This window comes from Hylobates moloch, unplaced genomic scaffold (assembly GCF_009828535.3).
Source record: "Hylobates moloch isolate HMO894 unplaced genomic scaffold, HMol_V3 SCAFFOLD_6, whole genome shotgun sequence".
NCBI classification, from domain to species: Eukaryota; Metazoa; Chordata; class Mammalia; order Primates; family Hylobatidae; genus Hylobates; species Hylobates moloch.
This window is the reverse complement of record NW_026652281.1, coordinates 26,571,639-26,715,817: the sequence shown is the minus strand read 5'-3', so window position 1 is coordinate 26,715,817 and position 144,179 is coordinate 26,571,639. Positions and strand designations below refer to the sequence as shown.

The 144,179-nt window shown below is 35.2% G+C and overlaps 2 protein-coding genes across 2 annotated transcripts in view; both read left to right on the top strand.

Annotated features, from left to right (window-relative positions):
- The first annotated feature begins 62,081 nt into the window (after positions 1 to 62,081).
- Positions 62,082 to 126,738, top strand: SRFBP1 (serum response factor binding protein 1). Its single transcript, XM_032156584.2, has 8 exons — positions 62,082 to 62,211; positions 74,359 to 74,447; positions 75,482 to 75,554; positions 94,928 to 94,999; positions 118,026 to 118,107; positions 118,851 to 119,559; positions 121,112 to 121,149; positions 125,040 to 126,738. Exons 1-8 carry the CDS (start codon positions 62,176 to 62,178, stop codon positions 125,222 to 125,224), a joined length of 1,284 nt encoding a protein of 427 aa, XP_032012475.1. The 5' UTR covers positions 62,082 to 62,175; the 3' UTR covers positions 125,225 to 126,738.
- A 6,473-nt stretch (positions 126,739 to 133,211) lies between these two features.
- ZNF474 (zinc finger protein 474) overlaps positions 133,212 to 144,179 on the top strand; it is a 118,280-nt gene continuing 107,312 nt past the window's right edge. The window contains exons 1-2 of the mRNA XM_058440578.1: positions 133,212 to 135,532; positions 137,624 to 137,689. The gene's annotated coding sequence lies outside the window, so the exon portion shown is untranslated. The remainder of the gene's footprint in view (positions 135,533 to 137,623; positions 137,690 to 144,179) is intronic.

The window sequence follows — 144,179 nt, the reverse complement described above, 5'->3', positions numbered from 1 at the left end:
CCATTATACAAAATTATACATTATACCTAAACAAAAGATCAAGAACTTTAAGTAATCTACCCAACCAAGCATAGCTGGTAACAGGCATAGCTAAGTCTTCAAACATTCAGGTCTCTTGGGTGCCAAACCTCTCCATCTTTCCACAAACACCTGTCTACCTCCTGAGTCTGTTCTATGGCATCAACCTAAGACAGTCAGTCAACAATGAGAACCTGAATACACCGTAGATGAAGAGGGATGATTGCTTACAAAGACACTTGAGGTCTGCAATTTAGAGATGTTTTGAACAGGGGCTTTGTGAAAATGCAAGATGTTAAAAACAATTCTAAATTTCCTAGCACGAATAATACACTTTTCAGTATATAAGAGAGGTGTTTGGTGAGAAAGATACTAGAGTTAGTTTGAAGATTTGGTAGGCTTAAAGTACCCATGGGACATCCATTTGGAATGATCTAGTTTTCAGGTAGAAATAGAGCTTGAAGCTCTGCAGAGGTTAGCCTGCAGAAAGACTTCTGAGATATCAAGCATTAGGTGATAGTTGGGAATACAGAAAGAGAAGTTTGCACAGGGAAAACACATAAAAGAGTAGGAGAAAGAGAAAAAAGAGCCTTTGTGAAAGACACTGGATTAAGTTTTTAGTCCCTGAAAAGCCAGTAAATTGAATCCTTGTAACAGTTACTTGAGTGTGCCAAACTGCTGAGCTGTCATAATATCCATTAACGACAGACATTTTTCAGCTCTTGACTGTATTCCGAGCAGTCAAATGTATTAAAAACATGCAAGTCATTGCCTTCCAAACTTATCAAACAACTCTTTTATAGAGTTCATTGACCACCAAAATCTCTCTACAAGAAAAAAAAACTAGAATTACAATATTAAACATAGACAAAGAATTTGTGTACAAAATGGGAGCTCTGCAACATTATTTGTCAGGCTGGAACATAGATTCAGCTCTCCTGAGTTGCACTCAAGAACATTATTCAATGGAGTGACTGCATCTGTTGACACAATGTGCATCTGTCCCTCCTTGGGACTGAAATGAAACCAAATCAGTTCACGCTGTTGTCTTGATAGCTCTAAAATTATAATTACTATTTAATCACTACTAAATTGGACTTGGCCTTGAATTCTTGGCAAGTGTTTTTATTACATTAGTAATATACTGAACTTCTCTTTCTTCTGTCTCTTCTGCCAAACATTCTGTAACAACAATACACAAAATATTATTTTTGTAAAACATTGACTACAGTGTATGGCAAATAAGGTTATAGTTAAGTAGGTTCTTTTTATTTAAGATAAACAATGATATCATTAAGCATCATGAAAATGTAAAACTAAATAAAAAGTGTAATCCTGATGAAAATTGTTTTCCAAGTAAAATTCCCTTTTGAATGGCAAATAAACCTCACTAATATATAATACATAAATTATGAAACTAAAATACATCTCACATTTGTGTTTAATTACATTAGATTTATTTCTGCTCTACAAACACATTATAGTGCTACCAGCTTCCTTGGTAATTATGTTCTTACAGCCAATGAGAAAAAAGCATTTCTACATTCTAATAAAGAACAATAAAAATTATGGATTGTGCATTTTTGATACCTATTTAGGAATAGTAAATAGCAAATTATTAACAAATAATTTATTTTAAAGTATGATATATTTTAACTGCATTAAAGCATAAAAAACTAAACTATAACATTGGCTGAGTCACTTTAACTTCTAGGCTTCAGTTTTTTTCAACCATATAAAGAATGATTTCTTAAAATAATTTCAAAGTTCTTTCTAGTTCTAATATTTTAATGTGAAGTGGCAATACCAAGGCATAGTACTGAAGAAACTTTAGATTCAATTTCCGGGATCACTCAAGACCACTCCCAATGAACGTACCAGTAAGAACAATGGTCAACTAAGCAAGTGCCAAGTTCAATGTGAAGTTCACCGTGCAACCATCTAGCAAATTGCTGCCCCAACCTTCTCTGATGTAGATATTCTAGAGTGGAACTGCTCATACTCTTTAATCTTTAGTTTAAATATTTTTTTACATGTAATGATAAAGCTTGGACCAAAACAAATATTTGTCAGTCGAGGAGCATTTTAAAGCACACCTTCATAATTAGAAAAGATAAAGGGCCATTTTTTTCTTTTCTATAATACAAGACAACTGAAAGAAATGTTATAATATTCCTTCCACTGTGCACATTTTGAATTTTCATCATTCCAAGAGTAGATATACATTTGTGGTTTAAAGTTTTAGTGTGTTTCCCATGAGGACATGAGAGTTCCACTAACAAGTCTTTCTTTTCAAGGTCACCGACACATGCAATTGAAACACTTGGGAGATAATTCTGCATTTGATTTCAGAGACAAGTTAAATTAAAATAAGCATATTGAGATGCACTAGATGCTAAATTATTTGCTCAGGTTCTGTAACTAGGAAACTTGAATTAGCTAGTGCCCTAGGCACTGAGATATTAAAGTTTTAATATAAAAAGCTCTGCTTATGGCTTTGCCCTGATGACTTCTTGTCACTCATGTGCCAAAAAAGCCCATTTGGAAAAGCACACCAGGGCATGGGCAATAACTAATTACCTGTGCTTTACTTAAAATATTTTATTATACAAGCTAGAAACTCTGTTTCCCAATGACATTAACTTACTTGAAATGAATAATACATGGCAAGAAATTGGTCCCTGCAGTTCAGAAAGGAGATTTGACTCTGTTTTAGTAGATTGTTCAGACAAGGCAAAGGTAATTCTCATTAAAGCTTTGAGCATGTAGTCATAGACCGGTGAGACACAGAATAATTACATGTACCTCCCAAAAGACAAAGAACATTAATAATGTTACCTCACACACATCTCAAGGATCAGGCCTAAAGGAAGTGATTATAGCATATAACAATTTTCTCCAAATGTCCCTTCAAGGGATCTGATTAAATTTCATGATATGCTGAGATATTCTTTTCTTTCACATATTTTGAGAAGGTACTGGGTATATAACAAGTTTATGGGAAGATGAAGATAAAGGTTGAAATATTTTTTGTCCTTTTCTAAGGTAAATTCTTTCATTTGGTTATTAAATATCTAATATATTTATTTTGTCATAAAACATCTAATATATTTACTTAAGTGACATCTAAATACATACTTTAATGGGCAACTATTAAAGAAAATCAAATTGAATACTATTTTCTATCATGGCTAACCTATCTGACTGCTTTCTTTGAACACTGTATTGACAAATCTAAGCATATGTTAGTGTTCAAAGACTTCTATGAGAGTGTTCTATAATGCTCACTTTGCTGTTTTAGCAAATCTAAACTGCTTACAATATTTTCACTGAAGTTTTGAACAGTTATTCAGCAGTTAAAATAGATCACATATGGACACATCCATTTCTTTTAAATTAATATGTACTTTTTACAAGAAAAATATTTCTGCTTTTGTGCGATATTTTTATATAAATATTAATGCACATGAGAAAATAATAAAAATAGTCTAAAAGATTAGATTTTTAATAAAAATTTTTTCCTTAAATATTCTTTGTAATTTACTTTTTATTTTTTAAGTGAATCTTCTAAAATTTGTCACAACAGTAATAAATTTTTATTAAGGATTTCAGTGAGATCTAACATCTCAAAATATAACTTCATTGCTTTTTTAAGAACTCAAAAATGATAAGGCACAAACTTCTCATACAATCTCCTGAAGACAAAGACTTCCTACAGTTGTTCTTCATAGCTGTTACTCTAATAAAGGTATTTAATACTTGTTGGTAATATCAATGGTCACATTTTAAGTCATAATATTTTGGTTTTCATTTTCTAAGAGAAGTAAGAATGTTAATATAAATAAATACATAGGTAGATAGGGGTGTGTGTGTGTGTAGCGTGTGTGTGTGTGTGTGTGCACGCATGTTATATGTTTTTAATCTCTTGTTTAGTTTTTTGCCCTTGGGTGGTCAAATTAAATTACTTTAATGTTTTCTTTTCCAACACAGTGACCAAATGAAAGGCTTACTAGACCAAATGCAGAAAAATCACTTTAAAACACTGTGTAAACTGCAGATCAAAGTATTTATATTCACCAAACCATACCACTCAACTAATCTCTTATCCTTATGCATGAGCTAAAATCAACACAGGAATGAAGCCTATCTCCCTCAGCCTTACACCATCCAATGTTTCAAAGACAATTCAAGCCAGGTGGTTTATAGACTATACAAGTTAACAGTAAATATAGATAGAATAAATTCATTACATCGTTTTGTCCTGGAGAGTGGCATCCTGCTATAGGAGCACAGGATGTAAGACAGCACAGAGGGAACCCACATACGTGGTCATACAGGAGAAAAGAGCAGTTTATTAATTTCACAAAACATCCAAGTTAGTAGCTGTTAATTCCTTAACGTGAGAACCTACCACTGGAAATTCTAATATCTACTTAGAGTTACTTCATAATTTTAGAAGCAAAACAGAAATAATGGTTACATCCTCCTATTATCAGATATATTATTGCTTGAGTGTAAAAATATTGAAACATTGGTACACAACTCATCAAGTACCAACAGATGAATGGGAGTCTTGGTTAATTGTTAGGAAGAGATTTTCCAAATGTCTATATATACCATATTTCTATGCCATTCTAAACTGGCATTGTTTTAGTGGAGACTAACAAACGACAAGTAGTAATTGTTTTCATTTTGAGTATGTGCACATATATCATGTCCAGTTCTGAATCATTATGGCTGAGTTTAGTACAATTAATTTCTGCCCATTCTCCTTTATCTAAAAAAAAAAAAAAAGGTACAATGTAAGAACTTTAGTCAACCAAATAAACAAACTTTAGGGTTAGACAAACAATTTAAATTTTAAATTAGGTCAGTGAAATGCACAAAAATATTTCACTCTTACAATCTCAGCTGTATAGATATCTGTTCTAATCCTGAAATACTCAACTATCTCAAATACTCAACTTCAGCTCAGGTAGAGAACTTCCTTTTTCTGCAGAAAAAGCATCTCAAAAGTATGTTTATGGAGCTTTAAACATTTGATAAAGCTAATCTGCTTAATTAGCAGCAAAGAGTTAATCAAAGTAGTTCTCAAGCTTCAGTGGATAAGACTCCTCCCAAGAGCTGATTACCAGGATAGTTTTGTGGGTCTTATCCTGAGAGATTCTGATTAGGTCGGTGTGGGTTTGAGTTCAGGAATTTGCTTTTAATCAGTACCCAAATTGCTAGTCATGCGGAGGGCACACTTTGAGAAGCACTTATGTAAAAGGCAGGAACCAAAATCTGGGTAATTCCTACAATATCAATCTACTCACGTTGTTACCACAATTGCTTATATTTAAAGTTGTTGAAGGATATTAAAATGATGAGAAATTTCTGTGAAATCATGATAACCTATCCAATGTTTACTCTGACATGGGTAAGGTTCTCAAAACCTTCCTGTTTCTTTCTTCTCTCTCTCCTCCTATGTCCATACATACATGCACATACATACATACACACATACATATAATTTATTGATTTTTCTATTTAAAATTAAAGTAAATAATAAACTTCAACTTTCACAATTCTTAATTTGGGGACTTACAGGTTAAAAAGTACTAGTTGAGCAACTGTCTGTTTTTCTATTAATCCCAACTGCAATGACCTAGTAAGTAAAACATGTAAAAATACACATTGGAAGGCAAAAAAGAGTACTCATCAAATTTTGAACGCTTTAAATAGCTATTATTTGAAAGTGAGAAGATAGAAACAGACAAAGGGTGTTTTGCCAGCAAATATTACAATTTAGATGAAATAATTAAATTCACATAGAACTTACAAAGATTGACATAATAAAAAAAGAAAATCTGAATTTCTCTACATTTATGAAATAATTCAAAGTATAATTAAACATTTTTCCACAAAAAAATTCAGGTACAAAGGCATAAAAAATTTATTCTAACCAAACATGCAAGCAGAAATTAGGCATATCTTAAAAAATCACTTTCAGAACAAAAAAAATGAAACCACTTAGGTTTATAATATCAGCATAATTTTGATAACAATCACAGAAAGCCATATCAAGAAATTTACAGACAAATCTCTCCAAGAACATAGGTACAAATATCTTAAACATTGTGTTGGTAAACAATTTAGCAGGATATAAAATAGAAAAATATCATCACAATATTTGGTTTATTTTAAAAACGCAAGGCAATTTTAGCATTTGAAAATCAATGTATGTCATAGCACTAATATTCTAAAAAGAAAAAATACCTGACCATCCAAATTCAAAACTGTGCATGACAAAAACTAAATTAAGAGGAAGAAGATTATTATTAATCTGATAAGGAGAACCTTTTAAAAACTGCGTTGTACTTGAAGAGAAAATATTAAAAACTTTTCTCCATGATTGGGATTGAGTGTTACAATAGCTCTTTCTATATTATACTGAAGACACAGTAAGATAATAAAAATAAATGGTTGGAAAAGAAAGGTATCCATAGTTAATCACAGATATATTCAATAGATTATTGAATACACTCAATAGATTATCTTACAATAGCATCAAATATATCCTATATTTAGGAACAAATCTAACAAAAGATATGTCTGCTCACTACAAAAGATTTAGAGAAATTAAATAAAACCTGAATAAATAGAATATATTATATTAGTGGATTCAGATAATATTATAAAGATTTCAGTTTTCTCCAAATTGAGGCATAGATTAAATTCTGTTCCTGTAAGACTACCAATGGAATTTTTATGAAAATTGACAGGCTGATTTTAAATTCTGGGTAAAAACACAAAGGTAAAACTTCAAAGACTGAAAATACCATGTGTCAGTGACAACTACTTTGGAAAATTATTTGGCAAAACAGACTAAAATGGGAAATAAACACATCCTATGACTCAGCAATTATATTCTTAGGTATATACCCAAAGATATACAAGACTGCACATACAAGAATGTTACTTACTAAGAATAAAACCCTGGAAAAAACACAAGTGATGATCAAACTTTGAATGGATTAATAATTTGTATTACATTTTTATGATAAAATTCTTTACAGCAATAAAAATAAACTTCTACACACAGTAATATGGATGAATCTCGCCATGTTGAGCAAGGAAGCCAGACACAAAATAGCACATACTATGTTATTTATGTAAAGTTTTAAACGAAGAAAAACTAATCAAGTATGCTATAAGTCAAAATAGTGGTTATCTTTAAGGTGGTACAGGAATAAAGGCAAGACCCTCTAGGGTGTTAGTTTTCTTTTGCCTAATGGGGAATGGTAATTAAATGGGTAGGTTCACATTGCAAATATCTCTCAAGCTGTACACTTGATTTGTGTACTTTTCTGAATATATTATATACTTCAGTAAAAGCATTTATTTAAAAATATTACACTACTATTAATAAATAATTTTAAGTAGTATTTTAATAGTAAATATTTAAAATTTTTAATAAAGAATATTAGATATTTAGTAGTAAATATTAAATATTTACTATTAAAATAATATTATAAATTATTTTTTAAATTTTTGAATCTCATTTAGACTTGATTGTAATTATTCAGCCCTACCTTTTATAAATCTGTATCCAATATAAATGAGTATAATTATTCCAAATATTGTGACTATGAAATAATTACACTCATAAGTATTGACCATGGAAATCATTTTAATTTCTACAAAGTAACATTACACATTGGGAAGGCTATATAATAATAGTTGTTAAAAAGGCTGGTTCTGTAATAAGGTTACATAAATTTAAACCTGAGTTCATGATTTACTAAAATGTGATTTTGGGAAAGCTATTTAAACTCTTTGTGCAAAAGAGAGATTCTGGCCAGGTTCAGTGGCTCACACCAGTAATCTCGACACTTTGGGAGGCTGTGATGAGTTCACGAGTTTAAAAACAGCCTGAGCAACACGGCGAGACTCTGCCTCTACAAGAAAAAAATTAAAAATCAGCCAGGCATGACTTTCATCACTTCTTCTCAAATAGTACTGGCAGTCCTATGTCCTAGGACTAGTCCCGTGTCCTGTGTCCTTTATCTAGTCCTATCCAACAAGATAAAGATAAAGAAATAAAGGGCATCCAAATTGGTAAAGAGGAAGTCCAACTCTCGCTGTTCATTAATGATATGATCGTATACCTAGAAAACCTTAACGACTCATCCCAAAAGCTCCGAGATCTGATAAACGAATTCAGTAAAGTATCGAGGTACAAAAATCAATGTACACAACTCAGTAGCACTGCTATGCACCAACAGCAACCAAGCTGAGAATCAAATCAAGAATTCAACCCTTTTTACAACAGCTGCATAAAAGATAAAATACTTAGGAATATACCTACCTAACCAAAAAGGTGAAAGATTTCTACAAGGACAACTACAAAACACTGCTGAAAGAAATCATCGACAACACGAACAAATGGAAACACATCCCATGCTCATGCATTGGTAGAATCAATATTGTGAAAATGACCATACTGCCAAAAGCAATCTATAAATTCAATGCAACTCCTATCAAAATACCATCATCATTCTTCACAGAACTATAAAAAACAATTCTAAAATTCAAATGGAATCAAAAAGGAGCCCACACGGCCAAAGCAACATTAAGCAGAAAGAACAAATCTGGAGGCATCACATTACCCAACTTCAAACTATACTACAAGGCTATAGTTACCAAAACAGCATGGTACTGGTATAAAACCAGACACATAGACCAATGGACCAGAATAGAGAATGTAGAAAAAAAGCCAAGTACTTACACACAGCTGATCTTTAACAAAGCAAACAAAAACATAAAGCAGGGAAAGGACACCCTATTCAACAAATGGTGCTGGGATAATTGGCAAGCCACATGTAGAAGAATGAAGCTGGATCCTCATCTCTCACATCATACAAAAATCAACTCAAAATGGATCAAAGACTTAAATCTAAGACCAGAAACCATAAAAATTCTAGAAGATAGCATTGGAAAAACTCTTTTAGACATTGGCTTAGGCAAAGACTTCATGACCAAGAATCCAAAAGCAAATGCAACAAAAGCAAAGAAAAACAGATGGGACTTAATTAAGCTAAAAAGCTTCTGCACAGCAAAAGAAATAATCACCAGAGTAAACAGACAACCTACAGAGTGGGTGAAAATATTTGCAAACTATGCATCCAACAAATAACCAATATTCAGAATCTACAAGGAACTCAAACAAGAAAAAGCAAATAATTGCATCAAAAGCAGGCTAAGGACATGAATAGACAATTCTCAAAATAAGATATACAAATGGCCAACAAACATGAAAAAATACTCAGCATCACTAATTATCAGAGAAATGCAAGTCAAAACCACAACGCAATACAACCTTACTCCTGCAAGAATATCCATGATTAAAAAATCAAAAATAATAGATGTTGGTGTGACTGTGGTGAAAGTGGAACACATTTACCCTGCAGGTGGGAATGTAAACTAGTACAACCACTATGGAAAACAGTATGGAGTTTCCTTAAAGAACTAAAGGTAGAACCACCATTTGATCCAGCAATCCCACTACAGGGTATCTACCCAGAAGAAAATAAGTCATTATATGTAAAATATACTTGCACACGCATGTTTATAGCAGCACAATTTGCTATTGCAAAAATATGGAACCAGCTCAAATGCCCATCAATCAACAAGTAAATAAAGAAAATGTATAAATATATACCTATATATGTATATATACACATATGTGTGTGTGTGTATATATATATATATATATACCATGCAATACTACCCAGCCATATAAGGGAATGAAATAATGGCATTCACAGTAACCTGGATGGAGTTGGAGACCATTATTGTAAGTGAAGTAACTCAGGGATGGGAAACCAAACATCATATGTTCTCACTTATAAGTGGGAACTAAGATATGATGTTGCAAAGGCATAGATTGATATAATGGACCCTGAGGACTTTCAGGAAGAGTGGGAGGGAGGTGAGAAATAAAAGACTACACATTGGGTGCAGTGTACACTGCTTAGGTGATGGGTGCACCAAAATCTCAGAAATCGCATCTAAATAAGTTATGCATGTAACCAAACACCAACTGTTCCCCCAAAAACTATTGAAATAATAATAATAATATAAAATAAATTAGCCAGGCATGGTGGTGCATGGTTGTAGTCCCAGCTACTTGGGAGGCTGAAGGATCACTTGAATCCAGGGGGTCAAGGCTGCAGTGAACAATGATCATGCCACCGCACTTCAGCCTGGACAACAAAGCGAGACCCTGTCCCCTCTGTTCCCTCCCCCCCAAAAAAAAACAGACACAAATTTTTCTTTTCTTCATCTTTAAAATAAGAATGATAATAATACCTACACCAAATATCATTGTGAAGATTAAGTGACAGAATACATTTAAAGCCCTGAAAGCAATAGTTATGCATAGCAAGTATATGATAAATGATAGTGCAAGATGAGAGATACAAAAAATGTAGTCTTTCCTATAATTAAAAAATTAGCAACTCTGTATATATGCATGGATTAGTATGTAATCATACACTTCCTTCCTCTGTAGTTGAGAGGGCATAGACGTAATAACATCCAAAAACAACAACCACACCCAGTACCCAGATCTTGGTGTCTAGTATCTTTCTCCAATAAAAGGAATCACAGACTGTTAGGGGAAATCGACGATTCTAGGACTGGAGCAAGAAATACACAAGATGAGCCTGGAGCATCCTGTAGTGCCAGAAAGTGAAGAAGTGCTCAATGAAACCCCACAATGATGGGGGTGTTGCAAAGGGACACAGGAACCAGCTGAAAGCTGCCAATGGCCAAAACTAAAGAAATTTGAACAACAAAATAAAGTAGTATTATGTTATAATAAAACTTGTGAAATAAATATTCTTGAGTCCACACTGACATAAATACATGGTCTTAAAAAAAAACAAATGGGAGAGGATAGACAAATGTCCCGTGCTTAAAAAATTCCAAATAATTTGTGCAAATACTCTGCCTCAAAGAGATGGAGCATAACTCCTCACTTCTTACACGTGGGCTGAGCAAAGTGGCTTGCCTCTGAAGAGTACAGTATGGAAAAGAGAAAAACAAAAAAGAGAAACTCTTCGGTAGAGACACCTGAGAAACACTACCTCAGCCAGGTGATCAACTTTAGCATCAACAGTGATACATTATGTTGCTAGTATGTATCCTTGATAGGATTTGATCAGAGTGCCAGTTAACTTTTGTGGTTTTCCTACCAAAAACCCATAACCCCAATCTAATCATAAGAAAAATATTAGACAAATCCCAATCTAGGGACATTATATAAAATACCTGACCAATACTCTTCAAAACTGCCAAGGTCATCAAAAACACGAAATGTCTGAGAAACTGTCACAGTCAAGACGTGCTTAAGGAATTAACAATGACTTCATGTAATGGGGTATCCTGGATGGTATCCTGAACCAGCCAAACGACATTAGATAAAAATTTTAAAAACTCTGAATAAAGTATGAACTCCAGTTAATAATAATGTATTGATACTGAATCATTAATTGTGAGGACTGTATCAAACCAATTTAAGACACTAATAATAAGAGAAACAGGGTGAGGAGCCTAACGGAACTCTGCACTATTTTGAAAATGTTTTTGTAAACCAAAAACTATCCTAAAATAAAAGTTTGTTTTAAAAGGAAAATGTTATTAGAAAACTAGTGTGACTATATAAAATTAGTTTTAAAGCAAAAGAATGCAACATACATGTAAAGCATTTTTACATATCTTTATGGATTTTGACCAATTCTCAGTACCTTAAAATATTTTCTACTTCTTCATGGTCATTTTCTCAATATAAAGCTACTTCATTATCACTAGAATTTAAAGGACTTTGATCAGTATTAGTAATAGAGGAAAAAACTATGACAATAAAGAATTTTTAAAAATCTGGATTTCAGTGCCACCTTTTGGACTAGCAACAAATGTGACCAACAACTCACTAGACCCCTGATGTCTCCATAGTCCTCATCTGTAAAAATGTGTTCTAAACTATATTTTATTAAATGCAAACATTTCTAAGTATTAAAATACATTATCTTAATCATTAATAATTGATAAAATCAACATCTTATCTAGGAAGTCTTCTATAGACTATAGTTGGCATAGCCAAATCAGCTATTACTAATCTCTGATAGCAGAGAAATTAGAAAAGAAATAAATTAAATAAAAAATTATAAAAACAAGTCTACTGCTTAATGAATTTGGTTAAACCCCTCAGAAATTTAATTGTTGCCAAATATTCTAAAGATTCTATAAACAACTTAAAAATCCTGGCAGAATTTCCTTATTTATACCATTTGTTGATATACTACTTATTTATAGTATCGTATATAGCAAAACTGACGACATTCTAACAGTTTTCTAGGAATCTCTCTCAATTTTATTTCAAAGCGTTATAAACCAGAGGTCTCATAAATACTGAGTAATAGATACTTTTCATGGGAACCTTGCTTTTAGCAATACTATACTGTACATTTTAGTGCTACACAAAATTAAAATAAAAAAATTTCTTTCCAACTAGATAGGAACAACTTGATATTATAACCAAGACAATTAAAATGAAAGGCAGGCATGTGCATTTTTTAAGTTAACAGTCATATTTCACTAGGCCATTTGAAATATTTCAATTCCTTAGAGACAAATGAGAAAAAATTCTGTCAGATTTAAATGCAAATGTTGAACATTACATTTGAAAGATCTCTCAACATTCTCCTACCACTGCAACTCTTCTCCAAAAACTCTAGATTTTTATACTTCTTTTCCACTAGTATTAATTAGACTCCTAGGCAATTTAGCTGACACCTTAAAAATGTCAAAGACTTGGTTGAAAATTTAGAAAAAAAAGGAAAAATAAATTGTGAAGACCAGGAAACCTGACAATGAAAACAACCAGGTGTCCTGGGCTGGAAGGAAGTGGTGTTCAATCGAGGAATCTTCCTGGATTTGAGTCTGAGTTGGCATGTCATTATGCAAGAAAGAGATAACCAGAGATGGGATATTTAAGAGACCAGAATTTTTCAAATCATCCAGGAGAGATTAGCATTCTACACCAAGGAAAAATACGTACAAATATATGGTAGGCTCTAGAAAACCCACACATTCCCAGATCAATGGATGAAGGCTAAGATTGTATTCACTGATTTCTATAGAAAGTAGTACAATACTGGTGAAGGAGTTGTACATATGATTAACTGTGGTGCCAGGCTGGCTTGGAAGAAATGGGCATAGGATCATTGATGACTTGACAAAAAACTGACAGCAAATGTATTAGGTTTAGATTTTGTTGAATTTGAGAAAATAAAATAATACGGGCTGAAAGAAAACAAGTTGTTGTTTTTTTCTCTCATGTAAAACAAGTCTAGAAAACAGGCAGTCTCAGGTAGTATAGCGCTCCATAAAATCAAAGAACCATTCTCCTCCTTCTGTCTTGTCCTCTGTCCTTCAGCTCATGGTTTTCTTCCCATGGGCCAAAGGAGGGCTGGAACTCCAGATACAACATGAACTGTCAATCCAATAAGAAGGAAGAAAAAATAAGTCCCTCTTCTCAACTACCTTTATGGAAAATTATACACAAACTGTTGCTCACATATTTTGACCAGAACTTAGTCATTTGGCTAAGACTAGCTGTAGTAGATGCTGGAAAATAATAGTCTTTCTTTGGATAGTCATGCTTACTACAAATCATGGGTTCTATCCACAAGGTGGAAAGAGAAAGGATATGTGGAGCATTTTAATTTAATATAATTTAACAGTAACTTAATATTTCAAAAATAAAACAGTTATAGATGATGATAATGTCCAGCAGTATCTGTTTTCTAAAGTATAGAGAACATAAAAGACATATATTTGGTTGTATTGAGGAGCTTAGAAGGAGGTGAGGAAGTTGGATGGATTATGCACAAGATATCAATCAGAACAATAACAGAATTTGCAAAGAATAGGTACTAAAGCATATTCAAAATCCTCACTGAATTTTGAGAGAAAACTGAAAGTCAGTTAATAACTGTATAATCAGAAGGTGTGATTTTTCATAAGAAGAGTATTTTATAACAGAAGAGGAGAATCCTGGTACAGAGTTGATAGACTTTTAACTTCAGCCCTTCAGATCAGGAGATCCAGAAGGTAAGGAGGGTAAGTGAAGAGCTCTCAGCAATATTGGCAGTGAAAAGAGCATGGTCCCACAGATTTGATGTTTAATGACACTTTTTTCATTCACTAATTTCATAATTATTAGCAAGGTACAAAACTATCTTGTTTCCTCATTTAAGAATTGGGAATAATATCTGCCTCAAAAGTGTATGGTAAAGATAAAAAAAAACACTAAAACATTGCTGAACTCATAGTAGAATCTCAAAAAAGATTAGCCACACTCTCTTCTTCCTACAGTTTCCAATCTGTCTGTAGTGGGAGTTTGCTTTTTTAACATTATAGTCATTTCTATAAAAATTTAGGATGGAGAACAAGAATATCATGGGCAGATAATGCATTATTTAACCTTCAATTAAGACAGTTCATATTAGCCTTAATTTATTATGAATGAGGAATCTCTGTTAGGTCATAAATTCAGCCACTGTTTTCTTAGTACCCTCTGTTAGGCATTAGGAGAAAAAGGGTGCTGTGAGTCTCAGTGACATGTACGAAAAATAAGCAAATATCCTCCCAGGGTGCCTCTTTGCTAAAAGCCTGCCATATGTCCACAATTCACTGAAGCATTAACAGCACATCTCATTTTATATCCCTATTTGACAAGCACAACTTAAAACAAGGATGAGCTTGCACTAAGTGTGCTTGTCTAATTCCCATTACTGCTAATTATGTGCACACAGCAGGAAGACCACATCTCTTCAAAATAAGGCTTAATTTTCAAGAGAGAGGATAAAAGTCAGTAAATTTTCAAAGCACCAAATGATTTCTTACCATTATTAGCATTTTATACACCTGCGGATATTTTATTTTATAACTTTAAGCATTATTCAGTTGTGGCCACAGGCCCTATATGAGCTTTCGAAAAATAAAGTCATTCCTAATCTGTTGCCTGGCAAGACCTAGCAGCAATTTGTCTTCATAAAGAACCCTTGCCATGCTATTTCCTGAATTGCAGACTAGAAAATTTGTCTCAAGATTAAGAGGCACCAGTGAAAAGAATGAAACACATAAAAATAAAAACTTTCCTATCTCTTTATTTGAATTCTATTAAACTAGTGTATGTCATTTTAAAAAGGAGATGAGGAAATTTTCAACCAGTTTTTCTGTTGATTTTCTATTTTGATTTTTCTGATTATACAAGGAAGTACTTATGAAATGCTTTGGGCATAATAGCACAATACATGTCATTATAGTCTACACTATACACACACATTTCTCAGTGCAGTTTTCCCCAGGATATTTATGATGCAAACAAAAGTTAAAATCCATCAATTTTTTCAGTCTTTCACCCTCAATTTTGTATTTTTAAGATACTGAAGATTACAGAACATCAGAGAGAAAGTATATGTTGATAAGATATAAAAACACGGTATTACCAAAGCTGCAGAGCCTGACATATTGCTATAATAAACCAAACTGAGCATATTCTTGTGTCAAGATCTGCCTGTGTTTTTAGAAACATCCATTTTCTTATGAAATATCCAATAGTAAAACAAAATCTCTTCCTGCACCACAGTGCAGATAGCAAAATAATACAAATTCCAATGCTTGGAAATTTATACTTACCTTCTTTATCCCAATTTGAATGAACATATCATTTTATTTTTATCCAAGTCCCAATTCAACTTGCAATCTCTGAAGATTGCTTAATGCTTCTATGCCTTTTACCAAACGATCCTTCAGCAGATTTCAGGTCTCTGTAAACTAGCCTTGAGATTTCATATTTTCAGCCTTTCCAATTTAATTTTATCATCAGGAGTGTTTGAAGCATTTTATGGAAAGAAAACCCTATATCTGCCAAATGATTCCTTTAAAGTCAATTTTTATAAAGGATGTTTTTGATTAAATGGCATGTGATCATTGTATTCAGTTCACGGAGAAAGTAAGTGTATGCCTCAGAGGGGGATGCGGAGACATAGGATTAAGTTTATGGACAGTAAGGATTAGACAATTCGTTTCTTCAACTTTACCCTATTCTCTTCAAATTACACATGATTTCATGGGTGTCATTTTCAAAATGGAAAAAGCCCAAACGCAAAAACACATGTTTTGTCTTATTTAGCTGGTTAAGTCTTTCAACTGCGGTCAACACATAACTGTGAAAATTTCAATTTAAAACTACGTTTATGATGAGTATAAAACTGACCCCCAAACTTCAATTAATTATAGCAATTGTACCTTTTCTTTGAAAGATTTAGAAGTTGCCCTCCTAAGTACCTGAGAGAGCAGCTCTGATTATTTAATTCCCTACTTACTCCCCAGGTGAACTCCAGAAGCTACGCCAAGCTATATCTAGGGTCATTTTTTTTCTTCTAGAGCATAGAGAGATAGATATCCTGCAAATAAGAAAATGCCTACCTCTCCTCTGCTTCAAACCATTCATTCTTCCCATTCTTAAAATATCAGAATGAAGTATACTTTCTAGGCCAGCCTTAGGACTGGGTCTAGAACACTGTCCAGCAAAAACGTCCCATCCAACACCTGAATCAGTTTACTGAGCAACTTCCACAACTAGAGATAAAATGTGAATGCTGACAGAGAGATCATGTTGACTCTAATTGACACTGATGGGTGGACAGAATAAGACTTCCCAAATGAACAAATGAAAAACAACTGTGGACTAGCAAGACATTCTTCATAAGTTATGTAAGTGCAAAATAATTTTAAGAGGTCTGGAATTGGTTCAACCTGGCTGGTTATTCTTGGCAATAATGGGATTAGCTGACTCTTTCTCCAGTTTAAATAAGTTAGATAAATACTCAGAAATTGATTGAGGTTACAAATCAAGCTTCTAGAAAGAGAATAAATGAGCAGCGGTAAATGTTTGTGAAGATGCCTTGTTAAAAGGACAGCCAAATCACCTGGCTCCAGCCTGGCCCTTTGACTCACCCAATCAAACCAGCTGCCAAGTCTCTCCCCAGAAGGTGGCCATTAGGCCGCTGGCTAAGTGGCAGGAATTACAATACAAACAGCCTTTTTTTCTACATATTTCTTCCATACCTCTTCAATGTTAACAGTATTCGGAAATAAGAAAAAAATCAAAAATAGAAAGCTTAAAAAATGAATGTGATTTCTAAACAAAGATAATTTATAAAGCATTCAAATAAATACATTTGCAGAAAAAATAGATTTTTCTACATTTGTATTAAATAAAATTTGTCACACAAATTTACTCATCATACCTACCTATTAGATGTTAGTTTCCTTTAAAAATAAGCATTTACTACCTGAAATTCATAAACTATATTCATCTGTAGGCAAAAACTTGGTCTTTTTCTTGTATTCCATAATTCTGACACTGGCACCAAACCACCATCCAAATTCAAAGCCTCAAAGGCATGTTTGACATTTCACTTACCCTTACCTCTAATCTTAGCCCTCTTTCCATTACCCTTAGAGTCACCCATTCCAACTCCCCTGAGGTTCAGTCACAGCCTCCAGTACAACTTGTCTGACTCTGATTCTGCCTTGTGCAATGCACTGTGTACATTTCTGAGAGAGTAATCTTTACATGTCCAATTTCTCGTTATATCCCATGCCCCAGTGGCTTCAATAGCTCCTAGAAGCCTACAAAATAAAGTCCAAGTAATTTGTTGGCTAAGTATTCCAGGAAGATTTTCAAGGCCACACTTTGATTTGACCTCAGCTTCTCCCACACTGTCCCACTACTCCTCTTCAAACCAAGCTATGTTCTGGACAATTAGAACCCCTACTCACAGCAGTCCTGCAAACGCGTCTTATCTTGCGTTGTCTGCTGTATGCACTGCCTGAGTTGCTTCTTCTATGGTCAGCCTCCTCATATGCCATATGAGGAATTTTCTCAGATTCCGTCTCAGGAAAGCCTTTGTTGAAAGCCCAAAATAGGTCAGGACCTCTGTTTCATGCTCTTCTGGAATCAGTGTTTCTCCTTTATAGTATTTGTAGCATGTGTGGTTAATTAAATATTTGCAAAATTATTTGTCTAATTCTGTTTCTGTCACAAGATAGCAAGAGCCATGAGGACAAAGACTGGTATCATTTTTTTTTCTTTCTATTCCCAGTACCTGGAAATGCAAAATGCAATAATTACTTCATTTAATAATAATATTTCATTTAATAAAAGGAACTGTGCAATTTTTCAGTTCCTTTACTAAAGTAGTTCTCAGACAGAAGGCGCACTACAGTAATGCATTGTGATGATGTGTGTGTGTCTTATCTGCAGCCTTTGTGTTTTATTTACCTTTGTCTCCCTGATAGCACCTTGGGCAAATCTGTGCAGCTACTGCTCAGTAAATTTTTTTTAATCTAATGGGAAGGAAAAATTATTAAATGAATACTATTTTTCCACACTGAAAACCCACAAAGAAAAACTAACCTTTGGCAGATTGAGATAATTAGCTCTGATTTCAGATACTCTTTAAAATTTGATGTGTTTATTTTTATAATTGTCTAAAATTTTCTACATAAGCACATTCTGGATATCTGCCTTATAAGTGAATGCTGCTTCATCATTTCAGCACCTGTTGCATTTTTCTTTACTACAACATTGAGACTCAATAGTTCACTTTAATTGTTGAGGCTAATGACAAAAGAACAGATGTGGACTTAATACACAAGTAATATTTTCATGATGAATGAAGGTTAGATGGATATCACTGAGCACTCTTGAAACAATGGTTATGAAGCTGTTTTGATGAAGAATAGTGGAGGACATTTTGAATTATCTCCTAGCATATGGTGGCATAGCCATGCCAAACTTAAAAGAACCTGCCTGTAGATGTTGGTTTCACATTTACATTTAGAGCAATGATTCAGTTTCAGCAAACAATATCATCTGTCACAGTAAAGCAATGTTTCTAAATAAAATTTCGTGTTCTGTTTTAGTTTTGTTTGCATTTAATTGGTAAGCTTATTTTGGAAAGTATGAGTCGGGGGTAGAAATTATGGGGAACTACTCCCCATCCCTAGCTACAAGGACCACTGGGCAGAACAATAGAAATACAGTATTACTGTATTAGTAGATGTAATTTTTCACATTGTTTAAAAAAAAAAAACAAAAATTAGTCATTTTCTATGCTTTCACATTCAATAATCTTATAAAAGACAGTAATACATTAATAAACACAAACTGCTCAAACACTTTAAAATATTGATGATTACGACAAATAAAAATAATTTAAAAGTACCTTGAGGAGGGGTATAATAATTTCTTTTTCAATTAAAAGAGGTCATACATTTCTCAACTTTGAGAAACATTGTTCTTACCTTCCCAGTGTGCACCCCCCCAACTTTTAGTAACAGCACCCCACACTTCTCTTGGAAAACCACTCTTCTCCTTGTGGTTTTAGCAGAACTATAAACCATGCTATTGCTGCTAGCCTTGTCGAAGGTATAACCACATGACTCACATTAGAGAAATCATATTCTCCCAACCAGGAAATTTGAATATTGAGTGGAGAGACATAAAGGTAGAAGACAGATGGATTTGGGCTATTTCCAATGGAAATAATTGTGAGTTTTTGCTACTGAGATCCCTGAAGCTACAGTGGGTTTCTGTTCTTTCCTGAATCCTTCTTGAGCCTATCATTTTCTATCATGAGTAATGCACTATCCTTCTTATAAACTATTTTTCTTCTTTTTTCTTTTATTTTTGCTTAACTTGATCAGTTGGTTTATTTTGGTTACCACCAAGAATTGTAACCAATGCAGTAATCTAAACAAAACTAACCCAAAGGCACACAAAATTCAGAGAATTTGAGAAATTGAGAAAAAGTATTCAAGAGTTTACAGAAAGATAAGGAAGATGAAAGCAAGACCATGTATAACATTTTCTTTCTTTCTCTGTCTGGTTTACAAGTTTTGAATTCACTTATTAATACTTTTTGAAACTGATATTCTGCTCCATAGTGTCTCACAACCTGACCAAATGTTTCTTGAACGCAAGAAGTAATTCATACTCATGTAATATCCTAGCATCTTACAGAAGGCTTGGCACACATAATAGGCAGACAATAAATATACTTTGAACTGATAAGTTTCACCTCCGAGGTTTACAGTTGTAACAGTAGGTCAATAAAAAACAGTTATTATTATTATTATTATTATTATTATTATACTTTAAGTTTTAGGGTACATGTGCACAATGTGCAGGTTTGTTACATATATATCCATGTGCCATGTTGGTGTGCTGCACCCATTAACTCGTCATTTAGCATTAGGTATATTTCCTGATGCTGTCCCTCCCCCCTCCCCCCACCCCACAACAGTCCCCAGAGTGTGATGTTCCCCTTCCTGTGTCCATGTGTAAAATTTATAAAGTTTCTTGTAAAAAGAGGCACAGGTGAGTTTTCCAGTTACTGGAGAATGATCTTTAGTATGACTGCCATAAACATCCTCCAGTCTACAGTAGACTGCTTTAAGTTAGAAAATGGTGTTTACCTTTGTACCTCCACAAGCCAAAAAATGCCAGGTATACAGCTGTCACCTCAATCACTGTTTAGTCAATTAATGTAGACTGAGATTAGATCTGTCATTCCAGAATTTATTTTCAGGATATAAATCAACGTGACTTAAATTTGAAGACAATGTTTACATCATATTCTAGTTTACACATATTGTTGTTCTGCTGAAATTGATATCAAACTATCTGTTGGTTACCAAATTTCCTCCTTTAAACTAGCATGCCATACAGCAATACCAGTTCTTCCAATTGTCTATACTAGGTCTGTTGAGGTCTAAGGTGAGAACCACTGAGCATTGAACAGTAAGTTAATTGGTAATACTAACTCTTTTGGGTGTACTATCATTGTCAACATCTTTACTAAAATATTTAAGTCATTTTTGCTGAAGTACATGATACAGAAGAGATCACTTTCACCTATGCACTGGTGACCTCGCTAGTTTTTCACAGAGCATTAAGCATGAGCTAGCCATGCCCTTACCTCTCCCCACTCCATCCCCATTCCACTCCCCTCAACCCAAAAGTGTCATTTTTATTGGCCACTTAGCAGAGATAAGGCTTGGTCTTATGCAGATTCTGTTTCACTTAAGGATGAATGTTGGAGAGAAGAGTTTAAAGGAAGTCATCCTAAAGACTGAACAAAGATGTGACAAGTTCCATATGAAATTTAAAGTAGTTTTTTCTAATTCTGTGAAGAAAGTCCATGGTAGCTTGATGGGGATAGCATTGAATCTGTAAATTACTTTGGGCAGTATGGCCATTTTTCACAATATTGATTCTTCCTATCCATGAGCATGGAATGTTTTCCCATTTGTTTGTGTCCTCTCTTATTTCCATGAGCAGTGGTTTGTAGTTCTCCTTGAAGAGGTCCTTTGCATCCCTTGTAAGTTGGATTCCTAGGTATTTTATACTCTTTGTAGCAATTTTGAATGGGAGTTCACTTATGATTTGGCTCTCTGTTTGTCTATTATTGATGTAAAGGAATGCTTATGATTTTGCATATTGATTTTATATCCTGAGACTTTACTGAAGTTTCTTATCAGCTTAAGGAGATTTTGGGCTGAGACGATGGGGTTTTCCAAATATACAATTATGTCTTTTACAAACAGAGACAATTTGACTTCATCTCGTTCTATTTGAATACCCTTTATTTCTTTCTCTTGCCTGACTGCCCTGGCCAGAACTTCCAATACTATGTTGAATGGGAGTGGTGAGAGAGAGCATCCTTGTCTTGTGATGGTTTTCAAAGGGAATGCTTCCAGCATTTGCACATTCAGTATGATATTGGCTATAGGTTTGTCAGAAATAGCTCTTATTATTTTGAGAACATTTCATCAATACCTAGATTATTGAGAGCTTTTAGCATGAATGGGTGTTGAATTTTATCAAAGACCTTTTCTGCATCTGTTGAGATAATCATGTGGTTTTTGTCATTGGTTCTGTTTATGTGATGCACTGTGTTTATTGATTTGCGTTATGTTGAACCAGCCTTGCATCCCAGGGATGAAGCCGACTTGATAGTGGTGGATAAGCTTTATCATGTGCTGCTGGATTCAGTTTGCCAGTATTTTACTGAGGATTTTCGCATCGATGTTCATTAAGGATATTGGCCTGAAATTTTCTTTTCTTGTTGTGTTTCTGCCAGGTTTTGGTAGCAGAATAATGCTGGCCTCATAAAATGAGTTAGGGAGAAGTCCCTCTTTTTCTATTGTTTGGAATCATCTCCGAAGGAATGGTACCGGCTTACCTAGTAGAATTTGGCTCTGAATCTCTCTGGTCCTGGACTTTTCTTGGTTGACAGGCTATTAATTATTGCCTCAATTTCAGAACTTGTTATTGGTCTATTTATGGAAAACAGCCTGTATAGCCAAGACAATCCTAAGCAAAAACAACAAAGCTGGAGGCATCATGCTACCTGACTTCAAACTATAATATAAGGCTACAGTAACCATAACAGCATGGTACTGGTACCAAAACAGATATATAGAACAATGGAACAGAACAGAGACTTCAGAAATAATGCCACACATCTACAATCACCTGATCTCTGACAAACCTGAAAAAAACAAGCAATGGGGAAAGGATTCCCTACTTAATAAGTGACATTAGGAAAACTGGCTATCCATATGCAGAAAACTGAAACTGGACCCCTTCCTTACACCTTATACAAAAATTAACTCAGGATGGATTAAAGACTTAAGCATAAGACCTAAAACCATAAAAACCGTAGAAGAAAACCTAGGCAATACCATTCAGGACATAGGCATGGGCAAAGGCTTCATGATTAAAACACCAAAAGCAATGGCAACAAAAGCCAAAATTGACACATGGGGTATAATTAAACTAAAGAGCTTCTGCACAGCAAAAGAAACTATAATCAGAGTGAACAGGCAACCAACAGAATGGGAGAAAATTTTTGCAATCTATACATCTGCCAAAGGTCTAATATCCAGAATCTACAAGGAACTTAAACAAATTTACAAGAAAAAAAACAAACAACCCCATCAAAAAGTGGGCAAAGGATATGAACAGCCACTTCTCAAAAGAAGACATTTATGCAGCCAACAAGCATAAGAAAAAAAGCTCATTATCACTGGTCATTACAGAAATGCAAATCAAAACCCCAGTGAGATGTCATCTCACAACAATTAGAATGGCGATCATTAAAAAGTCAGGAAACAACAGATGCTGGAGAGGATGTGGAGCAATAGGAATGCTTTTACACTTTTAGTGGGAGTGTAAATTAGTTCAACCATTGTGGAAGACAGTGTGGCAATTCCTCAAGGATCTAGAACAAGAAATACCATTTGACCCAGCAAGCCTATTGCTGGGTATATACCCAAAGGAATATAAATCATTCTACTCTAAAGACACATGCACACGTTGTTTATTGCAGCACTATTCACAATAGCAAAGACTTGAAACCAACCCAAATGCCCATCAGTGATAGATTGGATAAAGAAAATGTGGCACGTATACAGCATGGAATACTATGCAGCCATGAAAAAAGGATGAGCTCAGCCAGGCATGGTGGCTCACGCCTGTAATCCCAGCACTTTGGGAGGCCCTAGGCAGGCAGATCACAAGGTCAGGAGATCAAGACCTGGCTAACATGGTGAAACCTCGTTTCTACTAAAAATACAAAAAAATTAGCTGGGGGTGGTGGCGGGTGTCTGTAGTTCCAGCTACTCAGGAGGCTGAGGCAGGAGAATGGCTTGAACCCGGGAGGTGGAGCTTGCAGTGAGCCGACATTGTGCCACTGCACTCCAACCTGGGCAACAGAGCAAGACTCCCTCTCAAAAAACAAAAAAGGATGAGTTGATGTCCTTTGCAGGGACATGGATGAAGCTGGAAACCATAATTCTCAGCAAACTAATGCAGGAACAGAAAACCAAATATCACATGTTCTCACTCTTAAGTGGGAGTTGAACAATGAGAACACATGGACACAGGGAGGGGAACATCACACACTGGGGCCTGTTGGGGGTGGGGGGCTAGTGGAGGGATAGCATTAGGAGAAATACCTAGGGTAGATGACGGGTTGATGGGTGCAGTGAACCACCATGGCACATGTATATCTATGTAACAAACCTGCACGTTCTGCACATGTAACCCAGAATTTAAAGTATAAATAATTTAAAAAAAAAGATGTGGCAAGCATACTGCCCTTCTGAACTCAGTGATGTTGTTATAACTTTGAGAGCTGTGGAATTTGAAATTCATGAGTGGAAATTGAATTAAAGACTCCTTGTCCTGAGGTATTAGATTACCCCTAAAACAAAAAACCTGTTTTGGTTTTTGTTTGTTTGTTTTTTAAAAAAAAAAACAACCTGTTTTGTTTGTTCTAGTTCTTTCTCTACCATTAACTAGCTCTGTTACCTTAATTAAGTTATTTAATCTGTCTGAACCTCGCTGTCATACCTATCCATCTATCCATCTATCCACTTTCAGATGGAACTTTTTTCTTTGAACATATAAGGCTCTTTCATGCCTTTGTACATTTGTACATGTTGGAAACATGCTTGCCTCCTGTAGACTGTCTGGATAAATTTTTGTTTAGTTAGCTAACACTCGCTCAATCCACACTTCCTCCTAGAAGCCTCCAAGACTGCTCTAGTGGCTTCTCCCTGTGCTTCCCATCCTGAACACATGATAACTTTGATCACACCACATCATTAGTGCTTTTGTTGATCTATCCATCTCTAATCTTGGATTAAGAACTCTTTGAGAGTACAGACTATGTGTATTCCTGATGCTATTTTTATCACTTAACAGTGACTGTGAATATTTGGAGCTCAGTTCATTAACTAACAGAAGGATGAATGAATAAGTAAACAGATTCTTTTATAATATTTGTGTCTTTTTGTTATTCATTGGAATAGTTTGGCCTCATTCAAATGTAAAAGAAGCACAGGAATTTAGCTGCATACCTTCCTGACAGAATAGGATTATACATAAGATTTATTGTTTTCCTGGCCCTTAGATTAGCTTCTTTACAATGCAGTTATCTATGTAAGCACAATTATGCCATTTGTAGTCAATTCATTACTAATGTTTTATTTTGATTGAATTCACCATTAATGTTTTCTTTTGATGATTGCAGACGTTAAAGAAAAAATGAGCATCATTACCAGCACAGCAATTTTTATAACTGAGTTTTGAATAATAAACAAACAGTATACAAAACTATACTTTAAGAGTAGTTTATTAGGCACATTGTTTTACTTGATATATTAATTTTCAATATTTTATTGGTAAAATGGTATCAAATGTTATGTAACCAAGATGGCAATATTTGCAATATCACTAAATTTTAGTTTTAAAACATATTTTCATAAAATTATATTTAAAATATTCTTTACTGTCAGTGTAGTAAAATAAAAATATATATTATTTGAAGCCTGAGAAGAAACCACTTAACAAGAAGGCTTTAAATATTTGTTGTGGGTGGGATTTTGTACCATAACAAATAAACAAGTCATACCATTCATATTAATGTTTGTTTGGTTGGTTTTATCATCCCTCTATATTTCATTTTACAATAGAAAGATAAGCCTGAAATTCAGTCTTAGACTATGAAGTATAGTCTAAGCCTGAAAAGCACTGTTTCCAATATCTCAAAGACAAATACATCTGAAAACTAAGAGTGTGTCAAAAAGATAAAATTTTATTTTTGACGATGGTTATAAACGGAAGAAAAAAGAGCTGAAAATTTAAGAATCTAAATTATTTTCTTCTTTATCAAAATAGTTAACATTATGATGAACAATGTTGTAAAAGTAAGGTAGACTATAAGTTTCCAAAAAACAATGCATAAGCAGGAAAAAAAAGGGAGGAAATACATGGCCAAAAAGTTTATTTCTCCCAATCACCACAGTTTTTCTGGAGCAGCTGAATAATATAGACGCTACCATCTGGAAAACCTCTAAAATGCAGTCTATGTAAAGAATTTTTCAACTACCATTTATTCCTTTGCCTTATATACTATCTTGCATATGTGTACATTTGTGGTTATTTATTTTCACTGTTTCATACCTGTCCCTTAAAATTTATCCTAAGAATGAGTAGATTTAGGAATTAAATATATTTTCTCTAAAATTTAGAACAGCTCAGGGTGACTATAAGTTTGAAGAGAGATATGAAGGCAGCAAATCTGATTGTACATATTATGCAAAAATAAAAAGTCAGAATGAACAAGTAAGCAAACAGTGAGTCATCATTTTATAGCAGAATATAATTGACCAGTGCAGCTCAAAATATCATGGAGTTGGTACCTAAAGAGAGTCATGGCATCAATTTTTAAATTAAAAGCTCATTTTACATCTTCTAAGCAATTATCAAAGGATGTTGATAAGTTACAGAAATTATAGCATCACCATTTGGCATTCACAGTTCTGATAGCTATCTTCGTGGCTTCCCAATAAGAGCGCTGGTTAACATAATGAGTGGATGCTTGAAATCCATTGTTCATAGTTTTATCAACATGGTAATGATAATAATAACCAGGAATACCTCATTAGTTATGTATATATAAATTTTATATATTCTTGAATTATATAATGTTTTATTTTTACTATTTTTATATTATTATTTAAAATAATAGTTGCTATCTATGGACTACTTACTATATTCCCATCACTATGCCAAGAACTTTATGGAAATCATCTCATTTAATACTTACAGTGACCAAATTAAATAGATGCTATTATTATTTTCATTTTATAATTAAGAGAACTGAGACTTTAAAGGACTTTTTGACCTAATTATTGGCAGAACCTGAACCCTTCCCAGATCTGTCTGATTCCTGAATCCGCATTCTTAGCCACAAACTTACACTGCTAGAGTAAAGAAATATTCAAAACCATAACATTCAAAAATCTCATTTTCATGACTAATGTGGTTCATAATTTTTTAATTTTGTCTTAACTAAAAACAGGAAAACATGAAATTCTTGAAATGCAAATGGAAGACACTTGGTTTATTGAGCAAATCTGCTGTTAAACCTTGATCTTGAATTCTGCTGACTCTTCATAGTATTACCACTAGCAATGCCAGATTCATAACATTGTGTACCAAAGACTAGAGCAAGTTTTTCTCTTAAACTCGTCTATTTTACCAAAATAGAATGTTTTATTTAAACAGATGAGCAAAATAATCACTAAACATTAGTTTCTAAATTATAGTTACGTAATTTAGAGTAGAAAATAAAAGAGTATTATACCTATATAATCAAATCTCAACAAAATCGTTAACAGGTGTCAAATCCTGCATAGTTCAGCACAGTATTCTCTAAGCTTGATGATATTCAATATATTAGAAGTCTCTTAAATCATACATAGCACATCCCATGGGCTTCCCTGGACTGTGTAACTTACACATTTTTTAAAGATGGCTTTACATCAAAAGCATTTTCAGTTATCCTCCTCAGGACCTTCAAATTTTATCTAGATACTTTTTTACAACTTAGGGGAGTATATAACCTTGATTGTCTGTATGGTATCCCATTTACCCACCACTTTCACATCCACAGAAGTAGAAAATTAACAAGGGCCATGAAAATCTGGTGTTCGTAAGAACGCTTTGATGGCCTTTTCTTTGGTTATTAATATCCAAGGTCACCATTCTTCCCATTTTGAGAAAATTTGTCTCCCTTTTCCTGATTCTTATTTCTGCCCACAAAGAGCTAAATATGACACTACTGTTAGTGGACTTTATTTTATTCAGAATTTCCATAGAAATAAGATATATTTTGTGGGATAATTTCCCATTTATTCAGACCATAGTATCTGAGTTTATATTTTAACCTAAAACATCATTTTTAAACAAAAATTTAAGTGACTTGTCTGTATTTGTCTAAGACTTCCACACATTGAAAACTAAGATTCCAACCCACAATCCTTTTATCCGATTGTAGAAATCCCACCATTGCCAGGTCCCAAGACTGTAGTCTTTCACGGCAAAATACACAGAGGTGTAGATATATTAAGTACCTTGTGCCCTCATAGCAGAATAATGTATAATATAATACAGTCATTCCCAAAATGTGGAACACTCAATATTCAGAGTACTTGATATAATTTAGTTGGTACACTGATAAAACATTTTTAATTTTATTGGTAGCGTGTTTATTGAACATATATCAGAACATATTAGTAATATATTAAAACTGTAATATTAAGTAAATAATAGGAAGGGCAATATATGAACGAGGCAAAACTTAGGAAATTCTACAGGAATTACTGAGGTTTAAAAAACAGTGATACATTTGCAATATAATTGAAACTTGACTATTCTCAAAAGAACATCAAAATTAGGCCAAGCTAAGGTATTATAACTAATTCATAGTTTGTACTTAAAGTAGAAAATACAGGAATAATTTCTTGCCATATTAATGAATAATAACTTCAGGCATTCTCAAAGCTAATGTTTTATTAAATGTGACATTATAAACATTAACTTTTGCAAACCTAGCCAAGAAGTAAAATATGCTGCATTTTAAATAATGTATAATATTTATAGATTTTTCTCCCACTCAAATTTGTGCTTTACCCTGTAAGGACGATAAATAACAACGGCTTGAAAAAATTTGTAAGTACTTCTTAAAAGGCTCTCCAGACATTTATTTGAGACAGAAATATTAAGAATCACGTAAAATCAAGTAAAACTGATGGTAAGTTCTATTCCTAACGGCACACCTAATAAGCAAGTTTTATTTATTTGAATGTAAAGGAGAACAGAGTAGAATTTCTGTTCAATTAGGTGAAGGTTTGAGCTTTGTTCATTCTTAGCTCCCTCAAATTGTGTGAATTTGTGGCTTTAAAAAAAACTTTAAATGAAAGTTGAGTTATTTCTTTTATTTTGAACATAGGCTTCGCTTTGAGCTATTATTTTCAGGAATAATGCCAAATCACAAATACCATAAACGTTGCAGGAAAAGGAAACCAAATACAGCATGTTCTCGCATATAAATGGGAGCTAAACATTGAGACACATGGACATAAAAGATTCGAAAAACAGACACTGGAGACTACTAGAAAAGGGAACACAAGAGGTGGGGGTTGAAACACTACCTATGAGGTATTACGCTTACTACCTGAGTGACGGGATCATTTGAACACTAAACTTCAGCAACACACAATTTATCCATGTGACAAACCTGCACATGCACACCCTGAAACTAAAAGTTAAAAATAAATAAATATAAAATATATTAAGTATTCTAAACACAAGTGGTTCAATACCAAAGGTCGGTAGTATCACAATCCAGAAGCAAATAACAGATATATAATTCCACAATTAAAAGTTTAATGTATAATTTACTGTATATAAACGATATCTCAATAAACAAAGCTTAATGGGAAAAACACAAGAAGACCTATGTAGTGAAACTGATAAAAGAATTACAGAATTAACCAGCACCTGGTAATAATGAGTGCTGACTGACAATTATTTCATGGAATAACACAAAGATATAAAATTATACTATACAAAGCTTTGCCATAAAAATTATGACAGACAGTAACTCGGAGGCAAAATAGACAGCTGAGCCTGAGGCACTCTAGTCGGCTTGTAAGAAATCAAATATATGTCCAGTGAGACTAAAATATATACAGCTTCAAGGCAGTAAAGGGACTGGCAAAGTCACTAAGAATTATTGTTAGAGATACACAGCATCTGCACAAAATAATAATCGTAATCAGAAATCCATCATGTTGACTGACTTTCCTCTCCACTATCTACCCAGAGGAAGAGAAAGTGTTTGTTAGGCGTGTGGCAATTAAGAAAAAAATTCTCTCTGGGCTGGGGGTTTCATGGTTCACACCTGTAATTCCAGCACTTTGGAAGGCCAAGGTGGGTGGATTGCTTGAGCTCAGGAATTCTAGACGAGCCTGGGCAACACGGCGAAACCCTATATCTACACACACACACACACACACACACACACACACACACACACACACAATTAGCCAGGGGCGGTGGCACACACCTGTAGTTCCAAGTTCCAGTTACTTGTGAGGCTGAGGAGGGAGAATCACCTGAGCCTGGGGAGGTTGAGGCTACAGAGAGCCGTGATCATGCCACTGCACTCCAGCCTTGGTGACAGAGTAAGGCCCTGTCTAAAAAGAGAAAAAACAAAAATCTGTCTGCCTCCAAATTTACGAAAGGATTTACATTGAGTACTCATTCTTACCACTCTGATATTTTTCTTTTTTTTTTTTTTTTTTTTTTTAGCTTTTTAGTTCAGGGATACATGTGCAGATTTGTGACACCGGTAAACTTGTGTCATGGGAGTTTATAGTACCGACTATTTCAGCACCCAGATACAAGCCTAGTACACATTAAATATTTTCCCTGATGTCTGTTGTTCCCCTCTATGTGTCCATGTGCTCTCACCACTCTGATTTTGTATTTGTAAGTATTTATTTCTCCTTCTTACATGTTGTTTTCAGTTTGCCTTTTCCTCCCTTTTCTTTTTCCAGTTTAGTTCTGACTATATTCAGTTATTTATAGTATAGTGTTCATGACTATCATGATAATCACTGGTCCTTATGAGTCTCCTTAGTTTCTGCATCTGTTATATCTGTATCAATTATTTCCAGCACCATTCATTTATCCCCTCCAACTAAACTTCCAAGTTGCATATAGATTTATCTATGATATATAATAGTGTTATATGTACCATAACTTACAATTTAAAACAATGATGTTCAACAAATTTTCTCTTTTGTACTCTTTCCATTCACATTATGTTTCTTGATATCCGTGTTGCTATACAATCTAAGTCTATTCCTTCTATCCTGTACATAGTATCCAAAAGCATGCAAATGGCACATTTACTTATCCAATACACCTAGCAGTAACAAACATCCGCATATCAGCCTCCTTGCACACCACAGGAATGTGTCCCAGGAGTAGATATCCAATAGCAAAATGACTATGCTTTGCAATATGCACATATATCAACTGATTTTTTTGACTTAATATTACTCTCACTCTCACAAATAACTGTACAAATTTAAACTTCTACTAGTTATACATGAGGTCTTATTTTTCCTGCATCCTAACCTGTCCCTGATTTTTACTTGATTTTTAATTTTTACTGAACAGACAGATGTGTACTGATATATTACTGCTTTTTAATTAGCATTTTCTGATGACCATTGATGTTAAAATGCTCATTAAGTATTTAATTTTTCCCTTCTATAAATTGTGTCTTTATATTCTTTGCCCAGTTTTGAACTGACTTTCCTGACGTTTACCCATGTGAAGTAGTTCTATGTACATACTAAATATTGTATTTGTTGAACATCAACTTTTCCATCACCTTCGTGAGCCTGTTAATCTTTTTTGCTTTGATTGACCAAAATGTTTAATTACATTGTAAATATTTATACTGTTAATAATTCTGATTATTGGTTTAGGTCTTATTTAAGAAATTATTTCCCAATCTCAAAATATTCCCTGACATTTTTTTCATTAACATCATAGTTACATTTAGAACTTTAATTGATTTTAAATTTATTTTTGTATCAGTTTGAAGTTGGGATCCAACTCAATTTTTCTTCATATAGCTTGCCAACTTTCCCTCTTTTTCCCTTTTATAGTAATTTATCCTTTCACACAAGTTTGTAATCCTGTATCTCTTTTAATTGAAATTGTATATCATTTAGCAGAGTTTATAAAATTAGTTTATAAACGTCCTATATAAAAGTTATGTTTCTTGCTATATTAATTCCTGGATACTATATAATCTTGTTTTCTATTCTATGTAGCACTTTCTAATTGGTTCTTGTTGATATAAAGAATATTGCTGCTCTCCATATAGTATTTTTAAAACTGGAACTTTTTTAAAAAATCTTGGTTTTGGCCTGTCGCGGTGGCTCACGCCTGTAATCCCAGCACTTTGGAAGGCCGACGCGGGCGGACCACCAGGTCAGGAGATCGAACGATCCTGGCTAACACGCTGAAACCCCGTCTCTACTAAAAATACAAAAAAAATTAGCCGGGCGTGGTGGCGGGCTCTCATAGTCCCAGCTACTCAGGAAGCTGAGGCAGGAGAATGGTGTGAACACGGGAGGCGGAGCTTGCAGTGAGCCGAGATCGCACCACTGCACTCCAGCCTGGGCGACAGAGTGAGACTCCCTCTCAAAAAAAGAAAAAAAAATCTTATTTTTTTATAAGAAGTACTTGGATTATTTTGATTTTTCATTGTAATCAAATGACATATAATTTGAAAATAAATTGTCCCTTTCTCTCAAATCTTGTGGGTTTTTAAAATTTCTTCCTGTTGTTTTTGCAGGACCCATCTAAAATCTCTCCATTTATTATCATGCTTGCTATAGGGTTTTAGTGTATAGCTTTTCTTAGATTAAAGAATTTCCCTTTCTGCCTATTGGGGGCTGGAGAGTGGAAGGATCAGGAAAAATAACTAATGGGTACTAGGCTTAATATCTGAGTGATGAAATAATCTATACAACAAAGCCCCGTGACACAAGTTTACCCATGTAAGAAACCTACACATGTACCCCTGAACTTGAAAGTTAAAAAATAAAAGAATTTCCCTTTCTAATCCCAGCTTTCCAAGAGCTATCATCTATAATTTTTTTATTTTATTGTATTTTTATCCATCCGTGGACTTGATTATAAAGAGGTTTTTTAGGCTTTCATGATTAATTGCATTGTTTATATAAATGTTTATTATTTTTGCTGATAACACAAATGCCCATGGTAGAAAATGTACAACATATAGTCAATTTTTAAAAAGAAAATAGTCACTAATAATCTCAACACTCAGAGAAAATGTCTTAATAAATTTGTATATTTCCTTCCAGTTTTTTTTTTTCTTATTTACACACATATACATATTTTTTAGATAAAATTTGAAGTACATGTGGCCTGGGAAGCTTCTACTCCTTTGTTCATTTAACATTGTATTGTGAAAATTTTGCAGAATTATTACTGGCATTATACTTGTGTAGCCTGTGTCAAAGATATTTCAACAATTGCTGATAGGTAATGCTCTTTACATAAATGCTTATTTAAACAAGTCTGTTGTTCAAAAACCTTGGATTTCTAGGGAACATATTTACTGAGACCGTGTCATATGAGTTTTCAAAAATTTCTTTAGAAATACTACCAAGTTCCTTTTCAAAAAGATAATAGCAAATAAAGCATTTAGCTGGGCATGGTGGCATGCACCTGTGCTCCCAGCTACTCAGAAGGCTAAGTAATGCAAGAGGCTCACCTTAGCCGGGGAGGTCGAGGCTGCAGTGAGCCATGATCATGCCACTGCACTCCAGCCTGAGCGACAGAGTGAGACTCTGTCTCAAAAAAAAGTTTTTAATGTTATATGTGTATAATATATATTATATATTTATAATAGCAGTTAACAATGATTCCAGCCAAATACAAGAGTGCTCATGTAATCATACTTGTCAAATTTGAGTTACAGCAATAAAGAAATTATTAACCAAAATCTTACTTTCTCCTACCCATAAATATGACATTATTTTACATTTTGAAAGAATGCTTAAAACGGAATTACATATTCATAAACATAGAAATGAAATTCAATGCTAAATAGCCTAAATGATGCAGTACTTTGAAACCTATTAATATATTTGTGGTCTCAGCAAAAACATATCAACAATAACTAGTTAATACATTGCCAATTGTGTTTAATATTCAGTAACCTGGCTCTCTCCCTCTAGCTCTACATAATCTGAGTTTTGGCCATTTTTTAAATAGCTATTATCTTTCACTTGTGTCTTCACCAGTACTGTCTATATTTTCAGTTGTTCAAAGACCTAAGTTTTGGCTGCATTTATCATCTGTATTTCATGTTTGCTTCCTGTTACATTAGTTTCTGCATTTCTCTTTATCATTTTCTTCCTTCTACTTATTTTGGCTTTATTCCATGAGTCTTTTTTCACTTTTTAAGATCCTTAGCTTATTAATGTTAAATCTTTTACCCCAATATAGGTATTTAAGACTATAGACATCCTCCTAAATATGACATTAATAGCAACCTACAAAATTTTAATGATAAATACTACTAAAAACACACTTTTAGATTATAGACTGGGGGCTATTAATGCTCAGAAATTTAATGAGTTTCGTTTTATACCCTATATGAAACATGAACTATTTTAATAAATTTTCTGCATAGGCTTGAAAATAGTACATTCTCTAATTCTTCAATTTAATATTATGCATGTCAGTTTGAACAAGTTTAGTAAGTATGCTGTTCAAATTATCTGTAGTTTTATTGGTTTTATTATACACCTATTTGAGTAGTTACAGAGGTGTTGTTTTTTAAATTTATTATTGTACTTTAAGTTTTAGGGTACATGTGCACAATGTGCAGGTTTGTTACATATGTATCCACGTGCCATGTTGGTGTGCTGCACCCATTAACTCGTCATTTAGCATTAGGTGTATCTTCTAATGCTGTCCCTCCCCCCTACCCTCACCCCACAACAGTCCCCAGAGTGTGATGTTCCCCTTCCTGTGTCCATGTGTTCTCATTGTTCAATTCCCACCTATGAGTGAGAACATGCAGTGTTTGGTTTTTTGTCCTTGCGATAGTTTACTGAGAATGATGATTTCCAGTTTCACCCACGTCCCTACAAAGGACATGAACTCATCATTTTTTATGGCTGCATAGTATTCCATGGTGTATATGTGCCACATTTTCTTAATCCAGTCTATCGTTGTTGGACATTTGGGTTGGTTCCAAGTCTTTGCTATTGTGAATAGTGCCGCAATAAACATACGTGTGCATGTGTCTTTAGAGCAGCATGATTTATAGTCCTTTGGGTATATACCCAGTAATGGGATGGCTGGGTCAAATGGAATTCCTAGTTCTAGATCCCTGAGGAATCGCCACACTGACTTCCACAATGGTTGAACTAGTTTACAGTCCCACCAACAGTGTAAAAGTGTTCCTATTTCTCCACATCCTCTCCAGCACCTGTTGTTTCCTAACTTTTTAATGATGGCCATTCTAACTGGTGTGAGATGGTATCTCATTGTGGTTTTGATTTGCATTTCTCTGATGGCCAGTGATGATGAGGTGTTTTAAAATATTATAATATGATGGTAGATAGTCCTTGTGAGTTTGCAAATATCATCTTTATGTATTATTAAACTGAGTTATTTAGTGTACACAAGGTTAGGACTGTTGCATCTTCCTGGACTATATAACTTTTTACTATTTTCTAATGATTTTTGTCATATATACATATACAGGTATATATTATCTGTGTCTGTGTGTGTGTATAAACAGAGAGACAACGTTAGATGTCTCTTAGAAAAAAAATATAAAATTGTATTCTTAATCCTACTTGACCAACCTTGTATGTTACTTTCAAATTGTATTCTTAACCCTACTTGACAAACTTTGGATGCTACTTTCATCCTTTTACATTTATTGTAACTAACAACATATTTTAGTGTACTGCTGCCATTCGTATTATACTATTTGCCTTCCTATTTCAATTTATTTTTCTCTGTTTCTGACTATTTATAGATTGATTGAGAGGTTCTGTCCTTTCTTTTATTCCGCTCCTACAAATTAATAAAATATACTCTCTAAACATTTTTTTCCTGTGTGCCTTAGATATCTTAACAGGCACACTTAATATATAAATTTAATGATCTTTACCTTTCCTTCAAGCAACAGATGGATCTTTAATGATTTAACTCTGTTCATTCTTTGCCAATTTATGTTATTTTTTCCAGTATTTTAGTTTCATCTTTTACTTAAACCCCGTAATTCAGACATTATTTTATTATTTTATAAGGTCATTGTTAATTTATATGTACCTATATATTTTTCAACATCTTTGCTTATCATTTTTTCTTCTATTTTTAGCATCTTTAGATTACTTTCTTTTGTATCAGGCCAGCGATGTATTTTTAAAACTTATTTTTATGTTTAATCTAGCAATTTTTAATTAATGGATCTCCCAGAGTAATTAGACTCTTGTTTTATCTGAAATTCTTTTTTTTTTTTTTTGAGATGGAGTCTCTCTCTCTCGCCCAGGCTGGAGTGCAGTGGCTCAATCTCTGCTCACTGCAAGCTCCGCCTCCCGGGTTCACACCATTCTCCTGCCTCAGCCTCTCCGAGTAGCTGGGACTACAGGCGCCCGCCACCACGCCCGGCTAATTTTTTGTATTTTTTAGTAGAGACGGGGTTTACCCTGGTCTGGATCTCCTGACCTCGTGATCCGCCCGCCTCGGCCCCCCAAAGTGTTGGGATTACAAGCGTGAGCCACCGCGCCCGGCCGAAATTATTTATATTCTTTACTTTTTTACATTATTCAGATAAGTTTTACTCGAAAACCAGATGCTAATTTTTAAATACACTATTTGATTCAATTAGCTAATATGTTATTGAAGACTATTGCATCTATGTTTGTAAGTGAAATTGGCCTATAATTTTGTACTACCATATCTAGTTTTGCTACCAAATTTTTCTATCCTCAAAAAATACTTTCTTCTTGTCTTTCACTGAGCCTATTATTTAATTGAACTGTGAGAAAACATGCAAACCTAAAATATGAAGCCAAGTGAGAGATAGATAGAAACTCGAGGGGGTTTAGAACTTTAAACAGTGCTTGACATAAAAAAAGCCAATATTTGCAAAAAGAAATTTTACGGACATTCCCAATTTACTGTTCTTCGTTATGAAATATGACTCTATACCAACTTTTTAAGAATATCAAATACTCAATAGGAGAAACACACTTGTTGGAAACATTTACTGTTTTATAAACTAGGAAGGATTATCAAAATTCATATGTTCATATAAATATAAACATAAATTTATTTAATGTTAAAATTATATATTTAATATGTTAAATATTAATATAATTAGTATTTATAAACATAAATTATAAAATTTATATATTTAGATGAATGTAGTCAAACACTCATCTAAATAGAAATACAAATTTGGGAAAAGAGATACTGCGGAGTATGGCTTTTCCACTTCTTAAAAAAAGGTATCAAACTAGCTCTTAGAAGAGTTTTTAAATTTCCAGCTGATATTCACGAAGGCATGATTTAGCACAGTATTCTCTTTTCCTGTGTTGGCACAGTATCTGGCACGTGGAAGTTATTATGCATTCATACACTTTTACTGTGATAGCATCCCTCACCTTTTCCCTAGCCTTAGAATAACGGTCAAGAAACTATTGTATTTTTCCTGTCATTTAACTATTCCAGACATACTGGTACTTGTTCAATCTCTCTCTCTTTCACTCACAAATCACGAAAATGTCTTCTGAACCTCAGTTTTTCTTCTTGACAATAAAAAAGCTATTGGTAGTATGACATAATATATTGACTCACTAATCAGCCTTAATTGATCACAATTGATTAGTTTGGCAAGCATTTGACTTAATAGAAACAATTCTGTAAGCAGTGATAAGTAGAACTAAAGGTACAAAATTATGAATGTGATTAAAAATGCTTTCACCATGATCAAAAAAAAAATCAAATGAGAATACAGTAGGTGTTCAGTTTTAAGGTCTCTACGTAATAAGTGTATTTAAAATATTTTCTTTCTTTCTTTGTTTTGTTTCTGATGCCAGGACTGGAGTGCAATGGCAGAATCACAGCTTATTCCATCCTCAAATTACTGGGCTCAAGCCTTCTTCTTCTCAAGCCTTCTTCTGCCTCTGCCTACTGAGTAGCTGGGACTAAAAACGTGCACCACCATGCCCAGCTAATTTTTAAATTTTTTGTAGAGACTGGGTCTCACTATATTGCCCAAGCTGGTCTCAATTTCCTGGACCCAAGCAATTCTCTCTCTCCACTTCCCAAAGTGCGAGAGTTACAGGCGTGAGCCACCACATCCAGTAAAATATATTTCCTTATTGTTCTACAACAGGTAGATGGACCATTAAATTGTGTGATTAATTTTACGAGAAACAAAGCAAAACTACAACAAATAGATAGCTGCTGAAGTAGTAAATAGAAAACTCATACTCACTTGCAAGAGAATTCTGGAAACCAACTAATAACTTTAACTCTGATTTCTTTCCCTAGATAACTTTTATTCAATACATGGAAAATGAAACAACTCAAGTGGAAACAGATCAAAACATTTGAAGAAAGTAGTGTCAGGGAATTTATGAGAAAGGAGCGCTGAATAGTGAGAGGGAAAAGAAGAAGAAAACAGTGAAGAATTATATGCCTAAATACTTCACCCTGAATACTAATCATGTTATACAATGAAAAACTGTGGATGAATCTTGACATTATTTATCTGGCTTGATATCTCTCTCAATACAACAGATTTTGAAAGCCAACTTCTGTTTGAGGATATAAATATATATTCTTCCTTTTTGTCCCAGTCAAGGAAGCATCAAGCACTTAAATAAGAGACATTGAAAATTGTCACTGACCATATCACACAATATAAGCACCAATCCTTTGATAAACTAAATTGTCAATTTTAAAATTTTTTAAAAATTACAGGTAGAAGCATGGATCCAAAGCAATACCAATGTATTACAGATGTCAGTTGTTCTAAGTATAGTATAATGAATATCCCATCATTGTCATCATCTTCTATTCTCTAGGTACCATAGAAAACCAGAATTAAGCAATCTCTTACATTCCATATGTATTTGTGTTGGAATTATTTTGATATAATAGAATTTGGTGGTTAAGGGTATGGCTTGACCCAGATTATCCCTGTTCAAATAGTGGCTTCAACATTTCCTCACTCTATGACATGCTTTGGTGAATTAATTTGCTAACTGTGCTTCAGTTGTTGAAACTATTGGGAAACTTTTTTCCTTGATAATGGTACCACCCTTAAAGGGTCATTTTGAGGGTAAAATAAAGCACATCAAGGGCTTAGAGACATATGGCACTTAGAAAATAAATTTTGCTGTTTTATTATTGAGAATACTAGAATTCATTATTATTTTTTATTACTATTAACATTGTTCTTAATCCTTAACTTTTCTCCTTTTTTGTCCTTCCTGGGAGATAGAAATATTAGCAATTTGAGGTTGTTATAACTGTGGTATAACTACACAACTTGCTGATTCTGAAATAATGTATTCTTTCTCACTCTCTACCCCTGGAGCCTATATCAAGTTAAAGTCTCTTGTTTTCGAAAGTAAAAAAAAAAACATATACATAATGAATAAATAAAGCATATAGTTAATATTTCACAACCAACCTTTAGCAGAAAAAGATTGTCAAATTATCTTCCATGTAATTCATCACTGTCCTCTATTTTCTGAAAAAATGGAGTGATGTCCTTGATCCAGACAGCTTCATAGGACATATTTGATTAGTTCCTAAGGATAAGTATGAAATGTCAAGGAAATATTACCACTAGGCATTTTAATACCTTAATGAGATCCTTTTATTCTCCCTTCCTCTGCTCTATTACCTTTCCTTATAGACTCCAGTTGCTTATTACTTTGGAAACAATAGATGATGTTACTGATATGACTACAGAGTCTCTAGGCTAAAATTTAAGTTCTTTAGCTGATGATAAAATTGTCAGAAATTCATTGTAACAAAGATGTTCATTTTTTCTCCCACTTCTTTGCTCTAAGGACCTTTGCAAAGTCTTACTCTACCATCTCCAAGTCCCAACCAGAAACTTGAATTCAGAAATATGAGAAAAGAGTATGCACTTGGGAACCATATAGGCCGAGCTAACTTAATGCTGTGGTGGGTAAATAAAACATATCTGAATAGATCCTAGTGTAATGTTCAGTTTTTAAAAAGTACTCAGTTAAACTTAATTTCTTTTTCTGCTTCGTTTCTTTTGAAGTCTCACTTTTTTGCCCTTAATTGTGCTCTGTATTTTAGATGTCTTCCAACCGTCAAAAGTCTTATCTACCCTTCTTACCCAACTCACCTTTTGCCTTGGTAATTAAGCCTCCTGATATCACTATTAAAGAATTTTAATTTTTTAATTCTTTGAGAGTAGTAATATCTCCTGTCAGAATTTCTAAAAGAGTAAGTGGCTTGAACACAATGAAAAAGTAAATTCCTTTGAATGAACTATTTGAAACTGGAATGTGAGTTTGGGTGTGAGGTCAAGAATACTAGCATGCATAAGGATCCAACTTGTGCTGCGTATAAATCAAATAGGCTGTATCAAAAGTAAACCAAGATGCAGCTAGAAGCCATTACCCTAAGCAAATTAACACAGAAATAGAAAACCAAATACCACATGCTCTCACTGATAAGTGGGAGCTAAGCATTGAGTACACATGGACATAAAGATGGGGATGATAGAAACTGGGACTACAAGAGAGAGATAAAAAGGGGAAATGGGCTGGAAAACTACTTATTAGCTAATTGAGTACTATGCTCACTACTGGGGTACTGGGATCATCTTTATTCCAAACTTCAGCATCACAAAATATTCCCATGTAACAAACCTGCACATATACCCTTAATCTAAAATAAAAGTTGAAATTTATTTTATTTTATTTTAAGTTCTGGAATACATGTGTAGAATGTGCATGTTTGTTACATAAGTATATGTGTGCCATGGTGGTTTGCTGCGCTTATTGATCTGTACTTTAAGTTCCCTTCCCTCATCCCCCCACAACACCGCAACAGGCCCTGGTGTGTGTTGTTCTCCTCCCTGTGTCCATGTGTTCTCATTGTTCAACTTCCACTTAAGCAAACATGTGGTGTTTGCTTTTCTGTTCCTGCGTTAGTTTGCTGAGGATGATGGCTTCCAGCTTCATCTATATCCTGGCGAAAACATGTTCTCACTCCTTTTTATGGCTGTGTAGTATTCTATAGTGTATATGTATCACATTTTCTTTATCCAGTCTATCATTGATGGGTATTTGGGTTTTTTTTTTATGTAAACCAAGGTTCTAATATCGGGGGGCAAGCACATAATAAAAGCACAAACTTTTAACTATTAACTGGGAGTCTCAACATGGACCTTTAGCCTTAGAGAGCAAAACCAGTGCAGGGAAATTTTCTTAAACATGAATAGCACATGGTTCATATAGTATGACTCTGCTTTTTCTACTAAACCTTTCTATTGCTCTGCAGCTAGAAGGTACTTATTTAGACTTTATGTAAATAATATTATTTCTACCTACTGAACTCCTGCTAGAATGACCTGCTAGCATTTGTAGTTATATATTCACATAATTATAGTACTCATACATTCCAGTTTGCATGACAAATAAATTCTACAGTTCTCTCAGCAGGGGCTTCTATGATAAGGGGGGAAAATATCTAGGGATGTGACTGAAATAACTACATTGCAGAAATAACTAAAAATAGGACCACCAAAACTATGAACATTGATTCTATACGGGAAATAAATTATTCTGAAACAAAAATAAATTTTCAGAAATATGTATAATGAATATCAGGGTAATAATAAATAACAGAAAAATCATAATGCAATTATGTAAAATGTTGTTTTGGCACTGAAAGATTAAGTAACAGCTATATTATGAGAAGGATTGGATTTGCAAAGAGTGAAATGTAGGGAAGATTTGAAAAGTAGTAGGATATTCAAAAGTTAACAATTGTTGCATGTAGGAGTAAGGGAGATGAAGAAATTAAAATCACTTCAAGTAACCATGCCACCACTGAAAGGATTCATTTTATTATTTGTCAACTTATAACAGTGTTGGTTGTAAAATACGTAAGCAAGCCAAAATTAAAAAAATATCAAATTTTCGAAAGCATACAGACCCATTGTTAACAGTGTTTTGAGATCTTCTGTTTGTTTTTCTTTGTTTTGTTTGTTTTTAGGCATTTATAACCGTTTGATAGTTTCAGGTTCCTTTCAACAAAAAGATAAGCATAAATGGGACCTTTTTTCAGCTTTTTTATGGTGCAATAATTATTTTATTTTCAATTTTTCACAGTTTGCAAACAAGATTAGAGTACAGTAAATAACTTGGAACATATATGACTATGTATATGTCTGTGTACATTTGCAAAGTTTACCTATAGTTTTAGGAATAAAGTTGCTGAAATAAAAGATAAAAACATTTTACATTTTAATATATTTCACAAAATTTCTCTAAAAATTATTAGAATACTAGAGTATTACACACCTATTAGAGCAGTGGCTCTCTGCTCATATTTTCAGTAACCCAATAAATATTTTTTGAATGTTGATTTTAAGTGTTGTTAAAACATTCCAATGGAAGCACTTTTTCCTTGCTCTCCAGTAGAGCAAAAGTGAAAGGATGATTTATATAACAAGGCCAACAAGAGAGAAGACATACATGCAAATGTAAATCCCAACTAAGAAAACAGTTCAAACTCTCACAGGAGAAGAGTTATAGTGAAAAACGTAGTTCACATAATAATTAAAGTAATATTCTATTATGCACAAATTATTTGTAGGTTTTCTCCAACTATGGTCCAAAGATGAATTTTTCCTCACTTTAGACAAAAATTGTGCTGAATCAGAAAATAATTTCCAACTCAAATATTAGTCTTATTAAAAATATAATTAACAAATTATCTGATGTCTGTAATAGTAAAAATTAAGAATGTCTTCTGAGTATAGACTAAGTTTTTGTGTGCCTTTCTTAATATGTTTAAATTTAGAATCCACTAACTAGTGTACATTAATTTGTCAATTTAAACTTTCCAGTTTTTTCAAACAAAATATCATATAATATGATATCGTGACTGAAGTAAGGACTCTAGGGATGTTGTATTTTCTTTAAATTTAATATAAAGGAGTGATTAACTAGAAATAAAATTATATTCAACTTACAAAATTAAATTTAAGAACACCACTTTCCTGAGTCCTTCGAACACTCATTTAATCAATATATGTTTTTAATGCTAAGTTACATGCTTACTCACAGAGCTTAATTAAGAAATACAATGATGAAATTATCAAAGGTACTAAAAGAGGCCATCTGGACATTTAGTCTTTCAGCCCATAGACTATCTGTATTTATTTTATGTTTTTAAAATTCATCTAGGAACAATTTAGAGAGCCAATATAGTAATACCAGATGTACTTTGCAAGATGATTATGAAGCAGATGGTTTTATGATCACATTTGTGTTTTAAAAGGTGTTATTCTATTATATAAGGTTCACATTTATGACACATGCTTCTTGTTTAATATTGTGGATGGTGTCATCGCACCAGAGCTTATCACACATTTCTCTTCCTTGCATCTGTTCAGTAAGTATGCAGACTGATTCTCTTAGTAGGGGGTATGAATTATCTCATTACATTGTTGGAAGAATGGTATATTACACAGTCCTAATTTTCTTATTCACATGATAATATCAGTAAAACTTATACTATAGGCAACCATGGAAAATCAACACAGATGCCTAAAAGCCAACTTTAGTTGTGTCCAGTTAGATTTGATGTGACACTTCACTCCTTGGTGGTATCTTTATGTTATGTACAATAGAGTTTTATTTAACTAAGCTCAAAGGTACAACATACTCTGAAAGTAATTCTGAATTAAGAGACTATAACTGTGATTATTCTTGGCATACTCAACTAATAATAAAAATATTAGGCTTTAGTTAACCATGATAGAGAATAAACATGATTATAGTAATAGGCGTGCCCTAGTGAAGAAAGCAATTAAGCATTATGCCCTTTGTCATGTAGTATATTTTGATTTTCTCACTTTTTTAGGATATAGTTAAATGTAAGAAAAGCATTTCAGAAAAAAGCTTGCATTGGCTATAAACTCAGTCTGTGTCCTGACATCCTGTCACTGTTCCCTGCCTGACTTGTGTAAGTAGCCTAATTTTGGATCTGAATGATCCAGTGGGAATGATCCTACTACCTAAACTGACTAGATTAGTGCTACTGTGAGAAGGTAACTTCATTCATTCTAGCATTTATTTATCACCTGCTAAATTGTCCTAGGCTAGTCATTGGGAATGCAGATATATGTAGATCATTGCACATGCCCTCAAGGGGATCATAGTCCAGTGGTAAAGTAGGTATGCAAGTAATCGCATGTATATGTATGTATTCAAAAATATGTATTTCAGAGAGAATTACATATTGCACGTATATATTCTATAATTACACAATTATTATGTACAATAATTATGTTTTAATATAATAATTTTTAAATACACAAATAATTACATATATCAGAGAGAATTACTGTTATTGTAATAATATTACAATAATATTACACTTTGGTTAACGACATTCATTCCGAGATATTAAAGGGGAAGTTTATGGACATCTGAAATTTACTTTAAAACTTACCTAAAGTAAGATGGATTAATGGTGGAGAGACAAATAGATAGATGATAGATAGATAGATAGATAGATAGATAGATAGATAATGTTATAAAACAAATATAGTACAATGTTAATGATAGAATCCAGGTGGTGGGTTACATGTATTTACTCTTGACTTTTCGGTATGTTTGAAAATTTTTTCATAAAAAATGCTAGAAAGGAAAAGAAAGTAGGATGGCTGATAGTGATCGGATATTTGAGAATGAAAAATATGGTAAATGGAATCAAGAAACAGTTTGCTGAATGTATTAGTCCGTTTTCATGCTGCTGATAAAGACATACCTGAAACTGGGAAGAAACAGAGGTTTAATGGACTTATAGTTCCACATAGGGGAGGCCTCACAATCATGGCAGAAGGCAAGCAGGATCAAGTTATGTCTTACATGGATGGCAACAGGCAAAGAGAGAGAGCTTGTGCAAAGAAACTCTCGTTTTTAAAACCATCAGATCTCATGAGACCCATTCACTGTCATGAGAATAGCAGGGGAAAGACCCACCCCATGATTCAAACATCTGCCACTGTGTCCCTCCCACAACACATGGGAATTATGGGAGTTATAAGATGAGATTTGGGTGGGGACACAAGCCAAACCATATCACTGAAGCTTTGGCAAATTCTGTTATTTCCTCTAGCACATTTGCCCTTGCCTCGTGGTATTCTAAATTCCTTCTTTTATCCGGTCCTGCACTCTATTAATACAGTTTGTCCAAGCAAGAAGATTAACATTTCCGTGTGTATTCTAGGACTTCTGAATTCTGCTTTAACCAGTGGCCTTTTTTTTTCTTTCTGCATGTGCCTGTGTGTGTGTGTGTGTGTGTGTGTGTGTGTTTAATACTTTCTGTAGCCTTTATCCGTGTTCTTTGATTTTTGGCCTTTTGGCTGGGGAAGAGAAGAGGCTCTCAGCGTCCAGGTGTAAGTATTACATGGGATATGAAAAGGAGGCAGATATTCTTTTTATTTTTATGTAAATTGGCTATTTCATAATATTATCTCACCAAACTGCATTGAGTGCTTTTGAGTAGATAGGTAATTGTCTGGGAGGAAAAGTGACCAGTTGGTAGGCAAATCAGCAGAAACTTTTTAAAAAGATGGTTACCATTATCATTATATCAGAGAAATTTAGGTTGACCCAACTGTTACAGAAAATCAAAATCAACAGTGGCTTAAACACATAAATTTTTTTGTTTATTTGGTTGGTTGGTTATTGTTTTCTTCAAGGAAAAGCCAAAACTTGGTATGACAGTTTGACAAAGTAATCAAGGTCCCAAGCTCCTTCGAAACTTTCCTTTGCAATTTTTATATGTGGACTCATCTGTATGTTTGCAAATATTGCTGAAGTTCATACCATTGTATCAAAATTCCTGTCACCAGGAAGGAGAAAGACTTGGAGGCACATTCACTTCAACATAAGTTGTACCTACCAATTCACTTATATTCCTCTAAAGGATTCAAAATGAGTAAGCATGCCAACCTTTCTGTACAGGAGGCTAACTGTAGTCTGTACTCTGGGCAGGTGAATATATTTTTAGTTGCCCCAGCTTTTTAAAAAAATCAATGATTATCTTAAAATATCATATAAGGAGAACAAGGAGTAGAAAAAACTATCAATCACAATTACAGAATTATCAATCTAGAATAATATATAATTAAATAGAGAACTTGAGAGTTCTGCAATCAATATTTCAAAGAATTTAAAAAATTAAACCAACTAGAAGTAAAATACAGAGGGAGACAATAGAGTTTAGTGGCCCAGGAGCTAATTCAATGTATACTGAATCTTCAAGGACATATTGTTGTTTCATTATACTAGATTTGGTCTGAAACAGAATAAGCAGAAATGGAAAGTAGGAAACACCTTGAATTATCCTTGACTAATATTTCTTTTTGATTAATTAGAAGATAATCATGCTAAGTGGTAATTTGCCATTTCCTCACATTGGGAATTGGACAGAGAAAGCATATCCTCAATTTGTCAAAAAATATCAGAAGTAAATTTATGAAGCCTTTGGGGCAGGGAGTGCTGCTGTACCTTTTGTCTTGTGGAATTAAGATAGTCTATGTAGAGATCTATCTACCACCCTAGTTTTACATGTGACGATCCTGAAGTTCAAGATGAAGTGACTCTCCCAGGGCCACAGCAGTAATAAGTTTTCATATTGGCACTAGACACAGAAGCATTCTGATTCCTAGTCCATGGCTCTTAAATCTCTAAAAATTTTCTGGGCAGCATCTAGCTATTCATCAAATTCTCAATCTCAGAAAGGTATCAACATGTCAATGTAGAATTATTTTCAGATCTTTGTAACATTGAGTCAAAAAACCAGTTTAACTTGGAGTCCCTTTATAATTATCTAAAATCTGCATTTTATGAGGATTCATTTAATCCATTGCTCAGCCTGCCTTTATGTTCATGCTGACGTAGCTTTTTATCCATCTTAGTGACTATTAATAGTATTCTTGAATATTAAGAAAATCTGACTTTGCTATTTTTTATTAATAATATTCTCAATTTAACCAAGTACCCAATCACACCATGCACAAAATACATGTAGTAGTCCCTGTTAATAGCACAGATATTTGGCTAGATGCGGGGAATAAGATGGTGAGCAAAATCAGATATGGTTCCAACTAATACTGGGCTTAGAGTTTAGTGGGGAGACAGACATTTAACAAGCACAGTAGTGGTCACATAATTTTAAAAATTACAGAAAATAACAGGGCCCAATAAAAGCACATGATGAAGACCTTCAACAAATATTTGTTGAATGAATTATTGGACACTGACCATATATGGGAAATGGTAGACTGATTTGAAGTGAGATGGTAATGTTAAGATGCACCAAATTGTTAAGGGCTTTGAATGGCAGGATAGGACTTTAGACCTTGTACAATAAAATGTATGGATAAAGAGAGTCATTAAAGGTTATAAAATGAAGAAACAAAATGATCCTTTTATGTTTTGGGAAGAAGGTTTTGATGTTAGTGAGAGAATGGCATTGTAGGGTGCAAAACAAGAAACAGGGAGACCAGTTTCCTGGCAATTTTAACATTTTAGGTAAGACATAATGACAGACTGAACAAAGGTAGTGAGATAGAGGATGAGGAATGAATTTAGAAGACATTTCATGGATACTTATGACAGAAATTGGTGACAAATAATCCTTTAAGGTGCCAGGGTAAGATAAATGAGATATTAAAATTAATCAAATGTTTCTGGTTTAGATGACTAAGATTACATCAGTAAATAAGACAGAACAAAGAATAAGTTTCGTAAATAGAGCTGAGGAAGAAAAACAGCTGCTCCTGATATTGGAGAACTGATCTAAAACAGTGTTGTTACAAACTGGTTTGATGCTCAAAACTAGGCCATATTGTTCTGCTCTTGAACATAAACAGTCTCACAGAATATCAACATCAAATGAGGTAACTGAGACCATGATTAAGTGAAACTAAAAAATGGTCATTGTGCAACCACAAAATACCAAATATTCCTTTCCCCAGCTAAAATGAGTGACTGTTTTTATAAACCAATTTCAACTTTATTTTCACTGTAGTCAGCCCTCCCGTATACATAAGATTTATTGATATATTCGTGGATTTTCCTTCTGCTTTCTGAAAGCACCCAATTTAGATCTAACCCCTGCTTCATCAGATCTTCCCCAAAATTACTCAAGCAAACCCCTAATTCTACAAATGCTTTCAAACACCTTCTTACTGAGACCCTGTGTTTCCCTATAGTGTGCATTCTCCCTCATTGAAACAAGTAATAAATCTAACTCGTTTGACTACAGCTGTGCTTCTGGCGGTCTTTGGCTCAAGGTCATTGCATGACAATAGGCCTAATATTAGACAATGTAATCTTTTAGTGTTTCTTGGGATATAAGATACTACTGGAAATACAGTTGCTGTGTCGTGTCATTCATTTTCTTTTGGTTCATTAATTTCTTAGATATATACTTTTCTGAGGAAAATCGTTCTGTAGGAACCTAAAAAGGGACCAAAAATTTCAGAATCGCTTAAGAATCTACTATCAGTGTCTTTTGATAAATTCGGTATACCCAAAAATAAAGCAACCATGTAAAAGGCTAATTTAGATAAAAGTAATGTAAATATCTTTGCATATTAACATACTATAAAAGGTACCATTCAAGGGAAAAAATTAATAGAAGGAGAAGAGGTAATTTTTATAAAAAATTGGAGCAGCGAGGTCTGCTTTTTATTACAAAGATTTTCTAAGCTTTATCATAAATATTGCCATTTTTGCAATTACAGTATGACATTATATGGTAACTGGTCATATATAACAATCTACTGCATAAATAGAATGACTTGGATTAATCTGCTATGTTATGTAGCATATATACAGTTAAAACCTAGCGTGAAAGGTTAAATAGGAAATATTGCCCAACATTTCTTAAAAGTAAAATGCTCCATTGTGATGAGATTATTTGGTTTAATATCACATTACTCTATATCTTTTAAACTTTTTGGGAACAGGGATAATTTGTAGAAAAATCTCGATTTAGGTTAAATATAGGTTCTTAAAACTATTAATGTTTTCCTTTTTGTACTTTTGTAAGAATGTACAAGGAAATTACTTTAGAAGAAAATGAACTTCTATTTAAATGTTGAAATATTTGTATGCTGTGAGTTTAAGAAGTCTTTAATTACCTGTAAGTTTTAGAGAACCATTTGCTTTCCATGACTGTAAAAAAAAAACAACTATGAAAGCATCATTTTAAAGGCTCCCTACAGATTATATTGATTTTCAAGTATATTTAATAAATTATTAATCAAACACAGAAAGTAGAGACATTCCTACATATTGGTGTGTCACAGCACTCCCTAACAACATTACTGTCTTTGTTTTTAAGCCCAAACTTCTGCAGATTTTATCCTCTCCCACAGCCCAGCCCTTGGTACTTCATTCATACCGCTGGTTGTTATGGACACAAACATAGATCAGGGGTTTTCAACCTCAGCACTGTTGACATTTGGGCTGGATAATTTTTTGTTGAATTAATAGTGTCCATGTGGCTAGGTCAGGTATGAAAAAGTCTGGTGTGAAGCAACCACTACATGATGAGGCTTATAGCTTAGATAGTGATACATGTTGGGAGGCAAGAGAGGAAGCGGTCACTGGCTCAGCCAACACAGTCAAGTCTGTCAATCAGTGGCAAAGGACTGGGATGATGATCTCATACTAAAGCGCTCTGAAATCCAGCTTAGTGCCTAAGAGGTCACTGGTGACATTGAGAAGTAGACTTGCAGTAGAGTGGTAACAAGTAGTTACCAAAGTTCAGTGAGCACATTGAGGAATCTCTGTAAAATAATGAAGCAGAGATATCATGCTTGACTATGAATTGGGCAAAATAATACAGTTTCTCTCTCTTACTCTTCTTCTTACTAGAGAAACAGCATTTGATTTCTTCAAGGAGAGACTAGGTGACCTGCTAATTTTACCTCTCCAGGCCATATGTCTTGCCTCTCTCTCGGTCTTGATGGAGAAGTGGACCAATACATTTGTTACAAATCCTTTATTCCTTGATGGACAAATTAAAAATGTTTTCTCCAAACAGGCTTACATTGTAAACCTTAAGTAAAACTATTTATAGTTGAATTTCCAAATAAACAAGTTACTTGGGAATAATATACAAGGATTAAAATTGCAATTCAATGCACACAATCCAGAGTAGGTCTTAGATGTGTCTGAAAAACAAAAAGAAAAGGCTGGAATTTTATTGAGAAAAAGAGAAAAGTTACGTACGTTGCTTTGAAAGAAAGTTCATTGGCACTAGCAGTGTTGAGCTGAGTGAGCGTAGGAGCTTCTGAGCTCTAAGTAGTAAGTGGCAGCAGTTACTATGTAAGGTGTAATCTTAAAGTGACGTTTTTTTCTCTTGAATTGCAAAAATAGTTCCTGGAACAGGGACTTGGGTGTCCTTCCCCATGGCTTCCCAATTCCATTTTAGTTGGGTATGACATGAATGTCTCCATTTTGAATAATCAACTTTCACAATATCATTCACTTTACTTTCTTTCAAACTTCTATCTTTAAGTATAATGCAGCAAAATTTCCTTTAGAGATTACTCAATCATTTACAGATCCATAAATTTCCAAGTATTCTGAAACTTACTTCTATCAGTCTATTAAGATTCATGTATTTTGTTTTTTGCCTTAAAACACTTTATTTCAGTTTTTTCAAATGTTTAATAACTGAAGAAAACTGTCATTTTTTTAGGAGGGACGTGTGTAGAAAATATATTTAAGAAATTAAAAAGGTTTTCATTTCTAGGCCTAACAATGTTTTTGGAGATTTTAGGGGTTTATGAAAAATCCCTTGGAAGCTCTATTCTATCTGTGAAATAGTGTGTCTTCTACTACCTACTTTTATCTGACTAATATCCTCCAGTGGAAACTTTTTCTTCCTATTCTTCAGCTTCCTATTAAAGTGCTTCCTTCCTTGAAAATGAAATTCAAATTCCACCTCTTGTAGGAAGCATTCTCGTCAAACTGCTTGTTCACTGCCCTGTTAGACTCCAACAGTGCCTCACACTCTTATTACAGTACTTAATGTAGTCTATCTTGGTATTAGAATCATTTAAGTTACTACTCTGTAAGTCCACGGTGGACATGGACAATGTCTTCATCATTTTTGTATCTCCCACTGAACCTAGTACAATACTTTGCAAAATAGACACTCAAAAACGTTTATTAAAATGAATCAAAGCCAATCACTACGTTGAAAAGAATCTGAACTGGGTTTTAATAATGTTTTCTGAACTTAACTTTAAATTATTACAGCCTTTGTTGCAATAATCTTGAGCCTATCTTGGGCTAATTGGCAAATAATTAAAATAAGTAAATTGTATATGTGAAGGAATGTATAGTTTATAAGTTATATTACCTCATTAATTATTGATATTAATTAATAAATAATTAGATGAATGGGAATTAATGACATGGTGGCTACAAACTATTAATGTAATTTTACATTCATATCATAGAACTGTTATAAAACTGCTACCAGTGATTTTACGTCAAAAGACTTGGACTGCCCCCTTATTACCTCTATGACCTTAGGTATATTTGTTATTCATAAGACATGAATCCCTCATATGTACCATGCCTATCTCACAAAGTTACTGTTAAGATCAAATGAAATAACAAAAATAACAGTAAATTATTTAGAGGTAAATATTCATCAAGAACTCTATACTGTGTTTTCATTTAAACATCACAACAATCCTGTGAGATAGATTATCACTCCTATTTTCACAAATAAAGATGCCTTGGCACAGACAGCTTACATAATTTCCCCAAGATCATATAGCTATTAAGAGGTAGAATTAGAATTTAATATCAGATAGTCTGATTCCAGAGCCAAAGCTCTTAGCCAAAATGTTAAATTGCTAAGTACATGTTAGCTCTATCACTTTGAATTTTATAAAACTTGGCTTCATGACATTAACTAGCTATTGAAATTTTTAAGATATAAAGTTTCTAGAATAAAACTTTCTTAGATTTCCTAGAGACATAAAGTAACAAATCTAATCAAAATGCTCCATAAAAATTAAAATGCAATTTATGCCAGAAATATGTTAGAAGATTGATTTAGTAAAGCTATTAGCTTAGTGACTTCTCAACTACCTGCCTCTTATACAGTAGCTGTTTACACTCTTTAGTTTGTTATATATTTTTTAAAAACAGAATCTTAAATGAATCCATTAGTGTTTCACTTAGACACTTTATTATTGCTTAGTGACTTACTTAAAATCAAAATTTGAAACCTTAAGGTGTTAATCCTAAGCATTAAATAAATACAAGACCTAGTATATCCATCTATTTTCTAATTCAGAAAATGCTATCACATATCATATTTAGATTGCTTTCCTCAACATCTGCAATTTGGATTACAATGTGCAATTTGGAGAACAACACTGCCACCCAGGGGATAGAGGATTGAAAGTGCAGAGTCAAAATAAAATTTTAGAGCAGTGGTACTGGATTGCAGATGAAACACTCAGTTGTGCTGCAATCTGCTGTGAGCTGAATTACTAACAATAGTTCACATACTAAAGGTCGTAAACAATATGCTATAAAAAAGATAGGATTCTCAATAATAACTTCTCTTTTATCTATTCATTTAAGTAAAAAAGAAAAATATAGAGCTACATCTACTTTCTTAGTAATGGCCCATAAGTTTCTAACAGCTGCAATACAATTAGAACACATATGGGAAAAATGCCTTAAAAAGAAAAACAACATATCAAAGCATTTAAGGCCTCTAGTAAAATAGAAAAAAAATACCTGGATTTGATTAAATTATTCACCATGAAAAACACCAAATACCATTTTAAGTTGTGAAATGTTAAAGCTCTTCCCATTAAAGTCATGAAAATTAAGGGATACTCACTATCACTGTTATTACTTGCACTGTTAATACATTTGTTTGAAAATTCTCATAAATATAATCATCCAAAACAAAATAATTGTTATAAATACTGAAAGAGGTAATTATCTTTCTAATAATATCATTGCAAACTTAAAAATCCTTCTCACTTCCAAAAAATAATTGAAAAAGTGATTGGATAACATACACAAAAAAATTCATGATTTATAGTTTGTATCTATATTGGCAATAACCAGCTAAAGTATATGGAAATGAGAGAACATATTCCTTTCACAATTGCAACAACAACTATGAGACTAAACCAAATCTTATTTGGTTTAAAAATTAATAACACATGGTGCAAAATTTATAAGGTACAAAAGGAAGCATGGTAGAAACACTTTACCTACATTTACCCAGCTCCTGACTTCCCCTGTAAAGAACAAAGATACTATACAAACAAGTAATTGTGGTTTGTGTGTGTGTGTGTACACATATCTTCCCTCTTAACACACACAAACAATAGCATACTATTGTGTAGTGATACTTGATTTATTCATTACGCAATATATCATGAAAAGCCTTTCACTCCAATAAAGAGCTGATTATTCTTTTTAATGGATTATTAGTCAGTTACAGGTTGATGGACAAGTTCCCCCCAATCTTCTATTATTACAAACACTTACATACTGAATAGCTTTTTACATGCATCAATAATTTGTACCAGTGTAATGTTACCATATTTTTCTAGAAGTAGAATTGCTAGTCCAAGGGTAAATGTATTTATTTTAACAGCTTTATTGAGCTTTAATTGACACACAATTAACTGCATATATATATATACAAAGTATACACTTTGATAAGTTTTGACATATGTATCAACTGTGATAGCATCACAAATTGATACGATGAACATATCAATTACCGTCCAAAACTTCCTCATGACCATTTGCAATTATTTTTCTGGCATCCTTCTATCCCCTCTCTCTCACTTCTGCAGGCAACCATTGATCTATTTTTGTAACTATACATTAGTTTGCATTTCCTAGAATTTTATATAAATGAAACAATAGTGTGTACTCTTTTTGTCTTGATTCTGCCACCCAGCATAATTATTTTGAAATTCATCCATGTTGTAGTGTGTGCCATTGCCTTCTTTTACTGAATGATGTTTGTGTGTGTGCATGTGTGTGTGTGTGTGCATGTGTGTGTATGTGTGGGTGTATCATAGTTTATTCATTTGCCTGTTGAATAAAGTTTTGTATTGTTTTTATCATTTGGCTATTAAAAGTAAAACTTCTCTGAACATTTAAGCACAAGATTCTGTATGGACACGTACTTCCATTTCTCTATTAATCTAGAAGAGAAGGCCTAGGTCATATACTGGAAACTTCTTAAGAAACTCTGTCTCTAAATTGTACCAGGTTACATTCCCACTAGTGATGTTTGAGAGTTCCAGGTACTCCACATCCTACTTGGTATGATCAGACTTTTTATTTTAGCCATTCTAATAGGTATGTAAAGAAATCACATTGTGGTTTTCATTCGCATTTCCCTGATGTCTAATTGTGTCTGGAATTTTTTGTATTTTTAGCAGAGACGGGGTTTCACCGTGTTAGCCAGGATGGTCTCGATCTCCTGACCTGTGATCCGCCGGCCTCGGCCTCCCAAAGTGCTGGGATTACAGGCATGAGCCACCGCGCCCAGCCCCAAGGGGAGGCGGCTGAGGCCCGGCGTGGGCGGGCCGGCAGTGCTGGGGAACCTGGGCGTACCCTCCGCCGCTGATGGCCTGGGTGGTAAGCCCCTCACTGCCCAGGACTGGCGCTGGCCGGCCGCTCCGAGTGCGAGGCCCGCCATGCCTGCGCCCACCCGGAACTCGCGCTGCGCGCAGCCTCGATTCCCGCCCGCGCCTCTCCCTCCACACCTCCCTGCAAGCAGAGGGAGCCTGCTCTGGCCTGGGGAAGCCCAGAGATGGGCTCCCACAATGCAGCGGTGGACTGAAGAACTCCTCAAGCGCGGCCAGGGTGGGCGCCAAGGACGAGGAGGCGCCGAGGACGAGGCTGAGCAAGGGCTGCGAGCACGTTGTCACCTCTCATAAAGATGCTGAACATATTTTCATGTGCTTATTTGCTATTCACATATCTTTTAAGAGTGAAATATCTGTTCAAATATTTTGCCTGTTTTCTTAACTTTTGTGTTTGGAGAGTTCTTTACATAGTCAAGGTTAAAGTCCTTTATAAAATATGTAATTTAAAAAATTTTTCTCTCCATGTGTGGCTTCTCTTTTCACTATCCTCCCAGTGTCTTTTGAAGAGTAGAAGTTCTATTGTTGATTCAGTCCGACTTTTTAATGTATTTTTATATGGATTCTGCTTTTTGTCTAATATCTTAGAAATTTTTGCCTAACCCAAGGTCACAATATTTTTTTCAATTGAAAAGATTTTTTCTTAATTTTTTGTATTGTTAATTTTTATAGATACATAGTAGGTGTATATATTTATGGGGTACATGAGATATCTTGATGCAGGTATACAATGTGTAATAATCACATCAGGGTAAATGGAGTATCCATCACCTCCAGCATTTATTATTTCTCTGTTTTATGAATGTTCCAATTATACTTTTAGTTATTTTTAAATGCACAATAAATTATTCTTGACCATAGTCACCCTGTTGTGCTATCATATACTAGATCATATTCATTCTATCTACCTATATTTTTGTACTCATTAACCACCCCACTTCCCCCATCCACTACCCTTCTCAGTCTCTGGTAACCATCATTCTATTCTCTATCTTCATGAGTTCAATTGTTTTAATTTTTAGCTCCCACAGATAAGTGAGGACATGTGAAGTTTGTTTTTTCTATGCCTGGCTTATTTCACTTAACATCACGTCCTACATTTCCTTCCATGTTACTGAAAATAACAGGATCTCATCTTTATTGCTGAATGTATTTCATTGCATGTACGCATCACATTTTATTTATCCATTTATCTGTTGATGAACATTAGGTTGATTCAAAATCTTGGCTATTGTGAATAGTGCTGCAATAAATATGGAAGTGCAGGCATCTCTCCGATAGTCTGATTTCCTTTCTTTTGAGTATATACCTAGCAGTGGGATTGCTGTAACATATGGTAGTTCTATTGTTAGTTTTTTGAGGAACCTCCATACTGTTCTCCATAGTGGATGTACTAATTTACATTCCCACCAGTAGTGTACAGGGGTTTCCTTTTCTTCACATTCTCACCAGCATTTGTTATTGCCTGTCTTCTGGATAAAAATCATTGTAACCGGAATGAGAAGACATCTCATTGTAGTTTTCATTTGCATTTCTCTGACAATCAAGATATTGAGCATCTTCTTATACCTGTTTGCCATTTTTATGTCTTTTTTGAGAAGTATCTATTCAGACATTTTGCTCATTTTTAAATCAGATTATTAAATTTTTTTCTACTAAGTTGTTGGGGCTTCTTATATAGTCTGGTTATTAATCCTTTCTCAGATGAATAGTTCCCAAATATTTTCTCTCATTCTGTGGGTTTTCTCTTCACTGTGTTGATTGTTTCCTTTGTTGTGTGGAAGCATTTTAACTTGATGTGATCCTATTTGTCCACTTTTGCTTTGGTTGACTGTGCTTGTTGACTATTACTCAATAAATCTTTGTTCAGACCAATGTCCTGGAGAGCTTCCCTAAAGTTTTCTTTTAATAGTTTCATAGATTCAGGTCTTAGATTTAAGTCTTTAATCCATTTTTATTTGATTTTTATATATGGTGAGAGATGGGAGTCTAGTTTCATTATTCTGCATATATAGATCCAGTTTCCCAGCAGCATTTATTCAAGAAAATGTCCTTTTCCCAATGCACGTGCTTGGCACCTTTGTAAAAATTGAGTTCACTGTAAATGTGTGAATTACTTCTGGGTTCTCTACTCTGTTCCATTGTTCTGTGTGTCTATTTCTGTGCCAGTACCATGTTATTTTGGTTTCTATAGCTCTGTAGAATAATTTGAAGCCAGATAATGTGATTCCTCCAGTTTTAGTCTTTTGTTTAGGCTAGCTATGGCTATTCTGGGTCGTTTGTGGTTCCACATAAATTTTAGGATGTTTTTTCTATTTCTGTGAAAAATGTCATTGATATTTTGGTAGGATTGCATTGGATCTGTAGGTTGCTTTGGGTAGTACGGACATTTAAAAAATATTGATACTTCCAATCCATAAACATGGAATATCTTTCCATTTTTGTGTGTGTCCTCTTCAGTTTCTTGCATCATAGTTTTTCTTGCATTGTAGTTTTCATTGTAGAGATCTTTCACTTATTTGGCTAAGTTTATATCTAGGTATTTAATTTTATTTGTAGCTATTATAAGTGGGATTACTTTCTTGATTTCTTTGTCACATGGTTCACTGAACACAGAAATGCTACTGATTTTTGTATGCTGATTTTGTATCCTGCAACTTTAATCAATTTATCAGTTCTAATAGCTTTTTGGTGGGGATGTTGTTTTTCCAAATATAAGATCATAAAATCTGCAAAACTAGGATAATTTTACTTTCTTTCCAATTTAGATGCTCTTTATTTCTTTCTCTTCTCTGATTGCTCTAGCTAAGACTTTCATTACTATGTTCAATAACAGTGGTTAAAGTGAGCATCCTTGTCTTGTTCTAGATCTTAGCAGAAAGGCTTTCAGGTTTTCACCAATCATGATACTGTTTCTGTCATGTGGCTTTTATTATGTTGAGATATGTTCTTTGTATACTCTGTTGAGTTTTTATTGTGAAGGAATGTTAAATTTTATCAAATGTTTCATCAGCATCAGTTAAAATTATCATATTTTTGTCATTTATTCTGTTGATATGATGTGTCATATCAATTGATTTGCATAGGGTAAACCATGCTTGCATCCCTGGGATAAATCTCACTTTCTCACGATGGATGATGTTTTAATGTGTTGTTGAATTCAGTTTACTAGTATTTTGTTGAGAATTTTTGCATCAATGTTCATCAGAGATATTGGTCTATAGTTTTCTTTTCTAGACGTGTCTTTGCCTTTAGTATTAGGGTAATATTGGCTTCATAGAATGACTTTGGAAGTATTCTCTTCTTTATTTCTCAGAATAGATTCAGTAGGGCTGTTCTTAGTTCTTCTTCAAGTGCACAGTAAAATTCAGCAGTGAAGCCATCAAGCCCCAGGCTTTTCTTTGCTGGAAAACTTTTTATTAAGGCTTCTATCTTATTACTTGTTACTGGTTTATTCAGCTTTTGGATTTCTTCGTGGTTCAATCTTGGTACATTGTATGTGTCTAGGAATTTATCCTTTCTTCCAAGTTGTCCAATTTGTTAGCATGTAGTTTCTCATAGTACAAAGTTTTTGTCCTATGATTTCTTCTTGAAGTTTTATAGGTTTTACATTTAGATATAAACTCAACCATTTTGAGTTGTTTTTCTAGGTGGTGTTACATGTGGGTGAATGTGGTGTGTGTGAACACGTGTGTGTTCCATATAGGTATCCAATTATTCAGGCACAATTTGTTGAGAAAACTAACTTTTCCTTACAGAATTGCCTTTGAAACTTTCTTAAAAATCATTTGTTCATATATGTGTGAGTATGCTTTTCTTAATTCCGTTTGCTAAACATCCATGTTTAGTTGTAGTCTAGAATTGTATGAATAAAACTTAAGTGCAAAATGAGAATAATGGCAGTAATCCAGCATGTTACATAAGAGATTACTTTGACTTCTGTAATCACAGAAGATTTCTCAAGGAAAGTGGGTGTTATGAACTGAATTGTTTTCTCCGCCCTTCAAAATTCATATGTTGAAGATCTAACCCCCAATATGATGCTATTCAGAGATAAAAATCTTTAGGGATGTAATTAAGTTTAAATAAGGTCATAATGGTAGGACTCTAATGCAATAGGATTGGTGCTACTATAAGAAGAGGAAAACACCAGAGAGCTCTCTCTCTCTCCACATGTGCACAGCAGAAAGGTCACATGGGGTTGTGGCCACAAAAAAGGTGGCTATCTGCAAGCAAAGAAGAGAGCTCTTACCAGAAACTAATCCTGATGGTACCTTGATCTTGGACTTCAATAATCCTAAATAAATTTGTATTGTGTAAGCTATCCAGATTGCGGTATTTTATTATGGCACCCCAAACCAACTAACACAGTGGGACTAACGCAAGTTCCTCTTGAGGAACTTGACATTGAAAAAGTTGAGTCTCTATTGAATGTGTTTGTGGACCCTTAGTTCCACTATTTGGAGCACTGTAATAAAAAGAAAAAAAGGTCTCAAACTAGTTGCTTTTAATTATTATATCTTTGTCATTTCATACATCTGACAGCATTTAATTGATCCAGGTCAGCCCTCCATGAATAAAACAGGGAGACAATTTGCTTTCTAGATAAACTTTCAACCTAACTATTACCAATACGTTATTATTACTGGAGAAATTGGGCATTTCTTAATGAAAGCCAGTTAGTAGAAATACCTTTGTTACCAAACAAAATAATTTTTGAGATTGTGGCATCAAAAGAGGTAGGAAGATTGACTTGGAGGTGATATATCTGGAACAAATGATTTCATATTAATATTGTGAAAATGGAACAATACTAGTCTCTTGAAAAACAAGAGTATCTAAGGTTGTTGAGAGCTTTTAATATAAAAGAAAAACCAGTACACAAATAATTTCAAATTAAAGTAGACTATCATAAATACTGTAAGTATGACCCACTGGTAGACTATCATAAATACTATAAATATGACCCACTGGTGAGCAAAATTAAACTTATCTTTGGGGATGTGGAAATAATTCTTAAAAGAGATGGATGGAATTTGACCTGGTCTTGAGGAGTAGCACTTGAGAAAGCAGATGTAGCAGAGGAAGCATCATAGCCAAGGGAGACAGTATGGGCTAAGGAGGAAAACAACTAAGCAAGTGCTGATCCTGAGGAGACTGGTGGTTTAAGAACTGAGATTTTAGGGAGCAAAAGAGGTGGTCAAGAGAAAAGACTGCAAAGCTTTTCAGAGTTACAGGCAAATTTTGTATTAATAATACATTATCTGAAGCATTATGAGATCATAATAACTCCTTTCTCCCAAATTCGAAGACAGATTTTCAGTAAAGCTCTCTATTTATCTTGATTATTTGACATTCCTTCCTATGTAGTTATATGCAAAGTGTACACTACCCACCTGGAGCTGAAAAAGCTCCTACACTCCAGGAGTTCAGCTTTAATGACAGAAGGTAGACAAAGGAAACAATTACAATTCAGCGTACGATTTAGTAGTGGCAAATCTACCTTCATGTAACACTAGTCAAACAGGAAGTCAGCTGTTAAATCCATTTGTGTCCAAATAAAGCACCAAACTAAAAGAATACCAATTTCTTTTACCAAATCAGAGCTATTCTAAGTGGAGTTCAGTTTTATGAGTTAACAGCATGGGTTCTGGACAAGGCTGGTTTCTTGGGCAAAGGCTCAGAAGTGGGCCTTGGTTAACTGAGCTTTGGGCAGTCTTGAAATTATTAGTAATTTCATTTTGGAATTTGAGTTTTGTAAGCGAAGTCCAGTGGGATAATGGAACATGTGCCAAGGCCTTGTTGTCTCAGGTCATGTGTGGTCCTGTCCCCAACAGCTCCTCAGGTGGATTCTCTGGTTTCCTGCTCTCCTGTCCCCACCCAGCAACTGCTGCCACCTTGCTCCAGCACATACACTCCTACCTGAGTCTTGGGGCAGGGGTCTCAGGCACCTTTGAGGGTCTGCCCTGACAACCTAATGTCTCTGTGCTTTAGGAAGCATCGTATTAAAAAGTAAATTAACAAACACCATGAAGAGTCAAGAGATACTATGGAAGAAACATTTTTTTTTTTTTTTTTGAGACGAAGTTTCACTCTTGTTGCCCAGTCTGGAGGGATCTTGGCTCACAGCAACCTCCGCCTCCCAGGTTCAAGTGATTCTCCTGCCTCAGCCTCCCGAGTAGCTGGGATTACAAGCATGCGTCACCACGCTCGGCTAATTTTGTATTTTTAGTAGATACGGGGTTTCTCCATGTTGGTCAGTCTGGTCTGGAACTCCCGACCTCAGGTGATCCGCCTGCCTAGGCTTCCCAAAATACTGGGATTACAGGCGTGACCCACCGCCCTCTGCCAAAAGAAACGTTTTTCCTGCATTTTGAAAAAAGGGGCCTGGATTTTCATTTTGCACTGTACCCCACGTATTATGTAGCTGGACTTGAAGTCCTGTAGCAGTGGACAGTCCCAGGCAAGTGACTCTGGGCGAGGCACTTGGTGCCTCTGAAGTCACTTTCCACATCTGTAAAATAATAGTTCAGAGCAGAGTAGCGTGGCTCACTCCTGTAGTCCTAGTTATTTGGAAGGCTGAGGTGAGAGGATGGCTTGAGCCCAGGAGTTTGAGGCTGCAGTGAGCTATGACTGTGCCACTGCACACCAGCCTGGGTGACAGAGAGAGACTGGGTCTCTAACAAAATAATATTAATAAAAGGATAATAATTTCTATCTTGTTGGATTTCTGTAGAGATTTGGAGCTAATTTGTGTAAAGCTCTTGGACCAGCATTTGACACATTTTAATGGTCAATACTAGAAGGTGTTGACAATTATACATTACCTAATTCAAACACACTCCCTTACGTCTCCTATGCCTGCCGGCTAATAAACAGCCATTCCCACAGGCAGTACCAAATGTGTATCCTGGTTTTGCTTCAAATGTTCATTCCCTAAATTTAAACCCTTCTATAGCGTGCAGGAAAAAAAATGTCCGCACCTCAGCTATAATGTGAGGTTGGAACAAAAAGCTGCGAGGATTTAAAAAGGCGTGCTTGTTAGAAAAGCAGAAATCTTCACAAACACTAGATTTAAAAAAATGGAAGCAAAAAATCGTTCATTCAAGTGATCATTTTAGAAGAGCTCTTTCACCGCCGTTCAGCGCCCCCCTAGCCATAAGAGAGAAAAACCAAGGCCAGTACAATGCGAGCGCAGTGTACCAAGAGCGCGCGCGCGCGCGCGCGCGCGCACACACACACACACACACACACACACACACACACACACACACAAACCGAATCTTGAAAAACTAGACGTTACCCAGCTACCAGCCCCCGTCTGGTTTCCATAGGAACGCGCAAATCCGTTGCGTAGCCCTCTGCGCCGGTAGTTGCTCTATCTCACTTCCGGTTTTCCCTTCCAAGCGTCAACTTTTCTTTTTCCCAGGCGGCAGCTAGAGCAGAAGGCGGATGAGTTTTGGACAGAAGAGGCTTCCGTTGAGGGGCGTGGCGACGCAGCAGCGGTCTGAGAGACCCGGTTCACGTGTAGGCAGCGGCGGATTAGATTCCTTCATCTACCATGGCTCAGCCGGGAACTCTGAACCTCAATAACGAGGTGAGCGCCGAGGAACTTATGGGGCTGACTTTGAGGGTCCTCAAAACCAGCTCTTTTGAGACGCGTGGTCAGAGGCGGGCATAGAGGGTGCGGTTGGAGGAACTTTCGTGGTGGGTCCAGGCGAGTTTCCCGCAACTTGGAGTTTGGCAACCGGTAATTTCCCTTTTCGGTCTCTAGGTGACTAAACTGAGAGACATGTGTCGGGCCCCACGAATTTATGTCTGTGGGACTTTGGGAAGACCCTTTAGCCTGTATGTTCAATATTCTCGTCTGTAAAGCGGAACTCAAGATAGTTCGTCCCAGGGTTGTGAGATTAACTGAGATACGTAAAGTATTTGCAAGTGCCTGACCCTTAATAAACTTTCAGTACACATTACTTGCTCCTTATTGCCTGTCGAAAATGAAAGAGAGAAATTAAGAGCTGTAGCTTCTAAGAAATTGCTGGTCTTGAATGAGACTGTATGCTCAGTACTTCGTTTCCGCTTCCAGTTAGTGTCCTATTCCTTTGCTTCCGTTTACAGCAGAACTTCAATAAAGAGCTGTTTATACTTGCTATCCCCAATTCTTTTTTCTGCTTCTTCAGTCCATTCTCATCAGACATTTGTTCTCACCACCGTCATTTCCATAGTGTGCCAATGTCAACAAAATACCATTTCTACCACTTATCCTGGTCTGGTTCCTGCTTCTATTCAACAAAGTAATGTCATCCGAAGTCTTAAAGTAAGCTGGAAACATAAGGATCGAGTAAGGACCTCACAGTTACATACAAAAAGGAAATGCTTTATCCCGTTTATGAGCAAGTCGCTGTTTAGATTACACACAGTAGTGTAAGGGATATTTCATATTTTTTAGTAACCTATACTCAAGAGAGCTAAGCAACACTCACCTGTATTACAGAACAATGTGTGAAGAATGCCCCCAAAAACTAGTAATGCAGAAAAGTTTCCAAAGGCGGCAAAATGAAGTGGGTGATATTTGTCCTTGGTCTTTAAGGATCTTACACAGGAATTGCAGTCAGTGATTCAGGAAAGGGGAAGAAGTCCTTGCAGGCAGACGAACTGGTATAAGCAGGAAAGGGCTAGTAGCAGAAGAACCCGTGGGTAACATAGGGATAGGTAACTCTTCACTGATGGGAACTTGTGAGATGAAGAAGGAAATAAAACTGAAATATATTCTCGACTGCCAGATTAACGAGTCAGGATTTCAGTTGACAGTGGAGTACAGGATGTGCTGAAGAGGGAAGCTGAAAGCAGTTACTATTTACTCATAAACATACGTTAAGCTTATGCTTTGTGCCAGAAAGCGTTTGGTGGGCTCTTTTCCATTGGGTTACCTGTGATGTGTGAAAGTTCAGAGTAATGTCCCTGGGATTTCAACTCCAGGGAGCTTTATCTCAAATTTTGTAATGACTTTGATGATGGAAATGACAGGGGATGAGTCATTTAAGACTCTTTTAACACTTAGCTAACTTCTGTTCTTCTTCAAAACAGTTAAAATTTGACCTTTAGGAAACCTTCATTAACTCCTCTCGGTGTGGGTTAGGTGTCTATTCTTTGTGCACCCAGATTGCTTTCTCCTCTGGAAACACTTATGTAACTGTTTCTGTCTTCCTGTGTTTATGTGTCTATCATGTGTAGCACATATGTTTACTAGGTGATTAAATGAATTTATGAAAGCAGGAACTACACACATCCACCACGGAAGTCTAGTGTGTTCTAATGTGAAAGAGATAAAAAGGACAGAAAAAAGTGGAGATGATGGAGGCTATTATAATTTAAAATTAGTGGGAAAAAGACCCACAAAAGGAAAGAGAGATATATCTACATAAAAATTGAATAACCTACCAAAGAAAAGAAAAAGGGCAACCAACTAGAAAAAAGAAATACAGCAAATATGACAAAGTGCTAATGCCCTTAATAGGAAATACCTCATTGAAATTAAAAGAAACCGTCTCAGAAAATAGGCAGAAGAAATGAATTAACTTCTTTAAGGAGGAAATGTATCTGAAAAATAATTTGAATTTGCTTTCAATCTTTTCACTTCTTTTCCATCACCACTAGAATCCTAGTACAGCTACTGTACTAGCTTCCCAACTACTTACATTGACTCTTCTCAAACTTTAATCTTTTTTTTTATATGTATACTTTAAGTTCTGGGGTACGTGTGCGAACGTGCAGGTTTGTTACATAGGTCTACATGTGCCACGGTGGTTTACTGCACCCATTAACCTGTCATCTACATTAGGTATTTCTCCTAATGCTATCCCTCCCCCTTTCCCCCCACCTGACAGGCCTTGATGTGTGATGTTCCCTTCCCTGTGTCCATGTGTTCTCATTGTTCAACTCCAACTTATGAGTGAGAACATGCGGTGTTTGATTTTCTGTTCTTGTGTTGCTTTGCAGAGAATGATGGTTTCCAGCTTCATCTATGTCCCTGCAAAGGACATGAACTCATCCTTTTTTATGGCTGCGTAGTATTCCATGGTGTATATGTGCCACATTTTCATTATCCAGTCTATCATTGATGGGCATTTGGGTTGGTTCAAAGTCTTTGCTGTTGTAAATAGTGCCACAATAAACATATGTGTGCATGTGCCTTTGTAGTAGAATGATTTATAATCTTTGGGTATATAGCCAGTAATGGGATTGCTGGGTCAAATGGTATTTCTATTGCTAGATCCTTGAGGAATCACCACACTGTCTTCCACTATGGTTGAACTAATTTACACTCCCACCAACAGTGTAAAAGCGTTTCTGTTTCTTCACATCCTCTCCAGCATCTGTTGTCCTGACTTTTTAATGATCGCCATTCTAACTGGCATGAGATGGTATCTCATTGTGGTTTGGATTTGCATATCTCTAATGACCAGTGATGATGAGCATTTTTTCATGTATTTGTTGGTTGCATAAATGACTTCTTTTGAGAAATGTCTGTTCATATCCTTTGCCCACTTTTTGATGGGGTTGTTTTTTTCTTATAAATTTGTTTAAATTCTTTGTGGATTTTGGATATTATCCCTTTGTCAGATGGATAGATTGCAAAAATTTTCTCCCATTTTGTAGGTTGCTTGTTCACTCTGATGATAGTTTCTTTTGCTGTGAAGAAGCTCTTTAATTAGATCCCATTTGTCATTTTTGGCTTTTATTGCCATTGCTTTTGGTGTTTTAGTCATGAAGTCTTTGTCCATGTCTGTGTCCTGAATGGTATTGCCTAGATTTTCTTCTAGGGTTTTTATGGTTTTAGGTCTGACGTTTAAGGCTTTAATCTATCTTGAATTAATTTTTGTATAAGGTGTAAGGAAGGGGTCCAGTTTCAGTTTTCTGCATATGGCTAGCCAGTTTTCCCAACACCATCTATTAAATAGGGAATCATTTCCCCATTGCTTGTTTTTGTTAGATTTGTCAAAGATCAGATGTTTTTAGATGTGTGGTGTTGTTTCTGAGGCCTCTGTTCTGTTCCATTGGTCTATATATCTGTTTTGGTACCATGCTGTTTTGGTTACTGTAGCCTTGTATTATAGTTTGAAGTCAGGTAGCATGATACCTTCAGCCTTGTCCCTTTTGCTTAGGATTGTCTTGGCTGTGCAGGCTCTTTTTTGGTTCCATATGAATTTTAAAGTAGTTTTTTCCAATTCTTTGAAGAAAGTCAGTGGTAGCTTGATGGGGATAGCATTGAATCTATAAATTACTTTGGGCAGTATGGCCGTTTTCACGATATTGATTCTTCCCATCTATGAGCATGGAATGTTTTTCCATTTGTACGTGTCCTCTCTTATTTCCTTGAGCAGTGGTTTGTAGTTCTTGAAGAGGTCCTTCACATCCCTGTAAGTAGTATTTCTAGGCATTTTATTCTCTTTGTGCAATTGTGAATGAGAGTTCACTCATGATTTGGCTCTCTATTATTGGTGTATAGGAATGCTTGTGATTTTTGCACATGGATTTTGTATCCTGAGACTTTGCTGAAGTTGCTTATCAACTTAAGGAGATTTGGGCCTGAAACACTGGGGTTTTCTAGATACACAATCATATCATCTGCAAACAGAGACAATTTGACTTCCTCTCTTCCTATTTGAATACACTTTATTTCTTTTTCTTGCCTGATTACCCCGGCCAGAACTTCCAATACTAAGTATGTTGTAAAGAGATTAAGATTAAAGTTTGCTGTTATTCTTGCAAAGTAAAGTAAAAATGTATCTTTACTCTTCTAAAAAATAAACAATCACTTTTTACTCTATCTTGATGATTATTTATTGCATATTTTTGGTACTTCGAAGAGAGAATTTTTAATTACTTTTATAGCAGCTTCCCTAACCTCCAGCACAGTACCTTGTCTACAGGTAATAAGAAGTAGGTATATAATGGGCAGATAAAAGCATGGATAGCATAACTGTCAACTAATGTTTAAATGAGAGGGAAAATCTCCTAAATGCTGACTTTTTTTCCTCCCTTTCCATTAGAACTAGAGGAGAAATGCACAATTGAAAACAACAGTGCCATAGCATTTAGTGAGTAATTAATTTGCAAAGCTAGAGCTAGATTTTCTCAAGTCATCTGTTTTCTAAAATTTAGGCAGCAGTGATAATGTACAAATCAGATTTAGGAGGTGTAGCAATCTGATGGAGTGCTTTAATTTCATAGGAAGGCCAAAGGCCTGTATATACAACTGACGTTTTATTTTATTTATTATTTATTATTTATTTATTTATTTATTTATTTATTTATTTATTTATTTATTTTGAGATGGAGTCTCGCTCGGTTGCCCAGGCTGGAGTGCAGTGGCGCGATCTCTGCTCACCGAAAGCTCCGCCTCCCGGGTTCATGCCATTCTCCTGCCTCAGCCTCCCGACTAGCTGGGACTACAGGCGTCCACCGTCAGGCCCGGCTAATTTTTTTTTTTTTTGTATTTTTAGTAGAGACAGGGTTTCACCGTGTTAGCCAGGATGGTCTCGATCTCTTGACCTCGTGATGCGCCTGCCTCGGCCTCCCAAAGTGCTGGGATTGCAGGCGTGAGCCACCGCGCCCAGCCTATTTTATTCTTCGATAGCAAATTACCAATAAGCCCATTAGAAAATTGCTTTTCATTTTATGTAAGACAGTAAAGGTAGAAACTAAAGTGCCAAAGAACAAAATGAGTTTCCTCCACATATTGTAAAACATAAGAATGTCAAGAACCACGTTTGTATGCGCTTAAGAAGTTACAAAACTTCTGTGTCATGATTAGGTGCATAGTACTTTTTAATAGTTTTTTTCTGAAATATTAAATTAGGGCCTGTCCGTAAGAACCAATTTGTGTTTAGTTATTAAACTATTCTGGGAAGTTTTGCTAGGTGGCAGCATATGCCCATTAATGGTTAAATTGTAGATAATCACTAAGCACTCTAGATATTTTAAAAAATTGTTGCTCATCAGAAATAAAAAGTAACATCAACAATAAGTTATCATCTATATGATAAAATTAGGGTCCTCTTTATAAAAAAATAATTTTGGCCAGGTGCAGTGCCTCACTCTATAATCCCAGCACATTGGGAGGCTGAGGCCGGCAGATCACTTGAGCACACAAGTTTGAGACCAGCCTGGGCGACGTGATGAAACCCCATCTCTACAAAAAATACAGAAAAATTAGCCAAACATGGTAGTACGTGCCTGTAGTCCCAGCTACTCAGGAGGCTGAGGTGGGAAGATGGCTTGAGCCCGGGAAGGGGACGGAGGTTGTGATGACTCGAGATCACACAACTGCTCTCCAGTCTGGGCAACAGAGCCAGACCTTGTTTCGAAAAAAGACAAGAAACCCAATAATTCTGTTAACTATGAATTACTTCAGACGTATGGAAAATAATGTAACGGATCTTCTTATATTTACTTCCTATGTTTAGGAATTGTCAGTGTTTTGCTATATCTTAACGTTTAATTCCACCCATCTTCTTTTCTACCTCAGAGTTAATTATTCCTCTTGGTGTGTGTTTTTCTCTTCTATATTTTTCACAATTTTAGTAACATACTTATCTATACCCAGTGTATATTGTGTTGTACACTTTTAAACTGCATATTCTTTTACAGATTATAAATTATAGTAGTTTCCCTTTATCCGTGGGGGTTATGTTCTGACACCCCCGGTGTGTGGTTAAAACCTCAGATAGTACCAAACTCTGTCTTCATTATTATTATTATTATTATTTTCTGTACAGTAATGGGCAGGTAACGGGTACAGCAGAAATACACTGGATGTATGATTTACATCCCGTGTGGTATGGAGTAGTACAGTGAGAGATTTCATCATGCTACTCAGAGTGGCGCACAATTAAAATTTATGAGTTATTTATATTTGGAATTTTGGGTAACCACAGGTAACTGACACTGCTGACAACAAAATTGTTCGTAAGGGGAGACTACTGTATTTTATTCACCAAATGTTACTTTTCAGGTTTTATCCATGTAATACCTGCAGATCTTTTGCATTGATTTAAAATACTATATTGCTATATGCTTTATTTATATACATTATTTTCTCTCTTATGCTACATTTTGTTAAAATGATGCAATGAATAATCTTGTGTGTAGCCTTTTCCTATTGTTGAGAATGTGTCTTCTGAATAGATTCCTAGAAGTAGGACTTTTGTTAAAGTACAGCATGGTTTCCCCCAAAGGAGTAAATCAGTTTGCATTTCTACCAGCAGTGTATTTGTCTGTTTCCTCACAACTTCATACAAAGAATGTGTTGTCATAGTTTTTTTTTTTTGTATTTACTTATCTGATAGGTAATTAATGAATAACCAGAAGTGTTAGTATTCTTAGAAACACAGATATACTTAGATTTTTCTTAACACTGCAAGTTCTCCTGGAATAATACTAGCTCTTAGAATAACTATTTTCTAATAACTATAGATTTTTGTTACAGGCTAACTCAAAAACATGGTAAAGTTGGTGAATTATCAGAGGCTAACTGGTTGGCCAACTCTATCACGTAGCTAGCCAAAAGTCAATTCAGTAGCATTTAATTTTGTCTTTGGACCAAAGTCTCCTGTCTGCTTTGTATATCAGAAACTTGCTGTCATTGTCACCCCAGAAATAGAGCTCATTCTCTAAAAAGCAAATTCATGTTAAACATAAGTGTCTAAGAGATTGTGTGAATGAGAAAGCTAGTTTATTAAAAAACATATCTAATATATGTAATAATGGTCACATTGTAAAACACATTTTTTTCCTGTATACTGACCATCAGCTGCTTGGTATGTAGAAATACAGAAAGGGGTTTTAGTCGCATGATTCATGTTGAGCTATGATGCATCTGTTCCCATAATTGAGTTATTCCAGAACAGATTAGATTTCTCAAGTCTGTGAGCTGGGGAACCCTTTCTTTGGAATTTCCTTGAGTTGGACACTGCCAACTTTTGCCTCTCTGTGGTTTCCTTTGCTGTGTTTATGTTGACTCTTCTGAGTCATCTCACATGGTCTTTTCTCAAATAGCTGTATTAGACTTCCACTTTATTTATAGTATTTTTATACTGTCTATGCAAGAGATGCCCTATGTTTAGATTTTGTGAGGTTAACTTTAAAGGCTTCTGTATGCCTAATTTCTAGGTGATACTTCATTGTCAGTACATATATATTCACTGTGTATGTAAGTCTTAACTCTTCAGATCTTATAGATTGTCTTAAATGCGTTCTCTTGCGGTTTGGAAGACCCTCGGCTTGGCTTAATCAGTCTTGTTGGTGATGGCCTCAGATTTTCCCTTCAATTTCTGTCTTCAGACCCCTTCCTTCTACTTCTCTTTCATTTTCTTTCTTCTGTGTCAGCATATTTTATTTACATTTCTATGCCTGTTTTCTCTGTGCTCGCATTATTATTCCTCTGTTCTTTCCCTCCCAAACAATAATCATTACTGTTTTTACAATTCTAACAATGATAGTTCTTGCTTTTTGTTAGAGTTTTGCCAAAATATACTGCCATTAAGCAGTGCACTTGGACTTCTGGCATTATTGGTGTGTTAGGCCTGTTTGTTGCCTTCTGGGTTGTCAACCAACTTTACAATTCCTGGGTGACAAATACATTGGCAGCCTTTTAAATCCTAACTTAAAGGCTATATTTGTCATCAGTTTTGCAAAAATCTAAGTGCTTGGGGAAACCTAAGTCTTAAGAATATGAAGTATTCCTTTTGCTTTTAGAATTCCCTTATCCATTAATGACAAACATAGTATTTCTTAAATTGGAATTTTAAAGTTGGAAAGAAGCTTTCTTATGATTGGAATGTAACCAAGGACCAACTCTGCCCACTGCAGTTTATTAGTTAAGTTTAGTTAACAGTGGTTAGCAAATGGTATATTATCATCTCATGCACCTGCAAAGTTCAGAAATTAGAAACATTTGTTAATATATTTTAATGTACAGTTCATCGCTTGCTATTAGTTTTATGAATAACTTAACTTTAAAAAAATGAATCATGACACTGTGTAATTCTGTTTATGCAACGTGGCAGTTCTTTTTTTTTTTTCCTTAAGCCTTGTCTATGTGCCTTTTCATTTATGCAAAGTATGATTTTTTTTTCTAAATGGGTCTTTGAAACAAATTCCTAAGAGGTTAACTTATCTAGCGGGAAAGAAACCTGATTACTGTGCATTTTTAAAGTATATTGTGCATTTGAAACAGTGAATAGGCAGTGTGTATTGCTACATTTCTGGTCATTTAACCAATATTTATTGGACACATACTATGTGCCATGCACTATGTTAGGTGTTAAGATGCAGTGTTGAATAAAACCAGATACTTGACCAACTTCACAGAATTTATAACCTACTGGGGAGAGACACATTAAAAATAATCAGATTAAAAGTAAAGTATTAAGTTACCAATTAAAGGTACTTGTGACCCTCTCAGGGAGGCCAGAAAAGAGTCTTCACAGAAATGACAGTTGGTCCAAAATCAGGATGAATAGATGTTAACAAGTTGACATGGGAAAAAAGAACATTCTGACCAGTGGAAATGGTAGGTGTAAAGGCTTTGTAGTAGAAGTGAGTGTGGTGAGGACAGGGGACTGAAAGGCCAATGTGATTTTTCTGAGAGCAATTGGAGACCGTTAAAGAGAGTTACATAAAGGTGCGGCATTGGATATATACTTTAAAAAATTTTATTCTGATGGCACTGTGGATAACTGATTGGAGAGAGGCAAGAATAGGTGTGGAGAAACCGGTTAACAGTAACTCAGCCAAGATTGTAAAAAGGTCAAGATAGGGAAAAAAGTGGTACAATTTGAAAGATAATTAGGATTTAAGATTAATAGGACTTGGAGATTCATTGTGAAGGATTAAGAGAGCTACCTCTGATGACCTTTAGATTAATAACTAAAAGGATTGTTCCATTCTCTGAAATACGAAAGCACCCTCCCCCACAAAAGAAGGGAAGGGTTTTATTGGAGGTGAAGAACATGAATTTAGGTGTGAATTTGAGGTGATTTTGAGCTCACCCAGACAGAAATGTCAAGCAGGAAGTTGCACATTTGGGCTTGAAGCTAAAAGAAGTGATCTCAGCTGAAGGTAAAATGTTTGACTCCTCTTTGTTTAGGTGGCAAATTAAATATGCACACATAAGATCTCTTAAGGCTAAATAATGTATTGTGAAAAGAAACACTGGCTTGGGACTGCCTCTTCGACTCTTAACATTTTATGACTGGGTAGAGGTGGATGAATTTTCAAAGAAGATCAAAATAGAGTGAGTAGAAAGGAAAGAAGAAAACTAGAGTGAGTAGAAAGGAAAGAAGAAAACTGTCTTGGAAAACCAAGGGAAGAATGTTTGAAGAAAGAGAAAGTGGTCAAAAATGTCAAATTTCCATTGGATTTCAGGGGCTTTTTTGGAACTCATTGGTGTCCTTAGTGACATCTTTTAGTAGATTAATGAGGATGAAAATCAAACTGGATTTGTGTGGCATGCAGAAATAGAGATAGTGAGTTTGGACGTCTCTTTCTAAAAGCTTGGTTCTCCACACAACTAAAGAGGGGGTGGTCCTAGTGAACTATGTAATGAGGATGTTTATTTAGTCTCCAATGAAAATGACTCAATCATGTTTAAAAATCAGTGAGAAAAAAATGCATTAAAAAGAAGAGAATGACAATGCTATGGTAAAGGGATAATCCATAGTAGAGGTTCTAGGAAGGCAGAAGAGAATGGGCTGTAAAAGACAGTTAAAAGATAACCTCAGATATGTGTAGTGGTATTTCTTATATTGTAACTTTTTTCGTAAAGGAAGGTGGGTCATGGAAGTACATTTGCATTCATGGTAGTAGAAAAATGATGGTTCCCAACTGATAATTATTTTCTCCACACGATTGAAAGAGAGAAAGGAGGATGGAGACTAGATGATTTAGGAGAGTAGGCAAAAGCTTAAAACAGGCATTGTAGAGTGAACTGAACAGAAAAATAGGATGGCTAGGAAGAATGGGGGTCCACTTGAGGTTAATTATGATGAATTTATAGTAGACAGAATGTTACAAGTATTTGCTATTGGCATATGACAATGAAGAACTCAGAGTGTTTTTTTCATTCAGGACTACGGTTTCCTAACCAGAAGGATAGGAGTTTAAGAAATTGGCAAATGTTTATCATGTATCTAAACTGCATAAAAAGAGGAACATTAAGTGGAGTCGGTGGATTGGTGGTCCTAATGAAGTCAAAGATGGTTGTGGTGGGTGGAGTTGAACAAGCAAGCTGATAGAGGTTGTGATCACCGTGTGGAATATTTGAATTAATGGTTTTAAAAACTGAATATTATGAGTGATGACAAGGTTGACAGTGTGGCCGTGGAAGTAGATGGCTGAGATAGAATAGATTAGGTCTTTAGAAAATAAGTAAATAAGTGAAGATATAATTATCAGATGGGCTATTCAAGTGGACATGTAAGTTACACAGAATGATGGCAGAACTTAGGGTGTAAAGAAATTGTAAGTTGGTTGCTAATGTCTTCAGTGAATAAGGGAGTGAATGACATGAAGTGTAAGAAAAGATATTAATTAAATGAAAGAGTCTTAAAGAAACAGGATGATGTTTATAATGTTATTTTGGCAAGAAGAATTTGAGGAATTTGGTGTGCCAGGCACTCTTGCAGGACAAAGAAAACACTATATAAATATATCAAGACTCCTGTTTTCTAGGAGCTTGCTGTCTATAGGAAAAGACAGCCACATGAGCCATTAGTAACAATGCAGTGAGGTAGATGCTTTAATGACAGAATCTGTATAGTGGGGACCCCAGGGATGGAGTGGTTATCCCTAACTGAAGAAGTCATTGAAGGTTTCACTGGAAGGACTATATGGGAACTGAATTTTATGTAGTTCCTAAAGTGAAGAAGGGGAAGAAGGACATTCCAGGAGTAATTTTTAAGATGTATGCCTCCTAACTGATAGATGACACATGAACTCCGTGATTACATGCCATTGCACTGAAAGCTATTATAATGTGTATTTTTTTTATAACTAGAATTTCCATTTCTTGGCCTATAGCTCTGTTTTTTGTTGTTAGAGTTAAACATTGTTCTCTAGGAGGATGATTTAACGTATGTATTTGTATGTGTGTGTGTGTGTATGGGGGGGGCATTTATGTTTACATGCACATATGCTTGCACACAATGCCCTTGTGTTTGAGGATCTTCTTTTAAAATTATACTTGAAATAATTTATTACCAAAAATAATGAAAGATTTGTTTTACAAATAAGTAAAATAAATTGCTAATTAAAAGCTAATTTGCTAATTAAAATACTCATTCAACAAATTAAATTCAAACCATTATGAGTGAGTCTTTGTTTTAACGGTGAGAATACAAAGATGAATATGACGGGCTGTGATTTCAGGGAACTCACTGTTTATTATGTTCCAAGCCCAGCAAGATATAAGTGTAACATTAAAATACTTATCTCGGGTAATACTGTGATTTTTTAAAAAATTATAACTTGTTTTTCTTAAGCTCTCAGACACATTTTTAGACTGTTGATTTATTCCTTCACTATTTATGGAAGAGGTTTGATTTCATCAAGCTACGAATATAGTTAGACAAAAAAGGTAGTTAAAGTGGTAGAGTAAGTCTCAAATATTAAGACTCAAAATAAAGTGTGTTTGTTCCTGAAGTAAGTGCCTTTCTACTAATTGTTGCTTTATTCTTCAAAGGTTGTGAAGATGAGAAAAGAAGTGAAGAGAATTCGAGTTTTAGTTATCCGAAAACTTGTCAGGAGTGTTGGCCGACTGAAGTCAAAAAAGTTAGTCATTTAAAGTAATGATCTTGTGACTAATAAAATGTCAAAAGTTGTTTTTATTTGATACTTTAAAATGTTTAGGGTGGGATATAGAGAAGTAATTAAACATCTTATACACCATTTTTGTTTTCTATGCAGAGATGATGTGAGTGAGATAGAATGTGCTGTGTCAGCATGCCCTTCTATGGTTTGGACCATCATTGTCCAAGATACAGGATGAGTTTTTTTGCTCCTTTTGCAAAACTCTCTTTTGGTCTTTTTAGAATGAAATTCCCTTGGGCTTGTGTGTTTTATGTTATCAGAAGTTATTTTAAGATACTGATATAGCTTAACAAATCTAGTAATACTTTAAGAATCAGTTTTGAAGATGTTATATCACATTTTTTCTTGAATTGCTAAGTAATTTGAAATCTTCACTACCTTGTGAAAGTGTTTATTAGAACATTGTGTTCCACGTAATTTTTTGGAAAAATACAATATTTTGTGTTTTCAGTATCCCTAGTGTTAGTGAAAAAGTATTTTATTTATAATTCTTCTTATGATGTAAGCATGAATACTTAGCCTTCAAGTATGTTTTGTTCTTGATTAATTTCCTATTCTTTCATAAATATGTCAGAATATAGCCCTTCTTTATATTTTCCTTAAATGCCAGAGAGCAGATTTTCATTTGATAAAATTATAATCAAACTCTAATTGTAACTTATGACATTTATATTACATTAAGTACAATGTACTCTTGATTGATTGATTTAAAAAAGTGTTATTAAGGAACTAGAGAAGGCAAACTATCAGCGGTAATAGTCATTAATACAATGCCAAGACAGTACTTATTTTTGCCACTTTCCAGCATATGGGTTTGTTTAGTAAATTGAGGTGTGTTTTGGGAGTGGGGGAAATGGGCAGTGTGGGATAGTGGCGTGTTTGTTATTTAGAGATTTATTACACTTTTCTAAAAAGAAATGAAGTGATTATCCATTACAATATGAGTCTAAAATTAATGCTTTGCCTGGCTGCATATAGTAATGTATTTTTTGCAGGGGTACTGAAGATGCACTGTTAAAAAACCAAAGACGGGTACAACGATTGCTTGAAGAAATCCATGCCATGAAGGTAAGGACTTGTGTGGGTGTGTATGTGCATATGTTTCTTAGTATCCTGTTATCCTGCATTTTGTTTGTGTGTGGTATTGCTTATTTGAATATTCCTGAGAGTCGCCTAAGACATCTTGTGTCAGTCTGTTTGGTGAGGAACGTAGCACATTTAGAAAATTGTAACATTTAAGCTTGCATTTTTCTGTTTTTGACTGAATTTCTTAAAGTGCTAGGCTAATTTGAGTCAAAATTGTGCCAAACTAAATTAATCTATGTTTAATAATGCCTCATGCCTCAGGTTTTTATTTTTACTCTAACTGTAGCATGAAGTCTGTTCAAGAATTAAAGTCTTCATGCTATTTGGGAATGTGGATGGTGATATTGGTGGCTGACATCATGCTTTCCTTGTTGCCAACTCAATAAATTTTTATGTATTGGTATCAGCATTTTATTAAGTTCTGTGGTAACTTCAAATAAAATTAGTGTTAGACCAACGTGATCCCATTTTTTTTTTTTTTTTTTTTTCAGTCAGACTCTTCACTAGCGTAATTTTTAGGTCTTCTTGCTGCTGTTACTTTGAGGAAACTTTCATTTACCAAATGACAGGACATTAAATGTCTGGGAGACTGTTTTACTGTAGAACTTAAAAACAACATTTGGTCCCAGCAATTTTCTTAATTGCAGGGTCATTTTGCATGCATGTTTGCCTACTATATTTTGGTATAACTTTCAAGTTTTGAATTAAGTAAAAGAGAAAGAAATCTGTCTAACAATATTTTAATTGAGTTACGTTATCAAAGGTTCTCACCATTTTAATTGAGTTACGTTATCAAAGGTTCTCACCATTTTAATTGAGTTATGTTATCGAAGGTTCTCACCCTTTCTTCCTTTTAAAGGGATAGTAAAGTGTTTAATAGGACAAAGTTATCCCAGTTAATCTGAATAAAAACATCTAGGAAACGACGCTTTGATATGAAGCATATTTGTGTCTTGTGTTCTTCCCTCTCCCTGCTGCACACTATTATAAAATTCATGGAATCCATCTGATATAACTTTTATTTCTCAAAGTTATAATCCCCTTTTTATTCAGTCATTCAGGAAAGAAAAGTCTTCTGTATTTGACTGTCAATGATCATTTGCGTCTCTGTGGTTTGCAGATTATTTAGTCTTTTTCATATACCTTTTTAAAATGATATTCCTATGAGAAATAAAATCTTTAAAGATATTGTCTTGAGAATAGCAATAAAATAGGAAGTTACAATTCATCTCTTTCACTTTCTCTTAACCAAGGTTCTTACTAAATTACATTGCCTACCTAAATTTTTCCCTGTAATTTCTTCTGAATAGTCATTTTTGTAGTCTTAATTTATTCAGAGGCTTTGAGCTACTATATAATTGCTCATTTTATTTTACCACAGAAAGAATGCAGTGTGTGTGTATATATGTATATGTGTATATATGTATATACACATATACATACACACACAATGTATAGTTGGCTACTCTGACTTTAACTTCTTTTGTAATGCTGTTTAAAAACTGTAATAAACTGGAATTTATAAAATTTTTCTATATATAAAAATATATATATACACACACACTACATTCTTTCCATGATTTGTTATATATAATAACTTGTATGTGGTGTATGAAGAGTTTGAGAACAAAAGATAATCTTTAGAATACTTCCCTTTTGTAAATTTCAGTGACACATTTGATTAATTAGAAAGAAAAGTTGTCCTTTTTAATCTAAATGTAAAGCCTGTTTTCTGTTTCTTGTTTTGAATCTCATCAGCAAAGGGAAATCTGATTCAGTGATAAAGTTTGTAGGTTTACAGGATTACCACATCAGTACCGTGGTTTGGTTTGGTTTGGTTTGATTTGTGTTCTGTTTTTCCCTGTGATTATGCAATGGAATGGTTGCATCATAGAAAGCCAAATTCATAGCCTATGTATTCCTTGAATTCATAAAATTCATAGTATGTATATGTCTTGAGTTTGTGGCAGGAGTTAGGGCACGCTGGATTGGCTACTCTGACTTCAACTTCTTTTGTAATGCTTTTTAAAAACTGGAATAAATTTAAATATAAAATGAATACTAGAAAGACTTATGTATTTGCTGTTCTTACGTGTCAAATTTTATTCTTTATTTATGGTTCTTTTACAAATTTTGTTGTCTTTTCTAAACAAAGCAAATGAATAAAGCATTTTTCTTAATTAAAAGGTCATTTGTAATTTTCTTAGGAAATGGTTATTACCTACTTGGGAGTATCAAATAAATGGTGACAAAACAAACTCTCAATCTCAATTAAATTTGGAGAAAAGACCTCTGCTTATTTATTTTTCCAGAGAAATTTTTTCCTTGGCTCAGATACTGCTTCATTTTTATAGTCTTATTGATGACATACTATCCTATTCTTGCTTTCTATAATAGTAGAGTATTTTGTTGCAGGATGACTTCTTTGTGAAGAAATCATGAGTATTTTTAGAAATGAGAGTTTGCTTTTTCTGGCCAACCAAGAAAAAAAATTGGCTTGATCTTTACACTGTAAAATCATAGGTTCTAATTTTATAGACTATGGTGTATGAAACCCATCTTTGCTGCCTTTTCTGTTAATAGTGTCCATACTTTTAACTTTGATGTTAGTAGAAATATTGGCTTCTAAAACAGTTTCTTTTTCTTTGAAAGTTAGTTAAATTAGCCTATCAACATTTATAAATCAGAAGTTACTTAATTGGAGAAGGAGATGGTAAAATTCAAACATATACTGAAATTACTCAAAATGTGCAACAGATCTCTTACTCGATAAGAAAAGTAACAACTAGCTTTTACTGAGCATTTACTATGTGCCAGGCATTATATTACGTGTTTTATATTTACTGTGTCACTAGGTAGATATCATTTTTATCCCTGTCTTACAGAATAAGAAACTCAAGCTTAGAGAAATTGAGCAACTTGTAACTGATTATAAAGCTAATTATGTTATCCACTGTAGTATACTGCTTCAGTAAGTTGAGAACATCCTGTCATATGTCCAGACTCACTTTCCTGGATATTGGAGGAGATAATTTAATAAACATGAAACTTGCCATCTAGGAAAAAAAAGACCCAAAGATGTGCAACATGTTTTCAGATCCTTTAATTCCTCACAGGTAAATATACACAGTAGCCTATATCTGTATTTCTTTTTTTTAATTTGAGATGGAGTCTCTGTATGTCGCCCACGCTGGAGTGCGGTGGCCCGATCTCTGCTCACTGCAGCCTCCACCTCCCGGGTTCAAATGATTCTCCTGCCACAGTCCCCTGAATAACTGGGACTACAGGCACCTGCCATCACGCCTGGCTAACTTTTGTAATTTTAGTAGAGACAGGGTGTTGCCATGTTGGCCAGGCTGGTCTCGAACGCTTGACCTCAGGTGATCTGCCCACCTCGGCCTCCCATAGTACTGGCATTATAGCCATAAGCAACCACTCCTGGCCTATCTGTATTCTTTTTTAACCTCTTCCTCTCTAAGGCTGTTACTTCTTCCTATCCTGAATATTCTTTAAGATGAGAATTTATGTATTCTTCTTTGAGACCTTGTTCTGCCTGCCACCTCTTACTTCTCTAGTTTAAAACTCTTTCTCCTTTTGTCTTATTCTTCCCCTAGTTTTACATTCTGAAATCCATTATTAAAATCATCCTTTGAGCTTATAATCAGCAGTTAGGATCACTTTGTCTCAGGCATCTGCACAGCTTGATCCTAAGTGGTTGTCATTAGGAGATCACAAATAGAAAAAAATAGTATAGATTATAATCTGTAAAGGCATAAAAGTTAAGTAAAATGATACATCATCAAAATAATATAATAACTATATCATACCACTTGAACCTCACTACAACTCTAGGGAGAATCCCATTTCAGAGGACATGTTCAGAAGTATTCTAGGCTGCGTATACTCCTTAGATTGGAGGTTTATCATTGTATGTATTCATATACTGTTTAGAATTTTGTGATACTTCTGGTTATATATGCTTTTTTAAAAGTTACTGAGTTTTTTCTGTAGTTTCACATATTGTGATTTTGGTAAGTTTTTTTCCTGTGAATGCTTAAACAAGTTTCTCCATAGGGTAAAAGATACCTTATTGAAGTCTGTAAGTACACTGTACTGTGTTAATTAGCTGTGTCAACTTAACATTTTGTTCATTTATTCATGAAAGTAATTGTATTAAAAGTATCGTTAATCTTACACTATAATTATTTCTGACAGTTTTATTTGTGAGCCAATACAAATAATCATGTTATCAAATCAGACTCAACGTGTTAGAGATCTTACCTAGAATCAGCTTTACTAATAATTGTAAGGATGCCAAGTAGTCAAAGGGGACGGGAGAAGCAAGGAGAGAGATCTGGGACTCTATGTAATTCCACAGGGTCCTTCGTTTCCACATCAGACGTGTACTTTCCAGCCCAGAGTCTCCAAATGAGGAAGTCTGTTTATTACCTCGTATCAGAGAGTGTTTACATTTTGAAGCTTCTCCGTGTAATATCCTAAGGTTATATAGCTTACATGATATTCTCCAGTGTGCCAGGCTTCATAAACCCATAAATTCTGGGTTTGTTTATTGTAAGCATCCTTAACAAGGGACAGCCTACTAAGAGCATTCTTCAGATAAGGACCCTCCTCCTAACAAAACTCATTATCCTATCTACCAGAGAGACTGCTTACCAGCATGTTAACACGAAGACTAAACTGCATCACCTCCCTTTGCTAGAGTTTCCTCCTGGTAAAGGAAGTGAATAGATCCCAAGATAGCTACTTTAATTCTTCCCTCCCTGATGTGCAATAATCTTCCTTTTGGCCTTTCTTTTGTGTTTCATAATCTCTAATAATACTGTATTTATACTTTTCCTTCCAACTTTTTGGAAAACACTTTAAACCTATAGAAAATTGTAATACTACAATATAATAATAGTGCATTGTATCACATCCATGTTTGTACCTTTACTATCAGTGCTGAGTTCTGGCACTTGTTTTAAGTGCCGAGTTCTGGCACTTGATTTAAGTGCCACATGCCAGATTTCTCCATTGTAAAGGTATCTTTTCTGTTTGCTGTTACTGAGTAATCTGTGAAATGATACTGTGAGACTATGTGAATATCCTGTAGTCTTTCACCCAGCGATTATGTTCTATGGCTACATCCGTTAAAACATTTTTATTGTTTCTATTTCTCTGCTGCAATAATTTATTTCTCTGATAATATTTTCATTTTTTGAGAGCAATTTTTTTGAACACCATCAAGGATAGTGATAATAGCCATTTTTGCTTACGGAGAAGAAAAATTGTTCTGTTTCCTTTCCTGTTCATATGCTGGGTAATTTTGGACTGTACCCTGGACATTATAAAGTTGCAGAGATCCTGGATTTGGTCATTTTTCTCGAATAAGTGGTTGTTTGAATGAATTTTCTTGGCTAGGTTTTAACTTTAAACTATGTTTCTTAGCAGTTCCAGTCTCAGTTTAGATCTTTTGTCTTTCAGCAAGATGCTTTGAATCTGCTACTTGTCTGAACACTTAAGATGTTTAGAGATTTCTTCTCTCTCCCTTCTGGGCTTACCCTGCTGTCTCAGCAGATAAAGTATCCTGGATTCATTTTTTCAGGGGTAGCTCTGCCACTGTTTCTAAACCGTGCTGATTGCAGTCGGCCTTAGGCTAAACCTTGAAGAAATGATAACTACTTGTGCTGTATAGCTTTCCATCTTCTTTCCTCCAAGTAAGCTTGGTGGACCCTCCATCAGAGTCTGTCTGTTTCCATTTACTCTCTAATGTCTTCAGATAGGGCTTTTTGGTAGTATGTCCAGGTGTTATGGTTGTTTTCAGGGTTGGGGGAATGGGGATGATTAATCATGTTATGTTGTTCTGAGGGCCTCAAGACACTAAAATTTTGATTTTAGGAAGATGAAGAAGAATAAGTAAAAGAGACTGAAAAATGTAGCCAGTGAAGGAGGAAAAGAACCAAGAGTATCTAGGAAACTTTGTGAAGAAACTCTTTCAAGAAGGGAATGATGAATTAGGTGTTTTTAAAATGAGCACGTTTAAAACACATTCAAATCATAATAGACTTCCTGCCTCTGGTCTGGCCTTCAAATCATGTCCTGCACTCTAACCAGTGACCTTTCTAAAATGCCTACCTAATGGGACTTCTTCCCTGAATGATATACAAGACCCTTTGTGATCTGTACTATAGCTACCTCTCTGTTGCTTCTGTATCTTCCACTTACCCTGTACCTTTTTTTTTTTTTTTTACCAGCTAAACTGAATCCCAAACTTAGCAGTTTCATGCCCCCTTGCCTACATCAGAGTTTTTAAAAATAGCACATCTCTCCCACCTGAACAAACACTTACTCTTCCTTCAACACCTTTGACAAAGAGCAAGTTGCAGGCCTTTGTTGACAAAAGAGATGAAAATGCTATTACTATTTACTGAGTCATAGTATACATCTAAGTTTTAAATAAGGAACTGATTCTAAGGAACCGATTCTGGAATTCTCACCTAGATAAGCCTACTTCAGAGACTACTGAGTGTATAAACAAGATTCAGCAGTATGAAGGGAGAAAGCAGTATAAGATGGCTTTTTTTTTTAATGTTTCCCATTTATTTTTGTTTTGTTTTGATTAGATTTTTTTGTTTTGTAATTCTGGAAATTTGAACCTAAACCTTAGCCAAACATTTCCTAATAACTGTGAAAGTATCCAAAGCACTTTTAAATTATTAATTCAAAAATTTTGGACAACCAATACTACTATCATAATTCTAGTCTGAAATAATATGGTGCTTGAAAAAAGAGTTAAATATTACAACATATTTTGTTGGAAACACATAATAGGAGACAAAGGGCCCTAGAGAAAAGCAGCAATAAGATCAGTAAGTAACTGGTCTTACAAAATGGGATGTTCTTTTTGTTTTTTTTTTCAACTTGATATCACCTCAATTTGGGGTTAAGTGGAGACAAATTATTTTCAAACAAAAAGCTTTTCTTCACAAAGCCATCCATTTTGTTAGAGAAGATCCAGAATGAAAAAGTCTGTCTGTTTGATTTGTTTCTTAGAATATGGAAGTGTTCTATGTAGAATCTTCAGGCTTATGTAATTGCTGGGTGTCATTTTCTCTGTCTACCTCTTTGTATCTGACAGAAGTGAGTAATTTTATATGCCAGGAACAATTTTGATGTTTTTATTTGGCATAAAAAATGTGATCATGTTTAATCACTTATATTAAACAAGCTATTTTGCCTTATTTTCTAAAAAGTATTTCACTGTGAGAGATAGGACTGTATGGTAAAACAGAAGTTTTTGGAGCTTCATTTGACTGCTTTATTTGGTAATGTTTATGTTTAATTATACTATTTTTTGATAAGATACAGATCATTGTACAATTGAATTATACAAGTTTTTTAAGCTTTTGTTCACTGAAACAATATTTTTATATATTGATGAAAATAATTTATAGGTGAAAAATGCATTCAGCTTAATTTTTAGAATATGAAGATTCAACTTTTGACTTGAAATTCAACTTGGAACTAAAATGAGACAGTACTATTTGTAGACATTTAGTAATTCTTTAACTGGCTGCCAGCAAAAACCTGACACTAGTAAAATTTCTTAGTAGTAAACTTACTTTGTTTTATTATACTGTTCTCCTGTTCAAGACCCTAAAATTAGCTTCCTGTTGTCTGCCATATGGGATCTAATTTCTCAGGAGTATTAAAAGCGTTTTCATCAGTTGACCCGTCATCGTGCACAACTGTATTAACCTCATTTCTATCTAATACTACAGTCAACATTATATTCCCTATACATTGTTCATTCTTATTTTTTAAGTTTCTACAGTTCTGTCTGATAACAAGGCAGGATTTTCCACCACATCACACATACTTCTGCAAAATCAGAATGCATCATTTTCACAGCTTTCACCAACCTCTAAAGTAGTGATTTTATTGGAAAGGATGGAGGATGTATGCATAAGGCTTCGTGCCTTAGGGCATATATCATAATGGATGGGAGTTTTGTGTGATTGGAGAAAGCTCGTCTAGTAATTTGGTTATATTTTTATTGTTCCCACCAACTGCGCTAGACAGAAATTACCCCACTTACTTAAAATTACCCTGCTTACTTCATCTTCATACATACGGTACTTAGGTGACTAGTTTTTAGAAATCTATGATTAACACAACTCTCTTTTTGTTACTATGACAGGTTATTGGCATGTTATTTCAAACATGAAACTCTCTTTGGATTGCCTTTTTACGCAGTGTTCTGCACATAGAAGGCTTTCTGTGAAATTTCCGTGACATGTTTCAAATATAAATGGGCACATCTATAAATAGATTTTTAAGAGGTTATAGCAGTATCTAATTTTTGTTTCACTTATTTGCTGTGGTGAGTAAATAACATATAACATATACAACATCAACATTCCTAGCCATAGTACACTTTAATTTTTAAGAATTTGTATTTCTATAGTCTTTTAATCCATGTAAGTGGCATAAATGAAATGTTATTTAAGATGACCATTGCTTTCAACACGATTTTGAAAAGTTACGATAAAACTAATAATGACAGAGGGATCCAGAACAGAGATATTTTCCAGATCAGCTGTACCACACAATCCATTATCATTGTCCAGATTGCATTGTGACTTTAGACCAGAAGCTAAAGTAGCTGTCTTTATTTCAGTTAGCACTGTAGGATTCAAAAATTTTTTAGTCTGGTACTTTGCCAGAAAAGTTCAAATACTTATTTATAATGTCATCTCAGAACCATCCTCATTACCAAAACACTTTATGTTGGCTCAACAAAAATACATGTCTATACTTTGTGTGCGCCATGTTTGGCTAGTTTATCAAAATACAGAAATTAATATGGTGCCTGCCTTTGAGAAGCTTAAAGTCTAATGAGAAAAATGGAGAGAGCTTCACTGTGATGTATTGAAAGACACTGATAGACACATTGGAGGAGGGACACTTAGTACTCAGTGCTTGAGGATTCAAGGAAGTCTTTCTGTAACAGTGAGTCTTAAAAGTTGAGTGAAGCTTTACAAATTATAGGGTGAAAAACTTTAATTTGTATTGCTTCCTTGTTTTGTCTTGGTATTGGGTTTTGTTTTTGTTTTTTTTTTCTTTTTTACATTGTAAAGGAAGTATGTGTAGAATCAAGAAATACAAAGCTTTTAGATTATTTTATTAGTTTCTATTCATGAAGTCTGTGTAAAGGAAGATAGTGATTTAAACTCAGATCTCAACATGATCAAGAGAGATTAACTGGTGTGTTTTTTTAATCTGTGTAATAGAAAATAATAAACTTGAATGAAAGACATAGTTATTAAATACACTGTTTGCCATGGTTCCTGTACAGGGGCAGTGTTTACTGACATGTCTGGTTTATGTTATATCTAATACTGCGATAACTGAGATATTTATGATACCTAACAAGTAAAAATAACTTCAGTATCCATTCTTTCAACAAGCACTTATCGAGCATTTACCAAATGCCGTGTACTTTTCTAGACACTTATGATATACCTGAGAAGAGTAGACAAAGGTTCCTGATCTTTTGTAATTTATTTTTGTGGGGGGTTGGGGGATTAGGGTAGACAACATAATAAATTTAAGTTAATTGTATATCATGTTAGTAGATTATATACTGTGGAAGAAATAGAGCAGAGTGGGAAGGATTAGGAATAATGATGTGAAGTAGATACTTGGATATGTAAGTCAGGAGTTCAGGGAAATTATCTTGGTTACAGATGGAGATTTTGGGGAGATGTTCACATATATATGATATTTAAAATAATGAAACTGGATGAAATCAGAGAGGTATTATTAGATAATAGTAAAAGGAAGAGTACCAAGGACAGAGTCCTGGTCCATTCTTAAGTTAGAGAGAAGAGAAAGAACTGGCAAAGGAGACAAAGAAAAAATAACCAAGAATATGGGTCCGACGTAAGTCAAATGAAGATAGAGTATCAAGAAGAAAGGAAGAATTAACTTAACAAAAATTGATAGGCCAAGAAGGGCACAGTGCTGCTGATACGTTGAGTAAGAGGAGTAGTACTGAGACTTATTAGATTTAGCAGCGTGGAGATCATCACGGGCTTAAAATAATGGGATTGATGTAATTGGGACAAAAGCCAATGAAGTCAGTTGGAGAGAAAACAAAGAGTATTTGGAGGTGGCAAGTGTTGACAAGTGTTATAATTAGGGTGATCATATAACCAAATTTCCCTGGGATTTTCCTGGTATTCATTCACCATGTGGCCCAGCATGTTTATTAATAGTGCCTTATTTTATTCTCAAATGCGCCCTAGTCTGAACAACAAATATATGATCAATGTGGTTGTGATTCACTGCTGTCAGTATTCTTTTTGACACCCAAATTTAGCCAGCGGTAGCCCCTTTAAGCCAGCCTTCATAGCTTGTTTGAGACCGTAATTTGAATCCCATTTGTCCTTTTCTGGCGTAAGAAATTATCACAGGGTTTATACTTTTTCTGCCTCATATCTGTAATCAGCCATTTTTCTAAGAAGTCCTGCTTCATTATTAGTGGTATTTAAAAACCAAAATCCGAAACATGGATAGTTTTTGACTGGAAAGGAAGGGAGTGAGAAAGTTAGGTAGCCAGTTAGAAGGCATTCTAAAGACAAAATTTTAAAAAGCAAACATATTACAAAGATATTGAGGTAGAAATTTATTCAGGTGATTCTGTGTAGAACTGAATGTTAAACATGGAAGTGCATTATAAAATTAGAGTAGTTAGAGCAGAAGGATGCATTGAGGCCAAGTACTGAAAGGATTTAAATACCAAACTGAAAGTTTGACTTCATTCTGTATTCCGTATGGTGATATAATGGGCCTTGGAGTTACTCATCCTCGACTCTGAAAAACCAATTAGGCTATTATAATCCACACAATCCATAAAGAAGTCTTGAACCTAGGAGTAGGATAATGGTAATACAATGGAGGGAACAGATACAACTGACAGTACCAAAGAGAAAGCAGAAAGGGTGATAGGAGCATAACAGAAGCATAGTGAAGGGACTCCCAGTATCACGTGACTCTGAGCTGTCTAATCCTAGCAGCAGAGGATTGAGATGCAATTGGTTTCTATACAGAACACAGGAATAGGTGTAGGAAGAGGATACAATATTTTATTTGGAAAAAAAATCTATTGGCGATATGATGATAGAGTATAACTTTATTGAAGTTTCATCTAGAACTGTATTTAAAAAGCAGAACAGTATTTAGGAAATAAAGTTTTTGTTGTCACTGAAAGGTAATCATAATGAAATTCTCAGCTATAGAAAAGTATGAAGATTTTGATGTCTCTCACTCTCACAAGTTATTTCAGATTCTTTATTTCAGAGAAATGACTCATTTTCAAATAGACCAAAAATCTAGAACCCAGACTTTTCTTGGCACCTTCTAATTTTTTTTATTGGGGAATAATCCCTTATAGCCTAAATATACTACTACAATTTTGATCACACTTTGGAAAATACAAATGGGTTTTATATTTTATTAAGTTAAAAGCCTGACTCTGTTAAGATTCTCTTGAAATTAAAAATGTCAACATGGTTATTGCCTCCAAGTTGCTTTTTGTATTTACCCAATCTCCCTTCCCACAGCACAATACAGAATAGTTTGGTTACAAATGTTTACTTTCCCTACTTAACCAGAGGCAACACTACACTGCTTATACAGTTATGAGTCACTATATTAGATTGTTCAAATAAAGTCCCTGGAAAGAAGAAAGACAAGGTTGTAGCCAAATAACCAAAATTGAGATTACCTAATTTTGACTTAATTTGATATTTTGTGTAAAAGCAAAAAGTGGCATCTAGCACTGTGTGGAATAAGAGAACTGGAATAATTCTGATGGATCTGGTTATTAGGGGATGACGTCTTTAATTTTGAAATCATGAATAATATTAGTTCAACATAATTAGGAAGGAATTCAAACAATTTTTAATTGATCGTCACTGACAACAGAATATAGCCACAAAGCAGAATACAGGGATTCTAGTCCTAGCCCTGGTTTGATTCTTTGAATGAGTTTCTTAAAGTTCCTTGGGTCATGATTTCCTCTTCTATAAAATGAGTGGGTCAGGAGTCCCCACGAGCACTCTGAGTCTTGATGATTCTCTAGAGAGATTCACAGGACTCATAAAAGGCTGTTATACTCACAAAAAGTTTATTACTCTTTAAGGATACAGATTAAAATCAGCAAAAGGAAGAGGCACATGGGGTGAAGTCCAGGAAAAAATAGGCATAATTCTAGGTGGCATCTCTCAGTGGCCACATTCCCATCATAATGTAACAACATGTTCAAAGTGTTGTCAACCAGGAAAACTCACCTGAGCCTAGGTGTTGTGAGCCTAGGTGTTGAGGGTTTTTATTGGCTGTTAGTCACGTAAGCATGAACTGCCTGCATGGTTCACCTCGGCTATTCAGACTGAAGCCACCCAAAGTGAAAACACATTCACCATAAATCACATTGTTAACATAAACTCCCTGATCAAATTGGTACCTTGTGGCCCACAGGCTCAGAGGTCATCTCCTAGGAGCTGGCCAAGGGCCAGTCCTGATGACAGGCCTTTCTCAAGTATGTACAGAGTTGAGCAACCTAAATTTTCTTTTTCCATATTGAAATGTATCTAGGTATTTTTTTTCTCCTAAGTTCATAATGTATAACTTTTACATAAAATTTGCATATTACTATGTGGAAAAATGCATTATATTCTGCATTCAAAATTGCAGAATATTTAGAGTATTTGCAGTTACATTCAATTTAGAGAAAAATCTAAATTCAAGAGAACTACATTTATCTGAAAAAAAAAAAAAAAAGACATTGGAATTTGTTTGTTTGAGATGGAGTCTAGCTCCATTGCCAGGCTAGAGTGCAGTGGCACGATCTCGGCTCACTGCAGCCTCCACCTCCCAGGTTCAAATGATTCTCCTGCCTCAGCCTCCTGAGTAGCTGGGATTACAGGCACGCGCCACTACACCGAGCTAATTTTGGTTTTTTTTTTAGTAGAGACGGGGTTTCACCATGTTGTCCAGGATGGTCTTGATCTCCTGACCTCCTGATCCGCCCACCTCAGCCTCCCAAAGTGCTGGGATTACAGGTGTGAGCCTCCACGCCCTGCCTGGAATTAGTTTTAGATGAAGGAAGGCTAAGTGTTGCTGTCTGGTTAATCATTTTACTTAGTATTAACAATATACACTAGGAAGAGCATGGTGTAACAGTGTCATATAAGCACAAACTAGTTTCTTTCACAATTTTAAGTGATATTAACCACGATTAAGTGTGGTGCATGAGGGACTAGGTAATCTTTAAACACTGAATACATATAAAATGTCCTCGGAATAGGTATATAACTCCTGTCTAAAATGTCTATTACTGGGTCTAGAAATGGATCTTAGTTTTCCATTTGGCATGAAACCTTTCCTCAGAAAGAACAAGGTTGTATCTGGCACCTGCCTGGCTTAATACCTAATGTAGTTTCTCAGCCATTCACAATTATAAATCTGTATATTTCAGTGAGTCTTTAAGTAGTGCTTTACCTTCTCCCATTATAAGTAAAACAGAGTAATTTATGATCAGTAAGTACCTTCTTTGCAACACTCTAGTAGTCCTCTTGGCGGATTTTTTTTCCCAGTATTTGTTCTCTTTCAACTTTGTTTCTCTAAAGAAAAAGCCTAGATTGGCAACTGAAAATTTTTTGGCAAATCTTTGATTTGAACTTTTTGCTAGTAAGAGACTTTACCGATTCTTTTTCTCTCTCACTAAGAAATAGACTTAAAACGGAGCTACCATTCAACCCAGGAATACCACTACTGGGTATATACCCAAAAAAAAGTAAGTCATTCTACCAAAGACACATGGATGTCTATGTTCATGGCTGCACTATTTACAATAGCAAAGACGTGGAATCAGTGCAGGTGCCCACCAGTGGTAGATTGAATAAAGAAAATGTGGTCCATATATACTATGGAATACTGTGCAGCCATAAAAAAAGAATGAAATCGTGTTGTTTGCAGCAACATGGATGGAGCTGCAGCCTATATTCTAAAGCAAATTAACAGAGGAAGAGAAAAGCAAATACTGCATGTTCTCACTTACAAGTAGGAGCTAATCATTGAGTACCTACGGACTTAAATATGGGAACAGCAGACACCGTGGACTAGTAGAGGGTGGAGTGGGGAGAAGTCTGGGTTAAAAAACTACCAATGGGGTACTGTCCTCACTACCAGCATGACGGGATCTTTACTCCAAACCTCAGCATCACACAATATTCCCATGTAACAAATCTGTACATGTACCCTTGTATCTAAAATAAAAGTTGGGGAAAAAAGGAAATAGACTTGTAAAATGTTTCTACTCTGGTCCAATTCTGTTCAACATGTGTCATTGTGCTTGAGTCTCATAGTCAAAGGTGAATAAGACACCATTCTTACCCTTGAAGAGCTTACACTCTAGGCTCTTCGTTCCATTTTTCTGTCAAGAATATGGAGAACACAGGTTATTATAAGCATAAGTTGTTTGTTTTATGTATGTCCTCAACACATTTTCTTTTGACTACATGTCTTATTGCCTGACCACGTTCTCACATGAAGCAGAATTGTTCCCAACAAGCTGGTTAGAATATATGTACACTTCTGAATAGTTAGCCAGAAAGCTATAATGATTCTTTAGTGCCCAAGCCTCTACATACCATTTGTCTTTCAGAATTTGCTACTTTTTAGCCAAATTAGGGCTTACCTGCTTTCCAGTGCACTTGTAGAAAGCAATTTCTAATGAAGAGAGTTGATGTAGTGTCAGGTAAGGGACCCCAGCCTCAAATCCAGGGAAGTCGTCCATCATGACAGGCATTCTTTGTAAATAACGAATTACTTCAGATCTTCAAATCTCAGTTCCGCATGTCTCCTCCAGTTTTAATTACTGATCTGCTAGATTCTACTGAGTTTTGCTATGACTGGCTTCCATAATGAATTTGATAGGTAATTTATATGTTCTTAAAACGTAAGTAAATTTTGTGGCCAAATTATAATGTATTATTGACACTATTAAATTCAGTCCTACAGTGATAAAAAAAAAAAGTTGTTTAAAATTCTCCCTTAAAAAATAGATATTTTGAGTTAAGATATATGTAAATCTAGGTTTCAGAGCAGTTAGAGAAATAATTTGCAAGTCCTGACAATTTAACATGAACTTCCCAAGCAGACTTCACAGCAGACTCTTAGGATTCAGAAAAGCTGTGTGTGAAATTTTCTCTAATCTTTTAGTAGGAACACTAATATTTAAGGTGCTATCTGTGCAATTGTAATAGTACATCAAAAGGAGCCTTATTCTGAAAGTCAGTACCTGATTTCTTCTGAATAAGAAGTATAGGAAGATAAGAATAACTTCATAATATATCATTTATTGCAGTTTTTGTATTGTCTAAAAAAAGTCTTAGTTTCTCATTGTTTACTTAAAATAGTACCTGACAATTCCAGTTATAGCACAGCTTTGCTATCCATCCATATTTGCTAAACACAATTTTTACATTTTATATGAACCATGTTTTAGGAGATAGTATTCCCTTTTAATGACATATATAGCTGTATTTAAAACCAAGGTAATAAACGAGTTGGTCCAAAATACTGAAGTATAAATGGTATAATACAAAAAGTTTAAGCCATCCAAATGCATCTGTATTTTACTTAGTTTTAAGGTAAATAATTATTGGCATTATTTATGGCACACAGTGTTTGTCTGGATAATATGGTATAATGAATTATTTTATAATACGAAGACATAGGAGATAGAAAATACATTAGTTTCCTAGTGCTTCTGTATCAAATTATGACAAATTTAGTGGCATAAAACAACACAAATGTATTGTCATACAGTGCTGAAGGTTAGAAGTCCTAACAGTAACAGGACTGTATTATTTCTGTAGGCTTTCAGTGGGGCCATATTCCCTCTGTAGGCTCTAGGGGAGAATTTTTCCTGCCTTTTCAGCTTCTGTAGGCCACCTGCATTCCTTGACTCATGGTGTCTTTCTCCATCTTCAAGGCAAGCAGCATAGCATCTTCTCTTCCCTCTCTCTTTCTCGTCTCCCCCCTCCACCTCCACCATTTCCCACACTTCCGTTTTTTTTGTTTTGTTTTGTTTTGTTTTGTTTTCTCTGCATCTCCTTCTCTTTGACCTTTCTGCTACCCTCTTGTAAGGAAGATTGTGATTACATTTGGCTTACCTGGATAATAACCCCATCTTAAAAAATTGTTAACTTAATTACATCAGCAAAGTCCCTTCTGCCATGTAAAATAACATATTCATAGGCTCATGGACGTCTTCCAGGAGCTATTCAGGCTAGCACACAATGTGTAATTAATCGCTACTTAGGTTCTAAAAGTAGAGGTTATTGTAATCATCGTGTCTGTGTATCATACTAGTAGAACTACAAATGTTTTTCCCTTTCTTAATCAAATAATATGTTTTCCACTTATTAGCCCATTTTAGAGGTATTATATTCCTAAACTACTCCCTTTAGTTTTTATTACATGGATTTTTTAATGTCAAGTTTAATATCTACCATGTATCTGGGGCTTTGGGTTTCTGGGGCAAAAAAAGTAAAACAGTGAGTGAGCTTTTTAAAAATTTTGGTACTCTGGCTTCTGCCATTTCTATGAGTAATAAATTGCTCTTTGTCTCCGACCCAGGAGCCTTGTGTCTTCTACCAACATCTGTGATACTGTATTTGGCTAACTTGTTAGCTTGCAAATCTTGACATTGGGTATTGCTAATAATTAGTCCAACAAATTGACAGCCTTAGCGACAAACGTATTTCTTTAAATATACCCAACCTGATTAAATTCATATCAACTTCACTTTCTATATATCTTTTAAATATATTTTGTTGATTTTGAACCTTCACGTCATTCTCCCTGTAATATTTCTGAAAGGCCACAAAAGTTGCTAAAATTACCTGCGTGGGTTGCTCAGTCCCTCACATTTATGAAAAAACATATGTATATATTCCTTTCTGCTGAAAGGGTTATAATAACACTCAGCTCATTATAAATCATGCTTCATTTTAAAACCTGTGTTTCTCATACCTAGAAGATTCCGATGGTCTTGTTTAAATGGTCATATGACATCATCACAAACCATGAAATATAAATTGATTTTGTGTTGGTTTTTCATGAATGCTTTTAAACATGGTAGAGATTTTTTGAATTTATCATAGAGGCAGTAGGCCAGAAAGATGATGATCTAATAAAGGTACTAGTTAAGGTCAGTCTTTCTACCACCCAGTTATAGGACCTTCGACAAATCATGAATTGAGTCTTACTTTTCACTTGTTAAATGAAGAATTGACAGAGGTAATTTCGGTTACTTTTAGTTGAGTAATTTAATTCACTTACTTTCATTATTTTTATTTACCAATACAGTTGTTTTAAGGCTAATAACCACTTTAAATGCTTTTCATAAATTTTGATATGTAGCATTTTCTTATTGTTAGAAATTCTGACTTATCTGTTTATCTTTCCCCTTTTCTCAAGACTTGTTTAATGGAGGTGGTTTTATTTATTTATTGTTTTAATTCCAGGTGGAAGGGCCTTTTTTAATTTTTCCTTTATTGATTAGTTGATTTTCTTTCATTTCTACTTTTTTCATTGTGATCGGAGAGTGTTGCTTATAATTACTTGATGGAGCTTACTGTTTCTATACTTTCTTTGACTTAATAGATGATAATTTTTATCAATATTCCATGTGTACTTGAGAAGAAGATACAATTGTTGTTAAGATCTTGTAATTTTATTTCCCTATTTTGTTCTTGCTTGACTAGAAGTTGTGTGTCAGAGTCTTGAGCTAATAAATAGTATTTCTATTTCCTTTATTTCATGAAGTTTCTGCTTTATGTAATAGTTGTGTTTTATTTGACTCGTAGTCATAAATGTTATCTTCTTTGTCTTCATTTTGTTTTCTTTGCCTCGGTTTTGTCTGAAACACAGTCTCAGCACCTGCTTTCTAATTTTTCCTGTTTGCCTGGTATATCTTTGAACCTTTTTAAATAACTGTGTTCTTTGTGAGTCTTTCTTATATATATACAGTGTAGAGTTAGGTTTTTTTGTTTTTGTTTTTTTTTGTTGTTTTTTTTTTTTTGAGACGGGGTCTTGCTCTGTTGCCCAGGCTGGAGTGCAGTGGCGCGATCTCGGCTCACGGCAAGCTCCGCCTCCCGGGTTCACGCCATTCCCCTGCCTCAGCCTCTACAAGTAGCTGGGACTACAGGCGCCCGCCAGCACACCCGGCTATTTTTTTTGTATTTTTAGTAAAGACGGGGTTTCACCGTGGTCTCGATCTCCTGACCTCGTGATCCGCCCGCCTAGGCCTCCCAAAGTGCTGCGATTACAAGCGTGAGCCACTGCACCCAGCCTAGAGTTAGGTTTTGCTTTGATTCAGTTTGAAAATATTTTTCTTCTAATAGGCACATTACACTAATTCACATTCCATTACATTCCTGATGTTTCCTTTCAACTCTGTCATATTTTATATTCTAATTACTGAATATTTTATGTTGTATTTACTGTTTATTTCTCCACTTTAATGTGTCTTATTTGCGATTTTCAAAAAATTATTTTGGTATTTAGAAAAATCTGTATTTTCTTTCCGTGGATGCCATTGTATTTATATCTCTCATATTGCCTATACTTTTCCATTTTCTTATGTAATCTTTTATTTTCTACTCTGTTCATTTTGAACAGTACCCTTTAACTCCTGTTTACCTGACCTAGATGGTAGTCGGTATTTCTTTCCCCGTCTCCTCTGCTTTTTCTAGTTGTAGTTTTTCTTGCTTAATCAAAACATATAAAGCCTACCTACTGTTCTTTCTCCTATACCCCCACACTTATTTTAGTCATAGGTCTACAAATAGATACAGTACTCAACATCAGTTATTTTATTGAAGTTATCTCGCTGGCTTCTAGAAGATTCCTCAGGAGAGGCACATATATATAATATTTCCTGAATTCTTGCAGTTCAAAACTGTTTTTCTATATATTAGATATTTGAAGAGCTGCTTGACTGGGTATCAAATCCTAAGGTTAGAGTTGTTTGTATTGACTTCCTTGAAAATATTGCTTCTTACTTGCCTTGTATGTTGTTCTTAGAAGGATTTGCTTTTAAAGTCATTTTGCTGTGGCTATTTTAGTAGCATGATAATATCTTACTGGGGTGGGAATTAATTCTTTTCTCAAAATTAAGATGTTATTTAATATTAAGTTTCTTAAGATACGGAAAGGAACTTAGTGATAATTTTAAAATAGACACATAACTAAAATTAATTTGTTTTATTCTTTCACAGGAATTGAAACCTGATATAGTAACTAAATCTGCTCTTGGTGATGATATCAACTTTGAAAAAATCTGCAAAAAGGTATATCTGCAATAGATTCTATTTGTCTTATGAAAAGTTTCTCATTTATATTGCTTACTTTTTTCTTGAAGAGAAAACTTACCAAGAAGCCGTGCTATTAGTTTGTAATTACTTTTCCTAACTGAACTCCATTACTGCCACCAAAAAAAAAAAATTTATGCTAATTTATACATTTTGTTTTGCTGTAATATCATACCTTCGAGGTCCTTAAAGGTATGTTGAACTTAATATGACATTTCACGTATTATATAAAATTTAGTCTGTTGATCATACTACTTAAAACTAAGATGCTTTATTATTTTTCCAAATATTTTTTATGAATGTCTCATTTAATCTGTACATTTACCCTTTGAAAGATGTTTTATCACCCTCTTTTTACAAATGAGGAAACTGGAACCCAAAAAGAATTAAATTAGGTGATTAAGAACACACCACTGTTAGGTGGCATCATCATTACATTTTTCTACATCTTCTGCTCTTTGGATTTTCTACTCCTGCTTCTTCCTTACTAATTCCCTTTTATAATTTGTACCTACGTTGCTCCACTTGAGAACAGATTTTATATTAATTGATTTTTCTGTATTGCTTTTGTTTTTACTTTCATTGATTTTTGCTCCACTCTACATTCTTTCCATCTTCTTGATTTGTGTTTTTTTCTGGTTACTTAATGTGGAAGCTTAAATTACTGGCTTTAGACCTTTTCTAATAAAGGCATTTAATGCTATTCATTTATCTGTAAGCAATACTTTAGCTGCATCTCATAAATTTTGATATGCTGTATTTTCTTTTCTTAGTTTAAAATGTTTTAAATTTCCTTTGAACCCTCTTTGATTCATGGTTTAATTCGAAATGTGTTGCTTAATTTCCAGACAGGGGTTTTCCAGTATCTTTTTGCTATTTCTTTATTTAATTCCTTTATGATCCGTGAACATAAACTTTGTGATTTGTATTCTTTTGAATGTTTTACTATTTGTTATAGTCCAGAGTATAGCATATCTTGGTAAATATTTCATGTGCACTTGAAGACAACATATGTTCTGTTGGGATATCTGTAAATGTTAAGTCAAATTGGTTGATGGAATTCAGATTATCCATATTTTTACTGTTTTTTTTCTGCCTACTTTATTAAGAGGTGTGTCAGTTTGCCTATTTGATCTTTCAGTTTTGTCACTTTTTGCCTTATGCATTTTGAAACATGTATGTTAGATATGTGAACTTTTAGGATTTATGTTCTTGGGGCGCTGATCCTTTATCATTATATAATGGCCTTCCTTAACCCCGATAATATTTATTGTGCTGAAGTCTATCTTGTCTGAAATTTATATCACTGCTTTAGCTTTCTTTTGGTTAGTGTTTACATTCAATATCTTTCTCCATCATTTTACTTTTAACCTGCATATGTCTGTGTACTTAAGGTGATTTTTTAAAAATCAATAGCATATGCTTGGATCATGCTTTTTATCCAATCTGATAATCTCTCTTTTAAGTGGTATGTTTAAGCCATTTCTATTCATTGTGGTTATTGATGTGGTTGGATTAAAATCTACCAGTTAGCAGTTGTTTTCTATTTGCTTCATATCTTTTTTGCTTTGTTTTTTTTCTTTTTTTGGTCTCCTGTGAGTTAATTGAGCATCTTATCTCTTCTATTGACCTATTCATTACATGTACATATTTTATTATTGTTTTTTAGTGTTCACTCTACAGTTCGTAATATACACCTTTAATTAACCAAAATCTGCTTTCACATAATTTTATGCTGTTTTATATGCAGTGTAATGATCTAAGAACTGTAAATGCCAATTACTTTATGTCTTCTATTGTGCCATTGTCATTAAACATTTTGCATATGCTATAAGCATATAATAGATTTTCCTATTTTTGCTTTGAACATTTGAACATTCGAACATTCAGTTCAGTTTCGAAATAATTAAACAAAAATAAATCATTTTTTTACTTTCATTTATTCAGTTTTGATTGCTATTTCCTTGTTTAAATCCAAGTTTTCTGCTGGTGTATTTGTTTTTCCTGAAGACTCTTAAAATGTCTTGAAGAGTAGATCTGCTGGCAATATGTTTCTACATTTTTTTTGGCAAGAAAGTTTTTGTTTGTCCTTTATTTTAAAAAATATTTTTACTAAGTATAGAATTCTGTGTTGATAGTTGTCTTTCTGCACTTTGTCATCTAGCTTCTTTAATTTTGTAAAAGTCTGCCATAATTCTTACCTTTGGTCCCCTGTATATAATGCCCCACCTCATCCCACTCCAAATTGACTATAAGATGTTCACTCTGACTGGTTCAGTGTGAATTTGCTATTTGTCCATCTTTTTTGTTTTTTGCTCTTTCTGGTTCTCTAACTCTCCAGACAGGAACCAGAAACTCACAAGTCTCAACATCTGAATTTTAGAAGAAAAACCAGAAATCTAAATTTTGCATTAATTTTTATGATAAACTATAAGACTACCAAATTTTGGGTTAGCTAGAGTGTGACCTTGAACTGTATGTTCCCAGAGGATACATTATCATTCTTTCTGCCTTCAGGGGACTTGAATAGAAAAATTTGACATACACTGACTCTGGATGTCATGTTTTTAATCAACAAAATACGTCAGTGAGATCACCATTAAAGGTCTCGCGTCCAAGCTCCTAAGTTTTTCTCTTTTTTCTAAACCTCCATAAAGTTTTGCTTTTGAGAGTCAGTCTCAAAAAGTGATGGGATAATTCAAATGTAATAAATCAGAGCATACTTTAAAATATACTATGATAATTATATAAAAGTTTCTAATCATAACTACTTGAGTAAAATGAATAAAAGTCTGTGTAATGTTAAGATCTCTCAAATTGTTGGACATTTTGCATAACAGATTGGTAGCTAAATAGTCATTCAGTAGATGTTTATGTGCAAATCAGTATGCTAGATGATTTAGGGCCATGATTTCCAAAACTTATGTTTCTCATAACCTTTTGTTAAAAATTTTACCCCACACTAAGTGTTGTATATTAAATAAATGAAAACAGCTACTGTGGGGATTGGGGCTGGCAGTTAAGAAGCCAAGTTATCCTTTGGTATCTTAAAAGCATTGCTAAGGACAGTACAAGAAAATATAAGAGATAATCTTAACCACAGAGTTTATTTCTAAAAGAGAATTTATACTTGTAACTAACTATAAGCTGTGTGTAAGAAAAAGATTTAAAAATGCTCATTCTTATATTACATATTGATTTGTCTTTAAAATTGAATTATTTATTACATACAACATATATTCAGTGCTTCTAGTTTTCACTAAGCACTGAATGTGTGTTAGATACAATCACACAAATGTGTGTTAGATACAATCACATTTAATTTTTAATATTTGCAACTCTAGTGGAGGAGTTTTGATTGGGAGAGAATTACATCCCCGTTGTATAAAGTAGGAAACTAGAGACCATGGAGATTAGTTTGTCCAGATTAATACAATCAGCAAGTTAACTAAACAAGAATGTAAATCCATGTCTTCTGAAGGTTTCATTAACATAGCAGGGTTTTGATCTGGATTTCATTCTTCTGCATAATCTGATTTTCATCATTAATTATGACAAATACTGGCTTACTCTTTTTGAATTTTTAAATATAGTATAACTTCAAAAACTAAATTCTTACCAATGATTTTATTTGAGGTCCTGATTAGATTTAGATTTAGAATTACGTATTGTGAAAGGATGTTTGGAACAGATACTGCATAGTTTTCACTTTTCTTCCTCTCCGTCATTCCTAAGGAGGAATCATCAGTCCACTGGCGTCATTAGTAGTTCATGGCAGTAATTATGTGAGATGTGAGAAATTGTCAAATATTAGAGTTTCAAATGTTGAGAATATTGTGAATATTGAGAATTATGTGAGAAATTGTTGTAATTATGTGAGATGTGAGAAATTGTTGAATATTAGATTCTCAAAGTGTTGAGAATATTTTTCAGGGAAAATCCAAAGATTAAAAAGTTCTTTGAACTGAATGATGTTAAGGTTTTTTCCCAGCCTTAAGAAAAAAAGCACTCTGATGCTACATTTATGTAGACTCTCACTCATTTCTCTGCAATTAATTGATATTAGTCATGTTAAATTTTAAGGTGCTTTATGGCAAGAAAAGCTGTCCTTGTCAGAAAAGCAACACCAAAGTTATGAGTGCAGTTTTGCAGTGAGTATTTTTATTCTATATAATTCATTCATAAAGAGAAGAAAGGCTGGGCATGGCGCTCACCCTGTAGTCCCAGTGCTTTGGGAGACCGAGACAGGTGGATCGCTTGAGCCCAGAAGTTCAAGACTAGCCTGGGCAACTTGGTGAAACCCCATCTCTACAAAAACATCCAAAAAATAAGCTGGGCATGGTGACAAACAGCTGTAGTCTCAACTACTCAGGAGGCTACACTGGGAGAACCACATGAGCCTGGAAGGTCGAGGCTGTAGTGAGCTGTGATCATGCCACTGCACTCAAGCGTGTCTCAGAAAAAAAAAAAAAAAAAAAAAGAGAGAGAAGAAAAATGTTATCACTAAAATGGTTTTAAATTTGTGCTCAGGTCTTACTGAGACAAAATAATGACACGTTGAAAAGAATAGTGCTAATTAAATCAAAATATGGCACAATATATTTGTTTTTATTTTTTGAGATGTCAAAATATAATAATTTTTTTTTGCCATATATGTTATTAGCATACTGACTTCCTTTCCTTTGGATATATACCCATACCCAGTAATGGGATTGCTGAATCTTATGGTAGTTCTGTTTTTCATTTTGTTTTAGAACCTCCATACTATTCCTCATAATGGTGGTATTAATTTACATTGCCATCCAACAATGTACAAGGATTCCCTTTTCTCTACATCCTCTCCATTACTTGTTATCTTTAGGCTTTTTTGTAATAGCCATTCTTATGGGTTAGAGGTGATATCTCATTACGGTTTTAATTTGTATTTCCCTAATGATTAGTGATATTGAACATTTTTTATATATCTGTTGGCCATTTCAGTGTGTCCTTTTGGGAAATGTCTGTTTAGGTCCTTTGCCCGTTTTTAATTGGGTTGTTTACTTGCTAGTGAGTTTCCTTTTGTTTGTTTCTATGTTTTATTTGAGACAGGGTCTCGCTCTGTCACCCACACTGGAGTGCAGTGGCAGGATCTCGGCTCACTGCCACCTCCACCTCCTGAGTTCAAGCAATCCTTCCACCTCAGCCTCCCAAGGTGGGAGATGCCAGCCTAGAGGCTGGTGTGCAAGTTCTGGTGTAGCAAGTGTAGCTGGGACTATAGTCATGCGCCACCATGCCCGGCTAATTTGCTAGTGAGTTTCTTGGGTTCCTTTAATATCAGTGATATTAGACTCTTACCAGATGTATGGTTTGCGTATATCTTATGTTTTTATCTAGCAGTTTTACAGTTTCCAGCCTTACGTTTTGGCCTTTAATCCATTTTGAGTTGACGTTTGTGTATGGTATAGTTGAGGTATGTGTATGACATAGTGGTCTAATTTTTTTTTCATGTGGATATCTAGTTGTCCCAGTACTGTTTATTGAGCAGACTGTCCTTTCCTTATTGTGTGTTCTTGGCAGCTTTGATGAAAATCAGTTGGCCATAAATGCGTGGATTTATTTCTGGTATCTCTATTCTGTTCTTTTGGTCAGTATCATTGGTGTTTCTGTGGTTATCAGTTGTAATATTTCCTCTTTCATTTCTCATTTTATTTATTTGAGTCTTCTCAATTTTGTAGTCTAGCTATATAGGTTTATAGTTTTATATCTTCAAAAACCAACTCTTGATTTTGTTGATCTCCTCTTGTTTTTCTCATGTCTCTCTCATCTGTTTCTGCTCTAATCTTTATTTTCTTCTGCTCACTTTGTGTTTAGTTTGTTCTTATTTTTCTAATTCTTTGAGGTATAACTTTAAGTTATTTATTTGAGATCTCTTTTGATGTAGGCATTTATTGCTATGAACTTCTCTCTTAGAACTGTTTTTGCTGTGTCTCACAAGTTTTGGTATGTTGTGTTTGCATTTTCATTTGTCTCAAGATACTTTTTAATTTTCTCTTCAATTTCTTCTTTGACTCAGTTGTACAGGAGCATGATGTTTAATTTTCACATATGTGTGAATTTTTCAAAAACTCCTTCTGTTATTGATTTTTAGTTTTATATCACTGTGGTCAGAAAAGATACTTAATATGTTTTCTGTTTTCTTAAATGTGTTAGGCCTAATTTTGTGGTCCAGCATATCATCTGTTTGGGAGAATGTTCGTTGTATTCTTGAGAAGTATTCTGTTGCTGCTGGATGAAATGTTCTGTAGCTGTCTATTGGGTCTATAAAGTCTAAGGTATACCATTAACCTGATGTTTCCTTATTGATTTTCTGCCTCGATGACCTGTGCATTGCTGAAAGGGGAGTATTGAAGTCCTCTATTATTATTGTATTACAATCTGTCTCTTCCTTCAGCTCCGTTAATATTTGCTTTATATATTTGGGTCCTCTGATACGGGATGCTTATATATTTACAAGTGTTATATCCGTCTGATGAATTGACACCTTTATTTATATAATGACCCTTGCTTGTCTCATTGTACAGTTTTTGATTTTGTCTTTTTTTAACTGAGTATAGTTACTCCTACTGTCTTTTAATTTCCATTTGCATGGAATATCTTGCTTCATTTCTTCACTTTTAGTCTATGAGTCCTTACAGATAAAATAAGTCTCTTATAGGCGGCATATGGTTGGGTCTTACTTTTGTTTTTGTTTTTTGCTTTTTAAATTCATTCAGCCACTATGTGTTATGATTGGAGAATTTAATCTGTTGACATTCAAGGTAATTATTTCTGCATATGGACTTACGACTGCCATTTTGTTAATTGTTTTCTGGCTGTTTTGTAGCTCCTTTGTTCCTTTCTTTCTCTCTTGCTGTGTTTCTCATTAAATGATTTTCCCTAGTGGCTACTTTGATCATATTTAAAAACTGTATACTTTTATTCCTCCTTCTCCTGCATTTAGGTGTTATAATTTACATGTGTATTCTTTAACAAACTGTTGTATCTAACAATATTTTAATAGTTTTTGTCATCTGATCTTCATATTAAAGATACAAGTGATTTGCACACCCCCATTTAGAGTATTAGGAGATTCTAAATTTGACTACGTACTTACTTTTAGCAGTGAGTTTTATCATATATTTTAGTGTTTAAATTACTGTTCTTTTCTTTCAACTCAAAGAACTCCCTTTATCATTTCTTCTTGTAAGACAGGTCTGGTGGTAATGAGCTCTCTCAGCTTTTGTCTGGGAATGCTTTTATTTCTCTTTTCTGAAAGACAACTTTGCCAAGTACAATATTCTTCATTGGCATTTTTTTTTTCATCAACACTTTGAATATATCATCCCACTCTCTCCTGGCTTATGAGGTAGGCCTTTACTGAGAAATTTGCTGCTAGTCTTATTGGAACTCTCTTACATGTTATTTGCTTCTTTTCTCATGCTACTTTCAAGATGCTGTCTTTGTTCTTGATTTCTGACAGTTTGATTGTGTGTCTGAGTGTAGTCTTCTTTGGATTGAATCTCATTGGAGACCTTTGACCTTCCTGTACCTGGGTATTTATATCTTTCCTCAAATTTGAAATTTTTTCTTATATTATTTCTTTATGTAAGCATTCTACCTCTTTGTTTTTCTTTTCCTCTTCACAAACTCCTGTAATTCAAACATTTGTTCTTTTGATGCTGTTCCGTAAATCTCATAAATTTAATTCATTCCTTTTCATTCTTTTTTCTAATTTCTCTTCTGACTATATATTTTTACATAACCTATCTTCATGTTCACAGATTCCTCTGTTTGATCAGTTCTGCTGTTGATGTTCTCCATTAACTTTTTATTTCAGTGTATTTTTCACCGCCAGAATTTAAATTTTTTTTTTTTATTATACTTTAGGTTTTAGGGTACACGTGCACAATGTGCAGGTTTGTTACATATGTATCCATGTGCCATGTTGATTTCCTGCACCCATTAACTCATCATTTAGCATTATGTATATCTCCTAATGCTGTCCCTCCCCCCTCCCCCCACCCCACAATAGGCCCCGGTGTGTGATGTTCCCCTTCCTGTGTCCATGAGTTCTCATTGTTCAATTCCCACCTATGAGTGAGAACATGCAGTGTTTGGTTTTTTGTCCTTGCGATAGTTTACTGAGAATGGTGTTTTCCAGTTTCATCCATGTCCCTACAAAGGACATGAACTCATCATTTTTTATGGCTGCATAGTATTCCATGGTGTATATGTGCCACATTTTCTTAATCCAGTCTATTGTTGTTGGACATTTGGGTTGGTTCCAAGTCTTTGCTATTGTGAATAGTGCCGCAATAAACATACGTGTGCATGTGTCTTTATAGCAGCATGATTTATAGTCCTTTGGGTATATACCCAGTAATGGGATGGCTGGGTCAAATGGTATTTCTAGTTCTAGATCCCTGAGGAATCGCCACACTGACTTTCACAATGGTTGAACTAGTTTACAGTCCCACCAACGGTGTAAACGTGTTCCTATTTCTCCACATCCTCTCCAGCACCTGTTGTTTCCTGCTTTTTTAATGATGGCCATTCTAACTGGTGTGAGATGGTATCTCACTGTGGTTTTGATTTGCATTTCTCTGGTGGCCAGTGATGATGAGCATTTCTTCATGTGTTTTTTGGCTGCATAAATGTCTTCTTTTGAGAAGTGTCTGTTCATGTCCTTTGCCCACTTTTTGATGGGGTTGTTTGTTTTTTTCTTGTAAATTTGTTTGAGTTCATTGTAGATTCTGGATATTAGCCCTTTGTCAGATGAGTAGGTTGCAAAAATATTCTCCCATTCTGTAGGTTGCCTGTTCACTCTGATGGTAGTTTCTTTTGCTGGCAGAAGCTCTTTAGTTTAATTAGATCTCATTTGTCAATGTTGGCTTTTGTTGCCATTGCTTTTGGTGTTTTAGACATGAAGTCCTTGCCCACACCTATGTCCTGAATGGTATTGCCTAGGTTTTCTTGTAGGATTTTAATGGTTTTAGGTCTAACATTTAAGTCTTTAATCCATCTTGAATTAATTTTTGTATAAGGTGTAAGGAAGGGATCCAGTTTCAGCTTTCTACATATGGCTAGCCAGTTTTCCCAGCACCATTTATTAAATAGGGAATCCTTTCCCCATTTCTTGTTTTTGTCAGGTTTGTCAAAGATCAGATAGTTGTAGATATGCGGGATCATTTCTGAGGGCTGTGTTCTGTTCCATTGATCTATGTCTCTGTTGTGGTACCAGTACCATGCTGTTTTGGTTACTATAGCCTTGTAGTATAGTTTAAAGTCAGGTAGCGTGATGCCTCCAGCTTTGTTCTTTTGGCTTAGGATTGACTTGGCGATGTGGGCTCTTTTTTGGTTCCATATGAACTTTAAAGTAGTTTTTTCCAATTCTGTGAAGAAAGTCATTGGTAGCTTGATGGGGATGGCATTGAATCTATAAATTACCTTGGGCAGTATGGCCATTTTCACGATATTGATTCTTCCAACCCATGAGCATGGAATGTTCTTCCATTTGTTTGTATCCTCTTTTATTTCATTGAGCAGTGGTTTGTAGTTCTCCTTGAAGAGGTCCTTCACATCCCTTGTAAGTTGGATTCCTAGGTATTTTATTTTCTTTGAAGCAATTGTGAATGGGAGTTCACTCATGATTTGGCTCTCTGTTTGTCTGTTATTGGTGTACAAGAATGCTTGTGATTTTTGTACACTGATTTTGTATCCTGAGACTTTGCTGAAGTTGCTAATCAGCTTAAGGAGATTTTGGGCTGAGACAATGGGGTTTTCTAGATATACAATCATGTCATCTGCAAACAGGGACAATTTGACTTCCTCTTTTCCTAATTGAATACCCTTTATTTCCTTTTCCTGCCTGATTGCTCTGGCCAGAACTTCCAGCATTATGTTGAATAGGAGCGGTGAGAGAGGGCATCCCTGTCTTGTGCCAGTTTTCAGAGGGAATGCTTCCAGTTTTTGCCCATTCAGTATGATATTGGCTGTGGGTTTGTCGTAGATAGCTCTTATTATTTTGAGATACGTCCCATCAAAACCTAATTTATTGAGAGTTTTTAGCATGAAGGGTTGTTGAATTTTGTCAAAGGCCTTTTCTGCATCTATTGAGATAATCATGTGGTTTTTGTCTTTGGTTCTGTTTATATTCTGGATTACATTTATTGATTTGCATATGTTGAACCAGCCTTGCATCCCAGGGATGAAGCCCACTTGATTATGGTGGATAAGCTTTTTGATGTGCTGCTGGATTTGGTTTGCCGTATTTTATTGAGGATTTTTGCATCAATGTTCATCAAGGATATTGGTCTGAAATTCTCTTTTTTGGTTATGTCTTTGCCAGGCTTTGGTATCAGGACGATGCTGGCTTCATAAAATGTGTTAGGGAGGATTCCCTCTTTTTCTATCGATTGGAATAGTTTCAGAAGGAATGGTACCAGTTCCTCCTTGTACCTCTGGTAGAATTCAGCTGTGAATCCATCAGGTCCTGGACTCTTTTTGGTTGGTTAAATTTTTCATATATGTAATTTTAGTCATTCTGTTAATTTTCTCATTTTGGTATTTTATTGTTTTCTTTATATTATGAATTTGTTTCTGTATGTATTTTGAAGTTCCGTAAGCTTTCTGAAAATAATTATTTGAATATTTGAATTCTTTGTCATTCTGTTCTATATCTTCATTTATTTGGGGTCAGCTACTAGGATATTATTCTGTTATTTTTGTCACGTTGTATCTCTTAGGTTTTTTCTGTCTCTTGTTGCCTTATGTTGATTTTTGCATATTTACAGAAGTAGGGACTTATTCTAGTGTTTGCATACTCACTTTGTCTGGGAGAACCATTCTCCAGTCAGTGCATCCAGAGATTTTGGGCAGAGTGTCTGGCGTGATTTGAGGGCAGGCTTGCTGCTGGAATCCTTGGGCATGCTGGCCTGGTGACCAGGTCACCATATGGGCTGGCCTGGCATCTGGGTTCATGTGATAGGGCCTGAAGACTGGATCAATAAGGGCTGGGCTGGAGACACAGTCTACACGGGTGGTCTTGGGGCCTCAGTCCATGGCATTCAGCCTGGCACTGGTGAATGCTGAGATGGACCTGGACCCTGGGTCTACTGGAGTAGGCCTGGACTCTGAATCCTCTAGAGCCTGGGACCATGGGGGATGGCTGGGTATCAAGGCCAGCATGGAGCCTAGGTCCACAGTACTGGTCTAAACTTAATATTGCTGGTGCTGGCATGGTGTCTGGAGCTACTGGGACTGGTCTGGATCCTGGGGCCATGGAGACCAGCCTGGAGCCTCTGTCTGTTGGTGCCAGCCTAGAAGCTGGTGTGCAAGTGCTGGTTTAGAGGCTAGGTCCACAAAAGCTGGCCTGTATCCTACAGCCTCAGGGACAGGCCCGGGACATGTGTAGACAGGAGTGGTCCTGCACCCTGGGTCTGTGTTGGCTGGTCCAGTGGGAGTTTTCTGGGACAGGCCTGGACCCTGGGTCTGCTGGAGAATGGGGCATCAGAGGCCAACCTGGAACGTGGGGCCTTGGGGACTCAGCCTGGCACGGGCAGGTCTGGAGCCTCTCTCTGCACGTGCCTGCCTCGTGTTTGTGTCCAAGGGTGCCAACCTGGTCATGGGGCAGGTCTGAAACCTGTGGCCACAGGGGCAGACTTAGTGCTGCGTAGGCCTGTGTCCTCAGTCACAGGGCCTGGCCTGGTGCTTGGGTGGGCTTGAAGCCTAGAGTTATAAGAACCACCTCGGTACTGGGGTCAGTATCTTGAAGCCAGTGAGGCAGACCTGGACCCTGGGGTTTGTAGGATCCTGCCTGGTGCCAAGGCAGACTTGAAGGCTTAGTCTGAATGTACCAGCCTGGAGCCTGGGACCTGACAGGTCTGACAGGGGCTGACATAAATGCTGAGACCACAAGTGCTGGCCTGATACTGGGCTGCCCTGAAGCCTAGGGCTGGCCCGAAGCTTGGGGCCGTGGGGAACATCCTCAGCTGAGGGCAGTTCAGAACCTGGGGCCACTGATGTTGGCCTGTCTTGGGACAACCGAGAGACACAATTTGCTGTGTAGGCCTGGAGCCTGGGACTGCGGCATTCAGCCTAGCACTGGGGTGGGTCTGGAGTCTCAGTCCTTGGTTACCAGCCTGAAGTCCGGGCCTGTGATGGCCTTCCTGGTGCTGGTTTTACTGGAGTAGGTTGTGTTTTGGGTTCCCAGCAAAGTATAGTGCTCACCTCTCCCTTCCATCACCACATGGAAACTATTTCTCTCCATGGTTTACTGCCTGGGGTTGGGGAAGGGGTAATTTGAGTAGTGTAAAACTGTCCTTCCTACTGTCTTCAATGTGTTTTTCTTGTTGTTGTTTTTCCTTTTTTCTTCTTTCTGTGCTATACCTAGGTGCTGTAATCTCTCATCTGGTTTCATTAGCTCTTATAAAGGTATTTTTTTTGTGTAGATAGTCATTCAAATTGATGTTTCTGTGCAGGTATGAGCCCTAGAGAGTCCTGTTCTGCCATCTTGCTGACATCTATCCCTATGAACATTGTTACACATTTCTTTTGGGGCATATACCTGAAAGTGGAGTTACTTGGTTATGGAATATGGCGTATTTCAGAAACTAGGACCAAAAATAAAATATTAAAATGTGTTCCTTTCACCTTTGTTTTCTTATTGCTTATGAAATGACATGAGTTTTGGGAGTTCTGGCTAGGAACCAAGATAAAGACCAAATATATATTTCTTATTCTGTAACAGTATCACACATATGTTCAATTTAGGAGATACGCTGGTTTTCCAAAGTAGATGCACTAATGTATACTCCGACCTTCAGTGTATGAGAGTTCTAGTTAAAGTTGTATCGCTAGTCTTTTTCATTTTAGACATCCTAGTGCATGTATTATACCTAAATTTAATTTGCATTTTTCCATTGACATGTCATCGTTTTGTTTGGTCATTTGCATATCCACTTTTGTGTAGCGCCTGGTTTTATCTTTTTTTAAAATATTTAATTGGTTTGTTTTCTTGATAATACGAGTTCTTTAGATATTTTGGAGTGAGCTCTTTGTCAGGTTGGAAATAGCTGCCTTTATTATTTGGCTTTCTTTTACTTTGTTAATAGCGTCTTTTGATGGATACAATTTCCTCATTTTAATTAGTCTCTTCCATTATGATAATATTTTCTCTTTCTTTTCCCCCGTTTTCATGTTTTCTGCCTACTTTTATTTGGTATTTTCTTACTATATGTTATATCTGTGATCTTTTAAGTTCTTTTTGAAACTGGAAGCTGGAAAATAAACAGATAAAGATGTGATATTTTAAAGCTCACAGGAAGTATTCCATTCTTCAGATGGGTAGAAGGATAGATTCATACATAGTTCTTGGTAAGTTTTCCGAGTAGGGTGGCCACCAATAGTTAAAATGACTGTCCTGTGTATGTGTATCTCTTTGTATTATGTAGATGAGCATGGTCCTGAAAGGATTACCTTACCTATTTCTTGTCTATGTACTATTCTTTTTTGAGATGGATCTTGCTCTGTCCCCAGGCTGGATCATGGCCACCCGACTCAATTCACCTCCCCTCAGCCTCTCCGGGTAGCTGGGACTATAGGCGCCTGCCACCACGCCCGGCTAATTTTTTGTATTTTTAGTAGAGACGGGGTTTCACCGTGGTCTCGATCTCCTGACCTCGTGATCCGCCCGCCTCGGCCTCCCAAAGTGCTGGGATTACAAGCGTGAGCCACCGCGCCCGGCCGTCTATGTACTATTCTTGCAAGCAAGTCAAGTTGATGAAAGTGGTTCATGTTCTGCAGTAATGGCAAGGATAATTCCCATAATCTCTCAAGGGAAAATATTCTGGGCCAAGTTTGTCTTTGGAATTTTTGCTTTCTATATGCCCTCAATCTTTTCCATTTTTCTTTTAGAAACTATTGCCATAGTGGAACATCCCATCCTGATCTGTTTAGCTGTTCTATGCTTCTTTTTTGGCACTCAACTCCATCTTCCCCTTTAACCTTCCCTTCCCACTAACTCTGCCACCAGTACCAAACTGTAAGATCCAAAGACCCATAAAATAGTCATAAGTATAAGCACTGTTTGATTCAGTTGTGTCACATCAGTACTGAAAATTTTTTTTTAATTAATTTCTGCACTTTTGATTTTCTCCAGCATTCATTTCCTTCTGTCATATTATTAACTCTCTATGGGTTTCCAGTGTTAAAAGGACAAATTAGAGGAAGGTTCATTTTTGGCTTCTGCTTGCCTAGAATTTGTTATAAGTACATGGAGTTCTACATAGTTTTCCTTTTTGCTCTTGTTGTTTTGTCCTATTTTTATGTGTTTGTTCTTCCTTAGTTGACTATAGGACATATACATATTGTGCTCTGGGACCAAATACATTTAGAAATTGATCCACTGCTGGAAATAGGAACCAAACAAGGCTGTAATTGGTATTTAATGTAAGTTTTAATTGAAGATAAGCATCACTATCACTTAAAAGCAGACCCAGTGGCTTAGGGGAAATAGAGCAGTGATTATGTCCTCTCCCTTTTCATGCAGAAAAGAAATAATAGCTGCAGATACCCCTACTACAAAGCTATTACTGCCTCCAGTTGGTTGATAAATGGTTAGCTTGAATGATTAAATGACTGGCTTTATCACTTACACTTATGTTCCTTCCCTCACAGTAATGTTCACATATAACATTCTGTGTGTATGTATGTGTGTGTATCAAATTAAATTTCCCATAAAATTTTATTTAATTTTCACAAAAAAACTGTATTTATATATGACCAGTTTTCAGTGTTTTTATTAAATGTCTTCAAAGACAGGAACATACAGTAGACAGAATATTGGAGAGTATTTTTCCAGGGAATTCTTTTTCCTTCTTATGCAAAAGATTTCATTTGTCTATTCTTAGCATTTATTTGAAAAATCTTAGTTGAGTTTATATTTGATAATATAATTGAGACTTTTTTCATCACCACCTAAATATCCATGTTTAGTAGCCACAATTCTCATGATACAGCCAAATGGACTGTTTGCTATTATTTTACTAAATGTTTTTTATAAGTACAAATATTAATATGTGGGATTATGTCATCAGATAAAATCTATAATTGAAATTAAGTCCATCTGATATTCAAAGTACTGCTACTAGCATTCTACCTCCACCAGTTTAGTCACTTTATTTTAGGTAGCATTTCAAAGAAGAGATCTTTTTCATTTTTGGGTTATTTACATTCTGAGATACATCCAAATGCTTTTCTGTTTACAATAAATACCCAAATAAAAATTTTCCATTAAAAGGTAAGGTGTTTTCCCTTTTTTATTTAATTTATTTGGAATGGAAAAAACTAGAGGTACATGAAAACCACAGTTTCCAGAGAATTTTCCATGGCAAACATTATGTCAACTTTAAATAAGGAAAGCTGTGGTTTCCTTCATACCTCCCGATATTGGGAGGACTTTTTCATGCAGGTGTAGAAACTATTTGTGCATTGAGATTACTTAGTAGCCTTTTAAGCTTCAAAATAAATTTATGTAAGATGCATCAGTGTATTTTTATTCCCTCTATAAATCTCCATTTTCTATCTCACCTGTGAAGCCTATCACATTCTGCCTTGTATTAGTTATTTGTGCATTTGTCTTAGCCTTTTAAATTAGAGCAACATTGAGCTTCAGAAGTTGATCTGTGTGTCCTCATGTGTAAGACAGTGTCTTCACATCATAATAAGAGTTCAGTAAATATAAAGAGGGAAGAAGTTAAGTGAGGAAGGAAGATGGGCAAGAGAGAAATGAGGAGGGAAAGAGTCTGTTTACTCATTCTTGTGAGTTTCTACACTAACCCAGTGCAGTAAGCAAGGTGCAAATATTATCCCAATGCAATAAGCAAGATGCAAATATTATCTCAGTGCAACAGAGACCCAAAACACTGCCAAGGGAGTAAACCTGAGCCCATCTGCTTCACCAGCTTTCTTTTCTAATGCTTATATTTCATTTCTTTTCAAAAACACATGAAGGGAGCTTTACGCAATTTATAGTGTAAAAAACATCTGGAGTTGGGTCATGAAATGTGAAAGTTATCTGAGAGTTGAAAACTTGTTGAGAATACTAGACTGAATTCAGAAAACAGATTTTGAGTTCTAGCTTATTCCTAATTTGCTAGGTAATCTTGAAATCAAGCCTAGAAGGTTAGTCTAATTGATTTATAAAATCTTTGGTCCATTTCCCCTTTAGATCTTGTTGAAATTTGAATTTTAAAAGTTAAATGTAGGATTTTCTAAGAATAAAATTCTTAAGAATAAAGTTAAAGATTTAAAATGAAAATTAGGAATAAAATTAAAAGCTAAAAATATTAAATTTGACTTTCTCTTAGGAAGAATAAAAATCTTTAAATAATTGCTATAATTTACTAAATTGGTATGTCAAAGACTTTCTTTAAAACAAACATTTCAAGTACATGTGTAATATTTTTATTGGTCTTTAAGAATGGAAAACTAAATTTAATATTTATGAAACGTATAACTAATGTGTAGGTTAATAAGTTTTTCATTTGCACAGTTTTTTCCCATTAGAATATTTTTTCTACTCCCATAATTGCAGGCAACTGAGATTTGCAAATTACTAACATGTCATCAAAACGAAATACAAATTAGTTAAAAATAGCTGGCAGCTAAATATAAGGAATACTGAAGGACCAGATATATACTAAGGAGATATATGTCTCTCCTACAATACATTCTGATGTTTAGGAATGCCTTGATTAAATAATTTTTAATTCAATGAAAGCCTGAATTCTAATTATTATGATTTCTTAAAGTGTTATAATAACAGTATTCTAATTAGTACTTGAACATAACTTGTGTCTTTTTCTTTGAGGCTGACAATTCAGATACACTTCTAGGAAGTGATTGGTAATATCCTCATTATCAGTTTTGAACTCACCCTCTGCAAAGATTCTTGTTTAGCAAAAGTTAGAGGTTTAAATTTCTAGGAGTTTTTGCATTTCAACTAGTGTTGCCTTCTCCCTAGTTTTGTGACTTTAGTCAGGTTACTTACCACTTCTGACTCTTGTTCCTTCTCATTTCTGTAATAAAGAGATCTTCCAGATCAAACATCCTGATGTTGCATTTTAGTCCCTCTTCAAAGTTGTTATGGCATCACATAAAAATGACAAAGCTCATCCTCCAAGTGTTTACATTTATTTTGCCCCAAAACTTCACTGTGTCATGCACTCACTATGTCTATATTGTAATTTTTAAATATATTTTGTTAAGTATTCTTAACTCTAACGTTTTTCATATTTCAATATAACAAGTAGTTCATTCTCTAAGATGTTTGGCCATGGTATTGGGGAGGCAACTTTATCAGAATTTTATTTATAAAAATTAGACGCACCGAGTACATTTTCAAATGTATATACACCATAAAATTATGGTACAAAGTAGATTTAGCACATAGTTCAAAGACATTTTTGTTAAAAAATTCAACTAAGAAGTCATGAAAGTTTGACTCATGAAAATTTTAAATTTCTCACCCAGAAAATTTTCCAAAAAAAGATTTTAAAAAATACTAACATTGCAAATACATGTGAAAGGACACAGCTAATTTTCTAAATATATGAAGATTACTTATGATGAACAAACCAGCAGAAAAAGAACAAAGCAAGATTTATGAACAGATGTTTATAGAAAGGGACATGCAAGTGGTTTAGTAACATAATGGAAAAAAAATAACGTTATAATGACTTACTGTTTTTAGTTCAGGATTACAAAGAACAAAAAGTCTGCTAACATTCTGCATGGGAAAACTGCCTAGAAAAACATACTTTAATATATTGCTAATGGAAGTCAAATTTGGTAGATCTCACTTGTATGTGGAATCTAAAAATGTCAAACTCATAGAAATAGAGAGTAGAATGGTCATTACCAGAGGCTGGGGGCAGGAGTAATACAAACTGGAAAAGGGAGAATCGGTCAACAGATAGAAAGTTACAGTTAGAAAGAAGGACCAAGTTCTGGTTCTCTGTAGCACAGCAAGGTGACTACAGTTAACAATATATTTCAAAATAGCCAAAAGAGAGGATCTTAAATGTTCTCATCACAAAGAAATGATAAATGTTTAAAGTGATAGATATGCTAATTACTCTGATTTGATCATTCTGCAATGTATGCATGTGTCAATATCACTTTGTACTCTATAAGTATATAAAATTATTGTCAATTAAAATAAAATAGAAAATATATGTTAGTTTTATAACAATATTTATATATTTATAACGTATTTTATCAGCTGATAGAATTAACTGTTATTCAGAATCACAAATTGTATATAATTACAGAACCTAAAGCTGTAGTATACATAATTCTACATAACTACTCATTTTAGATACCTGCATACCCTGTAGACCCAAACTTTTATGTTCCACTTTGACTCACTGCTGCTACAATATGGCTACAGAGCTCCAGTTTGACAACTGCAATGTGAGTGACTCTCTGGGGATTATGCAACACGGTGGCCCTTTTCGAATTAGTCTCATTTTTTATAAACTTGATATTCTTCCACAAATAAGTGCACCGCAAAGATTGCAACATAAAAACACAGTTATAGAAGAAGACATTAGAAAAAAAATAATTAAAAAAACCTTCATTCGTGAGATTTGTACATAATTAAAGAATTTAAATCTTTTTCTAGAGCCTTTCAAAAAAAATGAAGTTCACTGAAATCAGATTACTAAATAAGAGTTAGTCTGAGATATCTTCCAGGGCAGAGAAACAGCTTTGCTAAATAAATTAATGATAAAATGATTCTTAACAAAATATCATTTACCCCAGAGTCAACACTAGACATGCAAGTATTACCACTGCTCTTCTAAAACTTGTATGTAACTAAGATGGGAAGATATAGCTAACTCTGGAAAGAAATACCTAGTTCAGCAAAGATTTTAGCAAGTTGTCAAAGCAGGGATTTGGAAACAGCAGTAGATGTGTTTTTGAACAATTGTTTGAATACATTTTAATCAAAATCTGGTTAGGATTCCCAGAATTTCTTATGTCTGTTTTACATCTGTTCATATATTGGGAATTACCTTTGAAGTGGATTTTTAGAAACTGTAAGGGGTAAACATGCTGAAAGAAGCAGTAAAAGGTAAAAAGCTGCTCCTGGAATATCTTCTTTTTTCCTATAACCTGAAGGGCAGTTTCCTGGGGAATACGTTTCTCAGGATTAGTCATTTTTGTTGTCATTGTTTTTACATACAAACCTTCTGTAATTAATCCTCAGGATTAAAATATACTGCTTCTTCATTGAATACCAAATTGTTTCCACCAAGCCAGAATCTCAAATTGTGTTACCAATCTGGAAGCACACTTATTGCTATAATCTGTTGCTTTAATTTGGCAACAAAAGTCTGTCATGGTAGTATTTTTATTTTAAATTAAATTTTTAAACATCACGGGCCTACTACACACTTTTTTCTTTCTTCCTGATTTTTTAGTTCTGCCCCACCAAGGATTCTACTTGCATGTAATTTAGAGCAGGCATCACACTTTTTCTGTATGAAAGACCTGAAATGAATGCCTGTGTAAGACACACAGCTTCTGTCACAACTACTTCGCTTTGCCATTGTGTCATGATACAGACATAGGCAGTATATAAATGAATGACTTTGGCTTTGTTCCATAAAACTTTATTAAATAAAAGAAAGTTCCAGCAGCAGGCTGGAACAGCCCCCATGGGCCAGTTTGCCTATTCCTGGTTTTGAAAATCAAATACTTCTACAAGAATTTTTTTATAAAAATGGCAGTACTCTATTATTCCTTTCCTGCTTCAATTGCAGTTAGTTCGTACAGAGTTTACTCCTACAGTAAGATGTTTATGTACTGTATTAGCTTTTTCATTTTAAGTACTAGCTATTAACTTTATGTTGTGGTAGGTAAGGATTTAGATCTCTTTTCTCCTTCAGGCTCTAAGTCATATATCCCCTCCATCCTCCTCATATACTCATCTCCTGATATCCCTCCTTATCCCCTCCATCCTCCTTATGTACTTGAATCAGATTAGATGAACATTTAGTGATTATGTTATTGTGACTGTGAATCAGGTACTGAGTTATTATTACTTTTCTGCATAATATTTCTGTTTTCTACAGTTTGTGATAGGTTTGTTTTGTTAGTTTTCTGTCTTATCTCTAGTGTAACACCAAACTCTCCATCTGCTATTGACATATCCTCTCCAGATATTCAACACACCAAGTATCCCAAACCTAAGTCTCCTGTCACCATCACCCTGGGAAGTTCCTTCTGCCTGGGTCTTCTGTTTCTTTTCTCCTATGCCATTCTTATTTGTATCCTTCCTCATTTTAGGGGATCCAGTAGCTTCTTGGACAGAAATGTAAAAGGGATGTAAATTTTTTTGAAAAAACTTTGCATGTCTGGAATTATTTTTCTTCTTCCCTAGGTTGGAAATTCTTTTCCTTCATAATTTTAGAAGCATTAGCTGCTCTGTAGTTTGACTTCCAGAATTAAAGTCTGAAACCATTGTGATCTGTGCATCTTTTCTTTTTAGTTTATTATTTGGTGACTTGTTTTATTATCTGAAATCTTGTAGGTCCCAGTATACTAATGTGAGTATTTTCATATATTGTTTTCAGTCTTCTTAGCCTGAAAAATCATGTTTTTCATTGGGGTTTCTATATTCTAGCTTTTAATACTCAAGCAAGCATGTTTGACCTATGGCTTCAGCAGCTTAGCTTGTCACTAAGTGACTCAGGATACTAGCAATAGGCTTCCTTCCTAAATTCTCTTCTATCTTTCCTCTATTGTATCAGGAAACTCAGCAGCAGGTTGAAGAAACGGGTTCACTTTGCACTGTATTTAAATGAATTGTCCATAAGTAGACGACGTTTCTTGGAAAAGGTTGAACAGAAGCTGTGTCTAATAGTCAGAATAGACGTGTATCAGTTTCCTAAGACTGCCGTAACAAAGTATCACAAATTGAGTGGTTTAAAACTACGTAAATTGGCCGGGCGCAGTGGCTCACACCTGTAATCCCAGCACTTTGGGAGGCCAGGGCGGGCTGATCACAAGGTCAGGAGTTCGACACCAGCCTGGCCAACGGGGTGAAACCCCGTCTCTACTAAAAATACAAAAATTAGCCGAGCGTGGTGGCGGGTGCCTGTAATCCCAGCTACTCGGGAGGCTGAGACAGGAGTATCGCTTGAACCCGGGAGGTGGAGGTTGCAGTAAGCCGAGATCACGCTACTGCAACTCCAGCCTGGGTGACAGAGTGAGACTCCGTCTCAACAACAACAACAAACAAGTAAATTTATTTTCTCACAGTTGAGGAATGTGAAAGCTTGAAATTAAGGTGTCAGTGAGGCCACGCTTTCTCTGAAAGCTCCAGAGGGGAAACTTTCCTGTGTCTTTCAGCTACTGGTGGCTGATGCCAGGATAACTCCAATCTTTGCCCTTAGTGTTCACTTGTCTTTACTGTGTCTCTCTGTGCCCCTATATCTAAATATTCTTCTTCTTATAAGGAAACCAGTCATACTGGGCTTAGGACCACCTTGATCCACTGTGATTCCACATAATTTAATCTGCAAAGACTTTGTTTCCAAATAAGTTCACATTCTGAGTTTCCAGGTGGATGTAAATTTTGAGGGGACATGATTCAACCTAGTACACAAGGTAATTAAATAGCAGGTGGTCCTGGCACAGGATTTGCACCAGGTGTAATTTAAATAAATTATTCTCTGGGTGACATTACTCAGATAAATCCTACAAACAGAATAGCTTGCATACTGCCATCTTCTTGTTTTTATTTTGGTATTCGTACATTTATAATACTGGGTTGGAAATACCTTATATTTGACTATTCACAATGAAGGGTAAATTTAGGATAAAGACATTTGAAACTGGTTGTTTTACTTTCACACACTAGTGAAGTTTATTCACTTGCTTTATTAAATGTATATTGGGTGCCTACTATTGTTACCAGTCACTATTCTAGGCACTGAATCTACAGCAATGAGGCAAACAAAGTCTCTGCTTCGCAGTATGTTGGTCCAGGTGAGAGGTGTTGGTGATTTAGTCAAAGGTAGTAAGAATAGAAATGGTGAGAAGTGACTGGTTATGGATATATTTTACATTTGGAACCACAGGGTGTATTGTGAGTTTTGAGGGAAAGAGAAATAGTGGGAAAGAATCCTTAGAGTTTTAGGCCTAAGCAACCAGAACAATGGAAATTACATACAATAAGATGGAAAAGCTACAGGAGAAGCAGATTTGTGAGGAAAAATTAAAGAATTCTGTTTTGACAATGTCAAATAGATGTCAAGTTAGGTGGTTTGATGTATCAGCTTAGAGCTTAGGTTGGAGCTGGAGGTCAAAATTTAGATGTTGTCAGCCTTCATATGGCATTTCAAGTCATTAGCCGGCATTATGATTTTTCCAAATTTATAAATATATTGAGTATTGTATATATTGTTCCCATTCAGTCTAGGCCCTGAGAACGTGTCAGTGATAATAGACATTTAAAATAGAAATATAGAGCATTAGATAATTTCTAGGTCTCTATTAAATGGAACTTCAAGTGTTACAGTAGTCTCACCCAGTTTAGCACTAATATGTTATTTGATTCTTTGATATTTAGTCTTCTTAATTAGATCGTTTAAGCTCTTTGATAGTAAAAACTATGTTCTTTTTTTAATGTTACACATGGTGCTTATCACAATTCTGGAAACATTTAAGTATCCAAAGAATATTTATTAATGATTAAGTGATAATTTTAATCGTTCAAAGGCAGTAATATTTTTGTCAGGATGATCTTTGTCTTTAGCATGTATTGATTATACAGATAACTTATCTAAGGAGAATATTAACTAGTTCTATTCTCCAATTCTAATTTTAACGACTATGTTAGATTTTATTTTATTTACTTTCAGTAGTGTCATTTTTATTTCATTCCCATACATTTATTATATTTTTAAATTTGCAGCCAGATTCTACTGCAACTGAAAGAGCAATTGCCAGACTAGCAGTACATCCTCTTCTGAAGAAAAAGATAGATGTGCTAAAAGGTATGAATTAAATGACTTTTAAGCCATGTACTTAATGCATTTGTAGAGTTTGGATAATGGTTATTGACTTATTTTAACTCTTGAGGTTCTGTTATAAATACGTTTCTTTCAAATATTTACCAACGTGGAAGGTGTCTGAAAATACAGAAAGTGTGATCTCTGAAGAAAAACCAAATCTGTATTGTTCAATAGATTCTAATATATGAACATATAATATGTAATATATATCTTTTTATATATAATATATAGAAATAAAGTTGAATAGTGTTTTTAAAATTTTGACATAACTCGTTACTTTTGGTTTTGCCACTTAGGAACATAATTTTTTGTATGTTTATTATGAAATGTATTTATAAAATGAAATGTTTTTGTCACGATACTGAATTTTATGTCTGAAAGCACAATTTATAATACTCAATGCATTATTATTATATAAATTAAAGTTGTCATTTCCTTTTATTTGTATTCTGTGATGTTTTTACTGTTCTTCGTAACTCCAAGACAGGAAGAAAAGACTTTCTTTTCATTTTCACAATTTAAAATGAGTACGTCTGAGCATATCATATGTTTGGTTTTTAAGAAGTCAAAAGATTTCTTTGTGAATTCAGACTGAGTATATGTATTTAATATCAATTCCAACTGCCCTCTTAAATCTTTTCAAATAATTTTTTAAAATACTGTTCTAAAACAGTCATGTTTTATGTTTCAGTGCTAAAATGAGTCATGCACTGTTTCCCTTGCAGCTGCTGTCCAAGCCTTTAAAGAAGCAAGACAAAATGTTGTTGAAGTTGAGTCATCAAAGAATGCTTCAGAGGACAATCATTCTAAGAGTACTTTGTATTCAAATGATAATGGAAGTAATTTACAGCATGAAGGAACTATCATCAGTGAGCAAAAAGTCAAAGAAACCAAAATATTGGCGAAGAAACCAATACATAATTCAAAGGAAAAAATAGCCAAGATGGAACATGGACCTAAAGCAGTGACTGTTGCAAATTCTCCATCAAATCCTTCAGAAAAGGATTCTGTAATTTCCCTTGAGTCCCAGAAGACACCTGCTGACCCAAAACTGAAAACACTAAGTCAAACCAAAAAAAACAAAGGATCTGATAGCTCACTCTCTGGTAACAGTGATGGTGGAGAATTATGTGAAGAGGAGAAGGAATATTTTGATGATAGCACAGAAGAAAGGTTTTACAAGCAGTCTTCCATGTCTGAAGACAGTGATAGTGGTGACGACTTCTTCATTGGGAAAGTCAGACAGACACGAAAGAAGGAAAGTTGTCATTCTTCAGTTAAGGAACAAAAACCACTCGAAAAAGTGTTTCTTAAAGAAGATCAAGGTGAAGCTCATGGGGATACAAGAAATGACAAAACCAAGCCAAGTACAGAAACCAGAAAGTTAGAATCGGCGTTTTTCCACTCTTTATCTGAATCTAAAAGCTCTAGAAGGTAAGATTCTTTTTCTATTCTAAAATAATCATTAGTTCTTTTTTAAAAAGCTAGAAATATCTACTTGTCCATACATGAAAAGACTATAATTCTAGTTTGTACAACCCATCCTGTTTTTAGCCATGGCCCTCTCCAACGTTATAGTGGGATATTAGGTACAGATACACATATGGCAATGCCACATTTGCCCAGTTTCATCAGATAATGAGATGTTATAGCCAAATAATATGCCAGCTAATTTAAATTTTATTCCTTATCAAAGTTTTGAAACTTTGAAATCGTTTTTGATGAAAAACTTTTGAAAATGTTTCGTGTATCTTTTTAAACAGAACTTTCTGAAAAGAATATGGTGTTTTTTTCTTGATGATCCAGGACGATTATTGTAAGCATCAGTCATTTTACTGTCTAGTACCATTTCAGTATATAAGGCTGCTTGCCCTTAAACTGAGTTTCTCTAGACTGCTTTTTATTTGATGATGTTGCTATCTCCATCTCTGTTGCTCACCACTTTTCATAGCTGTTCTGTTTATAAATCAGTTTAACTTTATTTGTAATTCCAATTTGATAAAGGATATCTTCACATTTTAGAGTGAAGGTTATGGTTAGCTAATTTCTTCAGTAACAGCTATAAACTGTTTTTGCATATATTTACAAGTCAGGGATAGTCTTTAATGAAATACAAAAATGTGAGGTAAAAATTTTTCAAAAATGTCACAGTATGGCAAAGACGTAAAAACGTGTGGAGTGTTGAAATAATTAAAATATTTACCTATATATTCCAAACTTGCCTCAAAAAGCTACATTTTTTTCCTCATTTGAAAATGGCACACCACTATCCCTTTACCACAAAACATAAATCTTTTTTTTCTTTTTTTTGAGACGGAGTCTCACTCTATCACCCAGGCTGGAGTGCAGTGGTGTGATCTTGGCTTACTGTAACCTCTGCCTCCCAGGTTCAAGAAGTGATTCTCCTGCCTCAGCCTCCCGAGTAGCTGGGATTATAGGTGCGTCCCACCATGCCCGACTAATTTTTGTTTGTTTGTTTGTTTGTTTTTTTTAAGTAGAGACGGGTTTCACCGTATTGGCCAGGTTAGTGTCGAACTCTTGACCTTGTGATCCACCCTGCTCAGCCTCCCAAAGTGCTGGGATTACAGGTGTGAGCCACCGTGCCCCGCCAAAATGTAAATCTTAATTTTTGTTATATGAGAGTCATTCTTCCTGTGACAAGACTTTAGAAATTCTTTATCTAGATAATCCCCAAGAGTAAAGGCAAGGTGACCAAGACAAGATATTTTCCATTACAAACAAAATTCTCTTTAAAGGTGGTGAGGGAAATAGGTCCTTGTGTGTCTGTAGTAACGTTGGATTCTAACAAACCTTTGTTTGATACAGCTACAACCTGGGACTTTCGTAATTATTTTATTGTTTGCTGGTATGACTAAGGAGTATAGTGGCCCTTTGAATTAGTTTTATCATCAATTTTGTTATGTTATTTTCTTAAGATCAGAGGATTTATCTTTAAAAAGTCGTAATGGTGTTTTTCTTCTTTTAGAAATTACAAAGAACAGGCTCCAAAAACAAGATCCCTAGGTATGTATTCACAGTTGCCTGACCTTCATATGCAATTAAGCGATGTTTTGCCAGAGTAAAAGAATGAGAAATTGTTGTTGCTTAATAACCTGAATTCATTATATACCCACAGAAATATTAACAGAGCATCTTATAATTATCAATATAATTTTTTGTTGTTGGTATTCTTTTTTTCTATGTCCTGCCAGAGGGAAAGATATAGACAAAATATATCAGGAAATATTATGTCTATTTAACTTATCTCAAATTAAACCAACACATTTTTAAGTAAATTATGTAAGTTATATCTTAATTATTAGTGATCCTAAACACTAATGTCATGCTATTAAACATTGAATAGCAAGTATATTACTTTCTCGGGCAAGAGTATAATCAGAATATTTTCAGATTAATTCATAACAAATCTAAGTTTAATGTATTTGGGTAGAATGACTTCTTACACAATCCTAGACTTTCAGTAACTTAACATAGCAAAAATTCATTTCTCATTCACATTACAGTCCACAGTGATGAATTAGCAGAGAGGATGTGTTCCGCATAGTCATTCAAGGATCAGACTTATTCCATCTTTTGGCGTTTTCCTCCTCCAGGTCCCAAAATTCTCCATTTGCCAATAGAAGGGAATGGAGTACATGGAGAATTTTGCAGGTGTTTGTGAGCCAGGCCTGAAAGTAGCAGAAACCAGTTCTGCTCACATATCATTAGCCAGAATTCAGTCACATGACCCCATCTAGTTCTTGGAGCTAAGAAATGCAGTCTTACTATCTATCTAGGAGAAAAGAGGAAGTGGAATTTCGTGAACACATAACTTTTTCTGCCAGTGAGCATACTTTCTATCACCAGGTGGCCATTTCACTTTTCCTCCTACACAGAGCACACTTACCTCCTTCCCAAGGAAGCCAACCCAAGGATGCCAACCCAAAGTCACATCCAGTCACTGCATCTAGCTCAAAGTCCAGGATCACTGGTCATGGAGTACTTTCCATCAAATCTCATGGATGAGGTTCTTCAAAGTTTGGTGACCTTTGTACTAAAAAGAAATTCATACCATGATATACCATGTATCAAGTAGTAGAACAGGGACAAAGTAATGACAATGAAAACTCTTCATTGCTTAAGGAAAAAATGGAAGGCACACAACAGGTCTACTGCCTGAAATTCTGCTGAGCAAAGATTATGAAGGCTCTGAGAGGAACTTCTTTATCCATTATTCTTCATGGTCCGTGTCTAGGGAGAGTCTTTGTTTCATGGCCACATCTGAGGTGGGTATTTAACATGATCTCTTTGGAGTTTGCCCCAAGTCACTGGTACAAATATAAAGTGATGAAGATTGTACAAAGTTCAGCAGAGGTTTTTTCCATCCCAGGCTTGTGATTTCTTTCACTATATACCTCCTCAAAAACTCAGTGTATTTCTGACCTCTGTTTCCTTCAGTCCATCTGTGGGCTAGTTATTGTACTGAACATTCTTTCTTAGAGCTAGTTCTCAAACTTGTCTTATTTATGTTTGTTTGTGTTTTGTTTTGTTTTTCCCACTTTCCACTCTCATTCAGCATCTACTGCATTGAGAATTATCAGATTTGGATGGAATGCCATGCATTTAGTCTTATCTCTGCTCTAGGGCTGAGGTGCTGTGGGCCTTTTATTGCTTAAAACTTTTCTTAGACTTGCAGGTTACTGTTTGGAAGTCAAAGGCTTTTCTAAACCTTAAGTTCCCAAATACCTAGATTCTTTCTGTTCTCTCTGTTCTCTTTTGTGTAGTGCATAGTCAAGGACAGCCAGTAATACATTGATCTTTTTATTCTTTCCAACCAGTTACCTTTGTACAGCAAACTCCATAGGCTTGTGGCCTGCTTGCCAAGTTATCACTGACAACAGTTTTACCTATTTCTTTGGCACATAGGTTGCTTGCTTATTCTCAGTTATCTGTTTCCTTGCTACCCACCACCGAACTGCTAAGCCAATGCCAAATTTTTATGTTATTGTAATGGTACTTCAGAGTACCAATTTTAGTATTATTCATAGTAGACTACCTGCTATAACAAGTAACTACTAAATCTCAGTGGTTTGTCATCTATCACTCTGTCTGCTCCTAGGAGTTTTATTCTATCTTGTGCCTCTTGCCTCCTCTGGATCCTAGGAGTTCTCTTCGTTCATCAGCGATAGACAAGTAATGGAAGATTGAATGTGAAGTTTTTATGGTCCAGGCCTTTTACTTACATTTTATTGGTCATAACTCAGTTAGCCATATGACCTCACCTAACTGCAGCAGGAATGGAAACTATATTCTGACTGTATGCCTAAAAGGAAGATAATACAGGATTTGACAGAAACATCTCAGTATGCCCCATTTATACCATATATTCACAAACATAGGATAACTAAATATAAGACATACCTACATTTTCACAATGAGAATATCCAAGTAAAGGGTTTTTTGTGCTTAGCTGGTATACTTAAAATATTTGCCAGTTTATTTACATATACAACTCTATGTAATATATAAAATAATACGTTCATTTAGAAATACTGCCTTATTCAAATCTCAGTTTGTATGAAACAGGTTTTTTTAAAACTTTTCGTTACAGCCACTCTTTGAATATTGTAACAGATTTCTAGAGCACATGTGATTTGTATAAGATAAGGGTTGTTTTGATTTCTGTCTAGATAATGTTTTGTAAATATTATCCCAAACTGTGCACTGGTTTATAAAACATTATTACATTTGTTTTCTTAAAGAGGTCTTTAAAAGGCTTCTGACAGGCCGGGCACGGTGGCTCATGCCTGTAATCCCAGCACTTTGGGAGGCTGAGGCGGGTGGATCATCTGAGGTCAGGAGTTTGAGGTCAGCCTGACCAATATGTCTCTACTAAAAATACAAAAATGAGCCAGGCGTAGTGGCACATGCCTGTAATCCCAGCTACTCAGGAGGCTGAGGCAGAAGAATTGCTTGAACCTGGGAGGTGGAGGTTGCAATGAGCCAAGATCACGCCACTGCACTCCATCCTGGGCAACAGAGCAAGACTCCGTCTTAAAAAAAAAAAAAAAAAAGGCTTTTGACAATGATTTCTAACTTGCAATGGAGAAATTACACAGTCACAGGACTGATTAATAAGTCTATATTAAGTTTTTTGTCTTTTTCTTTCTGATTCCGTCTCCGAAGTTCTGTAAGCACCTAAAATGTGCATTGATTCATGTCTTTTCATGCTAGTATATCTTCCCCAAATAAGACTTGGTTCAAAATCATGTAAAGTTATAAGATACTGTATGGACTAGAATATAAGTTGCCACCTTCGTATCTGGAGAGTAACATTACAACTAGAAAAGAACTTTGTCTTGTATTCTTGAGTAGACTTAGTAATTTGCCTTGTAATAACCACTTTTGGTTCAATAACAGATGGGAGTGAGATCAATTTATAGCCTTTAAAAATAAGTAAACACTATCAGTATTGTCACACCCAGACCCAGTGCAGTGTCTTAGCTAAGATGTGAATTTTCTGGTTACATCTGCTTCATGTACACAGATAGCATAAGCTAATGATGTTCCTTTGAAAATACATGATGCCCTTCTTTTTTGCCTTCTATACTAGTACAGCAGAGTGATTCCTTTCTTTATGTTATTATAAATAAGACAGCATAGCATAAATTAAGAGGCACTCAATAAACATCTACTTATAAGGGTTAGAAAGCATGTGTGTCAAAATTGACTACTCATATGTAAATTTTCATCTTCAATCTGTTCCCTGTTGGACTTCAGTTTTAAATTGTGAAATATGCCATTTAAGAAAACAAAATTTCTTTGTTTAATATTGGTTTGAAAAAGATGAAATTTATTTCTCCTATATGCTCTTTAGGTATATAGTTATTATTATTTTTGCTTTCTCTTCCTAGATTTTCCACAGAATGAGCCTCAGATCAAGAATCAGTTTAATAAGAAGCTATCAAGAAGACTTGAAAGTACAAAACAGCAGTTGCAGCTGCCTCTTCATCCTTCATGGGAAGCAAGCAGAAGGCGAAAAGAACAGCAATCTAATATTGCTGTGTTTCAGGGGAAAAAAATTACGTTTGATGATTGATTAGTGCCTCTTTCTGCGAACTTTTCTATCTGAAAAAAAAAATGTTTTTTTAAGACAAGGTCTCACTGTGTTGCACAGGCTAGAGTACAGTAGTGCAATCACAGCTCACTGCAGCCTCGAACTCCTGGGCTCAAGTGATCCTCCCACCTCTGCCTCCCAAAGGGCTGGGACTGCAGGTGCATGCACTACCATACCCAGCTTTCTCACCCCAGGCCCTGCAGCTATTACTTAAACTCATATTTGAATAAGTCTCTTGGGGAGAATTATAGAATGTTTGTTTTTATATTTCTTTTTTTTTTTTTTAAGTAAATTCAAGTTATGTTTATATAAGCCTTTCACAAATCCAATAGGTACTTAAATTGATTTTTAATAATATCCCTCATACTGTTTCCTTATGAAGTAATTTGGGGGATTTTAGTGATCTCATATTTTCTCTTTAGTGCTTATCATGAAATGTGCTTCACTGGTTCAGCTCTGTTGTTTCCTTAAAAATAAATGTCAATATATATTTAAAATAATAATGGAAACATAGGAAATCATAGCTATTTAAACCAGATCACCCTTGTTAAAAATCATTCTTGTTAGCAAACTAAAATAGTAACTATTATGGATGTAAAGGTAAATAAACATTAATTTTATTATAGTTTTAAGTACTTGTGATCATGTACTTTTTGATTCTAAAATAGTTGTCTAGGACAATTTTGGGATTCTTAATTATATTTTAGTTAAGAAAATTGTTTAAATGTAGCAATACAACCAATAATTCATTTTATGTTTCACTACATATAAATATTTCCATTAAATCAAGAATATATTATCTAGTTTTGACTATATATTCTTATTTTAAAATTTTTGAGGAATCATAGATTCTGATTTTTAAGAACAAATTCTGAAGGCGGTAGGATTAAAAGGCATTTCCACTGATGGCTACGCAAAGAAGTTGTAAGATAACTCACTGAGGAAAGGACTCTTTGTACATCACAGTACTGCTATTTAAAAGGAAAACAGAATTTTTTAAATCCCTTCAATGTTTCACTTTTGCTATGCTGGGAAAAATTTTGAAGTTCTTGATAAACTGAATAATGCTAATCCATGTTTCCTGCACATTAGTTCCTTTGATGGTGGGGAAGGCCATCTGGTTAACCTGTATTCACAAGCTCTCAAAAGTTTCTACTTATTTCAGGAGCTTAAGAATTTAGATAACTCAGCCGGGCGTGGTGACTCATGCCTATAATCCCAGCACTTTGGGAGGCTGAGGCTGGTAGATCTCTAGAGGCAAGGAGTTCAAGACCAGCCTGGCCAACATGGTGAAACCCTGTCTCTACTAAAAATACAAAAAATTATCCAGGCGTGGTGGCCGGCACCTGTAATTCCAGCTATTCGGAAGGCTGAGGCATGAGAATTGCTTGAACCTGGGAGGTGGAGGTTGCAGTGAGCCGAGATTGCACCACTGTACTTCAGTCTGGGCGACAGAGTATGACTGTCTCAAAAAAAAAAAAAAAAAAAAAATAGAATAATGGAATTCAAGGGATTATGCAGAGAGAAAATTACTTTTGCTGTGTCAAATGCATACATTGTTTTTATACTTCTTTCTTTTAAATTTTATTTTGACATAATTTCAGACTGACAAAAAAGTGAAAGGAAAATGTCTCTGTACCTACCCAGAGTTTTCCAGACTGTGAAGTTGGGATCACTGTCCTCCACACTGCTGAGTCTGTCCAAGACTTTTTACCTCAACTGGAAGGAGTTAGGGTCCAAGTAAAAAGTTAAGAGGGAAGAGTTTTAAATTTTTTAGCTGTTAGCTGTTAGGTTTTGTTATAAGTGCTGTTGGACTTTGTTCAGGGATGCAGTGAAGTTACTTTGAATCAGATTGGTCATTTTGAGGTTTGTGCTTTCTTAGAATGGGTCTACAAGAGCCATTAGTCTAGGGCATTGGTTCTCAACTTGGAGTGATTTTCCCCCCAGGGAACATTTGGCAACATCATCTGGAGATATTTTGAATAGTCAAGGGTAGGGGAGTGGGTTGGGGGTGGTAGGGGGCTACATCTAGCAGATATAGGCCTGGGATGCTGCTAAGCTGTCTGTAATATATACACACACAGAAAAAGAATTTTATAGCCCAAAACGTTAACAGTGCTAAGGTTGAGAAACACTAGTCTGGGGTTCATCTGACTCCACTACGAGGCATTAGCATTTTAGGAACTCTACCTGATGCTGTGTCTATTAGGAAATATTTCTGCAATGGCTGGTCAGAACACAAACTATACCTGGGCTTCTGGAAGGCATAGTTCCACTTACTCCTTTCTAGTGTTTAGTTTTTTTTCCTGGCCTTAGTATGTTCTTTGTACACCTCATGCAGGTTGATCTTCTACTAAAGACTTGAAAGAACCCTTCTACAGAGCTTTGGAGCACTTTTTCTGTGTATTTCCTTCCTCTGGTATTTTGCCTCACAAATTCTAATCACATTTTTTCTGAACTCTGAAGTCTCTCTCTAATTTCAGTAAGGCCACTGAGCTCTTTTGGGGTTCTTCTCTCTGCACTATAGTTTGGAAACTTCAGGCAGTGAGCTGGTATACTTGTAGCACTCAAACTCATTTGTTTTTATTCTGTCAGTTATGGTTATCCTTTGCCATCTGTTCTCCATTGACTGAAAACTGTTCTTTGGTGTACTTTTTGCAGTTTCCTAGTTGTTTAATATAGAAGGGCAAATCCAGTCCCTGTTATTCTATAATGGTCAAAAATTTAAGTCCTTCGTTATTTTACTGCTCAAATTCTACTTAATTTGGCCAGTGGGAGCCTCCACAAGCTGTTTCCTATGTCCTTTTAACATGTAAGTTCTTTAATAGTGAGAAAATTGATTACCATTATCGAGGATATATTTACATATTTGAAACTTCAACCCTAGAATACATACACAAGTTAGTTTCAGAATTGCTAAGTGATAGCTCTGCAAAACAGAAGCCTTCTAGCCAAAGGGTTCAATATTTGTTTAGAGCTCTTTAAAAGTTACCTGGGGTAATAACAGCTAAAATGGCAGAGTAAGAACATCCAAAAATTTTTCTCTCTATGAAAGCAATAAGAAAACTGTCCAAACTGTCAGAATCAACCTTTTCAGAACTCTAGAATTAACCAAAGGCTTGCAGCAATCCAAGAAGTATTTACTAAAGAAAAAATGTCTAAATCTTGAATCTTGAATCTAAATCTTGATAAGAACAGGGATCATTGTGAAACCTTGCCCTATTCTAATCTGCTTCCCAGATTCATGGTAGCTGTGAAAACCAACAGCCCATGATCATAGTGCAAACCAGTAGCCTGGCAGCCCCTGAAGGGAGTTCACAACAGGGTTGGAGTTTCTTCAGACATTCCCTGAGAACTGTTATTATTTGACCTGACTTGTGGTTCACTAGAAGACTTAACTTGCAATGCTATGTTTGTTTCATCTGAGTTAGAGCTTGCCCAATGAGATAAGCTTTTTCCCAGAGACTGTTTCTCAAAAACAATTAGAGGCTTTTTTTTTTTTTTTTTTTTTTTAACATCAAGGCTACCTTAGGCAAGTGAGTAACAGTTGGGGTAAACAGTAAATTAACCAAAAAGTAAGTAAGTTAAAATAGCGTCTTTAATGTCTTTTTTGAGTAAGTCTGAAGTCTGGGCTTCCTCAGGAAATTTCTATTGCTTTTTTTCTATTACTCTTTTTAACCAAAAGTAACCACACTACTAAGCTTAATGAATCAGAGATTTCAATGACCATACACAGCAAAGAATATAGACCTTACACATAAATAGTTCAGAAAGGTTAAACAACTAAAGATAGGGACTTTGATAAGTTATGACAGATTTTTTTGGAATCAAGGAGATTATGTACATACATAAAGCTGTGTGCATACTCAGGAGAAAGCTGAGAAAGCCCTAAACTCTCACCAATGGCTGACCTTGAGGCACTGCATAAGTAGGTGAAGGCTAAGGAGAAGCTGTTAACTTGTGGCTGAGTATTAAAGGTGTGCCCCAACACAGAGCCCTCAATATAAAGAGAAGTATTGATTCCAGACATTTAAGGAAATCTGTCCAATTATTAGCACAGTACTAAGCATATGAATCAGATATTTCATACACAACAAAGAATATAGACTTTACACATATATACTTCAGAAAGGTCAGTAAACAGCAAAATATAGCAACAACAGCAAAACCTGGTGAGGAAACGGAGTCTGATTTACAGAGTTGTAACATGTTATTTAAAATGTCCAATTTTCAACAAAAATGAGACGCGCACGAAAACAAACAAGAATGGTCCATGCACTGATGGAGGGGGGAAAAGCAACAGAAATTCCCTGAGGAAGCCCAGACTTCAGACTTACTCAAAAAAGACATTGAAGACGCTTTTTTAAATATGTTCAAAGAACCAAAGTAAATGCCTAAAGAGCTAAGAGGAAGTCTGAGAACAGCGTCTCACCAAATAGAGAATATCAATAATGAGGTAGAAATTATGAAGAAAAGCCAAAAAGGAATGAACAGATTCTCAGAGACCTGTGGGACACTATCAGATGTACCAACATAGGCATGATGAAAGTCTCATGTCACCCAGAATTTTCACCCATAGCCATACATGCCCAAGAGAATTGAAAACATGTTTACATGTTTTCATTAAACGTGTAATACTTGAATGTGAATGTTCATAGTGGCATAATAGCTACAAAAAGAAACAACCCAAACAGCCATCATCTGATGATGAGTAAACAGTGTGGTTTATACATACAATGGACTGGATTCGGGCATAAAAAGGAATGAAGTATTGATACAGACTACAACATGAATGGATGAGCCTTAAGAATATCATGCTAACAAAGAAGCCAAACACACAATATGGTTCCACTTATATGCAATGTCCAAAATAAGTAAATCCATAGAGACTGAAAATAGATTAGTGATTGCTAGGAGCTGGGAGAGGGAAGAATAGTGAGTGCATGCTAATGAGTCTGACATTTATTTTTAGAAAGATGAATGTATTTTGGAATTGGATAGCGCTGATTATACAACCTTGTGAATATACAAGATCCACTGAACTGCACTTTAAAAGGGTGAATATTGTGTCAATCATATCTCAATTTAAAAAAATAATATAAAGTTCCCTGGGTGAATACTGGTTTCCCTCCTCCCTTCAGTATATGTATTACTTCATTTGAAATGTAATGAAATTTATATGGTTCTGAGAGTATTTTATTTTAATGATTTTTCCTCCATCCTTGGTAGTTTTGGTTTTTTTTTCCCTTTATGTATATGAAACGGCAACACTGTTCCTGAAGTCAGAGCTACACAAACTACTATAATCAGAGGAATGGCAACTCTCCCCTTTCCCATTGTTTGTTCTTTCCACTCCATTCTTGCCCATCCCCTGTAGACAATAAATCTCATTAATCCCTGGTAAATTCTTCCTGTGTTCCTGTTTGCACAGATGAACAAATACATGTCTATTTTCTTACCTCATATTCTTTCTTATGCAAAAATTAGCAGTCTCTAGATGATTACGTGAACTTTGCCTTTTTCATTTAAAATATATCCTGGCAATCACTGCAGATTGTTCATAAGAGATCTTCCTCATTTAAAAAATTGTCTTATAGTACTCCACTGGATAAATGTATAAGAATTTACTAAACCACTCTTCTATCTATGGGTATATGGATTATTTTCATATTTTGCAATTACAAACAATGTTGCAAAGGAAATATATGAAAAAACAGTATGTATTTCATGTTGCAGGTCTATCTTCAGCATAAATTTCTGGAAGTGGGAATGTTGTGTCAGAATGTAAATGCACATGTAGTTTTGTTGAAAATTGCCAAGTTCCTCTCCATGAAGGTTGTACCAATGTGTATGCCCACTGCAGTGTATGACCGAAGCCTATTTTCCCATGACCTCTTTGTGACAGTAAGATAGGTAAGAAATATTACCTCTGTGTAATTTGGCTATGTATTGCTTACTCTTTCAGAGGATAGTTGAATACTTTTTAATGTTTAAAGACCACTTTTGTATCAATTTTTTGAATTTTTTATATATTTTTGCCCATTTTTCCACTGGTGAAGGTTTTTTTTTTCCTTTTTCTCCCTAATTTTTAAGATTTATTTATTATATATTAGAGATAGTAGCCCTTTACCTGTTTTATGTATTGCAAATATTTTTCCCAATTTGTCAATTGTCTTGATTTTATGTTGTTTTTCTATCATGTTATTTCTTTTTCTGCCATTTATTTCTGCAATGTAATCAGATGCTGGGTTTCTCTTTTTATTTCTTTTTTTTCCATTTTTACAAATGGATTGAGAAAAATAGTTCAAAAATCTTTCCTTACAGTGGTTTGCTTGCTTTGCTTGCTACTTCATCCAATATCAGTATTGTATCAGTATTGTGCTCCTACTTGCTTGCTTTTTTTTTTTTTTTTTTGAGATAAAGTCTCACTGGAGTGCACTGGTGCCATCTTGGCTCACTGCAACCTCCGCCTCTCGGGTTCAAGCAGTTCTCCTTGCCTCAGTCTCCCCATTAGCTGGGATTACAGGCGCCTGTCACCATGCCTGGTTTTTTATAGTTTTAGTAGAGATGGTGTTTCACCGTGTTGGCCAGGCTGGTCTTGAAATCTTGACCTCAGGTGATCTACCTGCCTCGGGCTCCCAAAGCGCTGCGATTACAGGTGTGAGCCCCCACGCCCGGCCAGTGCTTCTCCTTTGTTTCCATTTGCCTGGAAGACCTTAGATATTCTTTTATTTTCAGTCTTTTTTTTTCTTTTTTTTTTTTTTTGAGACAGAGTCTTGCTTCATTGCCCAGGCTGGAGTGCAGTGGCACGATCTTGGCTCGCTGCAGCCTCTGCCTCCCAGGTTCCCGCGATTCTCCTGCCTCAGCCTCCTGGGTAGCTGGGATTACAGGCGCATGCTACCATGCCCAGCTAATTTTTGTGTTTTTAGTAGAGACGGTGTTCCTCCATGTGGGCTAGGTTGGTCTTGAATTCTTGACCTCAAGTGATCCACCCGCCTCAGCCTTCCATGGTGCTGGGATTACAGGCGTGAACCACTGTGCCCGGCCTATTTTTAGCCTTTCTAAATAATTGTTTTAGGTGTTTCTCTTGAATAGAGCATATAGTTGGTTCTTTATGAATCAAAATGAAGATCTTTTCCATTTAGTAAGTGAAGTAAGCCCTTTCACATGTGTTAAGATGAATATGTTTGCTGTCAACCCTGCTAGATTATTTTATGCTGTAATTATTATATTTATTACATTTAGTCTGTTTCTCATTATAATGTGTTTACTGTGCTCTCCTTTAAAAACAAAATCTTAAATTTGGTATTTAGGAAGGTTTATGTTTCTGTTGTCCTTTTGCTTATACTTTTTTTAATGCCCTTAGCGCCGCCCCATTTTTTATTTAGAATCTGTATTGCCTATCTTTAATGACATTCTTTAACTTTCACTTTTTGCTTAAATACCAGTTATTGAGTTTTTCCTACTTTCCTCTTTTCATCTACCTTCTCTTCCTATTTTTAGTTGCACCATTTTTTGTTCATCAGAACATACAGCATGTAACAAATAGCATTATCATATAACCTATTATTATTATACCCGGTTCTCACCTTAGTTTTAATCTTAGATTTGCAATTAAGTATATTTAATACTAAATTGCTGAAGTTTCTCTAGTCATTTTTTTGTTTGAATAAAGTTTATTTTCTAGCAGATTTCTTTAAAAAAAGACCCATGGAAAGAATTTTTTGAGCTCTTGATGTTTAGAAGTTTTTCTGTAGTTTTGATACTTAAAGAACCATGGCTAAATATTGGGATTGTTACTCTCAGTGATCCTGCCACTCTTCCTTATGACAGCAAAACTCTTCACTGTATCTGATAAATATTTTCCAGAAGTCTCTCTTGCCCCTTTCCCAATTAGGAGATCTGTCTATTAGTCTGGGCACAGGATAGCTTTCTGCCCCTTTCCAGGGATACAGGGTTTGTTGTTTTTTCTATTACCCTTTCACAAGTCACAGTGAGTCTTCACCTGTGTCCTGAGTGACAGTGTTTGATGTCCTTCCTTCCATTGGCTTAAGTTTTTGTTTGTTTGTTTGTTTTTTCCAGTAGGGAAAAAGGGTCCTAGTGGAGATTTGTATCTTTCCTACAGCAGCAGCCCCTCCTCTTTCAGGCCTACATCCTCAACAGTTTTTTCTGCCCTGTCTCCCATCTTTCTCTTGAGTGTCCAGTGTAGGCTCATATCTATGAGGCTAAGATTAGATGCAAATTCCCCCTATGTCAGCAGTTCTCAGGGCTTCATAGTCTCAAGTTAGCCCACATTCAGCTGCAGCAATTCATCAAAAACTTTAATCAAATACTTCTTACCTTTATGGCAACCCCATCTTCCTTCTGAGCTCTGTCACAAGTGAGCCAGTGCTCTGACATCTTGCTCCTAGGAGGTGCTCGTACTTCCCTAGATCTCTGGCTGTTTGGTTTTCCGACCACCTTATCTCTTTGTTGGATTCAAGAAAAAATGATTTTGTAATTTTTTCTATTAGAATTTTTACAGTGGAAATAATGATCATTCCAGCTTACTATATTCTATGCCCCAGTTTCATTTTTATGGTATCTTTTGCGCTGTATAAGTGTTTTTATGTAACCAAATTTATCAATCACTTCAATTTGCCATCTGTGTTTTGTCTTATGTAAGAGAGCCTACCCTTGTTGGACAATGCAAACTGCCACAAGCCTTGAGCTTCCGCAGGTTCTCGCTAAGTATACCAAGAGCTCAAAGCCCTGTTCGCCTTTCACCTGGGTCATTTTTCAGGATTTTATTTGCACTGAGCAAGCTTGAGGAATGAGTAACATCTCCTCCAGGACAAAAATCAGTCAAGTTCAATACTCTTCTCCTACAGTGAATCTACAGGTATCAAACAGTGGTCCTTTGTGTTTCCCCCATAGGAGTTGGGAGAATACAAGCGTACAGGAAGGGGTTAACTCAGCTGGCCAGTGTTGCTCAAACTCTGCACATTCCCAAGGTATGCTTGTCTTCCAGACTGGTTCTTGGTCAGCTCCTGGGAGATGAGCTCTGAACTAACAATTCTTCCTGATAAGAGCACTTTTGTATGCATAAGGCCTTGGACCTTCTAATACCAGTTTTATCAACTAGTTTTATCTAAGTGATTTATGGTGAGTACAGATCTGTGCTCTGGGAGACTGTAGTCTGAGTAGCTGAGGTCAATCATATGGGTGATTTATATCTATGTGACTGACCCCCCATTAAAAACCATAGACCCCAAGGATCAGGTGAGCATCCTAGTTGGCAACACTTTGCACAAGTTGTCACACATTGTGCTGGGAGGAGTAAGTACATCCTGAGAAAGGCCTGTCTTATAGGACTGGCTCTTGGACAGCTCCTGGAAGATGACCTCTGAGCCTTTTGCGAATGTAGTACCTGTTTGATCAGAGAGTTTATGTTAACGATGCGATTTATGGTGAACATTTCTTTCTCTGGGAGGCTAGAGATGGAGTAGCTGCGTTCAGTCCTGTAAGTGATTTACACCTATGTGATTGACCCTCTGTAAAACCCTTGAGCACCATGGCTCACGTGAGCTTCCCTGGTTGACAACATTAGTACATGTTTTCACACATCATTTCTAGGATTGTGTCCATATGACCCAACTGAGAGAGGACACCTGGAAGCTTGCCCCTGTTTTGTCCTGGATTTTGCCTTATATACCTTTTCCCTTTGTTGATTGTAATCTATATCCTTTAATCTGTGATAAACGATGACTATGAGTATAGCAGCATTTTCTGACTCCTGTGAGTCTTTTTTTTTTTTTTTTTTTAGAGATGGAGTTTCGCTCTTGTTGTCCCGGCTGGAGTGCAATGGCATGATCTCGGCTCACCGCAACCTCTGCCTCCCTCCCGGGTTCAAGCAATTCTCCTGCCTCAGCCTCCCGAGTAGCTGGGATTACAGGCATGCACCACCATACCTGGCTAATTTTGTATTTTTAGTAGAAACGGGATTTCTCCATATTGGTCAGGCTGGTCTCCAACTCCCGACCTCAGGTGATCCGCCTGCCTCGGCCTCCCAAAGTGCTGGGATTACAGGCGTGAGCCACTGTGCCCAGCTTCCTGTGAGTCTAGCGAATCATTGAGCTTCAGGGTGGTCTTAGGGACCCCCCAACCCAATGGGGAAACTGACATAAGCATCATGCTCACACTCTGCCTATTGTTTTTGCCATGACTAATAAAGTTATTTGTCTCTAATCCAGGATCACATGTCTTCTGCTGGCATCCCTAAAATTGTCGCAGGCTAACAGCAGCTTGCAGGTAGGGTAAACTCCCTCATAGAATTCTTACCATTTTCAAATTATTCCATGTTTTCCTCTAGTATTTTTATAGGTATACGTTTAAATGTAGCTCTTCTCTTTTTATTTTATTTTATTTTTTTCATTTTTTAGAGTCTCACTTTGTCGCTATGTTGAAGAGCAGTGGTGTAATCATAGCTCACTGCAGCCTTGGACTCCTGACTCAAGGAATCCTAAGTAGCCAGGATTACAGCCACATGCTAACACACCTGGTTATTCAGTTTTTCTTTTCTTTTTTTTTTTTTTTTTTTTGGTAGAGATGGAGCCTCACCACTTTGCCACATTGCCCAGGCTGATCTCAAACGCCTGGCCTCAAGTGATCCTTCCACCTTGATTTGCCAAGGTACTGGGATTATAGGCATGAGCCACAGTGCTTGGCCTGAATGTAGCTCTTAATCCATCTGGATTTACCCCTGTGTGTTCTGGCAGAGACTGGCAAACTGCTTGATCAAACCAATTAGTATGCAGCTAATCTACATTTTCCAACCCCTCTTGAAGTTAGGTTTGGGTCATGTGACTTAGGAATTGCTTAATCCTTAAGTGGAATGTGGATGAAAACCATGTGAGCCATTTCCAGGTGTGGCCCATAAAATCTCATGTCCCCACTCATTTTTTATGTGTCAGATGGATGTCTGCCTTTTTAAGATGAAGGAATAATTATCACAATTATCAGCCTAAATAACAAAGAATCTCTAACACTTAAGCCATTTGGACTTAAGTGATCATCAAATAAACATCCGTTTTGTTAAACCGATGAGAGTTTGGAATTTTTTGTTATAGTACAGGTAGTACTATTCTGATACAGAAATTGGTGCTAGAAAAATGACACTCCTACAGGGGTGGGGGATGGGGAAGAAGCCCAAAAGCCCAAAATATAGGGTCTGGCACAGGGTCAGGAGGAAAATGACTACCCAGGGCTAAAAAACTGGAGATTCATGTCATACAGTGACAAAACAGTTATTAAAATGGTCATATGTAATTTTTTGGAAGGTGGGCCACATGGTTCCTAACTCTAGCTCTAGGAAAAAAGACTGGAAACTGAAATGTTATTAGTGAGTGTTGGGCTGTGGGAATCATTTACTAGTTTGCAAGCGAAACAAAAATAAAAAGCAAAGGATGGAAAATCACTGCTTCCAGTCCCAAGTGATAAGAGATTGTGTACAAAGATCCATTGAGACTCCTGGCTCTAGCATAGACCCGAATAAGGGTGTGCAATTTCCTTCCAAACATGATAGCCTTTAAGGCATAAGGACAAAGGAAGGAAAATGCAAGGCAGGCTTGAAAACTTTATTTAGGAAAGAACTTTAAGAGATGCTACCAATGTATGTGATAGAATAGACACCCTCCTCTCAAAAACTGTAGTCATTTGCCTATTTTTGGTGCCAAAGTAATTGCGAGACTGGACTCCATCAGCCTTTGAATGTTCTATCATTAAACATACTTTGGGGCTCCCAAACTTGCTCAGGGAAGAGGTGGGATGTAAAAACTATAAAAACCCCCAAGGAAGGTACACACTCCATCATTTATTTCAAATGTGGCATATGGTAATCATGAAAAAAAAAAAAACAATCTCCGACAGGATGGCTCTAGTGCTTTGAAAAACAATGAACAAGTACATCCTTCAGATAGCAAAATTAAAATCAAAGAAATGCCCTCACTCCTGGATCAGAGGACTTCAAAATATTTGCTAGTGAGATATCGTAACTATAACAGAACTGTGTGTCCTCTGTATCTCTCATATTCCCTAATGGGAATGGCAGCTTCTATTATAAATATGTCCTTACTCATCCTATTGTGTTGGGCCTGGTGGCAGGGGAGAAATTTCTATAACTGGTGTCTAAGAAGGTATATCCAGAATTGATGGAAAGAACCATGCTTCATTCAGAGATCTTGGACTTTGTGCTGGTTATAGTAACTGGATGGAACTTTGAATTGCCTCTGTTGAGGAAGGAGGGTGTATGTTCTAGGTGTGGTAGGATATTTCGTAACCAGAAGGACATTGTATGTTAAAAACTGGCTAAGTGCTCACTGAATCTATTTCTTCTTTCCTTAGGCACCTGGGCAAATAATATTTCCTAGCCTCCATAAAGTTAGGCAAATTCTGGCCAGTGGAATACAGGTAAAATGATTACATGATTTTCACCTTCCCCACAAAACTTTCCAGGTAATCTTCCACACTTCTTCTATTATTTCCCAGAGAGACGTTGATATACTGGGCAATTTTCAAGATAGAGTTTGAAGATGGTGAAGTTTCTATTTGCCAGGTTCTCTGAATAATTGCATGGAGCAGATCCTCCCAAGTCCATCCAGTCTTTACACAAGCAAAAAACGAATGAGTATTGAAGTGACTGAGATTTAGGGAGTTTATCTGTTACTGTAGTTAGGATTATCCTTACACATATATGATATATGGTTGGGATCTAACTATTCTATTTTGTCCAAAATGAATAATGTTATAATGCTATATTTGAGTTATTGGGTTATTCTTATTTGAAATGTCACCATATAATCATGTAAATGTTCCTGGAAACTCTTTTTGCTTATCTCTTTATCTGATCCAGTATTACATTTTAAGCTATTATACCTTTATATTTTATTCAGATAACCAGTAGCTTGGCTTATCCATAAATCTTTTCCCCCAAATTTTCTTAGCTATTCTTATACCTTTTCTTTACAAATAATTTTTTTAATCAATTTGTGAAATTTTATTTTTTTAATTATGTTGGGTCATTACTTTTGATTACTTTTAAGAATTATTTGTAACCTGGGAAGTATTTGTATTTCAAACATCTCTTTTTGTTATTCTCTAATTAGTTGCATAAAATCATGGATTTGCCTCTGTGAATTGGGCCTATACTATAGACTTGTAGAACAAATTATATGTACAGGAACATGTTCAGTAGCCTAAGTATGATATCATCCTGCAAAAATTAAGTAGCCTTAAGCTGAATACTGGAATGTTGTTTGTACTTTGAACATGTGTTTCTCTTCAAGGGAAAACTTGTTTTGAAAGAAAGTCATTCTCCATGTTGTTTTCAGGATAAAATTAAAAGGATGTTTTTCAGTAAAGACAGCCAAAGCTTAGAGGGTCAATAAAGGGAGGAGGGTATTTGTGTTTATTTTTCAACTGACCACGGTATGAATACTCAATGCTTAGCTTTGCTCTATCTGGACAGAAGTTCATAGCCTTCACATACACCATTGAGCAAGCAATTTAGCTCATATTCGAAATAGATGTGAATTAGTTGATATCGTAGGCACCAGCTGTGATAAAGGAGAGGTTGTCAGGCCCTATGAAATTTTTAAAGATTTACAAGCACTAAAATTGCACAATTAATATACCTAAAGTGTCTGTTCTTGAGTGCTTGAATTTATGTTCTGCACTTTAATACCTGCAAGCCTCCCCCCCTCAATTTTTCAGATCTCTGTTCAAAGGTCATCTTGTTCGAGAGAACTTGTCTGACTTCACTTAGAAAGTGTCAACTAGTTATTTCCTCCTGTTTGCTTTTTCTTCTATGACATTCATCACCTAACATATATAAGTTTATATAGTTTTCAGCTTCCCCCATCTAGAATATAGATTTGTGGATTAGCAACAATTTTGAACAGTGGTTGATACATAGTAAGTGCTCAGTTAAATATTTGCTTTTCTAAAATATGTATAAGTTTTTCAGTTTATCAGTGACTCATATGGTTGAATAGCTGTAGTCACCAGTTAGGAGGCTATTAGAATAATCTAAATGAGAGATAGGGTGGCTTGGGCTTGAGTAGTAGCAGTGGAGAATGAGAATGGGAGAGAGAGTGATGGATATTTGATTATATAGAAAGGAATGAATCACTCCCCTAAGGAAAGTGTAATTGAAGTAAGAAACAGTATGATTACTGGGCAGCATTTGGGGCCCATTTGAACTTTACCATCATTGATTTAAAGTGAAAGCAATCAGTATAGGCATTTGTATTTTTATTTCTGTGATATGCTCTTTTTTTTAACCATATCTGTTTTGGGCTCTTGATCTTTTTCGTTATTGGTTTGTGGGAGCTCCTCATATGTTAAAGGAGTTAGCCCTTTGCCTACCATGACTTGCAAAGAATTTTCATTTTGTCATTTGTCTTTTAGCTTTAATTTTTTTCAAACGGAATATTTTATTTTATTCATGTTATAAATGTGATCCGATCTTTTACATTCTAATTGGCTGTTGGTGGTATATGTGAAGGTTATGAACTCCTATATACTGATAATTTTCTCAGCCACCTTACAAAACTCTCACTATTTTTAATAGTTTCTCTGTCGTTTCTCTTGTATTTTTCCAGGTTCAGAATTATATTATCTAAAGATATTAATAGTTTTACTTATTCCTTTCTAATTTTCATAATTCTTTATCTTGCCTAATTAGAATTGCTGGTACCTCCAGTAAAACATACAATAATAGCAATGATGTTAGACCACCTTGTTTATTTCTGACTTTAATGGGAATAATTCTAGCGTTTGCTTTTAGCATGAAATTCACTTTTAAATTTAGATTGATATGGTGTTAAGATCTATTCCTCTTACTGAAATGTATTTTTTTCAGTTCAAGAATAGACATTGAGCTTTATCAGATACCTTTTAAACATTAATGAAAATGAAGATATGATTTTTTGTTGTTCTTTAAACATGTCTTGGAATAACTCTGAAAGAACATTTGTGCCTGGTGCATTTTGACAACTCTATTTTTTCTATATTAAGTTATCTATTTCTATTTTAATCTGAGCTCAATTTAAATTTTTCTTTAACAGTAACCATTTTTGTCCCTGTTTTATATGTTATTTGCAGAACTAAACAATGTAACCTCTTGATTTTTTTAAATTTTAGTTCTTATTTTTTGAGGCAGGGTCTCGCTGTGTCACCCAGGTGAGTGTTATAACTCGATCATGGCTCACTGCAGCCTTGAGCTCCAGGGCTCAAGCGATCCTCCTACCTCAGCCTCCTAAGTAGCTGTGACTACAGATACATGCCACCACACCTGGCTTTGTAGAGACAGCGTCTTGCTATGTTGCCCAGGCTAGTCTTGAACTCCTGACCTCAACTGATCCTCTTGCCTTGGCTTCCCAAAGTGCTGGAATTACAGGCATGAACCACCACACTTGGCACCTCTTGATTTTTAAAATAACTTCTGCTAGTTTTAACTATTTTGCCCTTTTTCTTATTTTGCATATTTGTGTTTTATACTTCTTTTCTAGATTAGTTAGTTAACAATTTTCCTAAGGAAGGTATGTATTTTTTCTTTGTGTGCTCTTTTAGCCATATCGCATAGGTTCCAATGCATTGTGATTTTTAAGATACTGTTTTTCTCTTTTCTACCTTTTCAAAATTTCATTTCAGCTGTTTTCTCAATTTTCCTTCTCTGCTATTTTAGAATTTCTTTTGGTATTAACATTTAAAGTTAAAGGTATGTATTTTCTTAAAATCTAAATGAATCTCACTCTATAGGCCTACCAAATAATATATAGGCCTCAGAAGTCTTTCACCACTCTTATCTTGCATGCATTTGTGTCAAATATTTTAATTACTAGATATTATTGCTTAAAACAGTCAATGTTCATGTAGATATACCCACTTTTACCAGTTTCTGTGTTCATCAATTTTTCCTTGTCTCCATCCTTCTTTCTAATATTACTTTTCTACTTTCTTAAGTACATATGTTTTCAGCATTATATAGTGATAGTCTCATTCTTAAATAATAGTCTAATAAGGTAATAATACTGATTTTCTTCCATTACCATGAAAATATCTTACTGTCTCACTGTTTTCTTTTTTTTTCTTTTTCAAGACGGAGTCTCCCTCTGTCGCCCAAGCTGGAGCGCAGTGTTGCAATTTTGGCTCACTGCAACCTCTGCTTCCTGGGTTCAAGCAATTATCCTGCCTCAGCCTCCTGAATAGCTGGGATCACAAGCATGCCTTGCTACACCCAGCTAAGTTTTGTATTTTTAGTAAAGACGAGGTTTCACTCTGTTGGCCAGACTGGTCTCAAACTCCTGACCTCAAGTGATCTGCCCGCTTCAGCATCCCAAAGTGCTAGGATTACAGGTGTGAGCCACCATGCCCAGCCTGTCACTGTTTTCTGACTTTCTTTTATTTCTGTCAAGTCGGTTCTCAGTCACATTGTCATTTTATAGGCAACTTTTGTGTGTGTCACTCATACTTTTACAACATGAAATAATTGCATTTCCTAGCAGAGGCTCTCTTTACAGTTGTAATTTTGTATACTATACTTAATAATACTCCATGGCTTTAGAATAAGGGTCAGCAAACTTTTTTTGTAACAGATGAGGTTGTAAATATTCTAGACTTTGCAGGCCGTAAGGTCTCTGTGGCAGCTACTCAACTGTGGTATTGTAGCACAAAAGCAGCTATGGATAATATGGAAACAAATCATTAAATTTTTTTTCTTTAACTTTTAAGTTTTAGGGGTGGGTGTGGAGGTTTGTTATATAGTTAATCTCCTTGTCACAGGTGGTTGGTGTACAGATAGTCTTGTCTCCCTGGTAATGAGCATGGTACCTCATAGGTAGTTTTTCTGATCCTCTCCCTCCACCCACCCTCCACCCTTAAGTAGGACCCAGTGTCTGCTGTTCCTCTCCTAGTATCCACGTGTTCTCATTGTTTAGCTCCCGCTTGCAGGTGGGAATGTGCAGTATTTGATTTTCTGTTCCTGTGTTAGTTTGTTTAGGATAATGGCCTCCAGCTCCGTCCACATTGCTGCAAGGACATGATCTCATTTTCTTGTTAATGGCATCATATGGGGCATATGTACCACATTTTCTTTATCCAGTCTAACATTGGTGATCATTTAGATTGATTCTATGTCTTTGCTATTGTGAATAGGGCTGCAGTGAACATAGATGTGCATGAGTGTTTATGGTAGAACAATTAATATTCCTTTGGATATATATCCAATAATGAGATTGCTGAGTCAAATAATAATTTTCTTTCACATTCTTTGAGGAATTGTCACAAGTACTTTCCACAATGGCCAAACTAATTCACACTTCAACCAGCAGTGTATAAGTATTCCCTTTTCTCCACAACCTTGCCCGCATCTTTTTTTTTTTTTTTTTTTTTTTTTTTTTTTTATAATAGCCATTCTCACTTGTGTGAGATGGTATCGCATTGTGGTTTTGATTGACATTTCTCAGGTGATTAGTGATGTTGAGCATTTTTTCATATGCTTGCTGGGTGCATGTATGTCTTCTTTTGAAAAGTGTCTGTTCATGTCTCTTACCCATTTTCTAATGGAGGTTTTTGGTTTTTTTCTTGTAACTTTGTTTAAATTCCTTATAGATTCTGGATATTAGATCTTTGTTAGATGCATAGTTTGTAAATATTTGCTCCCATTCCATAGGTTTTCTCTTTATTCTGTTGATAGTTTCTTTTGCTGTGCAAAAGCTTTTTAATTTAACTAGGTCCTACTTGTCAATTTTTGTTTTTCTTGCAATTACTTTCAGTATCTTCGTCATGAAACTTTTGCCAAGTCCTGTGTTCAGAATGATATTTCCTGGGCTGTCTTTCAGGGTTTTTATAGTTTCAGTTTTTGCATTTAAGTTTTAATCCATCTTGAGTTGATTTTTGTATCTGGTGTAAGGTAGGGGTCCAATTTCAATCTTCTGCATATGGCTAGCCCATTATCCCAGCACCATTTATTGAACAGAGAGTCCTATCCGCATTGCTTGTTTTTGTCAGCTTTGTCAAAGACCAGATAGTTGTACATTTGTGGTACTGTTTCTGGACTCTCTATTCTGTTTTGGTCTTTGTGTCTGTTTTTGTACCAGTACCATGCTGTTTTGGTTACTGTAGATCTGTAGTATAGTTTGAAGTCAGGTAGTGTGATGCCTCCAGCTTTGTTCTTTTTGTTTAAGATTGCCTTGGCTATTTGGGCTCTTTTTTTGGTTTCATATGAATTTTAAAATAGTTTTTTCTAATCCTGCCAAAAACGTCATTAGTAGTTTCATAAGAATAGCACTGAATCTGTAAATTGCTTCAGGCAGTATGGCCATTTTAACAATATTGATTCTTTCTATCCATGAGCATGGAATGTTTTTCCATTTGTTTGTGTCATCTCTGATTTCACTGAGAAATGTTTTATAATTCTCGTTGTAGAGATCTTTCACCTCAATAGTTAGCTGTATTCCTAGGTATTTTATTATTTTTGTGGTAATTGTGAATGGGATTGTGTTCCTGATTTGGCTCTTGGCTTGTATGTCGCTGGTGTATAGGATGCTACTGATTTTTATACATTGATTTTGTATCTTGAAACTTTCCTGAAGCTCTTTATCATATTGAGGAGCTTTTGGGCAGAGATAGTGTGGTTGTCTAGATATAGAATCATGTCATCTGCAAACAGAAATATTTTAACTTCCTCTCTTCCTATTTGGAGGCCTTTTATTTCTTATTCTTGCCTGATTGCACTGGCTATGACTTCCAATACTATGTTGAATAGGAGTGGTGAGAGAGGACATCCTTGTCTTTGCCTGCTTTCAAGGGGAATGCTTCCAGCTTTTGCTCATTCAGTATGATGTTGGCTGTGGGTTTGTCATAGATGGCTCTCATTATTTAAAAATATGGTCCTTCA

Coding starts and splice junctions, on each gene's coding strand:
- SRFBP1 (XM_032156584.2), top strand. CDS start 62,176: ATGGCTCAGCCGGGAACTCTGAACCTCAATAACGAG. Junction 62,212..74,358: donor CTCTGAACCTCAATAACGAG/GTGAGCGCCGAG, acceptor TATTCTTCAAAG/GTTGTGAAGATGAGAAAAGA. Junction 121,150..125,039: donor TCCAAAAACAAGATCCCTAG/GTATGTATTCAC, acceptor TTCTCTTCCTAG/ATTTTCCACAGAATGAGCCT.